We start from the raw sequence: 144,179 nt of genomic DNA, 5'->3' as shown, positions 1-144,179 counted from the left end.
TTCTCTAGGTTGGACATCGTCGCCCACTAATTCTACTAACTTACTCACTTATTCTTTATACATAGAAGAGTAAGGAGTGAGTGTTGCTTCTTGCCACTTTGCACTGCCCCACACCGTGTTCTCTCTCTCTCTCTCTCCGCACATGCACCACATACGTATACTTCTACTGGTATCAGATCTACAACTTGGCAATCGACACGTGTGCATAGGCTTCCTAGCTAGGCACGGAAGCACAAAGCTAGGCTGCATTGGAGTGGTATGACATGAATCTATGATAGCTTAGCAACGTGTGTCGTTGTGAGTATTTTTGTTCATGTACATGGAAGCTTCTATGTCGTCATTGTGTGCATGCAAATTGTAGTGCAAGAGAAGCGTAGATTGTAGCTTGGGCATGTGTATTCAACTTGTATAGAGATTTTATACCAAGACATTGCTGAATTTTGCAGAGAAGAAGCAGGAACAAGAAGTGTTGCAGCTCATTTTTGTTCTTTTCGGTTCCCAAAACAATGTTTTTGGCATCTCTCCATGATATGGAGTCAGATAGATATGATTTAGGAGTCTAGGTTGGGATTTTGACACATTTCAAATGTGATGGTGATGTCCATATTTTGAAATTATGATCATAATTATATCAAGTGCAACAACATCAAGTTTGTGTTGAGTTTTTGAGCCGAAAAATCATATTTCTAGCAAATCTCTCATACCTAGACTCAAGCCTTTTGTGATTGAGGAATTTCTTCTAGGGTTTTGGCACATTTCAGAGGCATTGGTTATATCAGACTTATGAAATTCTGAGTGCTGAGTATTTTATAGCAACCTGCAACAATCTTGACATATAGAAGCTTGGAAGTTTAGATTCCTACATTACAGAGAGTTATGTGGTCTGCATTGAGGTGATCTCTAAACACCCTCAAGGATCCCATGTCGCACAATTGGGGCTGGGGCAACCACAAACAAGAGAAATAACAACAAACCCACAGCCAACAACAAGTAAATAGGCACCTCCTAGTTAGAGAGCAAACTAGGACACAAAAGAGGAGAATCCCTTAGCGACACAAGTGAGAAGGAAGGGTACACTATCACTAATTTCAATGCTACAAATACACACACACCAAACACCAAGAGAGAGAAGAGAGAGAGAGAGAGAGAGAGAGAGAGAGAGAGAGAGAGAGAGAGAGAGAGAGAGAGAGTTTTGTGCAAGAATTTAGCTTCAATTTTAATGATTGGTGCAAGTGTATAAACAGCTTGGACAAGAGTCAAGAGCCACAATTAAGCTTAATGATTGTTGCGATCTACACATTATCTTAGGGTTATGGGAATCTTATCACCATACAACCCTCTTATAATGTTTTTCCAAGTAACAAAACAAACACAAGAGCTCTTGAGTAACATACAAGCAAATACTACAGAAGATATTGAAATGTGAACGCGTCACCTTAAACCAAACGAGGTGAGGTTGGCAAGGATGAATTGGAGAGACTCAAGAGAGTTTTGAACCATGATTGCACCCAAATTATTGATTCAATTGATGTGCAAGAGTAGGTACAACTTTGATTGGAAGTTATGAATCACTCACTCCCTTGCAATGCTCAAAGGAGGTTTTCCTATACACCACAAGTAATGGTGTATAGAGAGCTCACTCTCTATCCCTACAACTAAGATGGAGAATGGTACGCTCTAAGTAGTGCGCAATAGTGTAGAGATCATAAATCCACAAAGGGAAAAGGGCTCTATTTATAGGTGAGGAGAGCTCTTATTAGGATTATCTCCTGATCAACATTTACATAGAAAACCATGTTTATGAAATTTTTTATATGTTCCTATGAGAGTGGGGCTCTCTTGTCTCTTGAGTCACATGGATGTGGGTTCAAGAGGAGAGAATTATTGAGGTGAAATAGAGAAGATTCTAGAGAGGTGAGTGATTTTTGTGTGAGGTTGCCTACTCCAAGGTAGAGTAGAGTGGGTGAAATTTACAAGAAAGGGTTATCACTAGAAAAAGTTAGTAATAGAATTACAATGAGTAGAATGACTTGAAATGCTGAGGAAAGAGGGGTGAATGAGATGGATGAACCATTGAGATATCTTGGACTCACCCATGTGTAGATTGTCAAGAATGACTACCAATCCTCTTCTTCTTCTTCTTCTCTTCTTTACGCACCAGTTGACGATGTCGATCATCAATTATAAAAATGACAATTTTGTGACAAGATTTCTCAATTTTGAAGAGGTTAAGCATAGCCTACATGCTGAATTTTAGGTACATAGAGAAGAGGTAAGGTGAACTGATGAGTTAGAGGTAATAGAGAGAGGCATAGATAGGGTGTATATACATGTAGAGTTCATATGAGAGCTAATGGAGGTGAGAGGGAAGGTTAGTAGTGAAGAGGGTGAAAGAGAACATGGAAGTTTGCAGGTTTGAGTGAGGGATGGAAAGGAATGATTTTGTGTGTGTGTGTGTGTGTGTGTGTGTAGGATGAATTTAACTATCAGAGCATGAAAAAAGACAATCTCATCCATAGGTTAAAAAAGTCCAAAAGAATGTATATTCATCATGGATAACTTGGGCAATGTACAGTCAAGGAAGAAAAAACTCCCATTAAACCATTTGCATGCAAGATATGGTAAGTCCTCCAAATGTTACATGCCACCATCACAACCAACAATTGAAAGAGAGTTATAAGTGGTAGGCAGGTGTCATCAATGAAGGACACTTGTTATTGATGTCTGCCATAGCTTAAGGCAAGAAATTTAAAGAGGAGGTAATCCTATGATGAAGGCCCAGACCTGATTGGGCAGCTCCATATAGAGCTGGTTAGGGAAATATGGTCCAATAAAAAAGTATTGCAAAATCAAGCTCTCAATTTCCCACACTGCTACCTTCATCTAGATCTGCAGATTTTCCATTTAGAAAAAGTAGGTAGGAGTGGTCTGCTCACACAAAGTTGGGTGGTGGGAGTATGGGGCGACGTGGGAGAGGTGGTAGGGTGTCCTTCTTTGATATAGCACTGAATCGGTACCCACCATGCAAAGATGCATATCAGCATAGTGGTCTAGTGGAAGTGTGTGGAGGTGATTTGTGGTTCTTCCCACCTGGCTAACAAGTATCACCCTTATGAAGTCAAAGCCACTCACTTTAGCCTTAGATTCCATAGGAAAACAAATCCAATGTAATTAGGTATGTGTGTGTGTGTGTGTGTGTGTAGAAGTGTAAAGGGAGGTGAGAGAAGACTAGGGTGACTTGTGAGAAAAAGTGGAGAGGCTGGAGTCCACCATAAAATTCATATCTCATCGATTGTAGCTCCAAAAATTATGCAAAACATTGAGGTGATTATTCAGCTTGTGGGCTACATTTTGTTTGTTGGTTACTTATTCAAATTGCGAGTGGATATAGACGCCAAAAATCTCACCACAAAGCTTGTTTTTTATGCCTGCAAGACTCTTCTAGTGTCCCCTTCCTTTGTTGAATTTGCACAATGCATCCAAGAGTGAGCCCCTCCATGAGTCATATCATGATACAAGGCATCCAAGTTATCTTTAAACATGCATGGAGGAGGATCATTGGTGAATAAAGAAGTATATACATGGTGGGACTAGTGTATGGACTATTCATGGACTTTAGCTTAACGAGCACATGGTGTTATAATAATGAGTACATAATAAAAAAATATGGAAGAATTTTGGATATGGAAAATATATTGGAATCATATAATATGGTCCCTCTTTTGTATTATTTTGGGTGAAAGAGGAAAAACTATGCAAGTAAATGAAAATTACATAGTAAAAGTAACTAAGGGGTAGAAGCGAGTTTTTTGTTTTCACAAGGCTGATGATAAAATTGTGGGGTTGATTTGTATAAAATAAAATATTTATGAGACTAGAGGATGTAAACATTGGTAATAAAATATACTTATGGCGCAAGAGCGTGAAAGAAGGCATACATAGGTCTAATAAAACACACAAAAAGGTAAAAATATTTAAATACATTAAAAAAAACCTATATTTAGGTTCTATATACAATGAAATATTTACACACAAATGGGTCATAATATTTTTTATTTTTTTTAATTTTAGGTATTTTTTTGGCTCAACTAGTAGCTAGCTGAGAGTTTTGAGGAGATATGGAAAAAGTCCCCTAGCTCGCACATGCCTATGTACAATGAAAGAGTGAAGATAGCCAAAATGTTTGAGTGATTCTGATAGGGCGAGGTAACTCACTATGGCAATTATGGAAAGCCAAAAAAGGGCTATCATCATCTCTGGCTATGTATGTCACACTGTGATGCTATTTTTGAGAGAATTGACTTCGCATTTACATTTGCAAGTCATTCTTTTGGATGTGACTTTTGGTATGTTGCACATCTGAATGAGGCTTTGTATGTATTGTGATTTGTGTGGGTCATTTTAGAGAGTGTTTTTAGCACAATGTTTTGCAATTATGCTATGTATGCATATGTGGATATAGTGTGAGCTATTGACAACTCGCAGGTAGAAAATTCACAGATATACATGTGTTTCGTGCAAGTGAAATCATCATAGAGCCAATCATTCAGGAGTGAGCTAGTTTGTCAGGGTTTTGGCAAGTTTTGTACACCACATGTGGATTTATTTACTGAGACATTGAGTGTCTGCTCTTGCTTTAAGCAGTTTTCGTGAGACTTTTGAGTTTTTACTCAACTTTCATAGAAAACTCTATCGGAGTTTCCCCAAAATTTTGCCATGTTTTATGTGTATCTTTTTTTTACTCTATGATGGTTTAGTCATCAAGTTCCACTCCCATTGTTAACAGGTTTTGTCAGTTTGGACATGGGTTTAATGTTCTTGCATCCACTCTCACAAGCGTGAGAGTTGCATATGCTAATGTGGCTACAGATTATAGGTAGTCATAGGTTCTACAAGTTTTTTGCAGGTAGTTTTCTTGTGGGATGCGTTTTGAGCGTGTTTTGTCACTACTTGCATATATTGTTATGTGCTTTATGCTCATTTCAGTTGTTTGTCTCAGATTGTATGCTTGTAGATAAAGCAAATTGTGGAGTTGTTTTATGCATGCTCAGATTTGAGGGCTATGGTGGGTGGAGCCGATGAGAATTCATGGCAGCTGGAGCGAGGCGAGAGAGAGAGAGAGAGAGAGAGAGAGAGAGAGAGAGAGAGAGAGAGAGAGAGAGAGAGAGAGAGAGAGAGAGAGAGAGAGAGAGAGAGAGAGAGAGAGAGAGAGAGAGAGAGAGACTGTGTTCTTTTCAAAGACTTCCAAATTTCTCATAGACCATATAAACCATAGAAACTAGATTCTAAATGAGTGCAGGGCAAACTATAGAGCAATGTCAATCACACTGTGCCAGTGAGGGTCATCAGAGACAGGATGATAGAAGATGCAATGGTGTTGAAGGACAAAGATTTAAGAGATAGAGTGATGCATGTCCTCAACAAACTGATAGTTTGATGAGAAATCATGACAATATGTAAAATGATATTGTAAATATAAGAAAAAGAAAAATTTTCCCGAGAGAGAGAGAGAGAGAGAGAGAGAGAGAGAGAGAGAGAGAGAGAGAGAGAGAGAGAGAGAGAGAGAGAGAGAGAGAGAGTCGACACAGCAAGGAAAAAACACGCTTTGTTTTTTAGGTAAAAAGCTTTCACAATTTATAAAGGAATGTAACCATGCAAAGCTTCTAAAAAGAGTGCAGTTCATCTTCATGCTCTATAAGGGGTAATTCCCACAAGGAGGGCTTGAAACTTAACAATCCCCCCTCAAGCGCGAACTAGACAGACAACTCTCTTGATACCTCGAGTTTTTGGTGTACTCAACAACCGTGAGTTTTAGGTTCTGTGACAACCAAGGGTTTTGGTGTTCCATAACCTAGTGCTATGATGATGAACCCCCCCTTAAACAAATAGGTCATAGGTTGAAACATTAGCTACCAATAAATGGAGTTTTTGGTTCACCACCAAACCTTGGGTTTAAGGTGTACACAATAACCTCATGAGAACCAGACAAAATAGGACTTGAACAAAAACTGATAGTTTGGGAGGTCTTACCACTCATGTGTGGAAGTGTTTATAAACCGTACAATTTATTTTGACTAGGAAAAACATGAAAAAAAGTTGATCTAAAAAACATCATTGTCAATAGAAAATATTGGAGATTCAGTGTCTCCCTCAATCACATGAATTTGACTTTTACCCTTTTAAAAGCATCTATTTGAAGGATGATTTGTTTTACCACAGTGAACACACATATTCTTCTTGAAACAGTCCTTTGTCTGGTGATTGTTGCGTCCACAAATGGCTGAAGATCTGGTACAGATGGATGATCGAGATGAAGTTGAGGTAGAAGAAAAATTAGTGACTGCATAGGCACTGGAAGTATCACAAGAACTGATGGAGATACTGCATTGGAGACTGTATATGCACTAGGAATAATGGGAGAATTGGTACGGGATACCCTTCGTTCTTCTTCCTGCAATGAATTGATGATACCATCCAAGGAGGGCAACAGATCTTTCTCCTTCAAAATGGTAACAATCTGATGGAATTTGTCAAGCAAACTTTTTAATAAAATAGATATGAGATCTTCTTCTGGCACTGGGGCTTTGACATAAACAAGTTGAGTTTTAATACGCTTCAGTTGGTTCACTAGAGATGTAATGTCTTCATCAGCACGCACAGCAAGAGAGTACAACTCCATCTTGAGACTCATCATTGAATACTTAGCTTTAGCACCAAAAACCTTCTCTAGTTGTATCTAGGCAGCATTGGCAAATTGCATGTCATCCAGATAATCAAGTGACGGTTCCCGTGGCAGCGTTTTGAGTCGAGGCCTCCAAGAGCTTCAAGATTTGATATGAGTGTTAAGCTTTGAGGGCTATGGCGGGTGGAGTCGATGAGAATTCATGGCAGGTGAAGCGAGGTAGGAATGAGAGAGAGAGAGAGAGAGAGAGAGAGAGAGAGAGAGAGAGAGAGAGAGAGAGAGAGAGAGAGAGAGAGAGAGAGAGAGAGAGAGAGAGAGAGAGACTCAACAAAGCAAGGGAAAAACACGCTATATTTTTTAGTTCAAAATCTTTTACAATATATAAAGGATTTTAACCATGCAAAGATTCTAAAACGAGTGTAGTTCATACGCATGCTCTGCTGGGTATGCAAGCCTGGGTTTAGTGGTATCTTAGCCTGTGGGAACACTCTCATAATGCATGCAGACCAACTCGAGTTCCTTTTTAGTGTGCATGGCAAGTTTGGCTTCATATATTGTAAGGTTTTTTACACAAAAATATAATCTATCATAGCGTGCTTGGTTGTATTGTTGTGCTGAGTCTCTCTCTATCTCGCTCGTTCTGCTGCACCTGTATCTCGCAATGGCACCTTACCGGTGGCATCCCCCATAGCTGCAACCCCATCATGCTCCATAAGGGGTAATTTCCACGAGGAGGGCTTGAAACTTAATAGTGCATATGCAAGAATTGGTTTTGCTATGATTGATCATACTTTTCATGATTGTGCAGTGGTTGAGTGATCTCCCATCTTGTTGCAGTTTGGTATAGTTTATGGTCAAGATTGTGCTTGAGCTTTTTGCTCAATTTGCAGGAGAGACTCTTCCAGATTTCTCCCATGAATTTTTTCCATAGTTGGGTTTCTTGGAATCCAATTAGTAGAAATGTGTGAGAGTTCAGAGTCATTGATCACTCATGAGAGACGGCGGTCTTGTAGTTGCCGATACATGCAATGTTGGCATTGTGGTCACACAGAGCACATTAGGCGCCATTTTTTTAGACGTATGAGACAACAACGGAGATGTATGCAAGAAGTAGATGAGGTTTTGACACATGCTAGAGTGGTGGATTTATATGCCAGTGATGATGATGTCACATTTCTAGGCTTTAGCGTTCCTCCTCCTTACATGTCTTCTAGAGGTTACACCTTCTTGTTGGTTGCTAGATGAGCATGAAATTTTCCATGTTACACCACATTGTGAGTGGTTCAACAATTTCTCTAGTGGGAGTTTTGGTTGTGTGAAATCAATGCTTCAATTAATCCATTTATTCTACCTATGATAAAGTACGAATTAACAATGGATGTGTACATCTTCATTTTAATGTAATCAGATTTATAGTGTCAATAATCTTGTGCGGCCCGTAAGAGAAAAGTTTCTTTAAAAAAAAGAGATTTCAAAAAGTCTAAACAAAATGTCAAGTTCTTTTCCCACGTTCTATGCAAGAAGTGGGGAAGATGCGCAAGAGTTTCTTGACAACTTGGAGATGGCACATCTCATATCCGGGAGAGATGAAGAGGAAGTAAAGCTACGAGCCTTCCCGTTGGTTCTAAAAGCAGAAGCTAAAGCATGGTATGAGACCTTGCAACCCCAAATCAAGTCCAATTGGGAGAGACTGCGAGAAAGCTTCCTCTCCAAGTTCGGGCAAGGTGATACTTCTGAAGGACTATGGAAATGTCTTATTGGACATAAGCAGGTATCACTTGAAGACTATCCCTCTTATGAAGCAACCTTTGTCAATCTATGGGGTAGGTGGGAGGCTACATTAGAAAATCATGGTGGTGCACCTAACTTTCTAAAAAAAGAGAGATTCATGGTTGGCTTGTATCCACTTTTAAAGGCTAAAGTAGAGCTAAAATTCCCATCCACCTTCGAAGAAGCACGTGAGGTATCCATCATCAAGTTTAGAAAACTACACTTCCAAGCACATAGAGCAAGGGGTTTGAATGAAGTGAGTGAGAGGGAGTCTTCACAAACCATGGAAGCACCAATTAGGGCCCCTCTTGCACAATCTTCACAAATAGGAGATAACTCTCAACAAGAGGTTTTACAAAGGCTAACTCAACAACTTGAGAACCTCACTCTGAATCTAGTACAAGGCCTACCTCAACAACGACAACCAAGAGAAGGGAATCGCAATCAACGAAGACAAGCTCAAGAGTTGCGATGTTGGAATTGCAATGAAATGGGCCATGGCATGTACAATTGTCCACATCCAAGGCGACTTCCGGGAGACATATATCCCCCCAGACCGCCTCCTCTCACTGTGCAGCAAGAACAAGCTCAAGGCCCACAAATCCTTCGTCGACCACCACCACCAGCAAATATACCTCCCGTCCCACATGAAAAGGAAGAAAGAGGAGTCAACATCATCAAGCTAGAAGAGGTAATAGATGAGCATACTCTAAACTTTGATGTTATGCCGGCAGAAAAACTCACAAGAGCACAGCCAGAAGGGACAAGAAGAAGAAGTCAAAGATGGAAGAAGCTGAAAGTAGCAGGAAGAAAAGATCAAGGTGAAGGGAAATTGGTATCAACGACTTCCCATTGGGAAAGGAGCTAGAGCCCTACAACATCCTGGAGGATTTACAAACCCAAAAGCCAAACATTTCATGGCCTCAACTTCTACACCTATCAGCCAAAGTAAGAAGGCAATGGCCAAAGTTGGTAAGTACAAGAATTCCAAAAAAGAAAGCAAATCTTTCCATTAAGGTTGTGGCCTCAAAGCTACAAAAAGATGTGGAACCCATTGTGGATGCTTACATAAGGGGTAAAAAGGTGTCTAATGTATATGTTGATGGTGGAGCTCAAATGTGTGTGATCACGGAAAAATCAATGAACAGGTTAGGGCTTGAAATTACAAAGTCCTCTAATTGTCAAGCTAGGCTAGCCAACAACTCAAGTGTGAAGTGTTTGGGGATCATTGAAAATGTAAAAGTCTCTGTATGTAACATAAAGCTTCTTTGGCATCACTTGACTCGAGCAATCCCGCCTAGCTTGGTGTTTCTTCCAAATCTTTATGGTCTATCTTCTTGCTAAATCCACCGCTTCTTCATAGGACATAGGCCCTTCTATCTCCACTTTGTCTCACACTTTCTCGTGCATGAAATCCATGAATCAACTCAATCTTAATAAAACCAACATTCTCAACAGTAGTTACCTTGATCAACCATTTCGTAAGGGCTTCAAACTCCCACTCAAAAGCCTAGAAATGTCCTTCCAAGATTTACTTTTATCTGACCAACTTTTGCTTCACCTCATCCAACTACGCATTCCCTATACATCTGTTTCAAAAATCTACTTCAAAGGCTTCACAATCCGTCTTTTCCTCTTCATGTCACGACCATCGTTCCACCTTATCACTTTACCATGAACCAAGGGCAAGAAAACCTACATCGCACTTTCTTCCCTCCATAAACTGCTCTCCAGCGCAGAAACAACCCATAATCTTGAAGCCAAGTTTTCGTATCTTCAACCGTAGTGAAAATGGGGAAACCCAACCATGACATCTCTAGAAAATGAGCAATTAGTGTGCTCCTCTGTGGGAGGCACCCAAAGATAGAGAGGGGGAATGGGGGAACACACCCAACATACAATGCAAGGCCTCTCTATAGCTTAGGGCATTCATAGCACCCCTATCCTCTAGAAAAACACCTTCAAAACTCAAAATTTTACCAGTAGACTACCGCATGCACACACACACCAAGCATAAACACGCTCGTTGATATTGGCTACCCATGCAATTCAAAGGTCGTTTCCAACCTCACACCACTGTCACAAACAAAACCTCTCTTTCACTTCTATTTTGTGCACAAAGAAGGCTTGAGAGCACACCTTCTCACACACCGATACCACACACAAAAGTAAAAGAAGTAGAGAAGGGGGGCAGGGGAGATCTAGCACCAAAATGGGGCAATGAAAGCTTCACTTGATAAGAAAAAACCATTACATAGGCACAAGGGCTAAAACCATGACTGGCTCAACAAGACACACACTCAAAAAAGATTTGCACGAACACACATCTGCGAATGCTACACACAAAATCACTTTCCTTGGCCCTCTTGCAAATCTACAGGCAAAAGCCTCTTGGTATTGGGCAAAAAACATCCCTAAAATGATAAAAAACTTGTTTTTTTAAGAGGGCCTCGATCGTTTTTAGCAAGTCAAATTCTATTGGCCCACCTTGATGCTCCATTGGCCAAGTTTGATGAGCTTCCTTGGTCGACTTTTGGTGTCTCTCTTGCTGCCACACTTTCCCGAGGGGGGCACTAGCACTAGCCCTAGTGCTCACCTCTTTCTCCATTAAAAAAGGATCTCAAGATGCCACATGAACAAGACCCTATTGGGTTTCCACATCATCAACCTCTTGTTGGTGCTATCTGACTATCACAATGCCACCCACACGCGCTTGTAACCTATGACAATAGCCAAAACTCGCCAGCATCACCCAGGCCACTCACTCACGTCGCACCCAATGGCCATGCCATGTCCAAGATCTAAGAGCTCTCTCTCTCTCTCTCTCTCTCTCTCTCTCTCTCAACTCACACCAAGTAAAGGGTACATTCGAGCATGTATACCCACACTGCCTAGCCTGTGCCAATGCATCTGAGCTCATTGGTATGCCACATGGCACCCTCCAGGTGCCCTGCCCTCCAAACTTGAAAAAAACTTCTACAATTTCCATTCAAGGCTTTTGGGAAAAAACCTCTCCTGCACCTGCTTCAAACTACTCCCACCTTTCGCTCATTGAACCAAGCTATAAAGCCCCACTGGTGACCTAGTTCTTGGCCTTGATCCCCTTAGTCCGTAATTCATTTTGACTTCCCTGTGACCGTTAATCAAGATTGCAAAAATAGGTTGAATTCATTTGAGATCTTCCTCCGAGCTACTACACCCAGCTTTTGACGGGCATATTTTGATCATTGTGACTGTTTGACAAACCGTTGAATCCTACAACTCCACATAATGTGCCCTACCTTTTGGAGCGTGGTCAAGCCCAAAAAAGCACCAGATGGCATGCCTATTGATGCAATCAATCTGCCACATAACTAGCCCCCTTGAAATTTTCAACTGGCCATAACTTGCTCATTCTAACTCCAATTTACAATCCAAAAAGACCAACATGCTCCACAACTTGATATCTTCACATCTATCTACCCACATCAACATTTTCCACTTGTCCCTACCTACCCTTTTGGTTAGGGATCTGCCAGGCACTCCATCTTTGACTAGCCATAACTTTACACCGTAGCTTCATTTGAGGAGTCGTCTGGACCGACTTTGAGAGCATCTTGAACACTACATTATAATGCAAAGCCCAGCACTCTGAGAACCTTTAATTATGAACCCAGTTGGACAATTTTGGAGGCCCTTTTGCCTATGAAACCACATTAGACATACATCACCTCTATCCTTTGCCTACCCAGGTCCTCTGTACCTACTTTAACACTTTGCCACGCACCTATGATCATTCATTGCACTGCACTACACACTTCCCAGCATTAACTAGCTTTGGCTGCACCAACGTGTATCCTTCTATTGAGTTTCAATACGCTCAAGAGACATAGCATTTAGCTATGCAGGACATGCCAGTAGACTCTATACAGTGGCATGCCCTAATGCGACATTGTAGGTGTTTTCAGGGTCTGTGCAGACAAAGGTAGAGCAGCTCTTCTCCCTAGAGACATTGGTAGAGATGATGATTTTGGAGTTCTTGGATATGCTTATGCTAGATGCTTACATGGTTATTCCAGGACAGTAGAGCATGGTAAGATGGATGAAGGGACAATCACAGTGTTGAGCACCCCTAATTTGTCACATCCATTTGTCCCTAGTCTTGATGGTGCAAGGATTGCACATAGCATACAGGACGCTAGGACAACCAGGTTTTCATATATTTTGTCAGCATTCGGGCGTCTCATGTATGATCTACTAGTGTTGAGGCCCAACTTAGCACTTGCAGAGGGAGCATTTGCAGTAGAGATTGTCATTCATACGATGACTGACACATTGTGGAGCTTTGTAGACCATACAAAGTTTTTTGTGATATTTACATGCAAGCTCTAGTGTGGATATGCACACTCGCCTATCACTAGAGCCGATACAATTGCATGTAGATCAAGAGAGCGATCCAATGGGTGTAGCTTGAGAGAGTCGCTCACCTAGTTTCTTGTACATACTAGTATTTTAGCTCATAGAACCCACTTTTGGCACATTCGCCCTTACATGGGAGGTTGTTGGGGTGAAGGCATTGTGCCTTTGTCCAAGTTCGAACGTTCAATGTCTAGCCCGCCCACTAACTCCACTAACTTACTCACTTATTATTTATACATAGAAGAATAAGGGGTGAGTGTTGCTTCTTGTCACTCTGCTCCACCCCACATTGTGCCCTCTCTCTCTCTCTCTCTCTCTCTCTCTCTCTCTCTCTCTCTCTCTCTCTCTCTCTCTCTCTCTCTCTCTGTGCACATGCACCACATATGTGCACTTCAACACTCGTCCTTTGTAATATCATGACTCCTTAGCTTCACTTGAATATTGCAAAATCAACAAGGAAATAGCAAAGTAATTGCACTCTCATAGAAACACGGATAATTAAAAATTATATACAATGAGTAAGCATCAACAAAATATTGAACAAGCTTGTTTGAGCATTATACATAAAAACACAATATAATTAAACTCACTCGCACGTATAGAGGTCAACAAATCAAGGACTTTGGTTTTGCTAGTTTTAATGTCGTGGTATGGCAGTAAAGGTGGATTGTAAATCCCATAGTCAACACTCCTAATCTTCCTAGTCAAGGTAGAGCTATTTAATCAAGCGAGCGTATTTTTTGATGTTTCAAGGCTAACTAGAGGCTATATTGGAAGACCCTCAAGTTGATATATGATAAAGGAAATACCACTTGAAATCATTGCCTAAAGTGTTTTTCAATATAGATTTTGTTGCCACAAAAGCCTTCCTTGACTTTTGTGCTCACTTTTTTTACTTTTTACTCTTTTTTGTTTGTGGCTTTGGTGCTTGTTGATTTGCAATCATGTATTTGGGGTCACCTTGACATTGTTACCCTTTCCATGCTCATCACAATCCCAAAACTTCCTTTACATTACTCTAACTAAAGGTCAAGAGGGATTAAGCCCACCAGAAAGCATTGACACATAGCATGAAAGACTGCATAATATCGAATTAAAAGCCTAAAGTAAGTGCATAGAATTAGAAAGACATCTTTCTATCGTATTAAAAGAAGATCGCTCTAACACTCTTGATTAGCTCAGTTAGAATTCCTCATTGATAAACCTAAACAAGGGACTATAAGGTAAAATTATATTGAGCCTAAAGAAAAATACTAAGCAAGAATTTTTCTTAGTAAAATTATATTGAGTCTCAACAATATATTGAGCAAGTCTGTTAGATACTTTGTTGCTAGTTACTCTTGAAATAGGCAAGAATGTATGCTAGAAAAGAAACAGAGCAACAAGAATGGACAAGAAGGACTTGTTTTGTACCGGTAGCAAATCCTTGATGCAAGTTTGGTATGGATATGACAAGGACATCATGATGCTCAGGAGTTGAGCTCTTGCAAAGTTTTCCTGTGAACATTAGCAAACAATACAACATGGGCCTCTATTGATTCATCTTCATCTTCTTATGCATATATGTTAATCAAGAATGATACCATGCATGGGTAGACATTTTGTGCAAAGGGATAAGCATGTGTCAATGGAGCAGTATTCTCTATTGCATAGGGATCACTCGTGGTCACTAAATGTAGCAGCCATTCTAATTCCTCATAATTCTCCTGACACGTTAATTAGGCTGGTAATAACATCCCACTCAGTGAATAAAAGAGGAAAACACATTTGGCATACTTGAGAAAAATGTAGAAGTAGATGACTATGGTGAACTAGCCATATCTATGAACATAAATAGATTTGATTAGGTCCCTATTAATTCTTGGATTGGTCAATGTACATCATGTGACATTGTGAGTCTTGTGGATTTGTGATATCTAGTTTTGTGTTAAATGGATCTCACCCTTTTACTTTTATTTTTCCCCGCTATTGTAAGTATAAGGATATATATATACATTCCCTAAGATTTGGAAGTTAAGAGGTCAAGGAGGAGAGTTACATGGGAAGCAAGAGAATGATTGATGTGAGTAAGTACTCCTCCCTTCCTTGGGTAGATCATACCTTTTGGAAAGATGTGTCATTTTTTGAAACCAATTGTTCCATGTTGTAATAGATGAGGACTTTGGAAAATATTTTCCCACCACCCTAGGTGTTTCATTGAGTTGAAAGGGTGGTAAGTTACTCTCCAATGAACTAACTCAAAATGTTTCTTCGGGTGAAAAAAATACAATGGAAGACATAAATTCATTGGTGATTTTGTGGAGATTGACATTGGTAGGTGGGGGTTGTGTAGAAGCTTTTACATTATGGATGAACTACATGAGGAGCTAGAAGCTTCACGTGACTCCCCCCTTCCTAAGATAGGTAGAACATATCGTTCTTGCTTCGAAACCCAAACTAGCTCTAGAACATGTGTGGATTGCTCCATGATTTTTTTCTTCCCCATGAGCCTCAATTTGATTTGGAGTCAAAGGATTTGGCTTACATGGTTTTATAGGTGACAAAAAAGAACACAACTTATGTTTAGGTACCCAAATTTTATCATTGCCATCATAATAGCCTTTGAGTTCCAATAGTAGTTTAGAAACCCAATGTAATGTATCCTTGCATTTCTTGGGGTGAGTGGAGGATTTATTGTGAGGCTTCTACTTTAAATATGATTCAAGAGTAGAAGAGGCCATTGAAGAAGCCTTGGGGACCCATTGATATGTACCTTTTGTCAAGTCATGTTGAGTCCTAGGTACAAACTTGTCTATTTTAGCCATGGAAGTTGAACCTTTAGAGGGTTGTGTCACAGGTAAGGATGTTCTAACCTCTCCAATTTGTGATGTTTCTTTATCATGTGTTCCCTTAAGAGGTGATAGCTTAGGGTTTGTTCCTTGAGTAGTAGGGTTGAGAGTTGGTTTTTATGTTGTGATACTCCCGGTCCTCCAATCAATAGTACACTTAGTTGCAGACATCCACTTACACTTACACCTTAGGTTTATGTTACCCTCCATAGCACCATCAAGCATGACCACAAAGCTTTGAACCAAAGTCCCATTGTCATAAATGGTAGGAGTATGAAGGATTCCAAAGACAAAAAATTTCTTCTTATTTATACCCTTGGCTTGGATGGTACTCTTGGATAAAGGTGTCTTTCCTAAGTAACACCACATTCCATAGGAAAGTGAGTTATGTTGAGCTCTTCTGTCCAATTATGCATTATATAGTAATTTTCCACAAGAGGTATTTAACTCAATTTGGTATCATAGAGGTAAGTCAGAGTCTAAAGAATCGTTGTCTATTTCAAGTTGGAATGCATGTGTAACTCCAAGATTAGCATCTCATTGGTGCTTAATACACTATTTTCATTCTTGAGCCTCAATTTAGGCTTGCATCTTTTCCAACTCTGTTTGTGCCTTGGACACCTTCTTTTGATGGATGACAAGTAATTCATCTTGGCTTAGAGGGTCATAATATCTTTTAAATTTACTCCCATTGAGGAATCCGATGGTTTAAACTCTACCTAGAGTCTCCACACAAATGGTATCTTATGTGGTAATTTCACATACTCTATATGGTCCTTTTCTAGCAAATTTTAACTTTTTCTTCTCATTGCACACTCCATACATAAGGACTTTATCTCCAACCTTGATATCCTTGTTCTTTAAATGGAAATCAAACCATTTCTTGCTCCTATCCTTCTCCACAAGTGCATTCTGCATAGACAATTGCCTCTCTTCTTCTAGTCTCTCAAGGATATATAGATGTTCAACTAGGGGGTTACAATACCAACCTTCTTGAGAAGCTACTCAAAAGATAGGAATGATAACTCCTATGGCATAACTACTTCTTGGCCATATACATCTTGAACGATGTGAAACTAATAAACACTTTTTAAGTAGTACACACTATAAGCCCATAGAGTAGGGGTAAGCTTCAAATTGCAATCTATATGATGAGCCTCTATCATCTTAGTCAAAATAGAAATCAAAGACTTGTTGGTACTTTTGGCTTGGTTGTTTGCTTATAGATAATAAGGTGTAGACTTGTGGTGGGCTATCATGACACTTGATGTGAGTTCCCTTATCACTTCATTTATAATATGGATACCATTTCTAGTCACAATTTCAAAGGGACATCCAAATCGTGTAATAATATTCTCAAAGAGAAACCTAGTTGTTGTCCTTGCATCAGCCTTATATTGAGGGCGAGCTTTTTGAAATGGGGCCTCTAAACCCAAACCAATGGGCCTACCCTCACAAAATGTTCGTAAAGAGGTACGCACACTACTTGGGGCACCACCTTCTTTTGAGAGTGGAGAAGGAAACAAATCAAAATAACACTTGCACTCACCCACTCAAGCAACACACTTTGAAAACCCCCTTACTCTATATACACTTTGGACACTTGAACACCATCAACGATTATGCAACCCAATGCCGTGCATCAAAATGAAATATGCAATTTGTGGAATAGCATTCACCTTCTCCCTATAAGAATACCCATAATACATCCAAACTCTTCCTCTCTCAAGCACTCATCAAAAAATCATGCGCACAAGACTTGCCTCTCAAACACACAAGAGAATCACTTACATCAAACTAACACACTTTGCATAGAGAGCTCATCTCCATCTATGCAATGCCGTGACACAAATAAAATCACCATGAGAGGTAGCCACATGCATATGTAATGAAGCAAAAGAGAGTTGGAGTGAGAAATTTCTTTAGACCAATTGAATAAGTGTGGAGAAACAAACCAATGGTAAATTGAGAATAGAACACTTACTTGATTTCTCGCACACCTTTTAAGGGGAGGACAGACGCTTGCTAACCATCACGAATTGCGACACTTGAAAGTTTTGAAGATGATTTCATGATCATTAACATAACCATGAGAGAGATCATGATGTATTTACAAGTTATTGAGGTGCTACAAATGATTTATTGGGTTGATGGAGTAAGAGATTGTAGAATGGAAAGAGTGGAGAATAGAGTTGCACTTCCTCCAAAGAGGAGGGTTACGAGGGAGGATGTGAAAGAGGGAGAGTTGGGGTTTTCTCTACTATTGATCAAGAAACAACATGAAGTTGAAAATATAGGTGTGTGTCCTTGAGTCTCTCCAAGGGGGGCTATTTATAGCTGTGTAGGAGTGGGATTATGCTACACTTAATTAGAGTAAGTGATTAGACCTAATTAAGTGTCCTTTGACCACTCATTGAATATTGGACATAAAAGGGACTATTTATTCACCAAAAATATCATTTTAGACCGTGAAGGCTCCATAGGGGTGCATAATGTAGGTGGGCCCCACCATGAGGTCCTACGGGTGGCTCCTACGGGGTATCTCAACTTGTTTGTCTTGGCATTTAGAAAGCATCTTTAGGTTGGTCCCATCACATGCAAAGTGACCTTGAACACTCATTGCTCTTCTAGAAGATGAGTAGGGGAAAAATAAGATCTCACCCTCTTGATTTACTTGATTTACAGTTCCCTTTTGCTGCGAATCTGACAGATTTACACTATTTTGACCATAACTTTTTACCTGTAGCTCAGAATGACATGCTTCAAAAGGCAAAATTGACCTTCTCAACATGTTTGATATGAATTTGGACTATTCTTCACGCCCATGCACCAAGGAATTCGGTTTGGAAGGTCCACACTAGGCTAGGGAACCTTTTGCTTCCAAGTCTTCTTGTATGGGCCCTTTGCTTGTATGCATCCAAGGGGAATCATGCTTTTTCAAAAGGCTATGATGCTTAAACAAATAGAGGAGGGCCCAATATTATTTGCTTGTGAAAAGAATATACAATTGGAGTCTTTTTGAAAGGAGAGAAACTATATGTATATTCTTAAGAGATATTGGGCCACCTATGTAGGGGGCATAGAAGACTTGTAGAGAGGGACCATAATCTTTGGTAAAGACAAGTGGAGAGTTGATTTCCATGGGAATTTATCTATATGGGGTGGAAGATGGATATATTATTTTTCTACTACTAATTCACAAGAGGTAAGAAAGTTTGGGGGTATATAGTTGGTTATTGTATGCTTATTCTATTTACAAAGCAAAAAAGAAAAGGGTGGTAATATAAATATATGACTAAGGTGACATTTTTGGGAAGAGTATAATGTATGTGTCGCCACAAAGGTTAAACGAAGAGGGGGAATTTACTCTAGATAACTTAATAGCGTAGAAAAATATATACACATATGAGGAAGAGGACGTTGAGTAGGCTGACAAATGTTGCAAAAAGATGGTTACCATTTTATGCCACTCAATATGTAGCCTTAGATTCAGCCCATTTCATCAAATAATCAATGGCAACAATGATATATCGGGATAGAGTGTTACAAGCTACACAACTAATGGGACCTACAAATTCTAAGCTCCACTTTTCAAATGGTTGGGTGAACTTTATAAAATGTAAGGGCATTTTATCTTCCCTTTGTGTTGTTTTGTAACATCGACATTCATCACACGCTTTTACAAAAATCGATGCATCCTTAAATAAGGTGGACCACCAATAGCCTCATGGTAACATCTTCCTAGCACTCAAATCTCGTAAAATGTGACCTCCAACTATGCCCATATGTGCTTCTTAAAATGTAAAAATACTCATCCTCACGAGTATAGCGCCCAAGAATGTCATTGCTTATAGAGAGTTTCACAATCAACCAAAGGTTCACATTCCTTGATTAAATTTCAAGCTAAATCCTTTTGAAACTCTTTGGGTGGAAAACCATTAACTAAAAAGTTAACAATATTCTCACTCCGTGCATGGTAGCAACCAAAGAGGGAAGTATCGGGAAACTCATCATTGACTCTAGTGGGGACTTCTCCATTGGGTATGTGAGACAACTGATCGGCCATGACATGTATTTTTGTGGGCCTCACAAGAATCATGCATGGAGAATGAGTAATCATCTTGTATTTCTTCCTGTGGATCATGGCTTATTTACTAGATATAGTAACATTTGGTGATCAACATAAAACACAAACTTGGTGGCAAGAAGATAATATCAAAATTTCTTTACTGGAGAAATCATAGCTAAACAAACCTTCTCACTCTATAGTGGTGTCGTTCATCTTGGCATCATTTAATTGGAAAATGGCAAAGCTAATGGGGTGGTCCAATTTATGTTCTCCTGGCTGAGTTAGAACTGAGTTAGAACGCCTCCAATAGAAAAATCTGATTCATAAATATGCACATGGAAAATACATTCCAATTGCACACTCGTAAAATTGGGAAACTTTCCAAGTTCTTTATAGTTAACTCATAAGCGTGGTCACATTCCTTGGTCCAATTAAATTCAATAACAATCTTGTACAAAAAACGAGCTATCTTAGCAAAGTGTAAAATAAATCGTCGATAATCTCTGGCATGGCCCATAAATCTCTAAACCCCTTATAGTTTGTAGGTGGTGGCAATTCTAGAGTGGCTTTAATTTTATTGTCATCTATAGAAATCCCATTCTTCCACACTATATGCCCTAAAATGGCCCCATATTGGAAAGGGGTCATTGACATGCAATATAGTATGCACTTCTCAAACACCCGTTGTAAAGCAATTAAACTCTAAGGTCACCTAGGAAATCTTCACAAATTTCCCTTAAATGCTCCTTGAAAGAAGTGTCTATTAGTTTTTGGAAGGTAACAGGGACATTCGTTAAGCCAAAGGCCATAAAACAAAATGTGAGCACTCCAAATTTTCTTATCATAAAAACATTTTTAGCTTGGTCCTCTACACACACACACACACACACACACACACACACACACACACACACACACACACACAAACGTTATAAACAAAGTCAGCCGTCATAATCAATAGAGTTTTTATGCTAAAAGTGTTTTGCATCTCTTTGTTTCTGAGAGAGAGGTATCCATCTCTGATCTCCATGTGGTATCAAGGGGTCAGACGTTTGACCTGCCTGGGGGTGGGATCACTCCCTTCTCTACTCTAGGCCTCCTCTCTCTCCTGTCTCTCCTTCAGGATCCTCATGCATAGAACAAGGTAATCTCCCTTCATACAATTCAGGTGATAAATTTCACCTTGAAGGTGATTAAAAAGGTGTTTCAGCCCTCCATGAAGATGTAGGTCCCCTCCCACTAGAAACAAGAGAAGATGATGGCGACCTCTTGCCGCAAAATGGAGATGAAGGGCAAGAGTACCCTAGTGAAGGAACCGTATCTGCAACGGGCCAAGATGTGCAAATTCTAATTGCATCCTCTGAGTCAAATGCAAGCCAATATGCAAACGTGCATGCCGTATCCTCTGAGAAAACTGCAAGCCAAGGTGTGAAAGGCGATAAACCCATACCCTTTGTACCGACTAAAGGTCAATTCCTCCCAACACATGATAAAGGGAAAATAGTTCGTGGAAAAGGCTCCCTCTCACCAAGTCAAGGAGTTGCAATAGAATAGATGAATAATTTTTCCTGTGGAGTGTTACCTTTGAATGTAGGCAAGAGCGATTCAGTCAATAATAATGACCTGTAGCCATCAATGAATGGGCACAAACATGAGTGTTGGGTACTCAAAACTCCTTTCTTGTACTACAAAATTGGAAATTATTCTCTAGCATGTATCCAATGAAGAATTCAAACCCATCACATCAACAATTCCTGGTTTTAGGATGTAGGTGTTGTTGAGGATGTTGCAAGGATTGCTGCAATTAGAGTTGTTTTGCCTATGACAAAACAAGCTCGTTGGGATGTAAAGGATGTGTAGGCTCATGCATTGATTGCATTGTTTGTGAAGCGCACCATTAATCCTCACATTCATTCCGTGAAATCTGCTAAATAGGCTTGGGATATTTTGGCTGGTCTTTATGCAAGCCATAATGAGGCAAAAATTGATTTGTTGCATAAAGAGCTGTCTTTGCCCTACTTTAAGGAGAAATGGCAATTATTCAAGCTATTGTCGACTCAGATTTGTGTGCAAAGTTCAATTTTACTAAAAAAGGAATTCTTTTCTATGCTATCATGTGTTATGATGAGCCATGGTGGATCCGAAGTAAAGAATAAGACCTTTATTAAATTAAACATTACCATCAGAGGAGTTTTTCACCCTGACAGAAGTGTTGACTTCCTTTGCCGATGTTGTTACTTGCAATTTGTCAGTATGACTAGCTAACCAAGGACCTGAATGCACACATTTTTGTATGTCAGTAACATGGCACGATGTATTATAAAAGTTTTGCTGAGTGTAAATCCAATCAGCATGTTAGAGATAGACTCCTTACAAATCCTTCAATGGATCAATCTCAAGTGATAATGGGGACTCGTGTGAAGGAAACTCAAAATCAAATGGTGGAAATGAATATGGAGATGATGCAAAATGGACAGCCATCTTTGACAACATTTGGCATGTTATTTCTCTACCATTTGGATGATGCTCTCTTGCTCTATAATCTTGCAACACTTAGCTCTTCTCTCGTGAGATTTACCACTCACTTGAGGGGAAGATATGGAGGACAAGCTCGTGAAAAGACTCAAAGGTCGTCAAGCACTATTGGAGTTGATGAAGGATCTGTTTAAGATGCTGGCATCTGTACAAAAGAAGAAGATGAACATCAAAGATTTTATGTTGCTATTCATACATGATGCAACATTGGATTCAGGCTGAATTATTTGAAAGTTACAACCTTGAATTCATGCTAGTTTGCATCGCATATTGTATTACCTAAAGCATGTATTATATAGTAGCACGAGTCGCCCTATGCTGGTCTGCTGCTCAGCTCTTGTGTTTGGCTCCTCTCTCTCTCTCTCTCTCTCACTTTACTAGGATATTTTGATCAGTATTGTAGTTTTAAGAAATTAGAGACTTGTAAATATATTTGATTATCTTTGATCTTCACAATTGTGTTTCTGAAAGAACCATTCTGTGTAGACATGGGCTATAGCCAAGGACGCTGAGGAGCTATATTTCAACAAGATCATGGCTGCAACACGAGGAAATTGCAGGTAAGACACGTGTGTGTGTGTGTGTGTGTGTGCATATGACTGCCTGCTTGTGGGGGAATGTGTGCTAATGTCCTTGAATTGGACTCCCAGTTGGACTATGCCCCACTCTCTCTCCAGTAGATTTTTCTATTTTTAGTCTTTGGGGCTTGGCAACTGCCAGCATTTCCTTTTTCTTGATGGCAATTGAGCCAAAAGCTTTCCCAGTCTGTTGGGCTCATAGATTGGGTTTGACTTGGGCCTTGTCTTCGGAGGGGAACATTGTCCTTGGGTGGATTTGTAGATGCTTGCTATCTCTTCCCATTTTTTGGATGCAGGGGATATTACTTGATGATGCAATGCTCATCAAAATAGCTTGGAGGTGAGCCGCAATAGTATTTTTGGACCCACATCGGTTGGAGATGGATACTATATGATCCGGGCCACCCACTCTACAACATGATTTGGTTCCCTTCCTCATAGGAAGGGTTGCATCTTCCAGATAAGAGCTTTTCCATGGTAGTTGAGTCAGAGTATCCCTTCATGTTTGAATGGTCAATTTTGCATGAAGGCTCCCTTCTTAGCCACATGGTGATACCCAATGGCAAACAACATCAACAACAACAAAATATTGTGCTACAAGAGGTTCGCTTTAGTCCCCGGAGTAGGTTGCCTACAAAACAAGTGAAGAGGCCACACACGTGATAGTCACACACTATGGCACCAGACTGCAACATAAATAAGAAAAAGATAGCCACTCTATCTATCCATTAGTTTGCATAACTGGGGTAGCTACAATATTTTGGAAATGAGAGGCTCAACCAAAATAATCGACTATTAATTAGTGGGAGTATACAATGCAGTAAGGATACAAGTGGTGGCTACCCCAAATTGCTATTGTACAATAGAGCTATAATTAAAAAAATCACAAGAGGTGACGGCCAAAGGCAGGGTCAAGAAAAATTGCAGTGTTGGAATTGGGTGGTGTGTGCAATGAGCTCAAGGTGGTTTGAAGCTTGGAACAACCATGACTACACAGAGTAGAGAGAGAGAGAGAGAGAGAGAGAGAGAGAGAGAGAGAGAGAGAGAGAGAGAGAGAGAGAGAGAGAGAGAGAGAGAGAGAGAGAGAGAGAGAGAGAGAGTCACACTCAATAAACTATAATGTACATACAATATATTTATAGCATATATGTTATCACTCATATACAAAACATTAGGTGAAATTTGGACTCACAAAGGGGCCCTTTATGGGACAACAACAACAAAATCTGGAAAGAGTCAAACCAATTAGCTACCTAGTTTCACCTCAATGGCATTGAAGTATTGTTGATCAACAGAGTGGTGGAAGGGTTGGATAGCTATTTTGTGCCTATCTACTATGAACCCGCTTTTGAGTGGAAAGCCTGGTAGTGGCCAAAGAGTAGAATGTTTTTAAACCACAAAACAATAATATTTACTACACTTTAATGGTCAAGTCCGATTGGTTCTTCCCCCTCAAAAGGAGCATGCAATGTCTAGAATCAAGATGGGTAGCAATAGACAATAACATCTGGAATGCATAGTGTCCACTGTCAATGAAGATCTTTTTGTGGAAGGTGTTGTGGGGTGTGGGTGCTTTTCTAGTAGGCAACAAGATTTTAGCCAGAGATATTGGTTCAGAGAGGTGCTCAAGGTGCAAAATGGGCAATGAGGACCCCTATCACCTTTTTAAGGAGTGTCTGGCAATTAGAGTCTTGGAAGGCAAGATGTGCAAATGGATCCAAAGGACCTAGAAGATAGGGTTCTTCAAGAACGATCTGTTCTTAGGAGGGAAGGTGATGGGAAGCCAAGTGATGCTAGTCTGCACTCAAATAATTAGATTCTAATTCTTTTGCAAGTTTAAAAGACAAGGAACCATTGGGTATCCGAGAATGATGTATCAATAGCTAGCTTCGCTGAGGTTATCCAAGAAAGCAAGGAAGTGATAATTACCACCGGAAAAAAGAAGATTACAAAAAAATGAAATAGGACGATTATCACTATCATGATAGCTAAGGATGGGTATGGTGGGTTATGCCTCACCTCCATCAGAGGCTTTGTAACTTATTGGTGTAAATTGTGTGGTCACTCAAGGCTACTAGCTTGAGGCTTCTTTGTACTTTTCTTAACTTTTAAATGGAGCCACTTCCATGTTGTGAGCTTTATTTCTCTCAATTTTTTGTAATTCAAAGATACAAAAAAAATAATGAAATAGTTAACCTTTTCATTCTACAATTTTTTGAAACAATTCTAAAAAATATCTAAAGTGCTTCAACTAAGTGGGTGTCATGCATAGTATGGTGGAGAGTTGGCATGTGTCTCTCCAAGAAGAAAGCAATACCATGCCCTATAGATCAGTCCTACTACATATAGGAGGAATTTAAGAGCAAATTAAAAAACCTTTTACTATATGCATCTGCTTTGATGTGAGTATTGATCCTCCCAATATGTATGTGAAATGTGGTTTTCTACAAAAGCTTTTGATTATGACATAATCATTCACAAAGGGGAGCACAATATTGGTTACCTTTTCTGGATGCTGGCTCACATGGTTCTTCATATGTAGAACTAAATTTTCTTCACGCCAAGCTCCACACCAACTGTGGGATGTCATGCTAGATTTGTTCTTCTATCATGAGTCAGAGGAAGCTAAGGAGCATGACAAATATAACGGAGAGATGCTTTAGTTGGTGTCCTTACATAAGGCTCTACTTGCAACATATGCTTGAAGCACCTGTGTGTTGATCTCACAATGTGGAAGCATAATACAAATCAAATTTTACACCATGGGCTACATAATTGATTCCATCATGCCAACAAAGACTCTATTTTTCATGAGCTTTTTGTGGATCTCAAGTCCAAGACCCGGATGGCTCTACCATGTTGCTCCTCATGGCCTACATGCACTTTTTGTGTCTCTCCTTTGCTTGGCCATGTGGTTCCCACAACATATATTGAGATAAGAGCTATGTTATTTGGTCATGAAGTCAACAATATGGGGCTTTCTCATTTCTCCTCGTGGCTTACATGGCATTCTATGTGTCTCTCCATTGCTTGGCCATTTGGTTCCCACCGTATATATTGAGCTAAGAACTATGTTATCTGATCATGAAGTAAACAATCTATTGCCTAGATTAAAATAAGGAATGCAAGCTAATGATGCATGGTAATACAAGTTGGGTCATGTTTGACGTGCCTATGATGCTGGTGCTTGGTAGTGATGATTTATGAGAGGATTCAATATTGTCACATTCTTTCTTGCTTGAATAATTTGGTAGTAGGCTTCATGGCAGCATGCTTAATTAGAGGAGCTCAGGCCTTCAAAGTATGAGGCGCTATAGCCGCATCTATGATCTTAAAGGTAATATTCTCATTGCCTTATTTGAAAGGCTAATTTTCTCGCTATAGGATTTAGAATATTTGGATGCTAGCTTTGGGTGACTTTGTGGACATGGACAATTGTCTTCTTTAATGGGGGAGATCATCGTACTAGCTCATCACATGGTGTGAGGCAATTGGTGACAATCTTGATATCAAAGAGATGCCCTGTCAACCGTTGCTAAGAGTGCTTGGGTTTATTTAACTTGTTATCTTGTGAAGGCCTTTCTATCTTTCTTCCATGTCTTTTATACTTGAGGCTCTTATTCTCGCCATTTTGGTTAAGATTGGCTAGGGACTCTTTGGTATGGCGTGAATGGGCTCCTTATAGTTCTCTTTACCTACTCCAAAATTGATCGATTTTCCTCTTTTTGTATCTTGTTGAGATGCTTCAATTTGGTCTAAACTTGGGTCTTCGCTCAATGGGGCACATGCTCATGGTTCTCTCTTGACCTCTTTGCATCTAATTGTTTCTAGACTTTGCATATTTCTAAGTTTCTTGAGCTACTTCTCAAGAATATCCACTTCCTATAAGACTCTCGCCACCTTCTTGGCTCTCTTTGAGATTTTTGAAGAAGTGTTGGTGACAGTGGGCACGTAGTCTAGATCTTCCAAGCTATAGTGCAATCCATCATCAAAGGTACATCAGCTTCAAAAGAGAGGGATTTTTTTCTCCCAAATTAGGTGTTGCTGATGGGACTGTTGGGCTTCTCGCCAATGAGAAACCATGGAATCATGCTCTTAAGTTTGCCCTTGCCTCACCACATTATCTCACATGATATTGCTTCCCTGATCCTCACACATCTTGCGCTTGCTGGTGGAGGTGTCTTCTCTCCTAGTATATTTCCAAACCATTCGATGACTACCCTTATCAAGCATTTGGGCAAATAAAGTAGGTTTGGCCTTCCATGCCAAGAGCCTCTAATATTCCGTTTTCACTTGCCCTTTTGGATGCCATGAAGCTAGTTTCCATATATATTTGCGGTAAACAATTTTGAAGAGGGCCAAGACCATAGCATAAAAGTTCGTAGAGAGTCTCATATGCAGATTTCTTTTCCCAGCTATAGTTTATTTAACATCCATGGCTACCTGATTGACTTCTCAATGACACATTTTTGTCGCTTTTTGATTTTTCAATTTGAATTTTCTGAGGGCAAGGAAGCTCCCTAGACTAACTCATTTTTCCTTGATTGTTTTACTTGAAAGAACCAATTAGGGTCCCCCAATCTCCAAAAAATAAAAAAACTTTCAAAACTTTTTTTTTTTTTTTTTTGCAAAACTCACAATTTGTGAGTGAATTGTATTAAGCACAACATAGAATTTGCAAAAAAAAAACTCAAGCTCAGGCTGAGCCTTGAGGTGCTAGATATTACGAATGGGTAACCAACTGGAAGTCTACTGCCTCCCACCTAAATGCATAAGTGAAGAGTGAGTTTAGGAAATGAAAAGAAACATGAAGATGGAAAGTCAAATGACTTTCTATGTCCATATAAAGAGGTAGTTGAGTGCAGATTGGTATATTTGTGTTTCTCCTCCCTCAATGTTTTCTTCTCTTTAGAGTGTCCTTTGACTGTGTAGGTAGTGTTTTCTTTTTCAAGCCATTAGGAATACCTTATATAATACCAATTATAGGGGTACCTATACGTTGTTTTCAATGGATGCAAAGTGAAGAGTGTCACTCAATTGCAAAAACATATGCTTGCATCTTGAAGGCATGTGGCACCATGCAAGGAATTTATATGGGGGAAGATAGTAATTCATTGAAGAAGAAAATGGTTATGTGTGTGTGTGTGTGTGTGTGTGTGTGTGTGTGAGAGAGAGAGAGAGAGAGAGAGAGAGAGAGAGAGAGAGAGAGAGAGAGAGAGAGAGAGAGAGAGAGAGAGAGAGAGAGAGAGAGAGAGAGAGATAGATAGATAGATAGATAGATTTTATTATCGTCCTCGGAGGTCAAATATGACCTATGGGACCAAAGTTACATGTGATGTAGTATGTGTATGGCTGATGAGTGACTCTCGATGCTCCAAAATTGTAGTGATGAGAGTCGCAATGGAGAGCCCACACTTTGGTTGGGAGAGGAAAGTGTGTAGGTCTAAGTTATGGCTGAAAATGTGAGAGAAGCAAGTTCGGATGTGATCAAAAGCTGAGCACTCTAGTAGTGTGTGGTACTCAGACTCTCGAACTTGCAGTGAGCATAATGTGCACAATCGATTTGACTCTTCTCCATTGCCCCAACGCCCTATCTCGCATCGAAGGAAATGGGAGCTAAGCCGAATTGCTACGATAGTGCGTATCGCGGACAAGGGAATAGGCTCAAGCATGTAAGTGTGAGTACGGTTTTCTCTCTCAGCGAAGAACATGGTTTTGTAGTTGGGGGCAATATAGGTGGTGTAATGTATGAAGCGTGACCCACCGGATTTCTCCCAAGCCGTAATACATTGGCGTTGTAGAAAAGCTTCATTCACTTGAGAGTCAATTGAAGCATCATGTAGCAAGTGTAATGCATCCCATCCCCCAAACCACTTCTTTATGTCTTGCATCCATCCCGTGCTCAAGATCTTGCTTTTATGCGTCTTTTGAACTTTTTTGCTTGCTTCCCATGCAATTGTAGGAAGTCGATGTGAGGGGTTTTGACGCATCTTTATCATGTACTCCACAACCCTTTCCATGCCCATAACCTCAATTGGAAGAGATCCCGACTCAAGAAGTAGGAGCATATATGGTGTTTGTGTCTTAACTTGGAGAAAGTTTGTAAGAAAACTCTTTTGGACATTCTCAAACTCTTTCCAAGTAGACTTTGAGATGCTCCCGCCCCACACTTCAACTCCATAAAGAAGAACCAGTGTCACCAATGCATCAAAAAGATACTTCTTGAGAACCCAACACTTGATGTTTCCCGCATTACACATGTTCTCAAATGCATAATATGCTCTCTTTCCCGCTTCCAAACGACGCATAGCACATTCATGCCACTTGTGATTGGATGGAACCTCAAGGCCAAGGTACTTAAAGCTCTCAACAACTTCAAGTGTCTCGTTGTTGTACACAATGCATGGCTTCTCCTTATGGTTGGTTTTCACAAGCATAACCTTTGTTTTGGATTCATTTACAATCAGCCCACTATGCAAGCAAAAGTTCTCAAGGACAACCATAAGCTTTTGTGCATCTTCTAAAGTGTGTGCTAGAAGCACTACATCATCCGCATACAACAAAAGCATGATTACCGCATTGCAAATAGTGACCTCTTCAATGCCTTCTTCTTGCATAAACTCAAGTACCATTTGTTCCAATTGATCGATGCATAGACCAAAGAGAGTTGGTGACAATGGACATCCTTGTTTAACCCCAATAGTGCTTACAAAAATTTCTGAAATTTCTCTTCCCATGCGCAATTGACAAATCACCTTCTCATAGATTCGAGAAACCGCAAGCATAAACTCACTTGGCACTTGGAGTTCTTCCATCCTTCTCCACAAATTGTTACGTGGAATCATATCAAAGGCTTTCTTAAAGTCCACAAAACAACAATACAATCACTTGCCTTTCAACCGACTTTCCTCCATGAGAACACGAAGAGCGACAAGATGATCAATGGTGCTATGGCATCGACGAAAACCCGCTTGTCCCTTTGCACGCTTGTCATTCTCTTCAGCCCAATCACTCAATTTCATCTCCATTATGCACCCAAACAACTTTGCCATAAGAGACCCAATCATTATAGTCCGGTAGTTGCTTACATTCTTTACATCCCCTCCTTTATGCAAAGGCTTAACCCAATTAGTACTCCAATCATAAGGCATACCATGTTGAAGTGCAAGGTTGAACATATCACACATCCACTCATGGGTAAAATCTCCCGTCCATTTGATTATCTCCGGCTTGATACCTTGAAGATCTCCCGCTTTGCGAGTGGCCAACTTTTCAAGCCCACCGCATACATCCTCAATAGTAAAAAAAGACGGCATACATGGGAGTGAACCATAAAATGGCATTTTTTCAGTATTTTCTTGCTCATATAATTGCCTACAATGTGTGTACATATCCACTAGACTCAAGTTACCAAAATTCTCAACCCGCTTGCCTCTCAAGTTTCTCCAAAATCTTCCACATGCATGTGCCTTTTCTTGGACTTGAAATTCTTGTTGCTTTACTTCCCATCTTCTTCTCTTCTTTTGAATCAATGCCTTGTGTACGCAAATGACTTTGATAGTTGTCTTTGTCCATAGTTGCATCAAGCTTTATCAAGGACTTTCGAGCATCTTGACATTCTTTATCAAACCACCTTTTGCGTGATCTATCTTTGTTGATACCATGGAGATGCTTTATGGCAAAGAATTCTTCCGCACAAGAACAAATAGCTTTCTTGAAAGCTTCCCATTTAGTTTCCAATGGTGCATCACATTGAAGCTTTGTCATCCATAATTTTTGCTCAACCATTTCAATGTACATTGGTGCCCGTTTGAAATCCATACATAGTGATAACTTCTCTTTCCTTTGGCTGAGATTATCATGCTTAGTTGCTTCTCCACATGAAAGGTCAATACATAAGGTGCGATGGTTAGATTCCGGGGTCCATTGACCAAACATAAAACTCTTTATGCGATACATGATGGCTTCAGAGAGTAGCATATAGTCAATCACACTATCCCCATTATGTCTCCTACATGTAAATCCATTGGTTCCACTCCACAAAGATACACCATTGGCAATGAGCATACCCGTGCTATTACACATGTGTAAAAGTAGCTTTCCATAGTGATCCGGCTCTTTCTCATCCATTGAAGTACGATCATACAAGTGAACTTCCTCCAACTCCCTTGAAATGTATGGCATATCAAATTGTTGAGTATCATGTTGCAATGTTTTTGTGCGAGCATTCATATCCCCAAATACAATAACATCACCTTCACCTTTGAAATAAGCAATGTCCTCTTCCAAATCAGAAAATGGTTGATCTCTATCCATGCAAGCATAAAAGGGAGAATCATGATGAGGAATGTAGCAACCGGCTACAAAAATGGGTGCTCTTTTTGGTGTCATAATTTTCAGCCATACATAACGTTTGTACTTGTCATCTTTCACAATTGATACAAAATCTTCCAATCCTTTCTTAACCATACATGCTAACCCTCCTTGTCCTCTTCGTTTCTTGAGATTCTTTGACCACATCAATGAATGTACATTGTAATCCTCCAAGCCGTTAATCCTTTGTGTATCATGCTCCCAAGTTTCAACAAGAAGTACAACATCGGCTTTGCTTGTTAGTTCATCAATGCCAACCCCCGCATTCCATGGGTATCCATTACAATTCCAAAAGCATATTTTCAATTGTAACTCGGTCTCATAGGTCACGCATCCCTATTTGCTTGAGAGACTTGCCTCCTCCTTGGGCACATTTTCTTCATGAGAGATCTCCTTGTTTTTATTATTCTTTTCCTCATATGCCTTGCGACACATATTTTGTTGCTTAATAGTGCGATCTTCACATACAAAACATTTTGTATCCCTCAAATAGATCCAGCTATTATCAAGGATAATCTTTCGCTTGGTCTCATCCGGCGAGAGAGAGAGAGAGAGAGAGAGAGAGAGAGAGAGAGAGAGAGAGAGATTCCTTATTATTCTCCTTGTCACTTAGAGATAAACCTTTTGTTCTAGCCACCATAGACACGTTGGAGCACTTCTTTGATTCAATGTCGATCAGCTTAACTTGTTTGAGTATGAAGGGTAAATCATGTGAGAGTAGATGTTTAGCTTGCAGTGCTGCTATTTTGCACTGTTCAAGTGCTTCTAGGTAAGGCTACATAGCAAATCCAGTGACTCCAAGCTGAAAGGTGCACATTGATTGAAGACCTCATAATCCCATAGCCTATTTTGTAGACAAATAGCATCCAGTTCCACTTGTCGTGGTGGAATAAGTGGAATGATCTCAACGAATTTCTTTGGTACTTCTTTCTCATTTTTCTGAAGGCTAGGGTCAGTGAGAAAATCGAGAGCTTCTTCTCCTCAGTTTCTAGGAGCTCGAGATCAAGAAGGGAATTAATAACAAAATAGGATTGCCTTATTTCAAGAGGAAGGATGGGGATATTATTGATAAAAAAGTAGTTCATTGACGATGGTGGGGAGAGAGCTAAAATAAAAGTCAAGATCAATTAATCTTGACTATCGATAAAGATAAGACAAGTAAGGAATTTATTAAGGGTTAAAATGACATTTGCATTATCCTTTCCAGCAGAGGCTAGCACGCTAAGCCAGTCATTAAATGAGGCAACATTAAGGGCAAAGAAAAATTGGTTTTTTCCGGCTACCCTTTCATGATCTAGCAACCTTTTGTGGAAGTCAATGCCTTTAAAACAAGAGAGAATATATTGAGTTCCTACAGGGGGAGTTGGGATGCCACTGTAAGTTCCATAACCCAAATGGGTGAGTGATGCCATTGAAGCACCTGTTAAGTAAACAATTAGTGTATATGGTGTCAAAAGATGCAAGATCATAGATAAAAACCCAAAATATGGTGACTACCCGACCAAAGGTAGGGAAACAGAGAGAGAAGAGAGCCATATTTTGGGTTTTGAATTTCAAAATTACAAGTACAACTGTCAATTAAAATCCTTTAATTCATCTATTTGGAATTACAAACCACCAAGGGGGAAGAACGAATGAGACAATACTAGCTTTGTGAAGGGGAAAAAACCTATACCTACTATCAACCAATCATTACCGATTGTTAGTAAGAACTGACCCTTTGTGAATGGGTGACAGGCATTCAAGCGGATTTTTCCACGTGTTATCGTTGTCACACATCATTAGAACTCTCTCATACACTCCCTCATTTTTAAAACGTGTTTTGTATATTAAAAATTATCCTTTCATAAGCATAGATTTGTGGGTATTATGTTCATGCATAATGGTCTCGGTAAAGGGTGCACATTCTTTACATATGATGATTGGTTAATATAATTGGCCTGATTCGGGCTACAAACTTTTGGGAACTTCAGTGAATTATGTTAGGGCAGTGGCAACATGTAAAACTAGCATATGAGTGTGTGTGTGTGTGTGTGTGTGTGTGTGTGTGTGTGTGTGTGTGTGTACCAGTACCAGTGCTAGTATAGTCCAATATTACCAGTAAGTATTAGTAATAGTACAACCAATACTATCAGAACATGTATAGCAGTATAGAAGTATCAATATTTGTAGTGTATAGTGGCATGAGCAGTGCCACTATAGTCCAGTCGTACTAGTCAATATCGATGTTACTCCAGGCCAGCAGTTCTAGTGAATTATACTATGTAAATAGAGATACACAATAACCAGCCATGTGTGTGTATGTACCAATACCAGTATGTATAGTACTACTACCAGTCCGAGTATCATAGTATAGTAGTATCAGTATCAACATCAGTATTGTGTACCAACATCATTAACAGTATAGTTCAGTAGTACCAATAAGTACTCATACCAGTATAACCAGTATTACTAGTACAATTCTAGCATTATAGCAATATCAATATTTGTAGTGTAGAGGGCTAGTACGAGTAAACATATAGTCCAGTGATACCAGTCAGTACCAAAAGTATCCCAGGCCAATAGTTCTAGCAATTTATATCAGGGAGATGGAAACACACAATAGCCAACCATGTGTGTGTGTGTACCAGTACCAGTATAATCAGTCAACACCAATGTTAGTATAGTAGTATAGTAGTATCAATATCAGTAGTGTCTAGTGCCACTAGTAGTACCAGTATAGTCCAGTAGTACGAGCCAATATCAAAGGTATCCTAGGTCAACAGTTCTAGTGAATTATATCAGGGAAGTGGCAACATGTAAAACCAGCGTATAAATGTGTGTATGAGAGTACTAGTACCAGTATAGTCCAATAGTACCAGTAAGTATCAATAATAGTACAACCAATACTATCAAAACAAGTATAACAGTATAGCATTATCAGTATCTATAATGTATAGTGCCATTATAGTCCAGTTGTATCAATCAATATCAACGTTACCCCAGGCCAACGGGTCTAGTGAATTATACTAGGTAAATAGAGACACGCAATCACCAACCATGTGTGTCTATGTACAAGTACCAGTACACACTGTACCAGTATCAGTCAATATCAAGTATAATAGTATATCAATATCAGTATCAATATTGTATAGTGCCATTACCATTTCCAGTGTAGTCCAGTAGTATCAAAGGTATCTTAGGCTAGCCTTTCCAGGAAATTATACGTACCAAGGAACTTGTGACATGCAAAACCCATCCATGTGTGTATATCATTACAAGTACCAGTGTAGTCCAGTAGTATTAGTACGTACCAAAACCAGTACCTCAAGCCATCAATCCCATCAAATTTATGCCAGGGAACTAGCAACATGCTATACTCAGCCATATGTGTGTGTGTGTGTGTGATTTCTACTCAAGTGGGATCCATAATTCATTTTGAGTCATGTATTAACTGTTTTTATCCTTTTGTATATTGTGAAGGATCTAGGTAAATGGAAACACGCAATAATCAGCCATGTGTGTGTGTATCAGTACCAGTATATACAATAGAAGTGCCAATTAGTATTAGTATGAGTATAGCAGTACCAACACCAGTAGTGTATAGTACCATTACCCGTACCAGTGTAGTCCAGTAGTACTTATTCAGTACCAAATGTATTTTAGGCCAACTGTTCTAGAAAATTATAACAGGGAAACGGAAACAGGCATTAACCAGGCATGTGTGTGTTTGTACTCAAACTAGTACCCATACAACCTAGTGGTATCAGTAAGTACCAATATCAGTGTTAACCCTCACGGCACACGGACACCCTATGATCTATAAACGTTGTATTATTTAGAGTCAGGTACCGGGCTTGTCGGACCAATAGGAATAGGGTAAGGGTGATCGCCGATGAGAGGTGCACTCTAACTGGGACATTCAAGGGATGGGGTGAGCTCATATAAAAGCCAACTAAACCTAATTTTTACTCATTCTCTCATTTGTCCGAAAAATAAAAACGCGAGTGAGTGGGAGATTAGATTTTCGGAAATAAAAAATGTGAGTTATTAAAACGGACGGGTTGGTTTGTATAAAATATAGATCGGGATCATTTCCCCAAGCCCAAGCCCAGGCCCAGGCCTCAGTCCTCAGTCTTATGATATATACTAGACTCACTCTTATATATATACCCTACTCCCTCAAGAGGAAATGAGAGCATGTGGGGCAAGTCCTCCACTCTCCTCCTTTCTCTTCCCACTTGCACCCTTAGACTTTCTAGTTTGGGCCTAGTTCCCTATTGGAAATTGACAGTTTTAGGGATTCCGAGAGCATAGAGTGACCAAACGGAGGGCTGTAAAGCACGGCACGACCCTCTGACCGAGACGCTTGTTTTGAGCTATCATATGCTCTATTCTATAGCCGGGTCAGAAAAAAGGACCAAAAAGTCAAATTAAGGAAAGACTTGGGTTGCAAAACACCCAAAAATACTAGGTGAGCAGCCTTCACGGGCACTCACTGACACCTTAGGGTATCAAAAGCACATGCACTTACGCTCTGGGCGGGTGCTAGAACACGAGCATATTGAGGGTGCCTCTGTTCATACGAAAACCCATTACCCATCCATGATAGGCTCTAGACCCTCAGCGGGGACACAAGGTAGCACCACCCAAGACCCTAAAATAGCCGCTAGTGATTCCTCCTCCGACTCAGAAATCATGGAAGCATACCCTACCCAAAACACTGAGAGAGAAGGCCATGCACCTCCCGAAGCTCCACAGCCTAGTACTAGTATGTTTAGCCGTTTCATGGAAACATTAGGTAGAGCTACTCGCTCGGAACGTGATGCAAATGAAGCACACGAAGGGGGTGGGGAAGTGGAATCTCCTTTCACATCGCACGTGGACCCCACACCCCCAAAGAGTGTCCATATGGATATCCTACCTGGGATGACTGAGTCGGACAATGTGGATTGGGTCCACCTAGCAGCAACCATAGACACTTGGGGAAATAGGGGGACGACCTGGGTAACACCTGAGGGGGATGAAATGCCTATACCCTTAAATATGCTACAAGCAATGCATATCGCTTCCGACAAGACTCATCCTAATGTAACGAAGAAAACATACAAGTGGGTCCCTAAAGCTTCTTTAGTGACCATAGCTAGTGCTAAAAAACAGAAGCCTTGTAAGAAACGTACCACTCGCTCCAAGAAAAGTAAGCAAATGTTGCGATGGATCCCTAAACGACTATTGGAAGCCCAAGGCTACTATCAAGGAAATGATCAAATCTGGGTGCCAAAACGTAGATTGTGCTCTTACCTATCACCTGACCCAAGTGAGCCCAACCCCGTAGCTCCAAAACGAATCAATGATCGTGGAAAGGGAAAGATCACAGAATGCTACACACCCGCTCCCGAGCTAGTTTGGGTACCAAAGAAAGAACGATTTGTTCCACCTAGCTCAGGAAGGGGGGAGTCCCATGAAGCTTCTAGCTCCTCATGTAATACATCCATAGAGGTAAAAGCTTCTACACAGCCTCCATCTATAGTAGTGGACCTCCATGAAGCTACAAAAGAATCCACACCTCCCAGTGTTCAAGAATCACCTGATGAACCACTTCAAGTTCGATCCTGAGAGAGTACCTTACCACCCTTGCAACTTGACGAGGCACCTAGGGTAATAGGAAACTACTGGCAAAAATCCTCACCTATTACCAACTGGAAAAATTAGTTTCAAAGGGTGACAAGCTCATTTCAAACGGTATGATCTACCCAAGGAAGGGGGGAGTGTTTGCTGACAGTCATCATTTATTTGTTTCCCTCTCAACCTTTCTCCCTGACCTCTATATCTCCCAATCTTAGGGAATGTACATATAAAGCTTTATACTCACAAAAAAAAAAGAAAAAAAGAGCAAGAGCAATTAGCAAACGAGTATGCACATTAAAAGTCAAAACATTGACTCAGACCTACACATGTCACATCTGGCACAGTGAAACAGAAACCTATGCAATAAAACACCTTTGATCCTCATCACTTGAGTGATGGAGGGTAGGTAAGATTAGTATGATAGGAGTGTTTCTGTTTTAGAGTTGAGAGGTTAGCGAAGTTCTTTTTTCCCACTAATGTGCCTCCTGGAAGTATTCCTTTTGTTTCCTAGTGTGTACAGAAGCGTGTTGCTGTGGTTAGGATTTGGACCTTCATGGAATCTTTATCTCGACTCACTCTTCAAATCAAGCGCGACCATCGACACAAACAGGTGTTTTATATCCATTAGCATTGCCCTTATCTTTTTTCATCCATGTTTGTCTGCTTTGATTGTGATTGGTAGCATAATATTCAGCGCATTTGCTTAGTAGCAATGAACATTTAATTCAATGTAATGTTTTGTCATAATCACTTGTCTAGGTTTAAAAATCAAGCAGTCCGACTAAGCTAGTTTGACCAAGCTAGGTATTAGAAATATTCTCTTAATACCATGGGGAATGCCTTCCTAATAATCAATGGTTACTTAGGTTCTTAATCCGATTTGGCAGCATTGTATGAAATGTACTAGGGCTTTCTAGTGGGCTTAACCCTATTGACCTTTAGCTTAAGTATTATAAAGGGAGTTTACTAATGTGATGAGCCTAGGGAGTGTATCAGTGTTATATGACCCCCCAAAGTTACAAAATTAAAATGCTGAAAATGAACAAACAAAAAATCAAAGTGCCACAATGTAAAATTTTAAGCTGGAAGAGAAATCCCTGCTTAAATTGGTACTTCACTCACATGTATCGCCTATGGTACTAGAGCCCTAGAGGTTCCCAGTGTGGGTGCTTTTCCTTGAAAAGCAAAAAACCCAAGGCATACAAAATAAGCACACACATCATATTTGAATCAATGTGAAAAGACTTTGGGGGGTCAAAGAAAAGTAATCAGTCAGGCGATGATTTCATGAGAAATTCCTTTTATGGTAGCTTAACTACAAGGTCTTCTAGATATAGCCTCTAGACAGCCCTCGAACATGAATACTTGGCTCTCGTGATTAAACAACTTAATTGACCACAGATAATTAAGAAGCTTACCCATGGTATTAATATTCGATCTCTAGTGCCTTTCGACCGTCAAATTAGCGACCCCAGACTTGTTTAATTTTTTACCTTTACATCTGTTTATGCATTGGATTACATTGCAATTTAATGTTCATTGCTACCAAATTGTTTGAAATTCTTTTACCAATCAATTTGTCTACCTAAAACTGCATATGCTTTTTAAGAGAATGCCATTACTGTGCCAATGTTGTTTGATTTTGCAGTGACTGAAGAAGGCTAAGGACATTCATCTCAAATGCTCTTCCACCTTGACGAACGAGCTTCAACTGGATAGCTTCCGAGGACGGAATCTACGTCAGGAAGGGGGGCATGTTAACCCTCACGGCACACGGGCACCCTATGATCTATAAACGTTGTATTATTTAGAGTCAGGTACCGGGCTTGTCGGACCAATAGGAACAAGGTAAGGGTGATTTCCGATGAGAGGTGCACTCTAACTGGGACATTCAAGGGATTGGTTGGCTAAGCATGGGCGCCCAAGTGTGAATGGGGTGAGCTCATATAAAAGCCAACTAAACCTAATTTTTACTCATTCTCTCATTTGTGCAATAGAAGAGTGCTCTTGCTTCATCTCCATCTCCATCTTCTTCTTCCTCACCTCCTTGTGTGTGTGTGTGTGTGTGTGTGAGAGAGAGAGAGAGAGAGAGAGAGAGAGAGGGAGGGAGAGTGTGTGTGCGATCGAGCATTATGAAGGCACGACGGCGGCGAAGCGGTTGAGCGCGGCACGACTGCAGCTTCTTCTTCATCGCGGCGAGGAATCCACCACGAAGGCGAGCGTAAAGTGGTGAGTGACACACCCTTTGCTCTCTTGAGCTTACTAGTTTAGGCTTGTTGTGTGCTTGGAGCCATTTGTGGCTCGCACACGGTGTATTGGCAAGTCCCTTGCTTCGACAGTGCGGCAAGGAGCGCACAATCAGTATCCCATCCCAACAATCCCAACAATTGTCAAGAATCTATATGTCTGACACATTTTGTGATTTTACTTGGCTGTTGGAAGAGGTTTCCATGAGTGTTGATGCTTCTAGAGTTTGTGATGTGTACTGCATACTCCGATTGTTATTTGTCTGATGTATCTGCTAGTGTTAAAAACCAATCTTATATGCTCGCTTAAAATAGTCTGGGAACGGTCATACACACAAAATAGACTAATAGGGAGGGGGAAACCAACCAGTCGTTTAATTACATGAGTACATATAGAACCCACAGAATAAAGCCCTAAAAATCATGTGGTAAATAAGATCAGGGATTATCAAGAATCCGTACCCAAAATTGATGTAGGTAATTTGTCAGTTAGGAAGGCGTTAATTAGATACTCAGAGATATAATGGAGTACGCTTTGCAACTAAAATCAAATTTGTGTAGTGTATGCGATTAGCTTTGTGTTTGTGTGTATGGGTGTGTGTGTGTGTGTGTGTGTGTGTGAGTTTGAGAAAAAAGGTTTGTGTGTATGAAACCAGGTAGCGATATCAGGTGCGTACAAAAACCTTTACAGAGAGCTCTCGTGTTTTTGTGTACGAGAAGATAGAAAAAAATGCGATTGTTTTATACTCTCTATATCACATGCACAACAATTTGGTGCTTTAATTTTGGTTTTCCAAAGTTCATATACTGCCAAAGTGATACTTAACTGTGCACAGGTCATTTGGTGCAATTACCTCTTGTTTGTTCGATTTATGTGGGACCATATTCGATACATTTCTTTATGTATTATGTGGCATTCAAGTCCATAACTAAGTCTACATTTATTTTTGTTCATCCCTTTGATAGGGTAGAGAGAGAGAGAGAGAGAGAGAGAGAGAGAGAGAGAGAGAGAGAGAGAGAGAGAGAGAGAGAGAGAGAGAGAGAGAGAGACCCGTATACATATATTTCGTGAGAAATTTATGAAGTCATCAAGACTATTATATTGAGGTATGAGAGAGAGAGAGAGAGAGAGAGAGAGAGAGAGAGAGAGAGAGAGAGAGAGAGAGAGAGAGAGAGAGAGAGAGAGAGAGAGAGAGAGAGAGAGAGAGAGAGAGACCCGTATACATATATTTCATGAGAAATTTATGAAGTCATCAAGACTATTATATTGAGGTATGAGAGAGAGAGAGAGAGAGAGAGAGAGAGAGAGAGAGAGAGAGAGAGAGAGAGAGAGAGAGAGACCCGTATACATATATTTCGTGAGAAATTTATGAAGTCATCAAGACTATTATATTGAGGTATATGGAGAGAGAGAGAGAGAGAGAGAGAGAGAGAGAGAGAGAGAGAGAGAGAGAGAGAGAGAGAGAGAGAGAGAGAGAGAGAGAGAGAGAGAGAGAGAGAGAGAGAGAGAGAGAGAGAGAGAGAGAGAGAGAGAGAGAGAGAGAGAGAGATTCCTATTTGATGAAAGGGCTCATAACAAAATTTTGAAACTATGCTTGTTGTGTAATAAAAATTTAATCCTGGGACAAGGCCATGAAGCTCAAGACTGTTTTGAGTAGATGCAAAGAGAGGGCTTCAAGCTCTAGATGCAATCACCTACACGTGCAGCTTGAAGGCATTTGGCATCATGTAAGATGTTGGTATAATAAAAAGTGTTCATGATGATATTGTTAGTCAGGTGTTGTTGAAAAAAAATTGTCATGCTTGGAGCTTCCTTGGTTGACATGTATGCCAAATGTGGTGTATTTCATAAAGCACAAAAGGTGCTGGACGAGCTTCATGTCCAGAATATCATCTCTTTGAATTCTCTGATCGCGGATCAAACATAACCAAGGCCAAGAAGCCGCAAAGAGAGGAAATCTCTCCAAATGCAATCACCTATGATTATATCGTGAAGGCATGTGGCATTATGCAAGATGATCATATGCCCAAAAGAATTCACGATGATATTGTTAGAGAGGGACAGTTGGAAAAAAACAATGTACTTGGCATTGCCTTGGCATGTAATGCCAAATGTGGTGCACTTGAGAAAGCACAAAAAATTATTGAGAAGCTTATTGTGGAGAGTGTAATCTCTTGGAACGAATGCACTGATTATAGGATATGCACAACAGGAGAAGGGCCAAAAAGTTCTCAGCCAATGCAAAGTGCAGGCATCTATCCATATGCAATCACCTACACATGCATCTTGAAGGCATGTGACTCTACCCAAAATGCTGATATGGGCTTAAATGTTTTCTCAGATATTGTTATCCAAGCGCTGTTGCAAAACTTTTCATGCCTGGCAATGCCTTGGTTTACACACTTTTGCTCTCTCCAAGCAAGAAGCAATAAAAGTTGCCCAAGAAAAAATGGAGAGCAAGAGAATGAGTCTTTCTTTTGTGAGTTTACTTAAAGACTGTAAATAGTAGAAGTTTTTGTTCCAAGGCAGTAGGATTCATGTTGATATTTGCGACAGTGGGCTACTTGAAAAGAACGCATACTTGAAAAAAAGTTGGTTAGTATTTATGTCAAGTGCGGTGCATAATAAGTCTTTGATGAGATTAATATGGGGATGTCATCTTGTGGAATACACTAATTGCTATGGAATATTTTTAGCAGATGTGTAGCAAGGGCCTATCTCCAAACGCAATCACCTACGCGTGCATCTTAGTCCGGGTTCAGACAAGTACAAAGGCAGCTGAGACACTGTGTTTATGGCTCCTCTTTCTGCGTTCAAAAGGTGCAAAAGGTAGCTACATCATGAATTTAGAGCAATCCTCAATCAGCAAGAAAGAACAACAGTCCGTGTTTGGCATTGCCAAGCTCTCTACCACGGGTTGTTTCGAAGGGGGTGTCCAACAACAGGTCGGTGCGAAAGATGTTTTTCTTCTCTCTATCCAATCCTTTTGCACTAGAATGGTTGCATGGACCTTCCTCTCTTGTTTGATTCTAGGTTGTCTAAACCCATCCTTAAAGGCATGTGGCTCTATGCAAGATGCTAAAATAGACACAAAAGTTCACGATGATATTTTTAGAAAGAGGATATTGAAAAGAGATATCGTGCTCAGCACTACCTTGGTCGTTGTGTATGCCAAATGTGGTGCACTTGAGAAAGCACAAATAGTGCTTGAGGAGATTTTTTGTCTAGAACAGTGTCTCTTGGAATGCATTGATTGTGGGATGAGCACAATAGGAGCAGGGCCAAAAAGCTCTAAACTATTTTCAACGGATTCAAAGTGAGGGGCTTTATCCATATGCAATCACCTATCTATGCATATTGAAGGCATGTGGATCTGTGGAAGATTTCGATATGGGCTTCAAAAATTCACTCTGCTATTGTTAATTTTGGGGTTGTGGAGGTGATCCATCCAAAGTGTGCTGAGATGCATATGACCAATACCAAAGGTACACTGATATTCTATATTTCTGTTTCCCCTATGATCTTAAAAGTATATGGGGGGGGGGGGGGGGGGGGGAGAGAGAGAGAGAGAGAGAGAGAGAGAGTAACATTTAATGGCCTAATAACTTGTGTGTAGCAGAAATTAGCATGAACATAGTGTGAATTTCATTAGAATAGATTCCTAATGAGAATTACAAGAGTGCTTGGGTGGAGAGAGCAACAAAAAGCATAACACCTAGTTAGATAGCATAAACAATACTTTCAAAAGAGAGAGAAATTAAGCTATTGACAACAATTGAGGACCGGATTTGCATGGAGCCGGTCCCCCCTCCAAAAGGCTTTGTATTATGGTTTCTCCCATCAAGAGAGACATTGTACACTACAATTCATTGTGTTCCTTCAAGACTAGCTAGTGCAATGAAGATGAAAGATCTATGCACTAAGCAAAACAGTTAGCAAACACAACATTAATTAACCCCATTCTCCGACCCAAGACCTCACACACCTTCGAAGATGGTGATAGCTAGCAGGGTATGAGAGTAGATTGAGAGGAAGAAGGAGTATCTTACGAGAAAGATGTACATCTCCTCACATAATAACTCATATTAGCATAGCTTAGCTTAGTAATTAGCTTGGTAGAGGAGTTGAGCATGCATTGAAGCTTGGCTCTTGGTTGGATTTGCATCCACATGCCATGAGTGTGTCGATGTAGGCTTCTATCTCACAAGCTTGGAGTAGGTGATGAGCTCTCCATTAAAGCTTGGGGAGAGATAGTCTTCTCTTTCTTCACACATGAGATTGTGTGAGTGTGTGTGTGATAATGCCTTGCAAAAATCAGCCCCCCCTCTCTCTCTCTCTCTTGGGCGAGCCCTCTTGCTATTTGCTCTTGCTTAACCCTCCTTGGCCCTCCCCAAGTCAATACAATGACTATTAAGCAACATAAGTGATAGCCTTCTGACATGTGTCCCCCTTTCCCCTTTTGTGAGAGCTTTAGGTTAATTAATAATTCAATTAAACTCTCATTGGACCCCTTTGCCTCTTGTGGCCAATAGGAATAAGGCAAGCCATTGGGCTGCTGAATGCTCATTGGACCCCTTGGGAGACTGTCCAATAGTCTTCTAGAGGACTTAATTCTCATTGGTTATTTTATTAAGTGTTTTTAAATTAATTAAACTAGATTTACTCTAGACTAATTCTCATTGGTCCACCTCCAAGGCCATCCAATAGGAATTGGGTACACCTTGTGGGCATCTGGCCTAGGGAGCTGACATGTGTCCCCCATTCCCTTTGTGTAAAGGGAGGCTGTGTGTGTGTGTGACTTTCTCTCTCATCCCCTACTTCCAAGGCTCGCCCCCTCCTATGTAGGGATTTGAAAAGACTTTTTGGTCACACACAAAGCATCCAATTTCCCCTAGGGTTGACCTTTGGACACAACCTTTGAATTTTGGAACCTTAGCATTTTGGAATTCTTAATGGGCTGAACCTTAGGGTCTTTTTAGCCCATTGTTGCACATGGCTCTTTTGCATATGGCCCCCCCTTTGGATCCCTATTTTCCCTCCTTTGGATCCCTACTGTGGCCGGTGTGCTAGCTTAACCAATATTCTAGCTTTTTCTCCCCTGGCACTTCCCCATATTAAATGATCAGTTTAACATGAGAAAATCATTTAGGAGAATTAGATATTGATTATTATGATATAACCTCTCTCTTGAAATCATAGTCGTCCTCCACTCTGGTGTAGAGAAGATAAAGCATATTCATGAGTCCTTTTCTTAGCGGGTAGAGGATCCCTATGTTACCCTACGACATCATTCCACAATGGATGACTAGTCGATTTGGTGCTTGAGAGCCTGAGGCTGCCGCAAACATGTCTGCACATGAGTCCTATCAGTCTTCCATAGTAGAGTGACAAGCTCTACTTGTTGTTTGGGAGACGTCGTCTCCACAAACTTGATCTAAGCATGCATACTACTTAATTTTTGTGCACAATAAAGAAAAAGAGAGTCTTATAAGACAAAAAAAAACTTTGTTCATTTTTAACATTTTGTACATTTGCTTACTCTTGGGAAGCATTGTAAGCATTGACAAGGTTTAGGTTATCATTTAATTGTATGCCTTGCATGCATATAGCATCTTCAAAAGGATAATTCTTAAACTTAATAAGATATCGTCGGATAGTCTTACCGCCTCTTAGTACCTTGTCTTCATGTCGGAGAATGGACTCGGGCTGCAGCACCTCCTCTTGGTCCTCGATCTGCGGTGGGTCTTCAATAGTTGGTTCTTGAGGTGGCTCTCCTTTGTAAGGCTTTAATAGGCTCACATGGAAAGCATTGTGTATGAGCCAATGATTGGGCAACTTGAGTTGATAGGCCATCTCATTGATTGGCCTAAGAATCTGGAAGGGACCATAGTACCTTTTTGCTAGTTTAGCATAGTACTTTTGGTGGCCCGTAGGATTCTTGCCCGTCGTGTGCCTTAATCGAGCCTTGGGAAACTTTAATAAGACCCAATCATTTTCTTCAAAGGCTTGGGCTGTTCTGTGCTTGTCAGCAGCACCCTTTTGCCTTTGCTATGAGATAGAGATAACATCCTTAATCTTTTGAAAAGATTCTTGTAGGTCTCGGCTATACTCATCTGCAGCGAAGATCTTCCCATGTACCTTAAGTAGCATGGGACTTTTTGATCTCCCCTCAATTACCTCGAAAGGTGCTTTTCCTGTGGAAGTATGTATAGTGTTATTGTAAGCATACTCCACTAAGGGTAAGTACTTCTCCCATTGGGATCTTTGATCTACTTCCGTTACATAGGCCTTTAGTAGATCGAGAATTGTTAGGTTAGCTATTTCACTTTGGCCATCCGTTTGTGGATGATAGGCCGAAGAGAAGTTTAGCCTTGTTCCTAAATTCCCAAAGAGACCCTTCCAGAAATTACTGGTCATTCTAGAATCTCTATCCGACACTATAGACATTGGCAAGCCATGGTACTTGAAAATTTGTGAAATGAAGAGGGTTGCCATTTGATGGGCTTTGATAGTCTTTTTGACAGGTATAAAATGAGCTTGTTTACTGAACCTGTCTACTATTGTCCATATTCCCGTATTCCCATGGATAGACTTAGGCAATCCAAAGATAAAATCCATGGATATGCTCTCCCATGGTGAATTACAGATTGTCAAGGGTTGAATCAATCCAAGTTGCTTCCCTCTATCAAATTTTGTCTTTTGGCATACCACACATTTAGAAACATACTCTTGTATGTTCACTTTCATGGTAGGCCAATAAAAATATGTTTCAATTCCCTTTAAGGTAGAGTGAATCCCTCTATGCCCCGCATACGGTGGAGCATGAGATTCATACATTACTTTCTCACGTAGTGAGTTAGTAACGCATAGTCTATTTCCATAGAGAAGATAACCATCTTGTAAAGTAAATGGTTCTTCTTTCTTCCCTAATGCAAGGGCTGAAATCACATCTCTAAAATCGGGATCAATAGCGTCTCATCTATCATTGAAGATAGATCATTGTGAGTGGCTATGGAAACCGCATTCACTCTCGGTCGTCTTGAGAGTGCATTAGCTACTTGATTATGCTTTCTAGCAATGTGAGCAATATGAAAATGAAATTGAGAAAGGAAATTTGCCCACCTCATTTGCTTGTCGGAGAGCTTGGTCTGCGTCATGAAGTACTTAAGACTTTGGTGATCCGTTCGCAGAATGAAAGGAGTCCCCAATAAATAGTGCTTCCATGAGTCTAAGGCATGTAGAACTGCAAGGAGTTCCTTTTCGTATATGCCTAGAGCTTGCTCAACAGGGTCGAGCCTTTGACTCTCATAGCCTATGGCGTGCCCTTCTTCGAGCAAAACAGCTCCAAGGCAATCACCACAAGCATCACATTGGACCTCAAATGGTTTTGAGAGATCCGGTAGTGTAAGCACAGGTTGAGAGATAAGCTTTTCGAAAGCATTGTTCTCCTTAGTAGACCATGTATACCTAACGCTTTTCTTTGTTAGGTCATGTAATGGTCCCGCAATTTGTGAGAACTTTTCTATGAAGCGTCTATAGTATGCACACATACCTATAAAGCTTCTTAGTTCATGAAGATTCCTTGGTTTAGGCCATCCTTTTATTACTTCTAACTTTGATGGATCCATTTGGATGCCATCTTGAGAGATAATGTGACCTAAATACTGAATCTCTTGCTTGAAAAATTCACTTTTCTTTCGATTAACATAAAGTTTATTCTCTCTTAAAACTTGAAATATTACCTGGAGGTGTTGCTTGTGTTCGTCTAATGAATTAGAGTAGATGATAATATCATCAAAGAACACTCCAGTGAAGGTTTGATGAGGCGTGAACAGGTTCTCCATCAAGCGGTTGAATGTGGCAGGTGCATTGGTCAAGCCAAAAGGCATGACAAAGTATTCGTAAAGACCAAATGTGGTGCGAAATGCGGTCTTTACAATGTCTTGATCAACTATCCTTATTTGATGATAGCCACTTTTTAGGTCAATCCTACTGAAGTAGGTCGATCATTGTAGGTTATCAAATAGGTCTTCTACCCGTGGAACGGGAAACCTATTCTTGATAGTGATCCTATTTAGTGCTCTATAGTCGACACACATACGATATGTGCCGTCTTTCTTTTGCACTAATAGCACATGTGAGAAAAATGGAGATGAGCTAGGCCTAACCATGCCCTTCTCAACTAACTCATGCACTTGCTGCATAATCTCCTCTTGTTGAGCTTGAGAAACTCTATAAGGAGGTTTATTAGGCGGTGAACTTCCTGGAAGAAGTTCAATTGCATGGTGATCATTACCTCGTTTAGGAGGTAGCTCACAAGGGATGTCGTCAATAAAAACATCTTGACACCCCTTGAGAAAATTGGATAACTCTAATTCCTTTTGGTTGCTTTTATTTTCTTTTGCTAAAGCATTAGGTTCATTTTGAGAATCTTTAACAAAAATCATGTGCACGGAAATAGAGCTCTTTATTGACTTGTTGAAAGCTGGTGTATGTACAATGGGGATAGTGTTACCCATTTCCTTAGCATCTATATACATGTCTTTTTCCCTAAACTTAAAGGAGATTCTCCTTTCAGGAAATTTAACATTGGCAGCCAGGTGGTCAAACCATGGTTCCCCTAGGATTACATCCTCATGCTTGAGAGGAGAGATAAAGAAGTCCTCTTTGTCCACATAGCTTTGAACATGAAGCCTCAATTTCTCAATTAAGGGAGTGACTGAAGCTTCTTGCTCCTTGAAGGCACTGTCTGCAGGGACATCTCCCATCTCATAGGCTTGTATGCCTAGCTTGGTGGCCAACTCTATAGATATAAAATTGTGAGTAGAACCAGGGCCAAAGAGAATAAAAGCACATGTTCTCCTACCTTTCCCCAAGCATGGCATAGAGGAGATCCTTTGTGGTGAGTTTGGTGAGTCTCCTCCTCTTGGATTTCAACCAAGGAAGCTCTTGGAGGATCTTAGCGGTTGTTCTTTTGGGGACAAGCGTGGTACGCATGCCCTTGTTCGCCGCACTTGAAGCACCGGTTATCCTTGCGATAACGCTCAAGCTCTTCAGGAGAGAGTTTGTTCTTACCTTTGTAAACTCCCTTCTCTTTAGCTTTGTTGGAGTTGCCCTTAGGAGACTTTTGGACATTGTCCTTCCCCTTAGGCTCATTGAAACCCTTGTTTTTCGTGGGCTTATTATTTCTTTTAGCCCCCGTTTGGAAATTGATTCGAGAGGCCACCATAGTATGGTGTATTACCGCCGATATGGTACGTGGCCTTTGGGAGTTGACATACTCTGCCATTTCTTTGGTTAAGCCCACACAAAATTGTTTCTTTTGCTCTCCAAAATCCAACTTTTTGAAGGCAGTGGCTTTGAGTTGTAGGTCCCAAAACTTGTCTACATATTTGTGGATGGATTCATAGGGAGAGAGCTTTAAGATTCGCCATTTGGTGAGTACTTTGTCTTTGGCATCGGTGGCCAAAAACTGCTTCATAATGGAAGCTCTTAAAGTTTTCCATGTTCGTGGAGCTTCACCGTTGGCTCCTAGGCTAGACCACCATTGCCTGGCGGACTTTTGAAAGTGCATAGCTACATGGCATAGCTTAGAGGACTCCGTGAAGCCCTCATCTCCAAACGCCGCATCGAACTGTTGGATAAAGTCCAAGACTTTGTTCGTAGCACCAAAGGTACCATCATAGGTAAGGAAAGAGATGCTCTTCCCTCCCTCTTTGAATTTCTTCAACTTGGACGAACTCTTCCATGCGGCATAGGATTTCCTATGGCCTCTTCTTTTTGATGGTTCAAAGGTTGCACCATCACTTTCTTCAGAAGGTGAAGAATTTGAAGAAGGTGGAGAAGAGGGTGACCTCTTTCTTGCCTTTTTTTTGTCTTGATCTTTGTTGTCTTCACCATCACTTTCATAGGAGGAAGAGGATGAAGAAGATGGAGAAGAGGGTGTCCTCTTTCTCGCCTTTTTCTTCTCTTGGTTTTTATCACCCCTCTTTGAATTATGGCGTGGAGAAGAGTGTGATGGTCTTCTCCGCTTTGGTGGTTATGGAGAGCGTTTAGCCCGCCGTCTTTGTGGAGCCATCTCCGCCGAGGTGGCGGGAGACTCACTTATTTCTCGTTCCTTCGGTGGAGGCTCTTGAGTTCTTCTTTGGGAAGGAGATGCATCATCAAGAAGTAAATTCTTGAGCCCTTCGTACGGATTCTCTTCTTCTTCCTGAATTGGAGAGAGACCTCTTTTGGTAGTCTCACATGGAGGCTTCCTAGGTGTTCTCTCGTCATGGTGATGAGCTTGGAGAATCCCGTGAACACGGAGCTGCCGTTGCACTTTACTTTGGAGAGATGTATTGCCCATGGCTTGTTGAAGCCTAGAAACAAGATAGTTAACAAGCATTGAAGCATCATTAGTAGCTTGCTCATGAGAAAAATCAAAGTTATCAACATTAATTTCACTCTCTTTACTATTGTCAACCATTCTAACAACTTGTAGGTGTAAACTTTTTAGGTGTACTTTGGCACTTCAAGCCCTAGTTGCTACTCCTCTTTACCCCTTTAGAAAAAGCACTCAAGCTACTGTACCCGTGGCTTGAATACCATTAATTGCAAGGAATAGAAGAGGTTCAAAACCAAAACAGCACCAGCTCTTGTCAAGCTTCTAATAGCTCGATAGTGGTTAAGCCATAGGCAAGCCCCGTAGGACTCCACTATTAACACCATAGCTCTCGACGGTGATGCCCCATTAACTGCACGAAGGCACGCGCACTGCAAGGCTGAAAAATCCCTATTCTACTTACTCACATGCAATTAATAATACCAACCATTTATAGCTAGCTTGAGGACCTCCCTTCTTGAGCAAGAAAAGGGAAACCTTGTGCTCTGATACCAATGTAACATTTAATGGCCTAATAACTTGTGTGTAGCGGAAATTAGCATGAACATAGTGGGAATTTCATTAGAATAGATTCCTAATGAGAATTACAAGAGTGCTTGGGTGGAGAGAGCAACAAAAAGCATAACACCTAGTTAGATAGCATATACAATACTTTCAAAAGAGAGAGAAATTAAGCTATTGACAACAATTGAGGACCGGATTTGCATGGAGCCGGTCCCCCCTCCAAAAGGCTTTGTATTATGGTTTCTCCCATCAAGAGAGACATTGTACAATACAATTCTTTATGTTCCTTCAAGACTAGCTAGTGAAATGAAGATGAAAGCTTCATGCACTAAACAAAACACTTAGCAAACACAACATTAAATATCCCCGTTCTCAGACCCAAGACCTCACACACCTTCGAAGATGGTGAGAGCTAGCAGGGTATGAGAGTAGATTGAGAGGAAGAAGGAGTATCTTACGAGAAAGATGTACATCTCCTCACATAATCACTCATATTAGCATAGCTTAGCTTAGTAATTATCTTGGTAGAGGAGATGAACATGCATTGAATCTTCGCTCTTGGTTGGATTTGCATCCACATGCCAAGAGTGTCTCGATGTAGGCTTCTATCTCACAAGCTTGGAGTAGGTGATGAGCTCTCCATTAAAGCTTGGGAAGAGATAGTCTTCTCTTTCTTCACACATGAGATTGTGTGAGTGTGTGTGTGATAATGCCTTGCAAAAATCAGCCCCCCCTCTCTCTCTCTCTCTCTCTCTCTCTCTCTCTCTCTCTCTCTCTCTTGGGCGAGCCCTCTTGCTATTTGCTCTTGCTTAACCCTCCTTGGCCCTCCCCAAGTCAATACAATGACTATTAAGCACCATAAGTGATAGCCTTCTGACATGTGTCCCCCTTTCCCCTTTTTTGAGAGCTTTAGGTTAATTAATAATTCAATTAAACTCTCATTGGACCCCTTTCCTCTTGGCCAATAGGAATCAGGCAAGCCATTGGGTTGTTGAATGCTCATTGGACCCCTTTGCCTCATGGCCAATAGGAATCAGGCAAGCCATTGGGCTGTTGAATGCTCATTGGACCCCTTGGGAGACTGTCCAATAGTCTTCTAGAGGACTTAATTCTCATTGTTTCTTTTATTAAGTGTTTTTAAATTAATTAAACTAGATTTACTCTAGCCTAATTCTCATTGGTCCACCTCCAAGGCCATCCAATAGGAATTGGGTACACCTTGTGGGCATCTGGCCTAGGGAGCTGACATGTGTCCCTCATTCCCTTTGTGTAAAGGGATCTTGTGTGTGTGTGACTTTCTCTCTCATCCCCTACTCCCAAGGCTCGCCCCCTCCTATGTAGGGATTTGAAAAGACTTTTTGGTCACACACAAAGCCTCCAATTTCCCCTAGGGTTGACCTTTGGACACAACCTTTGAATTTTGGAACCTTAGCATTTTGGAAGTCTTAATGCGCTGAACCTTAGGGTCTTTTTAGTCCATTGTTTCACATGGCTCTTTTGCAGATGGCCCCCCCTTTGTATTTTCCCTCCTTTGGATCCCTACTGTGGCCGGTCTGCTAGCTTAACCAATATTCTAGCTTTTTCTCCCCTGGCACTTCCCCATATTAAATGATCAGTTTAACATGAGAGAATCATTTAGGAGAATTAGATATTGATTATTATGAGGAGAGAGAGAGAGAGAGAGAGAGAGAGAGAGAGAGAGAGAGAGAGAGAGAGAGAGAGAGAGAGAGAGAGAGAGAGAGAGAGAGAGAGAGGGATAGTGCTACAAATAGAGAATGTGGCGACCCTCCAAAATACGTAAAAAAACATACTACAGCGCATAAAACAATAAAATGGCATACCTAAATCGTTGTGCACACACAGATGATCGAGATATACGTGCACATCGAGAGAAGAGAGCACAAGAGAGAATATGAGAAATCGTGCAGGTGCACCTCCTAGAGCGGAGTGCTACACTGGCACACCGAGAGAGAGGAGGAAAGAGAGATGAGAAGAAATACACAAGCACTGGGTGCAATCTCCTCCCGTGCAAGAGTGATGAAAGAGCAAGGGGCCTGGAACATGCTCATCACCACCCAGCCATGCCCTATATAGGCCCTTGGCCTTCTAAATATAGGGACCCCCTTGACTACATGTCCGTCCTGGCCCTTGGCTGTACCTGATCCTACCATTGTCCTGACATTACTCCCCCATTGGAGAAGCGTTTTCGTCTGTGAGAACACAAGTGATGGTATCTTCATAAGAACACTAATGTTTTCTACCGTGACATGCCTTATGGATCCAACGGTTCATTTGAGCGGAACCCGGTTCAGTAGGATGTTCAATGAAACCAAGAGTAACATCTTGATTTCTACATTGTTGTCCCTTTGCAATCATCTGATGGTACCGGTTCCTATCCAAACATAGTGTGTAGACTCCATTTAGAACGCTCATGAAGATGATAAACGAGTTTATCACAACTAAGATGTACCAAAAAGAGTACCTCTTTTCACTTTCCATGAAAGCAGCTTGCTAACATAACTCATCAGCCAAGTTTAAGTCCTTGACTTGTTTTCCAATTTCAATAGTAAACAACCCCACCGTAACTAGTGTTCAAGGTTGAGAACTTGATTTATACATGAAGAGACTACACCTAGTCGCAAACAAACTCCAAAGTTGGCGGAGGTTTGACAGTTAGAATGTCCTCTTCAAGCTCTATCTACTGATATATACCACGCCATGAGATTCCTCATATTTTAGAAGATTTTTTTTTAATTTACCTATGATGTGACAACTCTGTCGGAATCTAAGTGAATCAAAAAAATAATATTCTAAAATATGAGGAATCTCATGGCGTGCTATATATCAATAGATAGAGCTTGAAGAGGACATTCTAACTGTCAAACCTCCGCCAACTTTGGAGTTTGTTTGCAAAAATTTATCCATGCGCCCGTTTTGGTAGAGAGAGGTAAAGGCAAACTCCTTAAAGGGCCCCTTTGCGAGTCCAAATTTTGCCTAATGCATGCTTTAACTTATGGTAAGCAAACTCCAAGTAGAGCAATGAATGCTTACTGATTGGATCGCTTGGTGCTAACGTACACACTTTTCATATCCTTCAGCACAAGATTACACTTGGTAATCGGCCTATCTCCTTGGATAACTGCCAGTACTGAGGTGTATCTTCCCTCACAGTTTACAGACAGTCTTCCCAGATGACTGGTAAATGGGAATTACTATATCGTGTACCATTGTTGAGGAAGCAACAATGTCCGGAATGACCATCGTGGTTAACTTGAAAAATCCACAAACACCCAAACCGAGACATGACCTCTATTGGTGATTAGTAGACCCAAAAGTAATCTCATAGAGATACTGCAGATAGAGTGCAAAATTCTTCATAAGCAACAACTTGAGGAATATGCATGCCATTCCAATCAGCCTTTGCTAAACACTAGGGCCCATAACACTTAGTGTGAATGTATTTAGCAAAAGACAGATTCGAACATGTATATCCATAGTGATTCTTGCCAATAATTATGGCAAATGTGATGCGTCTAGAACACCTTAAAAAGGAATGTAAATAGTTCTGAACAGAAACTAAATAATTTCAATTGCAATCTTTTGCAAGCCTTGCTGAAACGTCTGAACCATAATAGGAGGTGAAACATTGATCACTTTTAGGTACAAACAATGAAACTTTTTCATTAAAAACTTAGAGTCGTGCTATATGTATAAACAATGATTAATAATTTTGTTTAGCGTTACTTGTACCTGAACAATTCATTCGAAGTATCCGACAATTTTTGGCCATGAAATTGCTCCTGATATGTCGTGCTAAAAATGGTCTAGAAAAAAGATGTGACCAGCACTTAGGGACTTGGTCGTGACACATATTTGCAGTAGTGGGTGCCAGTGTCAGTCCCAGAGACTCACACTCTCCACATGTGGAATATGTCTCAACGAGGGATGTCTGAAATAGAAAGAACATCCTGCAAGTACAAGATGTACTTTTGTGTGGAGATAACTCTAAACACTCTACGACAAGAGTGAGAGGGACTCTCATTCATTGCTCCACACTGGCTAAACCGAACTCCTTGAGTTCCTAGACCATGTTGTATCCCATATGACAACATGTGCCAAATCGAATTTTACAAGTGGATTCATAATAGCATAATGTACTTTGGACACTACGGCCCAAAATACTTCTTTCGACATGCCCTTGGCATGGCCTTGAGGATTGAACGGAAAGTTCAGTTACCCGTATTCAAATGCACAGGAGTACGTCTCCCACCTGTGAAAAAACAAGCAACATTGCACGGGAAACCCTGGGTGTTGCCTTCGCAATCCAAACCCATTGGGTAGAATCTATGTAGTCAACCCCTTGGTAAGACCCTTTGCAGAAACTACTCAACTAGTAGGTAATGGTAACCAACATAGTGAACCGTATATAAAAATGATGGGAATCAACGTGAAAGTTGAATTTTTCCACTATCCCTTAGTAGATTGCGGACTGCTTTCCTTGAAAGTAAAACTGGGATAGATCAAACTGTGATCATCAAAGCTTATGGGGTGATTTAGTAAACACCCGCTGGGTCTTATCCCGAAACTATAGTACCATAGACACTCGTAGTGTTATAGAGAGAGCAAGAGATCCCCACAAGTGAGATGCCTAGCTCGTATGAACAGCCATGCTGTTTGCTGTCTCTAGACTCCTCTAGACTCCAGCTGATGTGAGTTTAAGATTATCAAAAACTCAACTTGAGCGTCGCACTGAAAACATGTAGTACAAAAGTGACACCCTAAACATCTGTAATGACAATACCCTTGCTTGTCCATTAACGTCGAGGTGTTCACGGTGTATTCCACTGGGCAGATATGTTTGATCTCTTGAAATGCTATTGGATGCACCATGAGGCATCTCCCATATACCAAACAACCTTGCCGTGCTTGATGAAGATTGTGATTGACCATCACTAACTATGAAGCCTTGCGATGCATGTAGTCCTTGTTCATCTTGCATGATTGCACAAGACTCAAGTGCTGCATATTAGTGAATGTGTTTTGATGTTGCTAAGGTTGCAAAATTCAACAATATTGTGCCTTGACAGTCGCGGTGAAGCATGGAAGGAGAGGATGGGGGCCGACCATGGGCACCCCTCCTTAATCTTGGTAGTCAATGGCTCTGCCATCGTGGGCGGTCAGGGTGACAACACCACACAATATATATATATATATATGAAAAAAATTTATCCCCTGTACAGTGATGGCGAGCAGGCCGTCGAGGGCGCAAGAGAGAGAGACAGAAAGATGACATTCTGAAGCCTCCCGAGCTGGCCACTGTGACGTGAACTTCACCCCCTGGCCTCGCACTCTGATTGAGCCACTCCTCGCTGCATTTCACCATGCCAAAAAAATCACCCCTCTCGCCGCAAGGGGGTCTACACACGCAGCGCATCGTCGTCTTATTCGGTCGACTGGCAAGGGGCACTGCACACGCCAAGCTTCTCCTTCTCATGAAGCATGCCAAGAACTCCATGACCCTCTTCTTCATCCTCTTCTTTGCTATGCAAACCATGAAAGCGTGCCCTTATCTGTTCCTCCTTCTTCAAGGGGGGGGGGGGGGGGGGGGGGAGAGAGAGAGAGAGAGAGAGAGAGAGAGAGAGAGAGAGAGAGAGAGAGAGAGAGATGCACAAGGCCATGCAAAGACATCTTCCCCCCTCCTCCATAGCTCTCCTCCCCTGAGCTCTGATACCAGTGAAAGGGCAAGGGAACTGGAACATGCTCATCACCGCCCAGCCATGCCCTATATAGGCCCTTGGCCTTCTAAATATAGGGACCCCCTTGACAACATGTCCGTCCTGGCCCTTGGTCGTATCTGGTCCTACCATTGTCCTGACAAGTGACCATTTCCCTCTTGCCTGTATTTACTTTATAGATTTCTTGAATAGTCAAAGTGAGTACAAATTGGCCGGCCGGTCATAAACGACCAAAACTCATATACGAGCACTTGAATAATAAAACATACATAAAATATATATCTCATGTCATAGTCCATAGCTTGGATAGCTACTTCCACATGTCAACTGCATTGAATAGTAAATTAAAAATTCCATTATGTACCTCTCCCTTGGAAAGCAATTGTCCTCATTTGCAAAGATAAGAATCTGCACACTATATTGGTAAAAAATAGTGTTGAAAAAACTTATTAAATTAAACAACATTGCTTATGCCTATTGTCATCCATATACTATTTATTCTAGTGTCCCATACCACTAGGATAAGCACTATATGTCATACCTTGATGATTCAGGATATCATTGGTCACACTCATCCTAATCAATTTTGATCAATCTGAAGTTCGATTCCATAAATACTGCCGCGACAGTAAATAATCATATACCAAATCCAAATTCAAATCCAACTAGCTGCCAACATATACCCATTTCAAATTCAAATCCAAATATCTACCAACATATACCCATTACAAATGCAAATCCAATTATCTGCCAACATATACCCATGACAAATCCAAATCCAAATATCCTTCATTTTGTGTATCCGGGTAACAAAATCATACAAGCTACAGTGGTGGCTAGCCATTGCAACATGATTTTGTGATGGGTGTTGCCTAAATCGACGAATCTAGACCAATAAGACGTGGTACCTAGATCAGAAAATCTGCACTAATACTGCCCAAACCAGTGAACCTGCATTTGGGATTGTTTAAAAATCATGAATCCATAGTTTATTGTTGTGCTGCCTAAAGTGGCGAATTTGCACAGAGAACTGGTGCTACCTAAATTGGAAAATCTACATCAGGATGAGCATTGACACACTGCCTAAATTGGCGAATTTGTGTGCATGTGATTGATGGACTAGACAAGACATTAAAAAAAAACAAACGTATACCTGATACCAAATTGAAGTAGCTTGGAATGTTGAAGTGTGTAAAAAAGGTTCACGAGGATCCCAAATAAACTGAGCTCATGCGAGTAATTGTATGAGAAGTGTTCTCAGTGTAGATTTCAATGGATGTAAGTACAATGCCATAACATGGGAGAAGAATGAATTTACAATTTGTAGCACAATCAAAATAAGTGAAAGGGATATGTCGCCTAAAAGTATCTGATGATACTCTTGCTTATTGTAAAGTTGCTTGGGTATGAGAATATCTGCAAAAGGGATCACTAATTAACTATAAAAAACATTAATTTGTTGAACCTATATGAAACTGGAGGCTTGTCACATAAGAAGATGTGAAGGGTGGAAACATTTGGAGATTCTAAGGTAAGAAAAGAGGTGGAATAAGCACTTTGGTAGTGAATTAAATGATATTGCATTCATATCTCGAGATATTTAGATCGAGCGAGAGAGAGAGAGAGAGAGAGAGAGAGAGAGAGAGAGAGAGAGAGAGAGAGAGAGAGAGAGAGAGAGAGAGAGAGAGAGAGAGAGAGAGAGAGAGAGAGACAGAGAGAGAGAGTTACTTATCACGCATTAAAACAATTCATACCTTGAGGTTTTTTGAAATGTAGCAATGTAGTTTATCGTTGTCTTCAAAAATATTACTCAAAGAAAAAGCATTAAAAACAAACCAACCACATATTAACATTTTAAAATCTGATAATGATAAAATTGATACAAAGTTGGGATAGAAGATAGGAAGATTTGACCCTATCAAAATAGGACAATGATATTGGTATAGTCATTTTGATAGCTCAACTTTTTATCTCCTTAGTGGTAGGCCTTAGTGAGATGCGGACCTCATTGAGCATGTCATAAATGTAAGAACAAAATATTGTTATGAGAGTCACAATATTAGGTGTTATCAATATAAATTTAGACCTATGTTTGCTAGATTTGAGTGCTACATACTTGGACTAAAATGGTAGGAGCCTTGGCGATCAATTGCACTCTCCTCAATGCTTAAAGAAAAGACGGTTTGAAGAGTGCAGAGGAGTAGGGAGCTTGGCCAGTCTCTTTGAAGTAGAGGAGGTGTGATCCTTATCAAACATATATCTTTGTTGAGTAGTTATGAGATTGAAGGAGGTGATTTAACCCGTTATGACAATACTTGATTCTCAAGAGTTGAAGCTCGTAGAGACGTTCAATCACTCCTAGCAACTTGAGCCTTTCTAGTGATCCACAACCGTTGTTGCTAGCTACAAATCTTAGTGTTGGTTATGAGCGTGAGGAGATACAATGATTGTGAGTCCATTACTCAAGCATGCAAGAAAGAGATAGAGAAAGAGAGTGTGGGATAGTTTCAATATATATACAAGGTATACTTTCACAAGCGAGGGTGCAGCCCATAAACTTGGGACAAATAATGCCCCTTTCTTTATCAAAACCAAAATGACATCATAGGAAACTGAATTGGAATCGTCTTGAGGATGGTGAAAACGGGTGTTGAGCTCAAGTCGTTTAAGAACAAGAGACATGAGATTTGAAATTACAACCGGTCACCCTCAATTTGGGAAACCTAGATTCACTCTCTCTGTTGTCGTTTATGGCTGAGAGGAAAGAGGGCCCTTTTCACTTATAGCCTCTTACACCAGCATTTTTTCCTTGGCAATGCTATTGACTAGCATGCCAGAGCGAGCATTCAAGTCAAGGAAACCCTCCTCTTGGATGAGAATGGCCTCCAAATACTTAAGTTGTATCAATCTTGATGGTTTTTCTTTGGCCATTATGCATCAAACAAGCCGCCTTTGCCCATGGAGAGCCAAAAATGACGAGTTTGAGGTAGACCAGATCTAACAAATATTTGCCTACTGCTTCTGCTATTTTCTCCAGGGTAGCTCGGGTCAAAATAGAACTATTAACTAGCTTGCCAAAGAAAAGGAAGAACACTGGGGGTGAGAGCCGTGTCCAAATGCGCCCAAGCCCTCCAATGTCATCATCACATAGACATAGGCATCTGTATACGTGAAAAGCTTGAAGAAACTTAGCACAGTGGTTGTTGGGCCTTGCTCTCTTCTCACTCTTATTAGCATCCGGCTCTATATATTTCAATCTTGCTCATCATCACCCTTGCTTTCTACCTCCAAATATTTTGTAGCCATAACCAATGCAGAAGGAGTACTGTATACAAGCACAAAAATTGAGAGAGAGAGAGAGAGAGAGAGAGAGAGAGAGAGATAGATAGTTCTATTATCGTCCTGGGAGGTCAAATATGACCTATGGGACCAAATGAACATGTCACGTGGTGTGAGTGGAGTTCATAAGTGACTCTCGATGCTCAAAAATGGCTGAAATGAGCGTCGCAATAGAGAGTCCACATCGTGGTTGGGAGAGGAAGGTATGTAGAGAGAGCTCATGGCTGAATATATGGGGAAAAGAGGACCTAATGTGGTCAAAAGCTGAGCACTCAAGTAGTGTGTGGTACTCACTCTCTCGCACTTGACGAGGGCATAAGGTGCAAAGTCGATGACACTCCTCGCCAGTGCCCCAACGTCCTGTCTCGCAGCGTAGAGAATGGGAGCTAAGACGAATGGAGGCAATGGTGCGGATCGCACTCAACGGGGTGGGCTCAAGGATGTAGGAATGGGTTCGGTTACCTCGTTCCGAGAAGAAGAGAGATTTGTAGTTTGGGGCAACGTGTGTGGTGTAATGGCTGAAGCGAGAACCTCCGGATTTCTCCCAAGCCATGATACATTGGCGTTGTAAGAAGGCCTCATTAACTTGGGAGTCGATCGACACATCCTTGACCAAGTGACATGCATCCCATCTTCCAAACCATTTCTTGATATCAAGCATCCACCCCGAACTTAGTATTTTGCTCTTGTATGTCTTTTGAACCTTTTGACTTGCTTCATATGCGATTCTAGGAAGTCGATGCAAAGGGCTACGTTGTGTCTTACGCATGTACTCCACAACCCTTTCCATGCCCAAGACCTCAATGGGAAGCGATCCGGACTCAAGAAGTAAGAGCATGTAGGGTGTTTGTGTCTTGACTTGGAGAAAGTTGGTGAGAAAACGCTTTTGGACATTCTCAAACTCTTTCCAAGTAGACTTCCCGATGCTTCCACCCCACACCTCCACTCCATAAAGAAGCACCGGTGTCACCAATGTGTCAAAGAGGTACTTTTTGAGAGCCCAACACTTGATCTCTCCTGCATTGCACATGTTCTCAAATGCATAATAAGCCCTCTTTCCGGCTTCCAAGTGACGCATTGCACAATCCTTCCATTTATGATTGGATGGAACCTCAAGGCCAAGGTACTTGAAGTGATCTACCACTTCAAGTTTCTCATTGTTGTATACAATGCATGGATTTTCGTCATTGAGGGTCTTTACAAGCATAACCTTGGTTTTGGATCCATTCACGATCAGCCCGCTATGTAGGCAAAAGCGTTCCAAGACACTCATAAGCTTTTGTGCATCTTCTAAGGTATGTGCCAAGAGCACTACATCATCGGCATAAAGCAAAAGCATGATCACCGCATTTCCAATCTTAACCTCTTCTATGCCTTCTTGCTGCATAAAATCAAGAACCATGTATTCCAATTCATCAATGAGTAGCCCAAAGAGGGTTGGGGAAAGTGGGCATCCTTGTTTGACACCAATAGTGCTTGCAAAAAATTCTGAAATTCCATCTCCCATACGTAATCGACATATCACTTTTTGGTAGATGCGAAAGACTGCATGCATAAATTCTCTCGGCACTTGAAGGCTTTGCATACGTTGCCAAAGATTTCCTCGCGGTACCATGTCAAAAGCTTTCTTGAAATCCACAAAGCAACAGTACAACTTTTTTCCTTTCAATCGAGACGCTTCCATAAGAACTCGAAGAGTGACAAGGTGATCAATAGTGCTATGATGCTTTCAAAAACCTGCTTGGCCAAGCGCACGTTTGCCATTCTTTTCAGCCCATTCACTTATCTTCATCTCCATGATACATCCAAATAACTTTGCCATCAAAGAACCAACCATTATAGTGCGATAGTTGTTCACATTTTTTACATCTCCTCCTTTGTGCAAAGGTTTGATCCAATTTGCACTCCAATCATGAGGCATGCCATACTGAAGTGCAAGGTTAAACATATCGCATATCCAATATCGTGTTTTCTTGCTTGTCCATTTAATCATTTCAGCCTTGACACCTTGAAGGTCACCTGCCTTGCGAGTAGCAAGTTTCTCAAGCGCGCGGCATACATCTTCAATGGTAAAGAAGGGAGACATAAATGGAAGGGAGCTACAACCCTCCATCTTATCAACATTGGGTTGCTCATAGAGGTTCTTACAATGCATATACATATCCTCAAGAGTCAAGTCACCAAAGCTCTCAACGCGCTTGCCTTTTAGATTTTGCCAAAACTTGCCACATGCATGTGCTTTCTCTTGTGCTAAAAGAAGTTGTTTTTCGACTTCCCACCTTCTCCTCTTCTTTTGAACTAGTGCTTTGTATGTGTGTGAACATTCCAAGTAAACTTCCTTGTCTTTGATTGCATCCAATCTTAGCAAGTGTTTTCGGGCTTGACTACATTCCATGTCAAACCATTTCTTCTTGGTGCTACCCTTCTTAGACCTTTTGCAAGACATGTGTTTCACCGAAAAGCATTCCTTCGCACAAGAGAAAATTACTTCTTTGAAAACTTTCCACTTGCATTCTAATGTTGGGCTCCCTTGATGCTCTATCATGCTTAACATTTGGTCCACCATATCAGCATATATAAGTGCTCGTTTGAAGTCTAGACGTAGGTACAAATGATTCACATCATGATTGGAGGCTACATGCTCGGGCCGTTTACCACACTTGAGGTCAATACATAACATCTTATGATCCGATTCCGGATTCCATTCACCAAGTGTAAAGCTTTGTATGCATTCTAGAGTGGCTTCTGAGAACAACATATAGTCAATCACGCTAGCACCATTGTGCTTCTACATGTAAAGTCATTGGTGCCTTGCCATAGAGATACACCATTTGCAATGAGCATTCCGGTACTATTGCACATATGTAGAAGTGACTTTCCATAGTGATCCACTTCTTTTGCATCATTAGAACTTCGATTATACATGTATGAGTCATCCACTCTTCTTGATACATGCGGCATGTCGACTTGTTGTGTGTCGTGTTGTAACATATTTGTGCGAGCATTCATGTCTCCAAAAACAATGACTTCACCTTGATCCTTGTAATGAGCAATGTCTTCCTCTAGTTCAACAAAGGGCTGATCTCTATCCATATTCAAGCGAGCATAAAAGTTGGAGTCATAGTGAGGAATGTAGCAGCCGGCCACAAACATGACTTGACCATTTGGTGGGCTGATTTTCAGCCATAAGTAGCGTTTATACTTATCTTCTTTGACAATGGAAACATCTTTCAAACCCTTTTTGGTCATACATGCTACGCCTCCTTGGCCTCTTCGTTGCTTTGCATTTTTGGCCCACATCAAAGAATGTACATCGTATTTGTCAAATCCAAGAATTCGTTGCGCATCATGCTCCCATGTTTCGACAAGAAGTATCACATCGGAGTCATTGGTAAGCTCATCAATGCCAATTCCCGCATTCCATGGATACCCGTTACAATTCCAAAAGCTTATTCGCAAGCGTGAGTTGGTCTCATAGATCATGTGTCCCTATTTGTTGGGTGGACTTGCATCCTCCTCAAGTGACTTTTCTTCTTGAGATGATACCTTAACCTTCTTGCTTCTTTCTTCGTATGCTTTGCGACGTACATTTTGTTTCATAAGAGTGCGATCCTCATATACATTACAACCCGTTCCTTTGAGGTAGATCCAACCATTGTCAAGGATGATCTTTCTCTTTACCTCATCAGCCATGGTACATACAATAGGTCTTTCTCCCGAGCGAGGGACTCCTTGTTTTCCAACTCGATGTGCACCATAAGCCATGATTCCTGACATGCCAAAGTGTGTAGCAAAAAACTCTTCAATAGCAACCGCAAGAGATTGGGGTGTTTCCATGCTTTCCTCCTTGATTCCACGAATGACGATGTTCTTTGAGCGTTTTTGTCGTTCTTGCAATTCTTGAGTGTCCACATTCTCTACATTCTTTGCTTGGACAACGGCTTGCGTGATAGGAGATGTAGAAACCACATTATCCTTACATATATCAGCCCATGATTTGGATGCATTTCTCATCTCACATACATCATGTCGTATTGTATCTATCGTTTCCTCTTTCAATACATGATCACTCTCAACTTTGCTCAAGCGCTCTTTCACTACATTCATGTCCACAAGAGAGCGTTTACAGTCTTGAACTTCATTCTCAAGATGCATCAAGCGTGTTGTTTGCATTTCAAGAACCTTCTTGAGGTGCTCATTCTCCACAACGAGAACTCTTAAAGTACCATTCTCCATTGCAAGTGCGCGCAACTCTTCACCTTGCTTGTTGACGGTTTCTTGTAACGAGATCAAGTAAGCCATGATCATTGCTTCCGTTGTTGTAGACGATGTGGTTGGATTAGCATCCAAATTCCTTGGAGATTTTGCATCATTCTCCATGGCGAGTGTGGCTTTTCCACCCTTGCGAGTTTTGTCTGACATTGCCTTCAAGTCGGCAACAAAAACGCAAAGTTTTGACAGTTTTTTCAGTTCTGAGATGCTGTTATAGCAAAGCCTTTCATTACACACACACACACACACACACACACACACACACACACACACACACAGAGAGAGAGAGAGAGAGAGAGAGAGAGAGAGAGAGAGAGAGAGAGAGAGAGAGAGAGAGAGGGATTTAAAATCGATGTAGAGAGAGATTCAAAGAGAGTTTGTCCTATTGGTTGTCATGCACCTAGCAAGGGGTAGAAAAACACTCAGACGATTGGCACAAAAAGAGAAAGATGTAAGCCTGTGAGTTTACATATGTGTGTGGTTGGTATATGACCATGCGTCAAAGTGTGCGTGTGGAGTTGTTTGGAGGACGGACAGTAGCAAGCGTGATGCGTAGGCCACTCATAGCTCAGAATAGCGGTGCTGCATAAGAAAAAGTCATTAGTTTTGTGTGGCATGCACAAGGGTGAAAGGTCGCCCACTCTCGATGACTATTTGTAGGTGGTGGTTGGTTAAGTAGATAGAGAGAGAGAGTGTTCTAAGTGGTTCTTAGAGAAAGTGTTTTGCGCGGTTCTGAGAGAGATAAGGGGAGAGATGAGCTGGTCATTGGGTGGTCAAGAGAGTGGATGGCCGGGAGAGAGAGCATCTCCCACTTTTAGGGGAAGAAGACCTGAGTATATCTGGTCATTGGGTGGTCGAGAGAGTGGACGGCCGCGAGAGAGAGAATCTCCCACTTTTAGGGGAAGAAGACCTGAGTATATTACTCAAAAATAAGGGAGACAACTGTAAATGTGGTAGATCCTCAGGGTGCTAACAGAAGATATCAGGGACCTGCACCTCAAAGAAGGTTTCAGAACCAAAATAATCGGGTATACCAAAAAAGAGTTCAAAATAATATGCATAAATTGCAATGTAATTACTATGGAGCAGTACGACATAGACATGGTCCTGATTGTGAATTTTGGTGTATACACAAAAATGATAGAAGCATTCCTATCATTAGGTACAACAATAACAATAACAACAATATTAACAGGCCTCAGGAACAGAATCAACAACCTCCACCTCACCAACAACAGAGACCTCCAGGTGAGGCTAATTTGGTAGTGCTGGTGGAATGGATTGAGGAAGAATGGATTTAAGACAGGGTACAGTTCCATCAGGGGAAACAAAACTTTGTTCAGATAGTACAAGATTGTCAATATACTCATGGAATGAGGAAGCATTACAACTGTGATTGTGCACCATGTATCCAAATTGGGATATTCTTGAAAGCAGTGGGTGCACTGATGTCATGGTTGTTTCAAGATCAAAATCAAAGCCAGGAAAGGAAATTGTGCATGAGAAAGAAAATCAGGGCACTGTAAATTGGAAGGAGCAGAAAGAAGTGAGAACAGAAGCACTCAAGGAAATATGAGAGTCCCAAGGTGGGAATATGTTATCTGAAGAATGGGAGTTTGCTGCAATATCCTTGGTTGATCAGGGGAGAATTACATTAGATAAAAGTAAGACTGCATTGAAAGAGCACGATAGTGGTGATGAATTTTATGAAGCTTTGTTGTCAGCTCCAATAGCATTTACTATAAAATAGATGTTGAGGTTGGTATCTGCATTTTCCCAACATTAAAGCATGTGAAGTCCTACCAATGGATGTGGATTACAAGGTACCAGTAGTGGGGGTATCTATTGGAAAGGTGTTTTTTCTAGGAGTTTTCTTGGATGGCAATTCAAGAGTTAATATTCTTCTAGAATCGACATGCAAATGTCTGAATCTCTTGGAGTGGGATACAACACTTTTTTAGGTAAAGATGGAGGGCTCAACCTTTGGGAATTTTGAGGAATTTGCAAATCTCAGTTGGGGGACTGCAATTTGTGGCCAACTTTGTGGTTCTCTGGTTGGAAGAGTGTACTTGCTCTTATCCAATGATGTTGGTGAGGCTTGGTTAAGAGCAGAAGAGTAAATCAACTATGGAGAGTAGACTCTATAGTGATCAAAAGAGGAAATAAGGAAGTGAGAATGCAAATGGATGCAAAAAAGGTGATACCACTTGGTTTCAAGGCACTTCAGGCATAAGGACTGAATATAGTAGAATAAATCAGAGAGGATCCAAAAGAAGAACTTCTTAGAACTAATTCATCAATTGTACCTATTTTTGAAGTGGATGTGCAGAAGATAGCAACCAGATATGTGCTACAGCCAGAAGATGATGGAATACAGTTAATGACTCAGAAATCAGTATTCTAGGGCTATCCATTTTTTCATTGCACACTAAGTAACAGACTCTCTATTGTGTGCCTTGAGATTCCTTCTCCAACCCTAATTCCAAAAACATTGAATTGGTTTCATAAGGGGGTTACAATCCTTGACTAGGTACAACTAGTCCTCAATTGTGTGATTATATTAAAGAGAGCTTTGTGTTATTTAATGCATTGGTTTATACAGAGAGTGCATTCTATATTATGAAAGATTATTAGTGTATGGAATTACCAATCATAGATTTTATTACTTTCGTGTGTTTTTCGCAAACAACTCACATGGTTCAGTTTAGAAGTTGATTATTCTTTGTAGCATTTGAAATTAGATGTTTCTTATTGTTTGCAAATCAAAGAGGATGTATGAATAATCATCATAATTATAATTGCATTGAAAAATTCATAACATTGTTGTTTTTATTATGTCGTGTAGAGAGTGCATTGCAATGTGTATGTTTGATCACAACATAGGTGATCGATATGTGGATTGATTAGCATGCATTGCAAATCTCATATCATGCAGATTTGATAACTTTCCTAGTGAATAAAAAATTAAATATATATTGAAAAGAAGAAAAATGTTTTAAAAATTGAACATCTAGTTCTTTTGTCTTCAGTTTTAATTTAAAAGCAACGGAGCAAAATGTTGGCACAAGTAGTACAAACAAGCCAAAGAATAAAAAATCTCTTCGCAAAGAGTGGGATTATGTTCACAACATATGCGGTCAATATATAGAGTGGCACTGTAAATTTTATCTCACAACAAAATTAGGCGGTGCACCTTATATCAGGGACCATTTTTTGGGTAGTGTTAAAAAGAGTTGTAAGAAATGTGAACATCCTCAGGAACCTGCGATTGCAAAGTGTTTGAGAGAAGAGCTCGCCAAAAAAGGTGGCAAGAGACAAAAGATATATAGCTCTATTATGAATCAAGTCAAGAGTAGTCAGAGTGAAATATTAACTCTGCTAATCTTGTTGTGACACCAACTAACCTTGGAGAATTGTAGACATGTAGTAGTGTTAGTGTGTATACGCGCTTCACCAGGGGCACTTTTCTCCCACTGGGTTTTTCCCCCTGGACATCCGGTGTGAAAGGACACCTTATCTCTTAGGGTTTTATATAAGCTTTGTAGCTCTGAGTTTGTACATACACTATTATTCTAATACAAAGTGAGAGACTACAGAGATCTCGTACACAAGCTCTATTTCTTCTCCTTCTCCATCTTCTTCCTACTCTGAGTTGTTGTCTTCCTTCTGTTTCCTGTTTCATCATCTTCAACAATTGGTATTAGAGCAAGGTGTAAAGTCATCAAACTGCCATAACCAACATGCCCAAATCTAGCATGCCACAACTCAGCATCCTGCAGGGCATGAGTCTTTGTTTTTTCAATACATACCTGAATCTGCTTTTCATAACGATCTAGCACAAATAGTCCATTTTCCAGCGTACCTGTAGTGATAAGAGAATAACCATTCTCTCGATCTCGTACACAAGCTCTGTGTCTTCTCCTTCTCCATCTTCTTCCTACTTTGAGTTGCTGTCTTCCTTCTATTTCATGTTTTATCATCTTCAACAATTGGTATCAGAGCAAGGTGATTTCCAGAGCCTCTACTTGCGTTTTCGCGTCCGCGCGCGCAATCGCAGTTTTCAGGCAGTTTTCGGAAAATTTGCTCGTGGGAGCATCCTCGACGTTCCGGGAGTATTCTGAGTAGGTGACCTGGGGTTTTACCCCCCTTTCGAAGCCGTTCGAGCCCTCAGAATTTTGTTCTGAGCAGCGTAGCAGAAGTTACTTTTCGGAGGCGTTTAGATCAAGAGGGTGTGCTTTTTGACAGATTTTCTTCAGATAAACAGTTCTTTTGGGAAGCAGCTTGTCTTAGCTTTGTGCTGAGATTTTGTGTAGAGTTTTGCTTGCATTGGAGAGGAGATTTGTGAATCTCTTGGAGGTTCTTTTGCTCTCTTGTGTGCATCTACAGTATGGCTCAATCTACGGAGAAAGAGATTTTTGGTGCGTTTACATCCGAAGACAAATTGGATGGTACCAACTATTCTCTTTGGTCTTTTATGGCCAAAAATTTTTTGGTTGGTAAAGGATTGTGGGATTATGTATCTGGAGATGAAGTTCGTCCAGGTAGCATTGCACCTGCCACGCCTGGTCGTGGTGCAGCTGTTGGTGCAGGACCCTCACAAGTCACTCCAGAGCAAAAGAGATGGGATACTAAAGATGCACAGGCTATGGTTGTGATTGCCTTAACCATAAAAAGGACAATCACACCACATATCAGATCTTGCAGAACTTCTGAGGATGCTTGGAACACTCTGCAAGCTATGTTTGGAGGAAGAAACGCTGCCAGAATAGAGTTTTTGAAGAAACAACTTGACAAAATACAGATGGACGAAGGTGACGATATTGTCGAGCATCTTACAAAAATCAGGGATCTTAAAGAGCAATTGCTTAGCATTGATGAAGTGATTCCAGAGAAGGACTTGGTTTCCAAAACACTCAATTCACTACCACCATCTTATTTGACTTTTCAGACTTCTTTGACTCTGTCTTTGCGAGCTAATCCTGACCCTCTTCATTTTGAAGAGTTAGTGGCTTTGCTATTGCAGGAGGATCAATCACGTAAGAACAAGTCTTTACAGGCGGATGGTATGGATCATGCTCTTGTTGTACATAACAAAAACAAGGGTAAAGAGAGTGCTCATCACTCCAAGTCTAGTGCAGGACAATCTTCAGAGAAGTCTAAAGGTGATTCCGACAAGTCCAAGAAGAAAGGTAAATGTCACTATTGCAAGAAACCTGGTCACTACATTAGTGAGTGTAAAAAGCGAATTGCTAAAGAAAAGAAGAAAGAGTCAAGTTTGGTTGTTTCAGCTTCTGGTGATTCTTCTACAGCTAAAGAAGAGTTGGCAAACTTTGTGCAGGATTCTTATGCTTTTGTAGTATGTTCATATTTTTCTGCTAACAGTGTTGACAAGACACAAATGATTTGGTACTTTGATAGTGGTGCATCCAGGCATATTACTTCAAGGAAGGATTTGTTTTGCTCATTGGATGCAGCTCCAGCAGGAAAGAAGGTGACATGTGCAAATAATGCTTCTTATCCAATCAAAGGCGTTGGTAAGATTTTGATTACCATTTCAGATGGTTCAGATTTATGCTTGCCAGATGTCTTATATGTTCCAGGGATCAAGAAGAATTTGTTGTCTGTATCCTCTCTTGCAAAAAATGGTCTTCGGGTCATTTTTGAGGATGACAGATGTGTTGTACGAGATCGAGAGAATGGTTATTCTCTTATCACTACAGGTACGCTGGAAAATGGACTATTTGTGCTAGATCGTTATGAAAAGCAGATTCAGGTATGTATTGCAGAAACAAAGACTTAGGCCATGCAGGATGCTGTTGAGTTGTGGCATGCTAGATTTGGGCATGTTGGTTATGGCAGTTTGATGACTTTACAACGTCATAATATGGTGCATGATTTGTCTTTATTGGAGATGCCACCAAGACATGTATGTGAAGGTTGCGTTCTTGGAAAGATGCACAGATTTGCATTTTCGCAGGATGGTTCAGTTAGAGCGACACGAAAGTTGCAGCTTGTACACAGTGATGTATGTGGTCCTATGAGGACGCCATCTATAGGAAACAGCCTTTATTTTGTGACCTTCATTGATGACTTTTCCAGGTTTTGTTGGGTGTATCCACTCAAAGCAAAGTCAGATGTGTTTGCAGTTTTTCAACATTATGTCGCCATGGTTGAAAATGAAACAGGTTGCAAAGTACAGACTCTTCGTATCGATCGAGGAGGTGAATACATGTCAGGTGCATTTAAGGATTTTTTGGGAAAGAAAGGCATTAAACACCAATGCACTATGCCATACACACCACAACAGAATGGTGTTGTAGAAAGGAAGAACAGGTCTTTAATGGAGACGGCTAGATGTATGCTCAAGGCTAAGAGTTTGCCTCATAAGCTATGGATGGAGGCAGTTGCTTGTGCAGCACATGTTTTGAATAGGTGTCCTACTCGTGCCTTGAAGACCATTACTGCATATGAAGCTTGGTATGACAGAAAACCTTCAGTCAGTTATCTTCGTGTTTTTGGTTGTCTTGCTTATGCTCACATCCCTCAGCAGTTACGTGGGAAGCTTGATGATAAGGCAATCAAATGTATATTTGTGGGGTACAGTAGTGGAAGTGAAGGTTATAGACTTTACAATCCTGCTACAAACAAGATTTTTGAAAGTCGTGATGTAATTTTTGCAGAAACTACTGCTCAACCTATGGTTGCTTTTGATGCACCTCATATGCAGACACATGATGTATTTGAAGGTTTGCTTCCTTCTTTTGTGGAGAATCAAGAATCACAACAGGTTGATAATCTTGATCAGTCTTTTGATCAGCATGTGACACCTCATGATGTAGAGGAAATTGTGCGTGAAGAGCAAGAAGTTCTCAGGGAAGAAAGAACCTTGCCTAAATGGGTTGAGAAAACTTTGCAGGATAGCAAGTTGGATGCACCGTTGCCACGAAAAACACGTGCTGGTACTACTTTTGGCAGAGAGCAAGTAGATTTGGCTTGCTTTAGCACTCTTTCTGATGCAGATGAGCCTGATTCATTTGATCAAGCTTTAGAGTGTGTTCAGTGGAAAGATGCTATGCAGCAAGAAATTGATTCTATTCATAAGAATCATACATGGGATCTAGTGGACTTGCCTACAGGTAAAAAGCCTATTGGTACAAAGTGGGTTTTTAAGGTAAAAAGGAAACAAGATGGTACTGTTGACAGGTACAAAGCAAGGCTTGTGGCAAAAGGCTATGCGCAACAGAAAGGCATAGATTATGATGAAACCTTTGCTCCTACTTCTTGTGCGTCCACAGTTAGATCACTAGTTGCAATTGCTGCTCATCATGGTTGGAAAGTGCATCAGTTGGATATCAAAACTGCTTTTTTGAGTGGTGATTTGCAGGAAGAAGTTTATGTAAGTCAACCAAGTGGTTTTGTTGTAAAAGGTCAAGAGCAAAAGGTATGTAGATTGCGTAAAGCTTTGTCTGGTCTCAAACAGGCTCCAAGAGCATAGTATGAGAAGATACATACTTATTTGATTGGCTAGGGATTTCAGAATAGTCCAACAGAAAGTACTTTGTATGTCAAAAAGAGAGATGGAGTTCTCATTATGCTAACACTTTATGTGGATGATATGCTTCTTACAGGCAATACTGCAGATGAAATTGAAGCGTTTAAAGATGCTTTGAGAAAAACCTTTGAGATGTCTGATCTTGGTTTGCTACATTATTACTTGGGTATTCAGTTTGTGCAATCAGAGGATGGCATATACATGTTGCAGACAAAATATTTGCATAAAATTTTGGACAAGTTTGGTATGCAAAATTGTAAGCCAATCTCTACACCCGTAGAAACTGGATCAAAGTTGAGCATGCATGATTCTGGAGAAACTTTTGATGTACATACTTATGCAGCAGCGGTTGGTTGCTTGATATATTTGGCGAGCAACACTCGTCCAGACATTCAATTTGGGGTTTCACAAGCAAGCAGATTTATGCATAGCCCAGGTATGCATCATTGGCAGGCTGTGAAGCGCATACTTCGTTACCTTTCAGGTACCCCTAATCTTGCCATGTTCTTTCCAAGGGGAGATATGTATGGAAATCACAGTTCTATGCAGCTTCTTGGTTACAGCGATTCAGATTGGGCTGGTGATTTTGACACGCGACATTCCACAAGTGGCAATTATTTTTTCTTGGGAAATGCATGTATATCTTGGCTAAGCAAGAAGCAACCCACAGTGGCTACATCAACTTGTGAAGCTGAGTATAGGGCAACTTTCACGGCAATAGTTGATTGTGTATGGATACGCAGGTTATTGGCAGATCTTTGTGAGTGTCAACAGGCACCCACTACCATTTTCACTGACAGTCAGAGTGCTATGGCAGTTGCAAGGAATCCAGTATTTCATGCAAGAACAAAGCACATAGAGGTTCACTACCACTATGTCAGGGAAAGGCTACATGCAGGGGAGATCACACTAACTTACTGTCCTACACAGGATAACATTGCAGATCTATTTACGAAGGCGTTATCACGAGAAAAGTTTGAAGCTTTCCGAAAATCTTTGGGCTTACTCTCATACACATGATGATCTGCTACCTTGTACGGATTCACACTATCACTACAGGGGGGATTTGTAGACATGTAGTAGTGTTAGTGTGTATACGCGCTTCACCAGGGGAACTTTTCTCCCACTGGGTTTTTCCCCCTGGACATCCGGTGTGAAAGGACACCTTATCTCTCAGGGTTTTATATAAGCTTTGTAGCTCTGAGTTTGTACATACACTATTATTCTAATACAAAGAGAGAGACTATAGAGATCTCGTACACAAGCTCTGTGTCTTCTCCTTCTCCATCTTCTTCCTACTCTGAGTTGCTGTCTTCCTTCTGTTTCCTGTTTTATCATCTTCAACAAGAATAGCCTGTGCAGGTAGAGGAAATGTCAAACAAAATCCATTTAAGCATCACAATGAAGGTGGACTTGGTCAAATGCATAAAAAATCATTGCATCAAAGCTTTTGGATGCAGTCTCTAGAAGAATCACAAACTACACTCGCCAAAGCAATATTCTTCACTCGAAGTGTTGTGGTTATGGTAGATAGCAATCATTGGAAGATCGCTTAGAAGAAAATTGGTAAATTTGACCCAGGATTTTTAGCTCCCTCTTATCACACAATACAAAATGTTCTCTTGGACAAATGTTACATCGACATCAAAGAGCGTGTTAGCAAAATAATACTTGAAAATATTTTGCTTTTAGGATGCACGATTATGAGTGATGGTTGGCCAAATGTTCAAAGAAGACCAGTAATCAATGTAATGTTGGTTTGTCCAAGGGAAGAAACATTCATAAAGGCGATTGATAGTTCTAGTGCAATTAAAAGTGGTAAATACATTTTTGAGGTCTTGATTAATGTATTAAAAGAAATTGGTGTTGAACATGTCGTTCAAGTAGTCATGGACAACGTAAATAATTGTAAAAATGCTAGTAAATTAATAAAGAAGTGCTCTCCACACATTTTTTTCAATGGTTGTAATACGCACAGCTTAAACTTGGTGCTGAAGGATTGGTACAATAGTGAAGAAACCACATGGTTCGCCGAAATAATTGACACAATGCGTCACGTTGTGAAATTTATCTTGAAATGACGAAGAGTGCTCGATTTTTACAGAATGCGCATGCCAGTGATGTTGAAATTTTCTATTGAAACTCAATTTTGCATGCATTTTTATACATTGGAATCACTTCTCCGCAATAAGTGCGCTGCGATTGACACTTTCAGTTGCATGACCTTTGATGAATGGCATCTTGAGGAGACAGAAAAAGTGATAGAGAAAATTACATGTGTACGTGACAGCATAAACAAGGCTGCTTTGTGGAGGAGTCTAATGGATGCATACCATGTAATGATGCCCGTTATGTTCGCAATTTGCAACCTTGATCAAAGGGCACCAAATATGGGCAAAGTGTGGATGACATGGTGGTCAGTCCAATAGAGTCCTGAAAATTTCAAGGAGCTGAAAGAGTCTATAGTAGAGAAGGAGTGGTGACTACCATTCTATGGAAAACAACAAAGAATTTTGGCCAAGTATTTTTATGCAAGATGGAAGAGCGCTCATATTCCACTCCATAGTGTGGCTTACATGCTCAATCCGAAGTATTGGAATTTAGATCTGATGTCCAATATAGAGGTGGCTAGCGATTTCGATCACGTGGTCTCAACACATTCTACTCCAACATTCATGACCGAATTGATTGTATCAAAGCATTGAGTGCATTTAGATTGAAAGAGGGTCCTTTTGAAATGATCTTGTACAGTTAATGGAAAAATATCAACCTGCATGGAAGTGGTGGGATGATGAATGGTGGAGAGCATTTACTTGACCTTATATCCCCTTGTAATGATTGTATTGGCACAATGTGCAACAAACTCAAGTTCAGAGAGAAACTGTAGTATGTACAAGTATGTTCATAGCACTATTCGCAATAGACTATTAGCAGACAGAGTGGAAAAATTAGTGTATATGTTTTGCAACAAAAAGATATTGCATCACATTGAAAGTGTTGGCTACAAGGAGGAAATGCCAACCTGGTTGTATGATTGTCAAAAGGAAAGTGAAGAAGAGTTCATTGTTGGTGTATCTCAATGTATTGTAGACAAAATAGAAGAGAACCTGGTAATAGATGTGGAAACAGGCTTACAAGGAGACCCACAACACTCAGACTTAGAATGAGATAACAACTTCAGAGATAAATATAGCTTGAGAGTAGAATGAATATTGTGTCAAAAACCATTATGAAAGAGATTGTATTCAATATGTTTTGATCATATACAATGCTTCATATTTGCGATTATAGATGGTTTGTTGATCTTAATTGTTATGCTCAAAACCAACATCTTGGTCACCAAACAGATTTCTAATTGTGCTAGGGGTATCTTGGCGGGCTTTCTTGAGTTTATACTCATTTACCATGCCAAATATAATATATATTCCTTGTGGAATATCTACTAAACAGATGACACATTGACTACTATTTTGCATCAAATGAATAAGACAAACAAAGTGATATTGTGGTTTGGATTTGCCCATTTTGTAAGTCGTTGAGCAGTGTGCGTCACTTACTTACCACGCGCTAGAGACTTCATGTGCTGGAATGCATTAAAAACCACTTTTTGCTGATCAGTAACAATGTTTGATTGATGTACATCCCAACCAAAATGAGCTGCCAATGAACATAGAAAATGAACAGTAGTCATATGACAAGTGGGAGCAAAAGTATCTTCATAATGTATGCCTTTTTTCTATGCATAACCCTTGTTAACCCTCACGGCATACGGACACCGATCACCTACGACGGACGTGTATTATGTATTTGGTAGAGTCAGGTACCGGGCTTGTCGGACCAATAGGGAAAGGTAGAGTGATCGCCGATGAGAGGCGCACTTTAACTTGGACATTCAAGGGATTAGTTGGTTAAGCATGGGCGCCCAAGTGTGAATGGGGTGAGCTCCTATAAAAGCCAACTAAACCTAATTTTTACTCATTCTCTCATTTGTGCAATTGAAGAGTGCTCTTGCTCCATCTCCATCTTCTTCTTCTTCACCTCCTTGTGTGTGTGTGTGTGAGAGAGAGAGAGAGAGGGAGAGTGTGTGTGCGATCGAGCATTACGAAGGCACGACGGCGGCGAAGCGGTTGAGCGCGGCACGACTGCAGCTTCTTCTTCATCGCGGCGAGGAATCCACCACGAAGGCGAGCGTAGAGCGGTGAGTGACACACCCTTTGTTTTCTTGAGCTTGCTAGTTTAGGCTTGTTGTGTGCTTGGAGCCGTTTGTGGCTCGCATACGGTGTATTGGCAAGTCCCTTGCTTCGACAGTGCGGCAAGGAGCGCACAACCCTTTGCAACAATTCAAGCCTTATGGAGATCGATCTCACCATATATCCGGCTTGCATTTCAACTTGTAAACCCACTTCGTACCAATGGAAAATCACATAAAGTCCAAGTGTCATTTTCTATAAATGTATCATATTTTGATTGCATGGTAGCCATCCAATTTTTTGAATTTTGTGCTTCATCAAAAGACAGAGACTCCTCGACATCATGTAAGCTAGACACAGCCAAAGCATAACAATTTGATGCATAAGATGCATGGTGATAGCCTAAATGAGTATGACTAGACAAAGGTGCATCCAATTTACTGTCATGCAATGTATGCACCAGCCATTTTGGCATACCTCTACCCTGCTCATTTTCAACCCTTTCCTCATCAAGTATATCATGTACATCTACATCACTAATAGGCTGATCTGTAACATTTTCAGAAACCCCCATAAGCTCAAAATTTGCCTCATTGGAATCTACATTCGTATTTCCACCACTAAAAAAAGGCAACAAAGTGTCATAAATGTCCTGTGAGCTTACATTACTGTCTCTAGTACATGGCAGCAAGGGCTGGACAGAATCTTCCACAAACACTACATCCCATGAAACTAGAATACACTTTGTTTACGGATGATACAACCTGTAACCTTTGATTTCAACACTATAACCAGAAAAAATATATTTGATAGCCTTATCATCCAATTTTTTGCATTGTGTTTGTGGCACCAAAACATATGCCAAATAGCCAAAAGCATGCATGTGCTCAATAGAAGGCTTTCTATCATGCCATGCTTCATATGGAGTAATCGACTACAAAGCTTTTGTAGGACACCTGTTTAGTACATAAGTGGCGCACATGATGGCCTCAAGCCAAAAAGAATGCGGCAAAGCTTGACTTTTGACCATACATCGTGCCATTTCCATAATGACCCGTTCTTCCTCTTACCAACACCATTTTGCTGAGGTGTATAAGGCACTGTACATTGGTGTTTTATCCCATGACTAGCCAAAAATGCATTGAATTCATGAGACATATACTCCCCCCCTTGATCGGAACTGAGGGTGCCCATAGTACATTTTGAGACATTTTCAGCCTTAGCCAGAAATTGTTTGAAGCACATAAAAACTTCAGACTTTGGAAATACCCATGCATGCCTAGATTAGTCATCAATGAAAGTCATGAAGTAAAGGTAATTGCCCAAGGACGGAGTTTGGATGGGCCCACAAACGTCACTATGCACAAGCTGCAACTTGCATGTGGCCCTAACTAAACCATCCTTTTGAAACTTCAAACGCTGCATCTTACCCAGAATACATCCTTCACAAACATGTTTGACAGGTGCTTCAAGAGGTGGAAAACAAGAAACCATATGAGATTTCTGCAAACACAGCAAATTGACAAAATTCAGATGACCAAAACGTGCATGCCAAAGTTTTGCATCTAAAAAAGCCCTTGAATCTGCAACTGCATTTGTAAAAGCTTTTCCACACTTGTCATACAAAGTGATCTTATACAACCCACGGCACAAAAGCTTAGATGCAACAATTTAATCACCAAAATTGAGATCATGAAATGTACATCTGTCATCCACAAATTTGACTACAAGTCCAAGTCTAGCAAGTGCAGATACAGACAAAAGATTTTTCTTGATCCCAGGTACATAAAGTGCATCAACAAGTGTGAAAGAACTGCCATTTGCAATAGTAAGCACAATCTTTCCAACTCCCTAAACCAGATAAGAGGCATTGTTCGCACAAGTGACTGAATTCCCATGAGGGACAGACTCGAGAGAGGTGAACAATTCACGATGTGAGGTAATGTGGTTTGTAGCACCACTGTCAAAATACCATACATGTGAATCTGCAGCAATTGACATGCAGGCATCATGGAGAGTAGGATTGTAAGTGCACTCTGCACTAAAAGCCCATTCTGGATCAACATCAGCATCACAATCTCCTTTCACAGAAGACTCAACAATGGATGCATTTGTAGTGGAACCAGCATTTGCAGTGGAACCACCCTCTTTCTTCTTAGCCTCTTTGGCCTTCAACCTAGGACACTGCTTGATCAACTGATCATTAGCTTTACAATAATGGAAATGCATCTTCTTTTTTCCCTTATCACCAGAACTGCCAGAGAAAGTGCTACTAGCAGAAGCATTGGGAACAAATTTTTTTGCCACTCGCAGCAGAACCATAAGAAGTGATTGCATTGTTGTTACCACCCTTTCTTTGAGAAGCAATAAAAGCTTGCTCAGCTATACGTTGTCTAGTCTTGTTTTTTCTGGAAAGTGACTCTTGCAATAGCAATGTGAATAATGCATTCAACTTGACAACTTCTGGATTTCCTTGGGCCATAAGTCTCCAAGTACTAGCAAAAGTCTGGTAAGAATCTAGTAAAGCATCAAGAACATTCTGCACAAGGGAATTGTCTAAAATGACTTCACCTGCTGCTCATTGATATCTTTGACACCAGCAAGAAAAGTGTCCATATCATCTTCCTCATGCATAATCTTCGACTCCATCTCTTTACGCAGTAAAGCAATTTTAGCCTCATTGTGACTTGCATAAAGACCAGCCAGAATATTCCAAGCCTGTTTTGTAGATTTTGTTGAACGGACGTGAGGAACAATGGTGCACTTCATAGACAACGTAATCAATGCATGAGCTTGGGCGTCTTTTACATCCCAACGAGCTTGTTCTATCATAGGCAAAATGTAACATTTAATGGTCTAGTAACTTGTGTGTAGCAGAAAATAGCATGAACATAATGAGCATTTCATTAGAATAGCTTCCTAATGAGAATAACAAGAGGGCTTGGGTGCAGAGAGAAACAAAAAGCATAACACCTAGTTAGATAGCATGAACAATACTTCAAAAGAGAGAGAAATTAATCAATTGACAATAGTTGATGACCGGATTTGCATGGAACCGGTCCCCCCTCCAAAAGGCTTTGTATTATGGTTTCTCCCATCAAGCGAGAAACTTTACAATACAATGTCTTGTGTTCCTTCAATACTAGCTAGTGCAATGAAGATGGAAACTTCATGCAATAAGCAAAACACTTATCAAACACAATATCAATTCCTTCACGGTCTCAGACCCAAGACCTCACACACCTTCGAAGATGGTGAGAGCTAGCGGGGTATGAGAGTAGATTGAGAGGAAGAAGGAGTATTCATACGAGAAAGATGTACATCTTCTCACATAATCACTCATACTAGCATAGATTAGCTTAGTAATTAGCATGGTAGAGGAGAGGAGCATGCATTGAAGCTTGGATCTTGGTTGGATTTGCATCACAAATCCAAGAGTTGTTGGTGTAGGCATCCCTTCTCACAAGCTTGGAGTAGGTGGTAAGCTTTCCATCAAAGCTTGAGAAGGAGAGAGAGTCTTCTTTGCTTCACACATGAGATTGTGTGAGTGAATAATGAATGCCTTGCAAAAATCAGCCCCCTCTCTCTCTTGGTTGACCTCCCTTGCTAATTACTCATGCTGCAGCCCTATTGGACCTCCCCATGCCTAGACAATGGGAATTAAGCAGCATAAGTGATAGCCTTTGTTAACCCTCACGGCACACGGACACTGTAACATCTATAAACGTTGTATTATTTAGAGTCAGGTATCGGGCTTGTCAGACCAATAGGGAAAGGTAGAGTGATCGCCGATGAGAGGCGTACTCTAACACGAACATGCTAGGGTTAGTTGGCTAAGCATGGGCGCCCAAGTGTGAATGGGGTGAGCTCTTATAAAAGCCAACTAAACCTAATTTTTACTCATTCTCTCATTTGTGCAATAGAAGAGTGCTCTTGCTCCATCTCCATCTTCTTCTTCTTCACCTCCTTGTGTGTGTGTGTGTGTGAGAGAGAGAGAGAGGGAGAGTGTGTGTGCGATCGAGCATTACGAAGGCACGACGGCGGCGAAGCGGTTGAGCGCGGCATGACTGCAGCTTCTTCTTCATCGCGGCGAGGAATCCACCACGAAGGCGAGCGTAGAGCGGTGAGTGACACACCCTTTGTTTCCTTGAGCTTGCTAGTTTAGGCTTGTGTGCTTGGAGCTGTTTGTGGCTCGCACACGGTGTATTGGCAAGTCCCTTGCTTCGAAAGTGCGGGAAGGAGCGCACATTTTTGGCGCCGTTGCCGGGGATATGCCCTACACTAAGCTTGGTTAGCACTTTACGCTTCCTTGTGGTGCAATTTCTATCATAGGAAAGGTAGGGAAGGAGTGTGTGGAGATTTCTGTTTTTTGCGTTTTCTGCAATTTCTGTCAAGTTTCAATTTCTGCTATTGTCTGTGGTTTTTCAATTTTCTGCATTTCTTGCGTTTTTTCAATTTCTGCAATTTCTGCAATTTCAATTTCGGCGTTTTCAATTTCTGCAATTTTCTGCATTTCTGCGTTTTTTCAATTTTCTGAATTTCCGCATTTTCAATTTCTGCAATTTTCTGCATTTCTGCGTTTTTTCAATTTTCTGCGCTTTCAATTTCTGGAAAAAAAAAAAAAAAAGGAAATTAAAAACGCGAGTGAGCGGGCGGTGAAATTTTTCGAAAAATAAAAAACGTGACTCTTAAAACGGACGGGTTGGTTGGTATAAAAGATAGATTGGGATCGGGATCATACGTGACTCTTAAAACGGACGGGTTGGTTGGTATAAAAGATAGATCGGGATCGATTCCCCAAGCCCAAGCCCAAGCCCAAGCCCAAGCCCAGGCCCAGGCCTCAGTCCTCAGTCTTATGATATATACTAGACTCACTCTTATATATATACCCTACTCCCTCAAGAGAGAATGAGAGCATGTGGGACAAGTCCTCCACTCTCCTCCTTTCTCTTCCCACTTGCACCCTTAAACTTTCTAGTTTGGGCTTAGTTCCCTACTGGAAATTGACAGTTTTAGGGATTCCGAGGGCATAGAGTGACCAAACGGAGGGCTGTAAAGCACGGCACGACCCTCTGACCAATACGCTCGTTTCGAGCTATCACACGGCCCATTCCACGACACACTCTAAAAAATCTAGCAAAAAAACAAACAAAAAACACGCTAAAAACTAGTCACAAGGCCTCCTAGAGCAGCTTTTTGACACCTTAGGGTATCAAAAGCACATGCACTTACGCTCTCGGCGGGTGCTAGAACACGAGCATATTGAGGGTGCCTCTGTTCATACGGACACCCATTACCCATCCACGATAAGCTCTAGACCCTGAGCGGGGACACAAGGTAGCACCACCCAAGACCCTAAAATAGCCGCTAGTGATTCCTCCTCCGACTCAGAAATCATGGAAGCATACCCTACCCAAAACACTGAGAGAGAAGGCCATGCACCTCCCGAAGCTCCACAGCCTAGTACTAGTATGTTTAGCCGTTTCATGGAAACATTAGGTAGAGCTACTCGCTCGGAACCTGATGCAAATGAAGCACACGAAGGGGGTGGGGAAGTGGAATCTCCTTTCACATCGCACGTGGACCCCACACCCCCAAAGAGTGTCCATGTGGATATCCTGCCAACTTCTTACCAAGAAGGCCCTGTTGAGCTACCTCCTTCAGAAGTTCCCTCTAGAGTACCGTTGGTGACAAGTAAAACCACGGGGAGCAAAATTGCTTCTACCTCACAAGAAACCATTAACACGTCGACTCTAGAAGGATTGTTCATTAATGATCATTGGACATACGACCTCCACACTGAGGTGTTGACGGATCTACACTCTGGCCACGCCTACCATGTAGGATGGATAGAGATTGTACAATCCACCTCTAGTGCCACGAGCATCGAAGATCAACAGAAAATGATCTGTAATGTTATCCATGGCATTATTCAATCAGAAAGGCAAAACCGAGGGGTAAATATACTCTCAACTGGCCCCATGAGATTTCTGGATACGAGCAAGGCTCAACAACCTACTCTATCACAAATGGAGACTCCTCTAATGAGCCCCATGGACCCATCTTACGTCATTTCACCTGGAGTCTCTATGCAATCTGAGCCTCCGAGCGAAAACTTTAGCTTCCCTAACTTGGCTCAACCCTCTATTAAGGAAAACACAGTGCTCACTCCAGGGATAAGCCTGACAGAGAATGTACCGATGACATCTACGGTTAGCGCAGTGCCACTACCTGATGTCGTAGTACCTAATATGGGGCCTCGACCATATGTGCCTCTAGCCCCTTATGCACACATGGCCCCCACACCTCCAATAGTACCACTTGCTTATGCTCCTCAAGTGCCGCTCCCTAGCCCTTATCCGAGTGGACCTATGCCCGGTTATGTTCCATATCCTGCATCATCCACACATATGCCAAGACCGGCACCCATCCCTCTCCCACATATGATTCCAAGAGTACCTCCACCGGCCCTGCCTCCTCACATAGGTGACTTGGCAGAGTTTGCTCAAACCATAGGTCGATCTATCGCGGAAAATATGCGTCATGCATCTGATAGAGAGCCTAGAAGTAAGGCAGTACAAATTGCCAAACTCACGCAAAAATTCAATGGGGACGAAGATGCTAGGAAACACATTGAAGTGTTTGAACAAGTATGTGATTCCTTAGGGGAACGCAACGAACTACATAAGTGCAATGCCTTAAGCTTGACATTAAGTGGGAAGGCTGGAGATTGGTATAGAACCCTAAGGGTGGACGAGAAAACAATCTACCCTACCCTTCGAAGGTTGTTTCTAAAGGAGTACATACGAGAAGGTGTGCTTTGGGGTGTAGCATCTCAGCTACAGAAGGCCAAACGTAAGGAAGGAGAGTCAGTAAGGGACTTCATTAGTCGTCTAAAGCACTTAAACTCTCACTGCCCTGTAAATGAGCGCTTCAACAATAACCAACTGCTTGATCGATTCATTCGAGGGTTGAGGAATGAAGGAATCTATAATGGACTAGTGATTAGAGGTATCACAACCTGGGAAGATGTCACTGCCAATGCAATCCAATTAGAGGACAACTTGATGATAGCAGGCATGAGGGTGTCTACTGACACGAGATCCACTAGCTCACAAGCCATTGAGTATGAACCCATGACTGCAAAGCCCATTGCCAATGAGCCAAAGGTATTTGAGACATTCTTGACAGACCTCACCAAGGCAATCCAAGAGTCTCTTAAGGATAATCGACCCCCTCAAAATAGTCACATGTATCCAAGAAGGGAGCAACAATGGTGTTCCATTTGCTTAGGTCCACATAGCACTAGTGAGTGCCCTACGTTTAGAGTAAAATTTAATGGAACTTGCAACGCATGTGGTAGGTATGGTCACCAAGCTAAGGATTGTTTAATGATCAAACGTATGATGGCAAATAGACCACCTGTAGCCTGGACGGATGCGCCTAGAGCTCCTGTATTGATGCCTACTCCACCTGTTGAGCAACTACCGCAACACATGGTCCCTAGATCTCAAAATGTTGTACAAGCTACACCGCTACCACCTCCTGTGCTAGGACCGCAGCCCCCGCATCCAAGAGTCGCCCCTATGAACCAAGTGGGTTGCGAGCCATCAAATGCTTATGCAGATGGCTGTGAGGAGGAAATAGACACTAGTATTGCCTACGGACTTGATACATTGGAAGAATGTCCTATATACTACATGGAAGATTGTTGGGGGCAAGTCAAGCCGGTTTATCAAGCTGCTGCTCTCGCATCCAGAGGTCAAAATATCAACACCCAGGCTAGGAGGCCACCTCTTCAATGCTACGAGTGTGGTGGACCACATCGAGCAGCGGAGTGCCCTATTAGGCTGCAAAAGAATGATGCACAGATGCAAATGAATCAAGGGAGCACGTCTGCAATGCCAATACTCACATGTAATCTTTGTGGCATAGATCACTTGATTGCCCAATGCCCCTATAACCCAAATGCGCCTAAAATCACACCCCTGAATTTGGTCGAAATTGCTAGTGTGACATCGCCAATACCACCCGTCGCACCCGCTTATGCGATTACACGGTCCATGCTTCAAGGGCCAGGCCATATCCTCAAAGAGAGAGATACCGCGTCAGTTATCCAAGCAAAGAAAAAGAAGACACGAAGGAAGAAGTCGCAGAATACGGAAAATTCAAAGCCAAGTTCCAAAACAAACATAGGAACAGGAGATGACCCCGTGTATATGAATGACCTCGAGGATGATTCAGATTCAATCGAGACAATGGAGACTAGAACCAATACCACAAAGGGAAAGACCGACAAAGAAAACCGTAACATGGAACCAAATGAAAACCGAATAAGAGAAAACCATAAAGAGCCTCTGAAAACACCACAAGTGTTTCCAAATCCAATCCAAGACCCCCAAGATAAACCGCAGGGGCAAAAAGGGAAAAATCGTAAAAAGAAGATTGGGACGTACCCAAACCCAGTAGACGAGATTGAGCAGGTGAAACATCTAAGAGGTTTAGTGGAGGAGACTCAAAGGAAACTAGAACCAAAACCCATGCAGGTCAAAATTCATGACACAGTGTTTCCCACACAAGTTCATCCACCCCACATGAACCATAGACAGTTAGCCATATCTAGTATCATCCAAGAAGGGAGTGAGGACGGGACATCAGAAAGTGAGCATACACCCTTCTTGTTGGAAAGGATGTTTAACGAAGGAATACCTGATCCCATTGAGGAATATGAGATTCCATCCTCACCAGTTCCTAGTCAAGGACCTACACCCTGCAAAACGCCAATGAATGTTGCCAAACTAGTGGACTTCATGTCTTCTGAGGTCCGAACCAAGATCATAGCAAAGCTGTATGGAGATCCTGAGTTATTCCTTGCACTTCGAGCATTCCTTAACGGAGAGCTACGAACGGGATTACCGCAGTTTGCGCAACCAAATAGGCCTGACTCGATTATGATTGATGAGGAAAATCATGTGCAATCACTTGACTTAGATGGACACGAGTCTGTGATTGAGGTACCCATTAACGAATTAGGGCAGTATTTTGAAGGCGACGAGTCTAATGCGACCCTACCCATCACTACCAAGGGATTAACTATAAAGGGAATTCTTGATGGTGGTGCGGGAGTTAGCATCGTTACAAAAGATTGTTGGGAATCCATGGGAAAACCCCGCCTCAGTGTTACTAACATTGTGGTAAAGATGGCAAATGGTACCATAGCCAAACCTATGGGGATGCTCAAGGATCTTAAGATCAAAGTTCTAGGACACAAGGTACGACATACGTTCATTGTAATGGATTTCTCTAAACACCTTGTGTCATATGAAATGATTTTAGGACGACCATTCATGAGGGAAGCACAAATGGTTCACGATTGGTCTAAAAATCATGTCTATTTGCAATTCCAAGACTCTGTCCTTAGAGTGGATTTGGTGACTGGTAAGGTACACCCCTTAGGGAGTAAAACCATTATTGATCATCGCTCTGACACCACAGTTCACTCGGCCCCACTACAATATTGTTACACTTGTAAGAAGGATACAGACATTGGCCAAGATTCTCCTTATATGGATATCCTACCTGGGATGACTGAGTCGGACAATGTGGATTGGGTCCACCTAGCATCAACCATAGACACTTGGGGAAATAGGGGGACGACCTGGGTAACACCTGAGGGGGATGAAATTCCTATACCCTTAAATATGCTACAAGCAATGCATATCGCTTCGGACAAGACTCATCCTAATGTCACGAAGAAAACATAAAAGTGGGTCCCTAAAGCTTCTTTAGTGACCATAGCTAGTGCTAAAAAACAGAAGCCTTGTGAGAAACGTACCACTCGCTCCAAGAAAAGTAAGAAAATGTTGCGATGGATCCCTAAACGACTATTGGAAGCCCAAGGCTACTATCAAGGAAATGATCAAATCTGGGTGCCAAAACGTAGATTGTGCTCTTACCTATCACCTGACCCAAGTGAGCCCAATCCCGTAGCTCCAAAACGAATCAATGATCGTGGAAAGAAAAAAATCACAGAATGCTACACACCCGCTCCCGAGCTAGTTTGGGTACCAAAGAAAGAACGATTTGTTCCACCTAGCTCAGGAAGGGGGGAGTCCCATGAAGCTTCTAGCTCCTCATCTAATACATCCATAGAGGTAAAAGCTTCTACACAGCCTCCATCTATAGTAGTGGACCTCCATGAAGCTACCAAAGAATCCACACCTCCCAGTGTTCAAGAATCACCTGATGAACCACTTCCAGTTCGATCCTGGGAGAGTACTTTACCACCCTTGTAGCTTGACGAGGCACCTAGGGTAATAGAAAACTACTGGCAAAAATCCTCACCTATTACCAACTGGAACAATTGGTTTCAAAGGGTGACAAGCTCATTTCAAACGGTATGATCTACCCAAGGAAGGGGGGAGTGTTTGCTGACATCCATTATTCACTTGCTTCCCTCTCAACCTTTTTCCCTGACCTCTCAATTCTGATCTTAGGGAATGTACATATAAAGCTTTATACTCACAAAAAACAAAAAAATAAAGAGCAAGAGCAATTAGCAACGAGTATGCACATTAAAGTCAAAACATTGACTCAGACCTACACATGTCACATCTGGTACAGTGAAACAGAAACCTATGCCATAAAACACCTTTGATCCTCATCACTTGAGTGATGGAGGGTAGGTAAGATTAGTACGATAGGAGTGTTTCTGTTTTAGAGTTGAGAGATTAGCAAAGTTCTCTTTTCCCACTGATGTGCCTCCTAGAGGTATTGTTTGTGTTTCATAGTGTGTACAGGAGCGTGTTGCTATTGATAGGATTTGGACCTTCATGGAACCTTCAGATCAAGCGCGACCATCAACACAAACAGGTGTTTCTTGTCCATTAGCATTGCCCTTATCCTTTTGCATCCATGTTTGTCTGCTTTGATTGTGATTGGTAGCATAATATTCATCGCATTTGCTTAGTATCAAACAATTAATTCAATGTAATGTTTTGTCATAATCACTTGTCTAGGTGTAAAAATCAAGTAGTCCGACTAAGCTAGTTTGACCAAGCTAGGTATTAGAAATCTTCTCTTAATACCATGGGGAATGCCTTCCTAATAAGCAATGGTTACTTAGGTTCTTAATCCGATTTAGGCAGCATTGTATGAAATGTACTAGGGCTTTCTAGTGGGCTTAACCCTAGTGACCTTTAGCTTAAGTATTATAAAGGGAGTTTACTAATGTGATGAGCCTGGGAAGGGTAACAGTGTTATATGACCCCCCAAAGTTACAAAATTTAAATGCTGAAAATGAACAAACAAAAAATCAAAGTGCCACAATGTAAAATTTTAAGCTGGAAGAGAAATCTCAGCTTGATTTGGTACTTCACTCACATGTATTGCCTATGGTACTTGAGCCCTAGAGGTTCCCAGTGTGGGCGCTTTTCCTTGAAAAGCAAAAAACCCAAGGCATACAAAATAAGCACACACATCAAATTGAATCAATGTGAAAAGACTTTGGGGGGTCAAAGAAAAAGTAATCAGTCAGGCGATGATTTCATGAGAAATTCCTTTTATGGTAGCTTAACTACAAGGTTTTCTAGATATAGCCTCTAGTCAGCCCTCGAACATGAATACTTGGCTCTCGCCATTAAACAACTTAATTGACCACAGAAAATTAAGAAGCTTACCCATGGTATTAATATTCGATCTCTAGTGCCTTTCGACCGTCAAATTAGCGACCCCAGACTTGTTTAATTTTCTACCTTTACATCTGTTTATGCATTTGATTACATTGCAATTTAATGTTCATTGCTAACAAATTGTTTGAAATTCTTTTACCAATCAATTTGTCTACCTAAAACTGCATATGCTTTTTAAGAGAATGCAATTACTATGCCAATGCTGTTTGATTTTGCAGTGACTGAAGAAGGCTAAGGACATTCATCTCAAATGCTCTTCCACCTCGACGAACCAGCTTCAACTCAATAGCTTCCGAGGACGGAATCTACATCAGGAAGGGGGGCATGTTAACCCTCACGGCACACGGACATTGTAACATCTATAAACGTTGTATTATTTAGAGTCAGGTACCGGGCTTGTCGGACCAATAGGGAAAGGTAGAGTGATCGCCGATGAGAGGCGCACTCTAACACGAACATGCTAGGGTTAGTTGGCTAAGCATGGGCGCCCAAGTGTGAATGGGGTGAGCTCCTATAAAAGCCAACTAAACCTAATTTTTACTCATTCTCTCATTTGTGCAATAGAAGAGTGCTCTTGCTCCATCTCCATCTTCTTCTTCTTCACCTCCTTGTGTGTGTGTGTGTGTGTGAGAGAGAGAGAGAGAGGGAGAGTGTGTGTGCAATCGAGCATTACGAAGGCACGACGGCGGCGAAGCGGTTGAGCGCGGCACGACTGCAGCTTCTTCTTCATCGCGGCGAGGAATCCACCACGAAGGCGAGCGTAGAGCGGTGAGTGACACACCCTTTGTTTCCTTGAGCTTGCTAGTTTAGGCTTGTTGTGTGCTTGGAGCCGTTTGTGGCTCGCACACGGTGTATTGGCAAGTCCCTTGCTTCAACAGTGCGGCAAGGAGCGCACAGCCTTCTAACATGTGTCCCCCTTTCCCCCGGTGTGAGAGCTTTAGGTAATTAATAAATGCAACTAAACTCTCATTGGACCCCTTTGCCTCCTGGTCAATAGGAATTAGGCAAGCCATTGGGATGTTGAATGCTCATTGGTCCCCTTGGGAGACTGTCCAATAGTCTTCTAGAGAGCTTAATCCTTATTGGTTCTTTTATTAAGTGTTTCTAAATTAATAACACTAGATTTACTCCAGCCTAATTCTCAATATTGGTCCACCTTCATGGCCATCCAATAAGATTTGAGTACACCTTGTGGTCATGTGGCCTAGGGAGCTGACATGTGTCCCTCCTTCCCCTTGTGTACAAATGAAGCTTGTGAGTGTGTGTGGGTGGTTCTCTCTCATCCCCTACTTCTTGAGCTCGCCCCCTCCTATGTAGGGCTTGACAAAGACTTTTTGGGACACACACAAAGCATCCAATTCCCCTAATGTTTGACCTTTGGACTCAACCTTTGAATTTTGGAACCTTGGCATTTTGGAAGTCTCAATAGGCTGCACCTTAGGGTCTTTTGAGCCCATTCTTGCACATAGCTCTTTTGGAGATGTACCCCACTTTGGATTCCTATTTTTCCTCCTTTGGATCCCTACTGTGGCCGGTCTGTTAGCTTAACCAATATTCTATCTTTTTCTCCCCTGACACTTTTTCATATCAAATAATCAGTTGAACATGAGAAAATCATTTAGAAGAATTGGATATTGATTATAATGACACAAAACAACTATAATAGCAGAAATCCTTGCAGCAAGACCTGCAACATCCTCAACATCGCCTACATCCTCAGAACCAGGACATACATCAATGCCCTGCACAATATTCCAGACGCCCTTTTACACAAGAACGTGCTGCATCATATAAGCCCACATAGGGTAATTGTCCCCATCCAACCTGTCCTCAGCAGAGGAAACATCTTGAACACATCTATGTTGTTGTCATCCATGGTAAATGCTACACCTAATGTGAAAACTGCTCGAAAAGAGGAGAAATGGAGCGGGAACAACACGTGCTATATAGCACACACCGTAGAAGACTGTAAGGCACCTGTTATGCAAAAAATGGTAGTGACAAAAATTCAATCCAAAATGAAAAAAATGCATGTGCAGACGTGCTTGTAGTGAAAACGGAGGCCGAAATGATCCCGAATCAAAAATCTGAGTAGACCTGACTCTACGAGCTCTACCAAAATATTTATCGATGTGCGAACACTCGCCAAAGCTCACTGTAATTGGAGAAAATGAGCAAGCGTGTGCTGGAGAAGCTGGCAATTAAGCCCGGGAGGACACAACCTGCGCTGATACCAATTGTTGGAATTAGGGTTGCAGAGAAGCGCACACAGCTTGGAGAAGATGAAGGAAGCTCAGGGCACACAATAGAGAGTGTGTTACTTAGTGTGCAATGGAAAGATAGATAGCCCTAGAGTGATGGGTGTATATACAATACACGGGGGGACATAAACCTCCTAAAGAGGGAAAAAAATGCCTCGGCGGTCCTAGTGTGTTCACACACATCACTACCACATGTATATGGTAACAATTTCTTGAGTCTCTAGGTCCTCGATCTTAGAGGCACTGTTTTCACCTTTGGTTTTTCTAGTAGAGTTCTACCCATGTGTTCATCTACAAAGATGTCTTGATGAGGGATTTTCAGCCCCATCATCTCCAAGTTTTTTCCCACTTCACACCATAAATGCGGTTCAATCTGCAAAAGCTCTGAGAGAGATATCAAACATTGTATAGGAATTGGCATTAGTTTGTGACGTCTCTTGGTGTTCTTTATAGGGGAGCATGTAACAAACTTGGAGGTCAAGGTTGTGCCCTCTCAGAAAAGCTCACTCCAAAAAGATCATTTTAAAATGATTTCTCGGAGCGAGCTTCTGGAGAAATATTTCTCTCTCTCTCTCTCTCTCTCTCTCTCTCTCTCTTTCCCCTCCCCCATGTATCTCCTCTCTCTTAATCCCCTTCTGTCTCTCACTACATCTCCCTATCTCTATTTCTCTTCATCTCCTACTCCAATCTCTCTCTCTCTCTCTCTCTCTCTCTCTCTCTCTCTTTACCCCCCCCTCTCTCTCTAACTCTATTCCCTCCCCCATTTTATAGACTTCTCTCTCTCTCTCTCTCTCTCTATCTCTATCTATCTATCTATCTATTTGTCTGTCTGTTTGTCTCTTCCCTCTCTCTTTCTCTCCCTTCTCTCTCTCTCTCTCTCTCTCTCTCTCTCACTCTCTGAAGCACATGTGGAGGTGGGTGCTTATATCTCGCTATCTCTACATCTACCCCCTCCTCCTTCTTATCTCACTTATTATAGACCTTCATCTCCTCTCTCTCTCTCTCTCTCTCTCTCTCTCTCTCTCTCTCTCTCTCTCTCTCTCTCTCTCTCTATCACCTCAAGAAGAAAATCCACTTAAGGAGCATGCAAGTCCACCCAACAAATAGGGACACATGATCTATGAGACCAACTCACGCTTGCAAATAAGCTTTTGGAATTGTAACGGGTATCCATGGAATGCGGGAATTGGCATTGATGAGCTTACCAATGACTCCGATGTGATACTTCTTGTCGAAACATGGGAGCATGATGCGCAACGAATTCTTGGATTTGACAAATACGATGTGCATTCTTTGATGTGGGCCAAAAATGCAAAGCAACGAAGAGGCCAAGGAGGCGTAGCATGTATGACCAAAAAGGTTTTGAAAGATGTTTCCATTGTCAAAGAAGATAGGTATAAACGCTACTTATGGCTGAAAATCATCCCACCAAATGGTCAAGTCATGTTTGTGGCCGGTTGCTACATTCCTCACTATGACTCCAACTTTTATGCTTGCTTGAATATGGATAGAGATCAGCCCTTTGTTGAACTAGAGGAAGACATTGCTCATTAAAAGGATCAAGGTGAAGTCATTGTTTTTGGAGACGTGAATGCTCGCACAAATATGTTACAACACGACACACAACAAGTAGACATGCCGCATGTCTCAAGAAGAATGGATGACTCATACATGTATAATCGAAGTTCTAATGATGCAAAAGAAGTGGATCACTATGGAAAGTCACTTCTACATATGTGCAATAGTACCGGAATGCTCATTGCAAATGGTGTATCTCTATGGAAAGGCACCAATGACTTTACATGTAGAAAGCACAACGGTGCTAGCGTGATTGACTATATGTTGTTCTCGGAAGCCACTCTAGAATGCATACAAAGCTTTACACTTGGTGAATGGAATCCGGAATCGGATCATAGGATGTTATGTATTGACCTCAAGTGTGGTAAACGGCCCGAGCATGTAGCCTCCAATTATGATGTGAATCATTTGTACCTACGTCTAGACTTCAAACGAGCACTTATATATGCTGATATGGTGGACCAAATGTTAAGCATGATAGAGCATCAAGAGAGCCCAACATTAGAATGCAAGTGGAAAGTTTTCAAAGAAGTAATTTTCTCTTGTGCGAAGGAATGCTTTTCGGTGAAACACATGTCTTGCAAAAGGTCTAAGAAGGGTAGCACCAAGAAGAAATGGTTTGACATGGAATGTAGTCAAGCTCGAAAACACTTGCTAAGATTGGATGCAATCAAACACAAGGAAGTTTACTTGGAATGTTCACACATACAAAACACTTGTTCAAAAGAAGAGGAGAAGGTGGGAAGTCGAAAAACAACTTCAGCACAAGAGAAAGCACATGCATGTGGCAAGTTTTGCCAAAATCTAAAAGGCAAGGGCGTTGAGAGCTTTGGTGACTTGACTCTTGAGGATATGTATATGCATTGTAAGAACCTCTATGAGCAACCCAATGTTGATAAGATGGAGTGTTGTAGCTCCCTTCCGTTTATGTCTCCCTTCTTTACCATTGAAGATGTATGCCGCGCGCTTGAGAAACTTGCTACTCGCAAGGCAGGTGACCTTCAAGGTGTTAAGGCTGAAATGATTAAATGGACAAGCAAGAAAACACGATATTGGATATGCGATATGTTTAACCTTGCACTTCAATATGGCATGCCTCATGATTGGAGTGCAAATTGGATCAAACCTTTGCAGAAAGGAGGAGATGTAAACAATGTGAACAAATATCGCACTATAATGGTTGGTTCTTTAATGGCAAAGTTATTTGGATGTATCATGGAGATGAAGATAAGTGAATGGGATGAAAAGAATGGCAAACGTGCACTTGGACAAGCAGGTTTTCGAAAGCATCATAGCACTATTGATCACCTTGTCACTCTTCGAGTTCTTATGGAAGCGTCTCGATTAAAAGGAAAAAAGTTGTATTGTTGCTTTGTGGATTTCAAGAAAGCTTTTGACATGGTACCGCGAGGAAATCTTTGGAGACGTATGCAAAGCCTTCAAGTGCCGAGAGAATTTATGCATGCAGTCTTTCGCATCTACCAAAAAGTGATATGTCGATTACGTATGGGAGATGGAATTTTATAATTTTTTGCAAGCACTATTGGTGTCAAACAAGGATGCCCACTTTCCCCAACCCTCTTTGGGCTACTCATTGATGAATTGGAATGCATGGTTCTTGACTTTATGCAGCAAGAAGGCATAGAAGAGGTTAAGATCGGAAATGCGGTGATCATGCTTTTGCTTTATGCCGATGATGTAGTGCTCTTGGCATTTACCTTAGAAGATGCACAAAAGCTTATGAGTGTCTTGGAACGCTTTTGCCTGCACAGCGGGCTGATCGTGAATGGATCCAAAACCAAGGTTATGCTTGTAAAGACCCTCAATGATGAAAATCCATGCATTGTATATAACAATGAGAAACTTGAAGTGGTAGATCACTTCAAGTACCTTGGCCTTGAGGTTCCATCCAATCATAAATGGAAGGATTGTGAAATGCGTCGCTTGGAAGCCGAAAAGAGGGCCTATTATGCATTTGAGAACATGTGCAATGCAGGAGAGATCAAGTGTTGGGCTCTCAAAAAGTACCTCTTTGACACATTGGTGACACCGGTGCTTCTTTATGGAGTGGAGGTGTGGGGTGGAAGCATCGGGAAGTCTACTTGGAAAGAGTTTGAGAATGTCCAAAAGCGTTTTCTCACCAACTTTCTCCAAGTCAAGACACAAACACCCTACATGCTCTTACTTCTTGAGTCCGGATTGCTTCCCATTGAGGTCTTGGACATGCAAAGGGTTTTGGAGTACATGCGTAAGACACAACGTAGCCCTTTGCATCGACTTCCTAGAATCGCATATGAAGCAAGTCAAATGGTTCAAAAGACATGCAAGAGCAAAATACTAAGTTCGGGGTGGATGCTTGATATCAAGAAATGGTTTGGAAGATGGGATGCATGTCACTTGGTCAAGGATGCGTCGATCGACTCCCAAGTTAATGAGGCCTTCTTACAACGCCAATGTATCACGGCTTGGGAGAAATCCGGAGGTTCTCGCTTCAGCCATTACACCACACACGTTGCCCCAAACTACAAATTTCTCTTCTTCTCGGAATGAGGTAACCGAACCCATTCCTAAATCCTTGAGCCCATCCCGTTGAGTGCGATCCGCACCATTGCCTCCATTCATCTTAGCTCCCATTCTCTACGCTGCAAGACAGGACGTTGGGGCACTGGCGAGGAGTGTCATCAACTTTGCACCTTATGCCCTCGTCAAGTGCGAGAGAGTGAGTACCACACACTACTTGAGTGCTCAGCTTTTGACCACATTAGGTCCTCTTTTCCCCATATATTCAGCCATGATCTCTCCCTGCATACCTTCCTCTCCCAACCACGATGTGGACTCTCTATTGCGACGCTCATTTCAGCCATTTTTGAGCATCGAGAGTCACTTATGAACTCCACTCACACCATGTGACATGTTCATTTGGTCCCACAGGTCATATTTGACCTCCCAGGACGATAATAGAACTATCTATCTATCTCTCTCCCCCTCCACCCCACCTTTGTGTGTGTGTGTGTGTGTGTGTGTGTCTTCCCGATTCTCTCTTTCTATCTATCTACTTGGAAAGAGTTAGAGAATGTCCATAAGCATCTTACAGCCTTTCTTGAAGATGTGACACAAACACCATATATGCTCCTACTTTTTGAGTCATGATCTCTTCCAATGGAGGAAATAGGGATGGAAAGGGTTGTGGAGTCCATGATAAAGATGCGTAAAAATCCCTCAAATTGACTTCCTACAATTATATGGGAAGCAAGAGAAAAAGTTCAATAGATGCATAGAAGCAAGACCTTGAGCTCCAGATGGATGCAAGACATAAACAAGTGGCTTGGGAGATGGGATGCATTACACATGCTACATGATGCCTCAATTGACTATCAAGTTAATGAATCTTTTCTAGAATGCCAACATATTATGCTTTGGGAGGAATTCAATGGGTCATGATTCATACATTACACCAGCCACATAGCCTCAACTACAAAACCATGTGTTTTTTCTAAAAGAGGAAATTGTACTCACCCTTACAAACTTGAGCCTATCCCCTTGTCAATAATACAATCTCTCTCTCCCCGCCCTCCTCCCTCTCTCTCTCTCTCTCTCTCTCTCTCTCTCTCTCGTCTCTCTATCTCTCTCTCTTCCTTTCCTGTATTACAAAGATTATAGGTGCTATGTGCGTAGCATATGAAGTTTGAAATGGGTGGAACCAAAAAAAAAAAGAAAGCAGATTCAGTAAACCTGTATGGTATTAAGGCTAGGCTATGGTGTTATATTATGTGAAGTCTATAGAATACACACACATTATTTTTTTGGTAGCCATTTACGTCGAACGGGTTTGATGAAGCTCTAGTGTCTAGGTAGTTTCTACTTATATAGATTGACGTCCAAGTGGGTATGAGAATGCATGGCAGGGTATATGTATGTGCCATGATGCAAGGAATTCAGTGAAGGGTGCAAATTTTTGATTGACTATAGACTATTGAGCTTTTTGTGCAATCCAAGAAGACTCTTGAAGTAAAAGAGTGCGAGTATATTGATAGTGTTTATGTAGTACGTCCATGATAGGGTGCTTGATGAAGCATGTTTACAAAGGGGTAATGCTTGTGTTTTTATAGCTTATGTATGAAAATTTTGATCAAGTTGGTACATGTCGATAGATGTGCAAGTTCATAGGAGGTGGATGTCGTGTTATTTTGCAAGCACAAAATAAAAAACTAGCATTTGGATGCATTTTAGTGTTTTGGTTATCTTATGATAATGCCAAAATGTTAGAGCAAGTATGCAGGCACAAGTGCAGAGACTTGATGTTTAATTTTTAAAAAGGGGCTTGTATGGGAAAAGCCTCTTAAACCATGCAAGGCAAGTTGGCTAGCTTGAAACCATGTGGAAATTGATAAAGAGGAAAGTGGGTGAGGGACTCACTCTACTACATAAGAGAGGCAATAAATGCTCGACTATAAAAATTTTGTAAAAGAAACACGTGTATGATAAGGAAAAGGCCATATTGAACATGTTTGTGTCTTGTATACATAGACAAGTTCTACACCACTTGGGAGATTTTTACGTTTGTGTGCTATGTTGTTTTCAAGAGCCTGTAAGACAAAAGAGGAAGGAAGAGGGGGTGGGGTGGGGTGGGGTGGGGGGGTAATTCTTCTTCGACGTGCTCTAGCTCAACGAAGGAAAAGAAGAGAAGAAGCGGGAAGGTTTTCTCAAGGGTTCTCAACCTCTTTAATGAAGGAGAAGAGGGGAAGAAGAAGGAGAAGGATTTTCACATTGGTTCTCCTTCTCTCAACAAATGGGAAGAGAAGAGAATAAGAAGAAGAGGCTTTGAAGTTTCTCATTTTGGGTTATTCAATATATGCTTACATTGACAACAACATGTGCAATTAAATTGTATACGTTGGATTATCATAATCATTAATTGCAAGCAAGCTTATACTCTTTTGTGTTTCTTAGTTATCTACTATGATTATCATGAACGTATAGATCAATTTTCTACTATTTCTCTTTCATCCGTTTAAAGTTATTATTATCTATATTGAACTACATTAGATTCAGTAGGATTAGGATGGGGTTTAGGAGGGCCTCTTTATTTGCACGAGATTGTAGAGGTGATTGACATTTTGCATGCCATGTGTGCAAGAATGGTGGGTATGTAAGGGAGGTGTAGGAGTGGTCAAACAATGACATTTCTTCCCAAAAGGGGAGGATAATTTTTTATATTTCTGGCCTTCTATAACTCCTACATGAAATCCCGGATTTGAGCGGAGATTATAGATCTACAAGTTGTACATTGAGCTCTTTTTGTAGCTTTGCTACATGCATGATATGGTTTTACCCACTAGATTTTAAATTTCATTTTGGAAAAATAAATTGATTTAACGGTTGTCCTTTGATTGCTTTCTTAATACTAAAGGTTTCAACCCCCTCAAATCTCCAAATAAAGAGGCCCTCCTAGACCCCATTCTCTTCCTAATGTTTATAAATCTATATTATTTCCTATCTATTTTTCTCCTTTCTCAACTCTCTCACAACAAGAGGCCCAATGCTTTCCTAGTCAACCTCAGAGGACCATGCACTCCAACATTTTTGGATTTTGTGGACCCCATGAAAAACTTACCATGGGTGAGTGCAAGAGGAGGTGTAGTAGGTATACAAAAAATTTCAAAAATAAAATTGACGTACTTCTCCAAAGAGGTGCAAAATACACTGGATTTTGCAAAGTTGATGCATTATGGCTTTCTATAGTTGTGTATGTCAAAAGAGTTTTATGAAGCTTAAGTGTTTGGGTGGTTTCTTCTTGTACCACTTGACCAAGGTGGATATGAGAATGCATAGCAGGTTATTTGTATGCTCCATGATACAAGGGATCCATAGGGCAAAGGATTCTTGATCTTGATTGAATATTGAATGTTGAGATTTGCAACCAATCTTGTTGGACTCATGAAGCCAAAGATTGGGTGTTTATTAGCAGCATGTATGTAGTTGGGTTATGATAGGACGCTTATTGAGATTCGAATCTAGTTGGCACTTGAAGGAGGATTTGCAGGTTCATAGTGTTGGGTTTTCGAGCCCTATGTGGTATACACTCATAGGAACATGTCCAACGGCATACAGGCACAATCAGTTCTTAGGTGGAGTTTACATGGAAAGTTCTCACCCTTATATATGTAAGGCTATTTACAAATTTTTAAAAAAAGTGCATTATTTTTGTTGTATACAACTTTATTGAAGTCTCTTCTCTCTCTCACTCTCTCATTCTCTATTGCTCCCTTCCTTCACCATGACTCCAAGGCATCATCCTACCATAATCTTGCACACCCAACAGTGATATCAGAGCTTCGAGGAGCTGGATTCTTGGGAGTGATCACAATCGTAAACAAGGAGCTTATTGAAGGGCAGTTATTTGAGACAAATATGTATGCTTTTTGAATAGGGCCGTGGAACTAGTGCACTCAACATGTAGAAAATTTAAATAAAGAGCTCATCAATTTCTTGCAGCACTATGATAAATCCACATATATGTTTAGCATCATTCGATATGAAAGGTTGTGGAGATTGAACCCTACGTATCTATGCTTCTACATACATGTTCACCCTATCCTCTCCAACCCATAGTTCGGGTGGGGGGGGAGGGGGGGGGGGGGGGGGGGGGGGGGGGGTGGCTGCAAATGGTATTAGAAGGCCAATGACACTATTTTTGGCATGCCCCATGCTTACACGCCGATGTTCTTTGTAGTCCATTGTCATCCATGTTTTGTTTTTGACACCGATATGCTATGGGTCATGGCAATTGAATAGACATTTAGGTTTATGAAACAAAATCCATTTCCATGCCCAACTATTGATCCCTTAGTAATACTTAAGCCTTGATTCCCACACACTTCAACTTGAACAACAATTTGATATCAATTTGCAAATATTTTGCATCAATTGTATTCTCAAGATTTGAATTTAGTATTATTTTCAACTTCAACAAAGGTCATAACAAAACTATATCGAACATAGCATTGAAAGTCGACAAACTCAACGGATCTGACTTTTACATTTGGCAAATAAAGGTGAAGGCTTATCTGATATAAATTTATTTAGGTCAAGTCTTTTTATGTTATTCATAGTCAAGTAAATTGTACGGGTTATAGACTACCAAATACAAAGCGGTAAGACCTCCCAAAAACATCTGTTTGGTTCAAGTCCTTGTTCAAATCCACTTCTCATGAGGTTATTGGGTAAACCTAAACCCGAGGTTTGGAAGTAAACCAAAAACTTAAATGTTGGTAGTACTTTTACCTATATCCTATATTTTTGAGGGGGGGGTTCATTGTGATAGCAGCAAGTTATGGGTGTACCAAGACCCTTGGTTGTGAGCACACCTTAAACTCACAATTTATGAGTATGCCACAAAGTCACAGTTAAGAGTAAACCTAAAACATTATGTCATGAGAGTGGTGAGTCTAATTTGGGCTTGAGAGGGGGATAAATTGTTTTTTTTCAAGCCCTATGTGGTCTAAACTGGTGGGAATATGTCCTATGGCATGTAGGCACAATCAGCTTTTAGGTGGAGTTTGCATGGCAAGTTCTCACTTGGAGGATGACGCCTTGGAATCATGTCGAAGGAAGGGAGAAACACAGAAGGGGTGGAAGATTGGCATTTTGATGCATTTAAGTATTTTGATTATCTTATGATTATGCCAAAATGTCATAGTAGATATGCAAGCCCAAGTGCATGGATTTAATGCTTACAAAGGAAGGGTTTATATGGAAAAATCTTCCTAAACCATGCAAAGTAAGTTAGGTAATTTAAAGCCATGTGACCATTGATAGAGAGGAAAATGAATGAGTGACTAACTCTACTACTTGCGGGAGGCCAAAAAGTGCTAGTCCTTAAAATTTATGTGAAAATCGTTCGCATCGCAAATAGGTAGATTTTACACCAATTGGGGTATTTTTAAGTTCTTGTGCTTTGTTATCTGGAGCGTTACAGGAAGAAAGAAAAGGGAGAAGAAGAAGGGATAAGGAAAAGAGGAGGAGGATTTATGCTTCTATGAAATTCTCTATCTGAACAAAGGGAAAGAGGAAAAGAAGGGGGAAAGCTTTTGTGAGGGTTCTCTCTCTCTTAGCAAAAGAGAAGAAGGAAAAAAGAAGGAGAAGGCTAATCACATGGGTTCTTGCTCTCTCAGTGCAAGAAAAGAGGGAAAGAAGAAGAAGAGGCTTTGAGATTTTTGGCCCGGTTTTGTGTTATTCAATTAACTCTTACATCAATAGTAATGTGTATAATGGAATTGCATACTCTGGGTTATCAAAATTGTTAAGTGGAAGCATTCATGGATTGTAGGCTCATACTCCTTCATGTTTCTCAATTATCTACTATGATTATCATTATCGCATATATGTCAGTTCTCCAAGATTCCTTTTAAATCAGTCGAAAGTTCTTATTATCTAGCGAATGGCGTTAAATTACACAAATCCACATTGCTTCCACTTTGTTACTAATCCTCTCTCAACTCTCTTAAAATCAGAAGCTAGAAGCTTTTCTAATCAACCCCAAAATACCAAGCACTCTGACAATGCACACACATATAAACATATGTGTCTGTGTGTGGCCGAGTGGAGGGGGGGGAGGGGGGAGGGGGGAGGATGCAATGGTCATAGGGGAATTATGACTTGATGGTGGAGGAGAGATTGAAGAACATTCTATTTGCTCGGGGGGTCCACTATATTGAGATCTTGTATGTCACATGCATTCAAGAGGTATTTATAAAATTCCCTATTCTACATTTTTTGAGGTATATAAAGACCCTTTATGTACCACTTTTCTCAATAAAAATACCCTTCGTGTACCAAAAAAAAAAAATCAATTTAAAACACACTTTAGTATGAATACTTTTTGTAAGCTCATAAGAGAAATTAACCCTTTATGTTGAAGTCGTGCACTAATCTAAATAGTTTTTCAATGAAACCCCCCAGGCTATTTGTCTGTAGCATTTGATGACAATGGGTAAATGCTTGCCTATTTATGTATCACTTCTTTGAGTTTCAAGCTATCAAGATAATTGATCACAGAGCTGCAACCATATTTATGCTAGACCTTGAAGAAGTAAAGAAGCTCTCTCTCTCTCTCTCTCTCTCTCTCATGTGCACACATCTAGATATACACACAAAGTTATGTACATAGAGAGGTGAATACGCTTTATGTTCAATTGATTCTCAAGTTTGTTGATTTAAGTTAAACATATAATATGAAAGTAATTACTCATTGCTTTGTACCCATTGATATTTGTAAGTTCACCATAGTCCTCACAGGATATTTATCATGTAATGGTTTATTATGTTGCTAATTTTTATTTTTACTAATAGTGAGTTGATGTTGTGTAGATTGGAACTATGGAAACTTAGAGAAAGGTGCCAAATAATATCTTTTGGATTTTTATATATATGCATAGTGTTGCTATTTTTTCCAATAATCCAATATGATTTCATTGTAAATATCTAATGAGAACCCACCCTATAAAGGGTCATGTAGTAATTGATAGCCACCACTCATTGACTAAAGTGTCAAGAGGGGCCTTAAATACCTGGCACCTAAAATAGGTTGATAATAAACTTAAATACTCAACTCCAAGAGAGGTCCAATGGAGTTTGGGGTCTACAATGTTAGCCCATACTTATGCAAGATTCTCCTCACTCAACTCTTATGCTAAGCTGTGCGTGTAAAAATTTTGTTTACATCGCCTTCTCTTACAAGCTATCAATATCAAGTCTATTCCATGTGTGTGGGTGTGTATGGTGTCCTTGTCTATTTGTGTGTACTTGGGTTTAGGAGAGATAGTGAGAGGTTGATTAATATGTGTGTGTGAGAAAAATTGAATAGTTTAGGCATATGTTGTCCCGATCTCTCAATAGACACATTTACAGACTTTCTTGTGCTCAACACTGCCAATGTGCAAGCAAATGCTATTATATATATAACAAGCAATGGCTATGTTTATGCCAAAATGAAATTATAAAAGAGAATAGTGACAAAAAAACTATTATATTATTCCAAAGCTTCATCCAATTCAGCAAAGAAAGAAATAGCATCTTAAGATAAGGGACAATGAGAGAGACTGATGACATAAATATCATGTTATATATTTACTCATTTATTTTCTAAGGCATTTTTAGTTTTCCATTGTAACACTTTCAAAGGAAAAGATAGAACGTTCATGAACTGCCAACAACACCTCAAAGAATTTCCAGCTTATTGAAAACATCTCATAGAGATAACATTTAGTACACATGGTGCAATCTAGTGCTTTAGGGTGTGCACAATAGCTTGTCAATATATTGGGGACCTATGCTATTGGTCACCCTCACATGCTACCATCCAATTTTTATTTTCCCACGAATAATCCTTTTAGCTACCATCCAATTTTTATACAAAAGACTACAACTTTGTTAATGAGGGATGAAAAAATTGAAAACATCTACTTTGTTAATGAGGGATGCCAAAATTGAAAACATCTACTTTGTTAATGAGGGATGCCAAAATTTACAACTTTGTTAATGAGGGATGCCAAAGACTACAACTTTGTTAATGAGGGATGCCAAAATTTACAAGTGGCCACATCTACTTCATACAATTTAGAAACACCCATCAGGCATAATTAGTTTCCTCTTAAGGTCCTAAAGTGAGTTCTCTTACATTTGCTACAAACTAATATTAATTTGGAACTAAAGTGGCTCATCCTACAAGTAAATTTCTAATTACTATAACTACCCTCCATTTTTATATAATGGACATCCTACAAGTAAATTTCTAATTACTATAACTACCCTTCAAGTACCAACTAGATTGGAATCTCAATAAGCATCCTATCATAACCCAACTACATACATGTTGCTAATAAACACCCAATCTTTGGCTTCATGAGTCCAACAAGATTGGTTGGAGATCTCAACATTCAATATTCAATCAAGAACAAGAATCCTTTGCCCTATGGATCCCTTGTATCATGGAGCATACAAATAACCTACTATGCATTCTCATATCCACCTTGGTCAAGTGGTATAAGAAGAAACTACCCAAACACTCAAGCTTCATAAACCTTTTGAGATACACAACTATAGAAAACCATAATGCATCAACTTTGAAAAATCTAGTGTATTTTGCACCTCTTTGGAGAAGTACATCAATTTTAATTTTCAAAATTTTTTGTATACCTACTGCACCTCCTCTTGCACTCACCCATGGTAAGTTTTGCATGGGGTCCACAAAATCCAAAAATGTTGGAGTGCATGGTCCTCTAGGGCTGACTAGGAAAGCATTGGGCCTCTTGTTGTGAGAGAGTTGAGAAAGGAGAAAAATAGATAGGAAATAATATAGATTTATAAACATTAGGAAGAGAATGGGGTCTAGGAGGGCCTCTTTATTTGGAGATTTGAGGGGGTTGAAACCTTTAGTATTAAGAAAGCAATCAAAGGACAACTTTGAAATCAATTTTCTTGGGGTCATAAGACACTCTAAAGAGAAGAAAAGGCTCAAGAGAAAATAAAGGAGAAAGAGAAACAAATGTATCAATTGTGGTCATGTATAGGAGATATTGCAACTGCACCATGCAATGTAGGAACCTTGGTACATGTAGAAAACCAATTGAAGGTCGTTCATACAAGGTTAGATACATTGATGAAGATTCGGCTAATCCACCTAAGCCCTAAGTATGCCCGGCCGGTAGAAGGTACGGGAAACTTTGTGGGCCTTGAGAGCCGTAGTAAAAAAATGATGGACTTCCTAGAGCAACCAGGAATCCATGTGGTGGGCATCTATGGAATTGGAGGCATAGGAAAGACTACCCTATTGCGACATGTGAAGAGGGAAATAGAAAGAAAAAAGAAGCACATTGTGGCCTATGTGGAGGTGGGTCAAAATCCATCTTTCATCCTAGATCTTCAACAAGAAATCTTATTGCGAATCTCTTAGCAATCCTTCAAGTTCCATGACGAAGAACATGGATGTGACTCTCTCCTCACATGCGCGAACAAATCAAAGATAGAAACCACTTGGGGATTTGCCTGATCCTTGACAATGTTTGGAAAGATGAGCATCTTAGAAAGCTACTGAGGCGGTCCGGGGCGGGCAACAAGAAGAGCAACCTTTAGAAACCCTTCAAGGCTCCCGTGCTGCTCAATGGGGCTGGGGCACAACACAACACAAACCAAAATAACAAACCCACAGCCAAATCCCAACTACACAAGGGGCACCACCTAGTTTAAGAGCGAACTAGGACGCAAAAGAGGAGAATCGTTAGAGCAACCCACAAACAAGCAAGGAATTTACACTAACCCTAACACCAATGGAACACTCTCACACACTAAAACACGAGAGAGAGAGAGAGAGAGAGAGAGAGAGAGAGAGAGAGAGAGAGAGAGAGAGAGAGAGAGAGAGAGAGAGAGAGAGAGAGATAGTGCTCGGGCTGCTTTGAAACGTATCGGCAATGATCAAGCAAACACAACTATATATTTAAGAAAGAGAGAGAAAGGGGGAGGAGGTGCTTGTTGCATTAATACCTTCTTACAAATCTGTCATGACAAATCAAAGTGAGATTAGTATTTGTTCAACATAGCTTGCGTAAATTTCACCACAACACATCACAAGAAAAACCACCCCAATCACTGTCTTAAAGCCAGGGGAGTCCTCTCCACCCTGTCGCCCTCTTACAGTATGTGGGATTTATGGCTAGATTGATGACAACACTAGAGACAAGCTATCAAGAACTTAACAAAAAACACCAAGACACTTACGCATCATTGTTGTCCATTACTTCACGTTGGAAGGGAGACAAAGTATCCAAGCTTAGTCCAAATCCACCCTCCTTGATTCAGCGAATGTTGGGCTTACACTAGTAGGAGAAATGATAGATTTCCTACTCTCAATTGAATGATCACTCTCTCTCTTACAATGGCATAGAGTTCCCTTGCTAATCCCCTATTACAACACATGCACATGTATAAGACAATGAGCTTCCACTCAAGAGCTCCTTCTAGAGAGGTTTAAATTGGCTCCTCAAGCTATAGCATAGTGCTCTTGCTTAAGGCTCCCTTTTGTGCTAGCTACACCCTCCTTTTATAGCAATTTTGAAGGCTAGGGTTACTCCTCTAACCATGGTTGGGTTAGATTTTCAGCAATTTATCTAATTTCTTTTGCTTGGAATTATCAAGAAGTTGGTGGGGAAAGAGAGAGGAGAGAAATGGAGGTGATAGGACTTTTCATAGTGGGTTAGTGTTAGTAGAGTTAGTATTAATTTACAAATGGAATTGGATATTTACAATGGGAGTATCCATGTAGGATAAAAATAAGGAAGAAAAACTCTTAAGAGGTAAGAAAAGGTGGATTTCTTACAAGGTTGATGCTCCAAGTGTCTTGAGTAGGGCCAATTTTGACGCTTGTTGACGGTCCACTAGCTTTGACGGTACATTTTTTCTCCACTCTTGACCTTCCTTGAGAGACAAGGTAATTGAAGCTGAGTAATCAACCACCATGATGCTGTCTTTTAAGAAAAGAGGCTAAATTTTGTGGTTTTTTTGATAGATATGGGTAATTTGGAGGAGGAAAAATGAGACTAGGTGGTCAATTTTGGAATGGAATTGTGTGTGGGAGGTATGAGTTCACCATAGTTTCTCTTATTCTTCAAGGTTGAGGAGAAGGTGAGTAGGGTGTAGAGAGGAGTGGTGAGAGAGGTGGGGATGATGAGTGGAGAAGTGTGTGTGAAAGAGGAAAATGATAAAGTGGAAGAGAGAGTGTGGCTGCATAACATGGGAAAACTGGGGTCCACTAATAAAATCATAGCTCACAGCTCGTAGCTCAAAAAAATACGAAAAAATTTGAGGCAAAAGTTCAGCCCAGGAGCTACAACTTTTGTTTGTATCACCTTTTCAAATTCGGAGAGTAAGTGAATTTTAAAAATTCAGCAAAAACGATCGTTTTTTTCCACTGCACAAGGTCCTTGTGGGGTCCTTCTTTGGATGATTCTTTTGAATACCTCCAAGAGTGAGCCCTCCATAGTGCATGTATGCATGCCACCTACCCTTGACCTTATTTGGTAGGTTTATAATTGAAGATATTGTTGAGATCATGATATAAGTGAATAGTACAACTAAGAAAATCAAATATTGAGGGGTCTAAAAAATATGTACATGTCAAATATAAATAATATAAGTGGAAAAAATATAAAGGGGTCAAAAGAAATCTCTCTCATTATGAGGCTATCATAAAAAGATAAATATTTTTGGTGTTCTAATTTTTTAGAAAAAAAACAAAATAGATGTAGGAAGGGAAAAATCACAATAGTGAAGAAATATACACATAAAAAAAACTAGTTTTTTTGGATTTTTGTTGGGGTGGAGTTACACCAAATATAAGAGAAGCTTACATGAAATTATTTCTATATGGAATAAAGAGTATGAAAAATGGTAAGAAAAATTGTGGTAATGGTGAGGCAATGTACAGAGCATAAATAACACACACCTAGGTAGAAATATTTAAATAAATACCAAAATAATTATGAAAAATCTTTTATTTAGGCCCTATATACAAAGAAATATCTACATACGCATGGGCCATAATATACTTATATTTTTTATATTTTTTATTTTTTTGGCTCAACTAGCCCAATGACTAGCTAATTGAGGGTTTTTTATTTCAGTAAGGAGATATGGGAAAAGTCCCCTAGCTCACACGCACCTATATACAGTGAAAGGGTGAGGGTAACCATAGTGTTTGAGTGATTTGATAGGGTGAGATAACTCACTATGGCAATTACAAAGAGCTGAAAAACGGCTATCATTAGCCCTCCCCCAGGATGATGGTATATTCATGTACCATCATAGAGCATCTTTTCCAAAGAGAGTGCTTCAGAGTCCTTGACGAGATTTTCATTGTTTGGCCCCTCAGAATTTTGGCTGGAGTTACACTCATGCTTCATGTAACAATACTTACATGAGACAGCGGCCTTTGGACAGATCTTTGGTAGATCCTTTGGTAGAAGGCGACTCAAATAGGGCTTCAAGCGATACCCGTTTACCTTTCTGGAGTGCTCTTTACCATTCAAGTCCATAAGCTGATAGTAACTAGAATTGAAAGCCTTCTTGACTATGTATGGCCCTTGCCATCTAGTTTCAAACTTGACATCAAAACGATTGTCAAGTCGATTGTCATACCTTAGCACAAGCTCTCCTTCCTTGATGCCTTTGTCCTTCAGTTTCTTGTCGTGCGTTTCTTTCGCTTGTGTGGCTTTCCTCTTGTAGCACTCATATGCTGCTTCTCTTTTCCACTCAAGCTCCACTAACGTAAGAAGTCGATCCATCCATACCTCTTGATCATCTTGTGCTCCTTCGCCATGAAGTCACATTGTTGGAATGTTGAGCTCGATAGGTTGCAAAGCCTCTTGACCATAGACCAAGTGAAATGGTGTGAACTCCGTGGCTTGCCTATATGTGGTTCGATATGCCCACAAGGCACCATCCAAGAAGTCATCCCATAATTTTGTCTTGTTTTGCACCATCTTTCTAATGATTCCTGCAATGACACCATTAGCGTTCTCCACCAAATTATTTGACTGTGGGTAGTATGGTGTGCTATGACGATGTAGAATGTGAAGCTCTTCACAAACTTCTGTGAGCAAGCCCTTCCTAAACCCTGGACCATTATCAGAAACAATCTCCAAAGGTGTGCCAAATCTGCAACAAATGTAATTGTACACAAACTTGCTAACTGTCCTCTCATTCACTCTTGCCACACTTTGAGCTTCCACCCACCTAGTCATATAGTCTACAGCCACTAGAATGTAGAGTTTACCATTTTTTGTCCTAGGCAGAGGACCCATAGCATCAATGCCCCACTTTTCAAAGGGTCCATTTGCAAGCACTATTTGCCTCGGGCCATGCACCAACCTTCTATTTCCATTTATCTGACAATTATGACAGCGTTTACACCAATGTTGAACATCCACATGCAAGCTTGGCCAAGCATACCCCGCAAGCAAAATCTTCTTCACAGTTGATTCTTGGGCAAAATGACCACCACATGCCTCTTCATGCAAACCTTTTAGAATGGCTGAAATTTCCTCGATAGTTGGTACTCTTCTGCACACTTGATCCTTCCCTCTTTGATAGAGGGAGCCTTCTAGGAAGAGATATGCGCTTGCCTTCTTCATGAGTCTCCTCTTCTGAGCCTTCGTGAAGTCTTGTGGAAACTCGCCCTCCAAAATGTAGCTAATAATGGGAGTCAATGACTCCAATCCCTCGTATCTCGGTTGCTTGACAGTTGCTGCCACCATGATGACCTGCACTTCTTTCTCAACACATGTAACTACTTGCTGTGCAAGTAAATCAGCATCTTCATTCTGTTTCCTAGGAATATGATATAGTTGCAATTCTTCAAATTGATTAAACAATCTACGAATGGCATGAACTTTTGTCCGTAAGCTTTCATTCTTGCATGCCCAAATACCTAAAATCTGTTTAACAATGAGAAGTTCATCTCCCTTTACCATGAGGCGTTGTATCCCTTGGCCAATTCACATCTTCAAACCATGAATTAGTGTGTCGTATTCTGCTTCATTGTTGCTAGCTGAACTTGGTAGATTGAACTTCTCTTTCATGACCACCTCTCCACTTGGGTTGAGCAACACTAGCCCTCCCCCTGCTTTTCCTGTGGCTCGTCGAAAAGCTCCATCAAAGAACAAGGTAAAAGCATTGGGAATACTTTTTGGTGGTGGAAATGGTAGGGTCTTTACTTGAGGCACCTTAATTTCCTTCTCATGTACCCTATAAGTGAGAATCCCTGCCAATTGTGCACGCACACTATCTTCTACCTTGAAAGAGTATTGAAACTCTTGCAACTCCATAATCCACTTTGAGATCCTAGTACTAAGATTCATTTGAGATGACACCCAAGGGAACAAATTCTCTGCGGTGAGGATTACAAAAGGTTTTGGGAGCAAGTAGGATCTAAACTTTCTCACCGCAAACATGAGAGAAAGCATCATGAGTTCTGCTTCTGTGTAGTCTCTCTCCAAAGCATTCATGACCCAACTAGCAAAGTAGATGTGTCGCATCCTTGTACTGTGGGGATCTTGTTGTAGCAACACGGCACCAATTGTTTCCCTTCCAACACTAGAGCTAACAAAGAATGTGTACTCCCAACAAGGAGGCATGAGTGTTGGTAGCTCTGACAAAATGACTTTAATGTTACAAAAATACTCTTCAAGCTCATCAGACCATGCAAATTCTACTTGTTGTGTCAACTTTTGCAAAGGATGAAGCAACTCCGAGGCTAAGTGAATGAAGCGTGACATGTACTTCACCTTCTGAATGAAAGAGATGACCTCCTTAAGACTCTTCGGTGATGGGAGCTCAATAAGAGCCTTTGCCTTTGAAGGATCCACCTCAATGCCTTTATAGGAAACCTTGTGACCGAGCAAGATCACTTCATCCTCACCTATGTGGCACTTGTCGGGGTTGAGTTGACCTCCCATGTCGTAGAGCTTCTTTAAACCTTCTTCTACCCTTTGTAGATGCAATGATTTTGAGCTATAAATGCAAAAATCATAAATAAAAACCCTAATGGACTTTCCAAAGAATGCTTGAAACACCATGTTCATGAAGCGTTGGAAAGTTGCAGGAGCATTTGTCAGGCCAAATGGCATGACTCTAAAAGCATAACAACCCCAAGGAGTGATAAAGGTTGTTTTCAATTGATCCTCCAATGCGATACCTATTTGAAAGTAACCCGAGTAGCCATCACACACAGTGTACTTCTCATGACCAGCTACTTCATTTAATATCTCATCCTGAAATGGGAGGGGAAAGTGATCTCTTTTTGTTGCCTCATTAAGTGGACGATAATCCACACACACCCTCCACTTGCCGTTTTTCTTAGGAGTGACAACAACGGGAGAGACCCACTCTGAATTTTCCACTGGATAAATGAAACTTGCTGCTAGAAGCTTTCTTACCTCTTTGAGTAGAGCCTGCTCCTTAATGACTCCTAGCCTTTGTAGCTTTTGAGCCTTAGGTGTGGCCTCTGGCTTCAACTCAATCTTGTGTTGAACAACATCTACTCCACGCACATCGGTGTAGTCTTTAGCAAAAAGCCTCGGAAATTTCCTTAGCACACATTTGAACTCCTCTCTTTCATCCTTTGTAAGTGTTGTAGACAACATACCTTCTAACATTCCTTCATCTTCCACCTTTTGGTTCTCTTGGGAACCTACCTCCTCCAAGCCTTGACAAGAGGTCTCTTGGTTGCTTGGCTTAAACCTTACCCCCATGACTTCGATGGAAGACTCCTCTTCAGTAATGCTGCCGCTACTTTCTTCTTCTGAAGTGCTATCGGTTCAACCTTCTTCCGTCTCACTTTGAGATGATTCTTCATGGAGCTCCTCTTGGCGTTGCTCCTTCATGTCAAAGACAACCTTCTTATGATTGTCATTCCTGCAAATTAATTTCCCACTCTCCCAATCCTGCAAAGCTCGCATTTTCATTAGCCATGGTCTTCCTAGGATAAATGGATAACCACTTCCCTTGGTCGACATAACATAAAAATCCACCGCTTTCTTAATGCCAAAGGCCTCTACAAAGACATTTTTACAAATGCCTACACACCTAGCCTTGCTATTGTTTGCCATCTTGACTTTGATTTCAGGTGTCTCCTGGATGTGCATGCCTAGTCTTTGCATGAGTCCCTCTGTCATGATGCAAATTTGTGCACCCCCATCCACTAGACCTTTCCTAACCAATCTTCCTTTGATGTAACAGTCTAGAACCGGTGTAATGTCCTCATTCATTTCAGCTTGTGCAATTTTTACAACAGGAAAACTCTCTTTTACCTTTCTCCTAGTGCTAAATGCCTTTGTTAAATCCCTCCTAACTTGTGGGCATAATGCAAGAAACTGAGGCCATGAGATATCAGGACCCTTACCTTGCATGTCTTCCAACAGGTTGTATGGAGCCATACCATGTCCAAGAGGGATGTCTTGGAGATTGATACGACATCGAGTCCTCTTAGCTTCCTTGGTCTCCTTTGCCTTCTTGCCTTGTCCATGGTCACTCTGTGATGTGACTCCTTCTTTCTCTTTACCTTTTCCTCGGCCACGCTTAATGCCATTGGCTTCCATGTCAACCTCATTTGAATTTGTCACCTCTACCACATGCACATTTGGATCTGGCAAAGGTGGAACTCCTTCTACCCCTTGTGGAGGTGGTCTTGGTCCATTTGGCCTTTGTAGAAGCCTTGGTTGTTGACCAGCTCCTTCTCCTGCATTCATCACTGGGTAATTCAAGTTAGGTCTCCCTGGCTCTCCACGGGGCCAAGGACAATTATACATCCCATGTCCAGACTCTCCGCAATTCCAACATTGCAAGACTCTCCTAGTTCGTGGCTCTCTCTCTTCTGACTTCTTTGCTTGTCCCTTTGGACCTACAGCTTGTGCAAGGTGAATTGACAGGCTGCTTAAAGATTCATTTAACTTCTCAATCACTTCAGCCGTTACCTCAGGAAGCTCCCTAGATGTTGATGCTTGTGACTTACCTTTGGGTCTAAGAAATTCTATTGGAACCTCTCCCCTTAAGCACTTGAGTTTCCTATATTTCTCAGCAGCCCTAGTTTCAGCTGCATCAAAGGTAGCAGGTGCACCCGCCTCAACTTTTACCTTAAGGTCAGGAAAGAGTCCGGCTATGAACCTCTCCTTCTTTAGAAATTCTGCACCATCACCAGGGTTAGCAACATTTCGTATATATAGATCCCAAAGACGTAGAAACTCTTGCTTGTACAAGTAGTAGTCATCTAAGTCTTTTTGCTTATGAGAAACAATGTCTTGCCATAGTTTTTGAGTGTTTTGGGGATCAAAGAAGTATCTCTTAAAACGATTCAAAACTTCTGTGTAATTCCCCTTAAATTCCTCAGGCAAAGAGTCAAACCAAGTACTAGCATCTTTCCTAAGGACCACCTCAAACATTTCTACACGTTCTTGATCGGTTACTATCCTCTTGATACGGCAAGACATCTTGAAATTTGCTAAAAATAATTCTGCATCCTCTCCAGGCTCTCCAAAGAAAAGAGGATATCCAGACATTTGGCGTTGGCTCTCCATTATTATGAAAGATTACAACACGAGTTACGATAAGGGATACAATAGAGATTTAGAACCACTCGCCTGCAAATGAAGAAGTAAGAAAATACCACTCTAGGTTTTCTTCTTCAGCTCTCCAAGCTTCAATAAGGTCTCGATTTGTTTGATCAAAACAAAAAGGTAGACTATTGATGAGCTCTAAGAAGGGTTGAAATTATTCAAAGCTAAGGCGATAAACAGAAATCTCTAGAACTTCATTTTATGGATCCAAAAGAGCAACCACGTCCCAAGTGATAAATTGCACTTGCTTTACAATTCCCAACGCACAAGCGGTTTGTATAAAAACTAGATCTTCATGCTCGTCGAAGGCCGTGAGAAAGTAGCAATTGACTAGGAGCTCCTTTCCTTCGAGTTCCACACAGTCGGAGTGAGGCAACCTTCTCACAATTTCATAAAGAACATCCTCATCAAGTCCAATCAAGTTTGCAAGATTTAAAGACTCCACTTGTGCTACAAAATTCCTGGACAAAAACTCCTTAGGATTATGGTTAAATCATTCAAAAGCATAAAGAGATTTACAATGTCTCTATGATCAGAGTGTCATAGAAGGTAGAGAAGGATGAGAATTTATACAAATTTGCAATCTTCTCTATGCTCTCTTTATTAAGACAAGCTCTGAATAGCTCCCTATCTCCTTTGTTGAAAGCGAAAGGAAGACTATTAATAAGACGCAAATGAGGGAAAAATTTACCAAATGTGAGTCTATGAAGCATGAACTCTGGCCGCAAGTTTCCTGAAGAGTCTTCCTCAATGGTGAAATGCACTCGCCAAACGCCAAATTTCACTCTATTTACCAATCTTAGGGCACACACTAGTTGGATGAATGCGCGGTCTTCCTTAGCGCGGTCTTGTTATGAGGGAGACGCCTTACTACTTGCTCCTGCAACTCAATTGGTAATAGAGCTAGATCTCTAAGGATTGAACTTTCACTGCACACACATTCCCAGTTAGAACAAATGATCGTTTTTTTGTTTCTTGTAACAACTTGGACAAAGAAAAAACAAACATACACACTATTTTGCCGGGCTGCACTTCATTTTAAAATAAAATGAACACATGTACATCAAAAGAAGTGTGGTAGTTGATGAGAGGTAGAATGACAGGGTTTGGTGATGCAAGAATTTCTCCTACTCTTTGGGCACCAAACATGAACACCATTCGTTGTTGAAAATGAATCTTTCTACTAATTGCAACGTTTATTCTAATGTGTGGAGTAAAATGAAGGGAAAAACCTCTATCCTGGGCCATTATCCATGGCCTATGCATGTCCTAATGCTTAAAATAACACAAAAATATAGACGTCCAAGTTAATATCGTACCTACTGAGAGGCAAAATAAAAGGATTTACCGAAGTGTTTATCTCGGCTAACCTAAGAGGACCTAAAATTCTACGAATTACTCGCTGAAATTGCAACTTAGTACTAACAATTATGTGTACCTTTTGCCTTGCAATGGGAATGAAGGGATCATACAAATTCTTGTGATTCATGCAAGCTACTTGATTATGCTAAAGGTTGAGCCTTCACAAAACATACACAAGCCTGTCCTCCGTGGGGGCACCAATTTGAGGCGGTCCGGGGCGGGCAACAAGAAGAGCAACCTCTAGACACCCTTCAAGGCTCCCGTGCTGCTCAATGGGGCTGGGGCACAACACAACACAAACCAAAATAACAAAACCACAGCCAAATCCCAACTACACAAGGGGCACCACCTAGTTTAAGAGCGAACTAGGACGCAAAAGAGGAGAATCGTTAGAGCAACCCACAAACAAGCAAAGAATTTACACTAACCCTAACACCAATGGAACACTCTCACACACTAAAACAAGAGAGAGAGAGAGAGAGAGAGATAGTGCTCGGGCTGCTTTGAAACGCATCGGCAATGATCAAGCAAACACAACTATATATTTAAGAAAGAGAGAGAAAGGGGGAGGGGTTGCTTGTTGCATTAATACCTTCTTACAAATCTGTCATGACAAATCAAAGTGAGATTAGTATTTGTTCAACATAGCTTGTGTAAATTTCACCACAACACATCACAAGAAAAGCCACCCCAATCACTGTCTTAAGGCCAGGGGAGTCCTCTCCACCCTGTCGCCCTCTTACAGTATGTGGGATTTATGGCTAGATTGATGACAACACCAGAGACAAGCTATCAAGAACTTAACAAAAAACACCAAGACACTTACGCATCATTGTTGTCCATTACTTCACGTTGGAAGGGAGACAAAGTATCCAAGCTTAGTCCAAATCCACCCTCCTTGATTCAGCGAATGTTGGGCTTACACTAGTAGGAGAAATGATAGATTTCCTACTCTCAATTGAATGATCACTCTCTCTCTTACAATGGCATAGAGTTCCCTTGCTAATCCCCTATTACAACACATGCACATGCATAAGACAATGAGCTTCCACTCAAGAGCTCCTTCTAGAGAGGTTTAGCTTGGCTCCTCAAGCTATAGCATAGTGCTTTTGCTTAAGGCTCCCTTTTGTGCTAGCTACACCCTCCTTTTATAGAAATTTTGAAGGCTAGGGTTACTCCTCTAACCATGGTTGGGTTAGATTTTCAGCAATTTATCTTATTTCTTTTGCTTGGAATTATCAAGAAGTTGGTGGGGAAAGAGAGAGGAGAGAAATGGAGGTGATAGGACTTTTCATAGTGGGTTAGTGTTAGTAGAGTTAGTATTAATTTACAAATGGAATTGGATATTTACAATGGGAGTATCCATGTAGGATACAAATAAGGAAGAAAAACTCTTAAGAGGTAAGAAAAGGTGGATTTCTTACAAGGTTGATGCTCCAAGTGTCTTGAGTAGGGCCAATTTTGACGCTTGTTGACGGTCCACTAGCTTTGACGGTACATTTTTTCTCCACTCTTGACCTTCCTTGAGAGACAAGGTAATTGAAGCTGAGTAATCAACCACCATGATGCTGTCTTTTAAGAGAAGAGACTGAATTTTGTGGTTTTTTTGATAGATATGGGTAATTTGGAGGAGGAAAAATGAGACTAGGTGGTCAATTTTGGAATGGAATTGTGTGTGGGAGGTATGAGTTCACCATAGTTTCTCTTATTCTTCAAGGTTGAGGAGAAGGTGAGTAGGGTGCAGAGAGGAGTGGTGAGAGAGGTGGGGATGATGAGTGGAGAAGTGTGTGTGAAAGAGGAAAATGATAAAGTGGAAGAGAGAGTGTGGCTGCATAACATGGGAAAACTGGGGTCCACTAATAAAATCATAGCTCACAACTCGTAGCTCAAAAAAATATGAAAAAATTTGAGGCAAAAGTTCAGCCCACGAGCTACAAATTTTGTTTGTATCACATTTTCAAATTCGGAGAGCAAGTGAACTTTAAAAATTCAGCAAAAACGATCGTTTTTTTCCACTGCACAAGGTCCTTGTGGGGTCCTTCTTTGGATGATTCTTTTGAATACCTCCAAGAGTGAGCCCTCCATAGTGCATGTATGCATGCCACCTACCCTTGACCTTATTTGGTAGGTTTATAATTGAAGATATTGTTGAGATCATGATATAAGTGAATAGTACAACTAAGAAAATCAAATATTGAGGGGTCTAAAAAATATCTACATGTCAAATATAAATAATATAAATGGAAAAAATATAAAGGGGTCAAAAGAAATCTCTCTCATTATGAGGCTATCATAAAAAGATAAATATTTTTGGTGTTCTAATTTTTTAGAAAAAAAACAAAATAGATGTAGGAAGGGAAAAATCACAATAGTGAAAAAATATACACATAAATAAAACTAGTTTTTTTGGATTTTTGTTGGGGTGGAGTTACACCAAATATAAGAGAAGCTTACATGAAATTATTTCTATATGGAATAAAGAGTATGAAAAATGGTAAGAAAAATTGTGGTAATGGTGAGGCAATGTACAGAGCATAAATAACACACACTTAGGTAGAAATATTTAAATAAATACCAAAATAATTATGAAAAATCTTTTATTTAGGCCCTATATACAAAGATATATCTACATACGCATGGGCCATAATATACTTATATTTTTTATATTTTTTATTTTTTTGGCTCAACTAGCCCAATGACTAGCTAATTGAGGGTTTTTTATTTCAGTAAGGAGATATGGGAAAAGTCCCCTAACTCACACGCACCTATATACAGTGAAAGGGTGAGGGTAACCACAGTGTTTGAGTGATTTGATAGGGTGAGATAACTCACTATGGCAATTACAAAGAGCCGAAAAACGGCTATCACTACTGCCGGTGTCAAGAGTTTTTTGGAGCAAGGGATTGCGCATATGTTCATACCCATGCATGGTGCATCGAATAAAGGATTGCCAATTTGCCAGAGCCAGGTGGTTACGTGGGGCCCACATGTGTACAGGTAGGACAAGGTGTACATAGTGCATCGATTTTCATCGTTACTAGTAGCAGTGTGTTTTTTCTACAATAATGAGGAGTTGGTAGTGCGTTAAAATTCTCGAGCAAGCTATCTGCGGGCCAACGACATGAGATAAGCAGGTGTGTCAGATGGCATCTAGTGGCGTCAGGAGTTCGAACGGGGCAATACTTGCACGCAGAGAAGTACGGACACGGCGTGGGTGTTTCCTTGTGATAATTATGCAGAAAGGTCATCATGAGGACCAATTTTTGGGGCCACTTCATGTGGTTGCGAGAAGCATTATTGAAAAATGTTGAGTGCTAGGTGTGCGGATGATGCAAAAAGGTGACAACTGTGCACTGCGAGGTGAGTTTTTGGCCTGTTCCTGGTCCGTTTGAGGTCATTTAAAAGGCCAAGGGTGCACAACTAATAAAGCTAAGTGTGGGAACTGAAAAAACAGAGAGAAGACCAGAAAAAAACGTGGAGAAGAGAGGAGGAACAGCCGCAGGTGTGTTTTTGCTCATTTTGGAGCTTATTTTGGCCGTAAATTGCTCATCCGAGGTCGGATTTGAGCACTTTGACATTGTAGACTGGGGTTTTGGGCCGTTCCACACGCGATGGCGCTGTCCATTTTTCCAAATTACTCACTCTTTTTCTACTGTTTTTCTGTGTAAGTTTCTCTTATGAGCGAAGTTTCTGCTCTAGTTTGTGATTGTATCTAGCTTATTTTACCCATATTGTGTCAGCTTTTTGCCCCTTTGGTGTTGGCCCAAGATAATTTGTATCTAATTATCAGAAGTTCCCCTCTTTTGAGCTGAGTTTTTTGGGTGTGTGTGTGTGTCTCTGTGTGGAGTGGGCAAGTGGATAGTCTCTCTCCTCTCACTCCATAGTTATGTTGTGTAAGCCGAGTGGTGCCCCATAGTGTGTGTGTGTGTATCTTCCCAAGAGTGTGTGTCCGGTCATTATAGAGGCATTCTGTGTGTTTCCATCCCGCTCACATTCTTTTGGCGCCCCCACAGAGGATCTTCTTCGAGGACCTTCTGCTTCGAGCTTCAAGCTTCGAGATTCGGGATTACAGGTTACAGGTTATAGGTTATAGGTTACAGGGACAGATACACGTACAAGTGATTCACACAGGTACAGGTAGCTGGAGTACAGTGATATACTAGCAGTGATGTCACTTGTAGTTGTTGTGGGTATGCATCACTTGGCGCCTATTTGAGCACATTGTCTGCTGGATTGTACGTTACTTGTGGAAACTGCCATTGTACGCATTTGTGGAGCCATACTTGGTTGTATTTGGCAGTCCCAGCCATTTCTGAGACTTGGTCTGGAAGATAGTCATTTCTGAGACTTGACTATACGCGATTTGCATTAGCCTTCGTGTGAGGGTCGATAGCGTGAGGTTTTTATTGAGCTAGGGGATTCTCAAATGTAGAGATCCTTTCAGAGATACAGGTAGCTGGAGCACCCTTTTTGTGACCTCGCCATAGGCTATGTACTAGTGAGTCCTACTTGATGCTCGGGTTCTATTGTTGACAGTTTATGCATACATATACAGTCTATATTTTGGGTTCCTACTGCTCTATTTCTGGGGAAACTCTGCCAAAATTTTTCCAAATTATGATGGTTGGTTTTTTGGTCTTTTGAGCCATTTATGCTATTATGCTGCTGAAATTTTGGCAAAATCAGAGGTTAAGTCAGGTTTGCCTTCTTGGGAGCTTCATGGTTGGCTTTAATGGATGATCAAAATGGCCCTCAATTCACTCCATTTCATTTAACTCAAAGAATCCAGATAAATGTTCATGTGTCAAGGAATATTTTTTTCCAGCAGCGCATAGTCTTTATGTTCGGGCCAAGAAGATTACGAGAGATCTTGGAATTTCCTTTGCCTGTTGTAATTCCGATGATCAACTATGAAAACTCATTTGATGTGCATGTGTTTGTACTCTTTATCTAAAGTTGAGCTCCATTGAAGTTTCTGGGAATTGGGTAGTCAAAAGTTTTGGGTTCTTGCACGTGTGTTCAAAGGGGTTTTCAAAGCATTGTAATTTGGGTAGCCATGGATTTCTCTTATCCGGAGTTTCATGGAAGAAGTGATGAAGATGTGGAAGAATTTTTGGAAAATATGGAGCTTGCCTGCATTAGCAACCAGATTCATGAACCTGCGCAGATGTTACGCCTTCTCCCAATTTGTTTGAAGAGTGATGCACGAGTTTGGTCTAAAGCATTTGAAGAGGAGTTGCGTGTGGCTAATCCACCTGTAAGGTTGAGTTGGGACAATCTACGACATGGGTTAGAAGTGGAGTTTGTGAAGATAGAAGATCCTGACAAAGTGTGGCAAGAAGTACAAGGTTTGGTGCAAAAGGAAGGTGATCAGCTAGTAGATGCGTACATACGTAAGTTCTCATTGGCATGGGAGCGGATGTGCAAGACCTTAGCACCACAGGTACCCCCGCGTGACATGATGAAGAAGGACAGGTTCTTAGCTGGTCTTTGGGAGAATATACGTTGGAGAGTGGAGCTAAAGAAGCCTAGGACATATGAAGATGCACTAGAGGTAGCAAAGAACAAAGAGTGGAAGTTGAGGAAAATGAGCCAGTTAGGGGTGGAGTCTTTGCCCATGAGGTCTGAATTTCAGCCCATGGACTCTTTACAAGGTCGCATGTCGGGGGTTCATCATGAACCAGTGGTTCCTATTACTACTCAGGTTATGCCAGCAGTGATCACTACATCGGTGCAAGATGATGGGCTAAGGCAAGACATGAGGCAAGTGGTAGATTTGATGAAGAATCTTAGCCTAAACATGCTAGGTCAAGTGGGAAATAATCGAGGTCGAGGGAGGTTTGAAAATCAGCCAGGAGGTGAAGAAAGGCCTAGGAATGGTGATGGACAAAGCAATGGTAGGTTTTGGAGGCAGACGCACACATGTTATAATTGTGGAGAGTTGGGTCACATCAGCCCGCAATGTGATAAGACACCAAGGATGGGGGGAGACATGTATCCATTTCCAAGACAGGTGCTAACTAGGTCAAATGATTATGGCATCGAAATTAAGGGAGACGAAGGAACCAGTGGACTGACCTAGGAGGAAAAGGGAAAGACAAAAGTGCTAAGTGTAGTCACCTTAGAGAAGGCATGAAAGCTAGAGGATACATTAGTGATGCCTATTGGGAAGAGGACCACAGAGGATAAGGAAGGAAGAAGTGCCCCAGGTCCTAGTAAGAAGAAAGGAAAGAGCCATGAAGGCGAGGATGTCAAGGCCAAGAGGAAAAGGAGAGCTCGTCAAAAGTTTCATGTTTCAGATTTTCCACTAGGGGATGGTCAATTAAGCTATGACTTGAAGGAGGATCTGACGAGCAGGAAGGTAGATGTTACTTTTGGGCAGCTTATAGAGATGGTGCCTAAGCTAAAGCGACAGTAGAAGAGGATGGTTAACCCAATGGAGAAAGAGTCAGAGAGAGGTTCAGTAAAGGTGTTGGCAATAGATGAGCTACCAGACATTTGTCCAATAGTAGATGTGTGGCATAAAAGGAAAAATTTGGGACAAGGTTATGTGGATGGCGGAGCCCAAATATGCGTCATAACACACTCATGCGTTGAGAAGATGGGTCTCACAGAAGCTGGGGTGTCAGGTTTCCGGATTAGATTGGCAAACCATCAAAAAGTAAAATTCTTGGGTGTTGTAAAGAGTTTAGAAGTGGAGGCATATGATGCAAAGGCAGTGGTTGATTTTCATGTGATGCCAGCAGGGTTGGGAGCATATCCTATTATACTAGGCAGACCATGGTTACGTGTAGTGGGAGCTGTTCAAGATTGGCAACATGGTACGATTAGCCTATATGGAAAGACAGGTACCAAGAAGCTTTATAATATGGACACAAGGAAACGATTAGAGGAGCTTTATGAAGATGAGGATGAGTCTAGTGATGAAGACTCTTCCACGGTGACAGATGAGGACAGTGATAGCACTACCAGCAGTGATGAGGATGTTGATGTTGCATTTCTTTTGATGGACAAAGAAATCCAGGAGTTTGGTTTAGTTGCATTTGCGAATGAGGTTGAAGATGAAAGTGAAGGGCCTTATGAAGTGATTGAAGGGCTGATACAAACCCAGGTTGAGTTGTCAAAGAAGCAGGAATTGATGACACAAATGATCAGTGGAGACCTCTCAGCTATGGAGAAGGATATATATTTGCACATGCTGGCTAGTTTTCCTGATTTGTTCATTACTTCATATGAAGAGATCAGAGGGTTCAAGGGTGAAGAGATGCATATAGAGCTGAAAGAAGGTGCTAAGCCAGTGCGGCAAAGGCTAAGAAGGATGGATCAAGAGCAAATGGAAGCCTTGCGAGAAGAGGTGGACAAGTTATTGAAGGCAGGGTTCATAGTCCCTGTGGAGACCACAGAATGGGTGAGTCCAGTTGTAGTCAGTCCAAAGAAGGATGGGAAGTGGAGAATTTGTGTAGATTTTAAACCCTTAAACGCAGCCACTAAGAAGAACCCATATCCTCTTCCATTCATTGATCAGATCTTGGATTCAGTGGAAGGTTATGAGAGGTACAGTGTGTGTGATGGTTTTTCAGGCTATTTTCAATTGAAGATTTCTCTTAAAGACCGCACAAAGACCACTTTTATTACACCATGGGGCTGCTATTGCTACATAGTATTTCCATTTGGGTTGTCAAATGGACCTTCCTTCTATCAAGAGAGAGAAAATTGGGTGTTGGAACCATTCATTGGTAGTTGTCTTAAAGCTTTTATGGATGACTTCTGTGTTTATAGCAGTAGGGCTGAACACCATGAGAAGCTGCAGATGGTATTGGCTTGATATGATGAATGTGGAGGACAACTAAATCCAAAGAAATCTCATCTAGCACAGCCAAGGGTGAAGTTATTGGGCCATATGGTGTCAGAAAATGGCATTGAGGCTGATCCAGATAAGGTTAAGTCTATTATTCTTCTTCCATCACCTACGAGTACGAAGCAATTGGCAACCTTTATACACAAAGTGAAGTACATGGCAAGGTTTATTCCATTGTCTTCTCAGATTCTTTATCCATTACAACAAGTGGCAAAGCATGATCCATTGCAATGGGATGACAAGTGTGAAGAAGTGTTTCAAGAGGTGAAAGAGGTGTTAGGAGGTTTGTCAGCCATGCAGGCTCCTGATTGGGAGAAAGTTTTTTATGTAAATCCCTCAATAGGGGATGATTCCATTGGAGCCATGCTATTGAAAAAGGGGAAGGGCAACCATTATATGAGGCGAATGTATTGTGCAAGCGGAGTGAAGTTGGTAACGGAGAGAAAGTTCTCGGAAGTAGAGCTAGTGATGGCCAGTGTAATATTTGCTTGTCGACGATTTCGTCATTACTTGCTACCACGACCTTTTGTTTTCTTGACGGGTTATGCCTTTTTGCCACAGTTAATTAATGGTACTAACATGTCAAATGTGGTGAAGAAATGGGTAATTGAGCTGCAAGAGTTTGAGTTCTCTTTTCTAGTGGAAGATAGTACAAGGGCTACCCTAGCTGATTTGTTGACCTACAAGGAGAATCCCCTTATTGTTAAGGAAGAGGTGGTGAGAAAGGTAGTTGAAGAACTGCCACAGATCAGCAATGCACATGTGTTGTTCTTTGATGGTTCATACAGAAAGAGCCATGATGCAGCTTCAGGGGGTATAGCACTTTATGATCTAGAGGGGAAGCTAGTATCCAAGAGAGGGTTCAAATTGGATGCTCATAGTAACAATGAGGCTGAATATACTACTCTGGAAGCCGGATTACACATTTGTTTGAAGCATGGGGTTCGAAGGTTGAGCACAAAAGGTGATGCCTTGTTAGTGGTGAAGCAAGTGCTGGGTGTGTGGAAGAGCAAGAACACCTCATTGAAGGAAATGTGCTTCAGAATTAAAGGCCTGTTAAAAAATTTCAAAGCATGGATCATCAGACACATTGAACGTGCTCTAAATAGAGAGGCATATGAAGCAGCTCAAGGCATGATTGGGGAGCTATTTGTGTTGAGGACCACTTTACCTCTTTATCATGGCCGGGAAAGTTTGGCTCAAGAAGAGGAGTTTTTGCTAACAAGAATCATTCCAAAGGAGATTCAGAAGTCTAAGAAGTATGGCTTTGTGCGTAGAGCATACAGGTACAAATTGATTGGTGATGTCTTATACATGAAAGGGGCTGATCTCGTGTTGAGATGTGTACCTTGGCGGGAGGAGCTTTACAGAGTGTTGGAAGAGAATCATGAAGGCGCATGTGGTGGCCATTTTGCTCTAAAGATCACCTTGCATACGATTTTGCAAGAGGGGTATGTATGGCCTACTTTGCACAAGGATGTTCACCATTGGTGTAGGTCTTGCAATAGGTGTCAAGCATTTGGGAAGAGAGTGTTGAAGCCAGAGCTACGAAAAACCATTATGGCATTTGATGTGTTTGAAAAGTGGGGGATTGATGCAATAGGCCTGTTACCTATCACAAGCAGGGGCAAAAGCTATATCTTGATGGCACTGGACTATCTCTCTAGATGGGCAGAGGCTATAGCAATAAAATAGATCACTGTAAAGGATGTGGCAAAATTTGTGTATGATGAAATATGTTGCAAGTTTGGGGTGCCATTAGAGCTACTTTCAGATAAGGGGCCAGGATTTAGAGCTAAACTGCTAGACTTCTTATGCACAAAGATGAAGATTAGGCACCAGCATACCACTCCTTATTACTCGCAATGTAATGGCTTAAATGAAAGATTCAATGGTGAGTTGGTACAGATTCTTTCGAAATTGACAGAGCACCAAGGAAAGAATTGGGATTTGGAATCTCCTAGTGCATTATGGGCTTACCGTACTTCGGTGAAGACAGGTACAGGGTTTACTCCATTTCATTTGGTATATGGAAAGGAAGCACTATTGCCTGTGGAAGTAGAGTTGCCTGCAGTAAAGATGCTAGAGAAGCTACTTGGGCCGTCTAGTAATGCATTCAAAGAGAGGCTCTTACAGTTACAGGAGGTTCAACTGGATAGGATGAGCGCATTGGAGCATTATGGGCAGATGCAGGATAAGTCTTTGGCAAAGATAAATGAAAAGGTCAAAAGTAAGGGTATCAAGAAGCATGACTTAGTTTTGCGTTACAACAGTAAGCTGGAAAACACCTTCCAAAAGAAGTTTCAGATTAAGTGGGAAGGCCCTTTCAAGGTAGTGGAGTGTTTTCCAAATGGTACATATCAGTTGGCTAACCTGGATGGGATTCTACATAAGTCAAGGGTAAATGGATTGCATCTTAAATTATATCATGCCGGGTTAATGATGGTGGAGCAAGATGAGCTGTCTATGGAGCAAGCAACGTTGGTGAGGGATGAGGAGACCTGTGATGCGGTGAGTCTCATATCTCTCTTTGTTGCTGCTGATCATGAATGATCTACAGGCTAGGGGATGGGAAAATTATGTCAGGAGTTTTTTGGAGCAAGGGATTGCGCATATGTTCATACCCATGCATGGTGCATCGAATAAAGGATTGCCAATTTGCCAGAGCCAGGTGGTTACATGGGGCCCACATGTGTACAGGTAGGACAAGGTGTACATAGTGCATTGATTTTCATCGTTACTAGTAGCAGTGTTTTTTTTCTACAATAATGAGGAGTTGGTAGCATGTTAAACTTCTCGAGGAAGCTATCTGCGGGCCGACGACATGAGGTAAGCAGGTGCGTCAGATGGCATCTAGTGGCGTCAGGAGGTCGAACGGGGTCAATACTTGCACGCAGAGAAGTACGGACACGGCGTGGGTGTTTCCTTGTGATAATTATGCAGAAAGGTCATCATGAGGACCAATTTTTGGGGCCACTTCATGTGGTTGCGAGACGCATTATTGAAAAATGTTGAGTGCCAGGTGTGCGGATGATGCAAAAAGGTGACAACTATGCACTGTGAGGTCAGTTTTTGGCCTGTTCGGGGTCCGTTTGAGGTCATTTAAAAGGCCAAGGGTGCCCAACTAATAAAGCTAAGTGTGGGAACTGAAAAAATAGAGAGAAGACCAGAAAAAAATGTGGAGAAGAGAGGAGGAACAGCCGCAGGTGTGTTTTTGCTCATTTTGAAGCTTATTTTGGCCGTAAATTGCTCATCCGAGGTCGGATTTGAGCACTTTGACATTGTAGACTGGGGTTTTGGGCCGTTCCGGATGCAATGGAGCTGTCCATTTTGCCAAATTCCTCACTCTTTTTATGCTTTTTTCTGTGTAAGTTTCTCCTATGAGCGAAGTTTCTACTCTAGTTTGTGATTGTATCTGGCTTATTTTACCCATATTGTGTGAGCTGTTTGCCCCTTTGGTGTTGGCCCAAGCTCATTTGTATCTAATTATCAGAAGTTCCCCTCTTTTGAGCTGAGTTTTTTGGGTGTGTGTGTGTGTGTCTCTGTGTGGAGTGGGCAAGTGGATAGTCTCTCTCCTCTCACTCCATAGGTGTGTTCCCTGTCTCGGCCAGGTGTGTTGTGTAAGCCGAGTGGTGCCCCATAGTGTGTGTGTGTGTGTATCTTCCCGCTCACACTGGAAAACCTCGTAGATTCTCTTCCACCTTCTAGCATTTTGATCATGTCTTCTCGCCCAAAGGAACAAGCAGAGACCTTTTGCAGGCTTGTTGGTGCAGAAGCCAACAATTGCATGCTCTATGCACCACCACCTTTGGATAGATTCGACGCAGATCATTTGTTCAAGAAGAGGGCAAGAGCACACAACAAAGACTTTACAGAGGCAGAGTATGATCTTGTGCATCAAATTGTGCCTCTATGTGGAGGGTTACCCCTTGCACTTGCAATCATAGGCTCTTACTTCAATAACAGGAACAATCGTACCCGGGATAAATAAGAGAATGTAAAGAGACGGATTAAGACTGCTGAGGACTCACCGTCCACGGGCAAGGAGAAGATCTTTACACGCCTTGAGCTGAGCTTGGATTTACAGACCCCAGACATCCAACAAAGATTTGTGGATGTAGCCTTGTTTTGGAAAGGCAAGCCATGGGCTGATGCTGAAGCTGCACTCACAAAAGAGAATATGACACATCTTGAAGACCAATCCTTAGTGGCTGAAGATGAGATTCATAAGACGGTGAAGGTGCATGACCTTATGGTGTCCCTTGCCATCAAATGGGCCAAATTAGAGAAGCCATCAATGTATGTGGTGAATGATAATGTATTACCACCTAGTGAGGTAAGCTCTCTCTCTCTCTCTCTCTCTCTCTCTCTCTCTCTCTCTCTCTCTCTCTCTCTCTCTCTCTCTCTCTCTCTCTATATATATATATATATATATATATATATATATATATATATATATATATATATATATATATATGGTGGATTTGACACATCTTATGCTCACATCTCACCTCTCGTTGGTAGATAGATCATTGTGCAGTGTGGTCTCTTGTTAATTGTTTCCTATGCTGTTAAAAGGATGACTCTCTTTAGAAGTTTTCTTCTTTCTTCTTCCCATAGCTTTCTTGGAACTAAAACACGTCTCTCTTGCAGGAAGGGTTGTCAAGCACAAACATGAATGTGGATTTAATGGATCTTGCAAAAAAGAAAAATGTAAACCTATTTATGTTGGCAAAATGTCACTTTGAACTTCTTTTTCCCATATCTTTCATGAAACTAATTACTTGAAACTTCTCATATGCAGATCAATCAATTGCGAGGGTTGTCATGCACAAACAAAATGGTGGATGCAAGTGATCTTGCAAAAATGAGCAATCTAAGATTTCTAATCCTAGATAATTGTCGCATACAAATGAGTTTTATGCAACACGCATTTAATTTACACAAGGTCTTTCCGCACACTGCACAAAGAGGGTTTCAACTCCTCTTACTATTTCTTATGAAAGCTTCCTCAATCATAATGACTCTTTCCCAATTCTCATATGCACTAATCTTCATACCCCTAGGTTTCACTTTTCTCTTCCTCTATCTCTCTCCTTCTTGAGATTCTCCTCCCACTTATTTAAGCAAAGATCTTACCTTTGTTACCTTGAAGGATTGTGTATACACAATAAGCCTTGCCAGATCCATAGGTACCTTGAGCAAGCTTCACTCTCTTAACATGTCTCAAAACCATGGCTTCTCTCATTTTCCATCATCCACCTTCTCCAAATTAACGTCTCTCCATCTTCTCGACCTCTCCAACTGCGCAAAAGTAACCAAATTGCCAGATGTAAGCAACATGAGATGCATAGAAGTTCTCAATGTGTCTTCATGTTGCAAGAGCTGCCCAAGACTCTTGGTAAGCTAGAGAGGCTGAAGGAGCTTGATGTAAGCAGTTGAAATAAGTTGGTTAGCCTACCTGAATCCATTGAAGAATTGAAAACATTGGAGATCCTCAAGGCAAGAAATTGTGATTCACTAGATAATATGCCAAAGTCTATGGAAAAATTATCTTCCCTTAGACATCTAGACTTGTCATGCAGTGATAAGTTGACCTCACTACCACCCGCATTGTGCAACCTATCATCTTTGCAAATCTTAGATATGTCTCGGTGCTCTAGCTTAAAGCAGTTACCAACACAACTTGGAAATTTGAAATCTCTACAAAAACTTATATTATCTCATTGTGAAAGTCTAGAGAGTCTACCCCATACCATTGGTAGCTTGATTTCCCTCAAAGAACTTGATCTCTCATCATCTGTTGAGTTGAAAGAGTTACCAAATAGCTTCCTTTACTTGAAGTCCTTAAGAACCCTCAACATAAGTTCTTGCCACAGGCTACAAACGATTTCAAACTTTTTCTCTATTTTTCCTCAATCGTTAAAGGTTGTGATAGGGTTCCCCATAAATTCTATGACACATCCACCCAACATTGAAACCTTCATCTAGTAGCTATCCATCTACATACTCATGTTGGCACAATAGTAGTTGCCAGTACCACCTAAACCATCTACATCCTGTTGCTCTCTATTTTATTTGGCAATGATGCTCACTTAGGACCGTTGTGACACTTTTTCCCTCTTTCATGTATATATACCTAGTCGTTTTTCTACTGGGGTCTTGTATTTGGAACACTTATTATAATACATATTTTGGTTTGTGTGTTGAGAGCTTCCTATTATTCTTCTTGTGTGAGTGTGTTCATATTTACAAACCTAACCCTAAACCCAACAATTGGTATGAGACCAAGATTATTTCCTTTGAGCTAATTTGTCAAACGTATAGATGATAAAACATCAAAAGTGTTATTACTTTTCTAAATTCCTTGGTAGATCTTGAGAATGATTCAAAGATGTGCAGGTTCATAGTGTTGGGTTTTCAAGCCCTATGTGGTCTACACTCATGGGAACATGTCCTGTGGCATGCAGGCACAATGAGTTCTTAGGTGGAGTTTACATGGCAAGTTCTCACCCTTATATATGTAAGGCTATTTACATATTTTTTAAAAAAATGCATTATTGTTGTTATATACAACTTTGTTGAAGTCTTCTCTCTCTCTCTCTCTCTCTCTCTCTCTCTCTCTCTCTCTCTCTCTCTCTCTCTCTCTCTCTCTCTCTCTCTCTCTCTCTCTCTCTCTCTCTCTCTCGTTCTCTGTTGCTCCCTTCCTTCACCATGACTCCAAGGCATCATCCTAGCATAGCCTTGCAGACCCAACAATGATATTAGAGCTTCGAGGAGCTGGATTCTTGGGAGCATGTAATGATGATAATCATAAACAAGGAGCTTATTGAAGGGCGTTTCTTTGAGACAAATATGTATGATTTTTGAATGGGGCCGTAGAACTAGTGCACTCAACATGTAGAAAATTTAAATACAGAGCTCATCAATTTCTTGCAGCACTGTGATAAATCCACATATATGAAAGGTTGTGGAGATTGAATCCTACGTATCTATGCTCCTACGTACGTGCTCAGCCTATCCTCTCCAACCCATAGTTCGGGGGGGGGGGGGGGGGTTGCTGCAAATGGTATTAGAAGGCCCGTGACACTATTTTTGGCATGCCCCATACTTGCACGCCGATTTTCTTTGTAGTCCATCGTCAGTCATGTCAGCCCTGTTTTGTTTTTGACACCGACATGCTATGGGTCATGGCAATTGAATAGACATTTAGGTGTATGAAACAAAATCCATTTCCATGCCCGACTATTAATCGCTTAGTAATACTTAAGCCTTGATTCCCACACACTTCAACTTCAACAACAATTTGATATCCATTTCTAAATATTTTGCGTCAATTGTATTCTCAAGATTTGAATTCAGTATTATTTTCAACTTCAAAAAAAGTCATAGAAAAATTATATTGAACATGGCATTGAAAGTTGACAAATTCAACGGATCTGACTTTTACATTTGGCAAATAAAGGTGAAGGGTTATCTGATGCATAAAAATATTTGGAATGCTATAAAGCCGCTATCAACAAACAAAGTAGGTACATAAATTGCTATCACTAGAGCCTTATTTTCCGAGGAACAACGGAAGGACAAGCAAGCATTGGATATTATTCTAACTTCTCTGGAAGATAATTCTGTTCATTACTTGGTTTATATTCCATTTGCCAGTGCTACCTTGATAGAGCTAGAGACCCTTTTTAGTGCTAAATCCAAATATTCCTTGGTGATTCTCAAAATGGAATTATATTCTCTTGTTATGCATTTTGATGAAAACATAGCTACATTAGCCACCAATAGATTAAAGAGCTAAAAAATGCAACTAGTGTATGTTGAAGCCACAATGCTAGATCAAGATCTCATAGCTATTTTTTTAAATATCTTGCGAGATGAATTTCATCAAATTGTCACTGTTTTAAAAGAAAAAGATCCATTTCCCTCTTTGGATTGTATCATTAATTTCTTGCAGATGAAGAAAAAAGAGTCTCCCGCTCCAGTTTTTCCATTATTTCTAGTGCATATGCAATTAGTAATTGTGCTTCTACCTCAACTTCAACAAGACCATCCACCGATATCAGATCTTGTGCCATTTGTGGGTGCAACGGTCATTAGACAAAGGACTGTTTTAGAAAAAATCTTTATAGGCACAACGGTAAGATGAATCATGTCTCTTATAGTAGGTGCTTCAACAAGAGTAAAAATCAAATTGATATGGTTGATGGTGATACAGAATCTCACGTACTTTCAATTAACAGTAATGTTCTTTAGGTCAAGTCTTTTTATGTTATTCACAGTCAAATAAATTGTACGGGTTATAAAGACTACCAAATACAAAGCGGTAAGACCTCCCAAAAACATTTGTTTGGTTCAAGTCCTTGTTGGAATCCACTTCTCATGAAGTTATTGGGTAAACCTAAACCCGAGGTTTGGAAGTAAACCAAAAACTCATATGTTGGTAGTACTTTTACCTATATCCTATACTATTGAGGGGGGTTCTTGTGACAGCACCAGGTTATCGGTGTACCAAGACCCTTGGTTGTGAGCACACCTTAAACTCATGATTTATGAGTATGCCACAAATTCACGGTTAAGGGTAAACCTCAAACATTATGTCATGAGAGTGGTGAGTCTAATTTGGGCTTGAGAGGGGGATAAAGTGTTGGTTTTTCAAGCCCTATGTGGTCTAAACTCGTGGGAATATGTCCTATGGCATGTAGGCACAATTAGCTTTTAGGTGGAGTTTGCATGGCAAGTTCTCACCTGGAGGATGACACCTTGGAATCATGTCGAAGGAAGGGAGAAACAAAGAAGGGGTGTAAGATTGGCATTTTAATGCATTTAAGTATTCTGGTTATCTTATGATTATGCCAAAATTTCATAGTAGATATGCAAGCCCAAGTGCATGGATTTAATGCTTACGAAGAAAGGTTTATATGGAAAAAGCCTCCTGAACCATGCAAGGTAAGTTAGGTAGTTTAAAGCCATGTGGCCATTGATAGAGAGGAGAATGAGTGACTAATTCTACTGCGTGAGGGAGGCCAAAAAGTTCTAGTCCTTAAAATTTATGTGAAAATCGTTCGCATCTCATGCAAATAGGTAGATCTTACACCAATTGGGATATTTTTAAGTTCTTGTGCTTTGTATTTGGAGCACTACAAAAAGAAAAGAAAGGGGAGAAGAAGGGATAAGGAAAAGAAGAGGAGGATATATGCTTCTATAAAATTCTCTATCTCAACAAAGGGAAAGAGGAAAAGAAGGGGGAAGGCTTTTTTAAAGGTTCTCACTCTCTTAACAAAAGAGAAGAAGGCAAAAATAAGGAGAAGGCTAATCACACGGGTTCTTGCTCTAGATCTCTCAGTGCAAGAAAAGAGGGAAAGAAGAAGAAGAGGCTTCGAGATTTTTGGACTAGTTTTGGGTTATTCAATCAAGTCTTACATCAATAGTAATGTGTATATTGGAAATGCATACTCAAGGTTATCAAAATTGTTAAGTGGAAGCGTTCATGGATTGTAGGCTCATACTCTTTCATGTTTCTCAAAATTTCTTGTAAATCAGTCAAAAGTTCTTATTATCTAGCGAATGGCGTTAAATTACACAAATCCACATTGCTTCCTATTTGTTACTAATCCTCTCTCAACTCTCTTAAAATCAGAAGCTAAATGCTTTTCTAATCAACTCTGGATAACCAAGCACTCTGACAATGCACAGACATATAAACATATGTGTGTGTGTGTGTGTGTGTGTGTGTGTGTGTGCGTGGCCAAGTGGGCGGGGGGGGATGCAATGGGCATAGGTTAATCATGACTTGATGGTGGAGGAGAGATTGAAGAACATGCTATTTGCTGTGTGTGGGGGGGGGGGGGGGGGGGGGGGGGGGGACTATATTGAGATCTTGTATATCACATGAGTTCAAGAGGTATTTATTAAATTCCCTATTCTACATTTGTTGAGGTATAGAGAGACACTTTATGTACCACTTTTTTCAATAAAAAGACCCTTGGTGTACCAAAACAAAATTCAATTTAAAACACTCTTTAGTAGGTATACTTTTTGTAAGCTCATAAGAGAAATTAACCCTTTATGTTGAAGTCGTGTGCTAATCTAAATATTTTTCAGTGAAACCCCCCAGGCTATTTGTCTATAGCATTTGATGACAATGGGTACATGCTTGCCAATTTATGTATCACTTCTTTGAGTTTCAAGCTATCAAGATAACTGATCAAAGAGATGCAACCTATATTTATGCTAGACCTTGAAGAAGTAAGGAAGCTCTCTCTCTCTCTCTCTCTCTCTCTCTCTCTCTCTCACATATGCACACACATATACACACAAAGTTATGTACATAGAGAGGCGAATACGCTTTATGTTCAATTGATTAAAGTTGGTTGATTTAAGTTAAACATAAAATATGAAAGTAATTTCTCATTGCTTTGTACCCATTGATATTTGTAAGTTTACCACTGTCAAATGACATTTATCATGTAATGGTTTATTATGTTGCTAATTTTTATTTTTACAAATAGTGAGTTCATGTTGTGTAGATTGGAACTATGGGAACTTAGAGAAAGGTGCCAAATAATATCTTTTGGAATTTTATATATACATAGTGTTGTTATTTTTTTCAATAATCCAATATGATTTCATTGTAAATATCTAATGCGAACCCACCCTATAAAGGATCATATAGTAATTGATAGCCACCACTCATTGACTAAAGTGTAAACAGGGGCCTTAAGTACCTGGCACCTAAAATAGGTTGATAATAAACTTAAATACTCAACTCCAAGAGAGGTCCAATGGAGTTTGGGGTCTACAATGTTAGGCCATACTTGTGCAAGATTCTCCTCACTCAATTCTTATGCTAAGCTGTGTGTGTAAAAATTCTATTTAAATCGCCTTCTCTTACAAGCTATCAATATCAAGTCTATTCCATGTGCGTGGGTGTGTATGGTGTCCTTGTCTATTTGTGTGTACTTGGGTTTAGGAGAGATAGTGAGAGGTTGATTAATATGTGTGTGTGAGAGAAAAATTGAATAGCTTAGGAATATGTTGTCCTGATTGCTCAATAGAGACATGAAGAGGTTTTTTTGTACTCAACACCGACAATGTGCAAGAAAATGCTATTATATATACAACAAGCAATGGCTATGTTTATACCAAAATGAAATTATAAAAGAGAATAGTGACAAAAAACTATTATATTGTAATATTATATTATATAAAAGCTAGAGATAATTTAACTAGCTTCATCCAATTCAGTAAAATATATAAGCAAAGAAAGAAATAGCATCTCAATATAAGGGACAATGAGAGTGACTGATGATATAAATATCATGTTATATATTTACTATTTTATTTTCTAAGGCATTTTTAGTTTTCCATTGTAACACTTTCAAAGGAAAAGATAGAACGATCATGAACTACAGCTTATTGAAAACATCTCATAGATTGCTTTAGGGTGCAATCTAGTGCTTTAGGGTGTGCACAATAGCTTGTCGATGCTACCATCCAATTTTTATTTTCCCACGAATAATCCTTTTAGCTACATCCAATTTTTATACAAAAGACTACAACTTTGTTATAAGGGATGCCAAAATTGAAAACTTGTGGTATTGATGGTGCAAAAATTCCAACAAGAAAACTTAATTTGTTAGATCCCATAGAAACACCCATCAGGCATTATTATTTTCCTCCTAAGGTTCTAAAGCGAGTTTTCTTACATTTGCTACAAACCAATATTAATTTGGAACTAAAGCGGCTCATCTAATTACTCATCTAATTTGTAAATTTCTAATTAGTTCAACTACCCTCCATTTTTATATAATGGACATTCACAAAATCATTGAATATCTTTTAATCATTCGACCTCAAGATCTACCAAGGCATTTAGAAAAGTAATAACACTTTTGATGTTTTATCAACTATACATTTGACACTTAGCTCAAAGGAAATAATCTGGGTCTCATACCAATTGTTGGGTTTAGGGTTAGGTTTGTAAATATATACACACTCACACAAGAAGAAGAATAGGAAGCTCTCAACACACAAACCAAAATATGTATTATAATAAGTGTGCCAAATACAAGACCCCAATAGAAAAACGACTATGTATATATACATGAAAAAGGGAAAAAGTGCCCCAACGGTCCTAAGTGAGTTCACATGCATCATTACCAAATAAAATAGAGAGCAACAGGATGTAGATGGTTTAGGTGGAACTGAAAACTAATATTGTGCCAGCATGAGTATGTAGATGGATAACTACTGGATGAAGGTTTCAATGTTGGGTGGATGTGTCATAGAATTTTTGGGGTACCCTATCACAACCTTTAATGATTGAGGAAAAACAGTGAAAAAGTTTGAAATCGTTTGTAGCGTGCGGCAAGAACTTATGTTGAGGGTTCCTAAGGACTTCAAGTAAACGAAGCTATTAGGTAACTCTTTCAACTCAACACATGATGAGAGATCAAGTTCTTCGAGGGAAACCAAGCTGCCAATGGTTTGGGGTAGACTCTCTAGACTTTCCCAATGAGATAATATGAGTCTTTGCAGAGATTTCAAATTTTCGAGTTGTGCTGGTAACTGCTTTAAGCTAGAGCACCGAGACATATCTAAGCTTTGCAAAGATGATAGGCGCAAGAGGGTAGTCTTTCATATGCCTCCAATTCCATAGATGCCCACCACACGGATTCCTGGTTGCTCTTGGAAGTCCATCATTTTTTTACTACTCCTCTAAGGGCCCACAAAGTTCCCCGTACCTTGTACCGGTTGGGAATACTTAGGGCTTAGGTGGATTAGCCGAATCTTCATCAATGTATCTAACCTTGTATGAATGACCTTCAATTGGTTTTCTACATGTTTCAAGGTTCCTACATTGCATGGTGCAGTTGCAACATCGCCTATACATGACCACAATCGAAAGATGCATTGCTTTCTGTTACAAGCACATCTTTGTTTCATTAGGGCTTCCCAATCTTGGAAAAATAAAAATCCTTTCCAAACATCTTAAATGCATAAGTGAACGGTGAGTTTAGGAAATGGAAAGACACATGAAGTTGGAAAGTAAAACGACTTTTTGAGTCCATATAAAGCATTTTGAGTCCATGTAATGTAAAATGTAGAGAAAGGGTACCTCTTGTCCTCATCCTTCTTCAAGATGCAGGCCTGCTGTAAGAGGACGAAGATGTCTCTCTCGAAGGTCTCCATTTCCTCTTCTTTAAGCATGTGAAGGTTCTCGGAGAGAAACTCAGCATGCTGTCTTATCTTGTCCCGCTTCTGCTTGATGTCCTGCGAGATGGCGATGGCACTTATTATGAGGGCGACCACTCCGATCAAAGGTACATTGCCCGAAACCTTGGCCACGTCTTGCAGCACACGATTCACGGTGGCGGGATCGATGGAATCAAGCGCCTGGGTAAATTACAATACAAGAAGTTTTCAACATTAAATTGATGGGGATAGCAGCTGCATGAGCTTCTGCGGGCGATCAGGCCGTGCTGTGCTGCTGCACCTAGCTAGTGGGGCCGGCCGGCAGGGGATTGAACAACCCTCCCGGCCTCTCCCGCCGCCTCCCGCATGAGCAACTTGCAGTGAAGAGTGGAATTAGAAGGAATGAAATTAAAAGTGGAAGCTGCTACCTTGCCGAAGGAAAGGATGCACTTTAGGAGTGTAGGAGCACCCCAGATGTTGGAGATGACCATTGCATAATCGCCTTCAGCAGAACTGACCATGTCGGAAACACTTCGTTTAGCAGGCGCTGCTGCCATTAGTAATTAGTCTCTTATCTTATTATTATTAAGGGCACAGGGAGAGGCAGAGAGAGATAGAGAGAGAGGAGAGGGGGGCGCCTGTTATAATACTGTGAAGAATGGCAGCTTGTCGAGGCGCGCTGATGCTTCCTCTCCTCTCAATTAACGCATCTGATGATATCCGGCTCCTGCAGGACAGGGCCCTCATTAGTACCAAAAGAGTCGATTGCACTTGATACTTCAGCACAGGGAGAGGGAGAGAGAGATAGAGAGAGAGGAGCATCTGATGATATCCGGCTCCTGCAGGACAGGGCCCTCATTAGTACCAGAAGAGTCGATTGCACTTGATACTTCAGCACCAATCATGAGGAGTCCCTGAAGCCCATACAACAATATATTTACCTTGGGAATTCTGCAAGCATCGTAGCAGCACGAATGAGTGAAGCAAACTGTAGAATGAAAACCTTGCAACGAGAACCGTCTTTCTAAATACAATTAATTTGTCTCTATATTGTAACTACAATATTATTTTGTCCCTCCAACACTGGAGACAATAAAAGTGGCGGGAGAAGGGCACGTTTCCTATGGCATTATTGCCATTGTGGAGAGAGGTGCCTATTTGCCATACATGCACGTATGGTTTTTCTCTTTTTTTTATGGGCACAAGCATACATGGGCACAAAATATGTACATCTTCTAAAACTACAGTCTTTAAATTCTTTGCCCGGATACTTCGGCTAACTCCAAATTCCATTTGTGTGCTTGTGCTGAGGCCATTGATGTTTTGGGAGCATCTTTGGGAGGGATTTTTTTGAAGCCGCAAGAAAAAGCTATAAGACAACACAAAAGGGTTTTTACCTTGATTGTCTAGTATTGTTTATGAGAATGCTGCAAGAAGACCTATGCCACTTGGCACCACCTCATTGGAGCGAGTTAATTATTGAAAAATAGAGGGGGCAAAAGAAGGCAAAAGGTTGTGAGGTAATTCTGAGAAATTGACACGACGTCCGCTACTTGTGGAGAGAGAGAGAGAGAGAGAGAGAGAGAGAGAATCAACAATGGTTGAATGAACTGGTACGCAGTGTTTTGCTACAGCAGCAAGCCCATGAAAGGTTAGGAACTAAACAACAAGCAAGAAAGGGAGAGAAGAAGAAACTAGAAAAAAAGGCAAAGAGTGAAAGCGCAGAGAAGCAGCAAGAGAACAAAGCCCATTGAAAGCAGAAGGGGGTGAGCATAGAACAAGCGAAAGAGAAGGAGGAGGCTACAACCAAATCGTAAGAGAAGAAAAGGGCACCCGTGATGGAGCTAAACATGAAGGTATAACTCACAAGAGTGAAGGCATAACTCACAAGGAGAAACACAGTTGCATGAACACGTCCAATGCCTCCCACTCGAATGCACTATAAGAGGTTGTGTGCTCTTGTGACGCTGTTAGCGACGGAAATACACTGGGTTTTTATAACCCCCGGCGTCGCTAAAACCGTCGCTAATAGCGTCGCTACAAGAGCGTCGATATTTGCGTTGCTATAATCGTCGCTATGACCATCGCTATAAGCGTCGCTATATAGAGACGCTCATAGCGACTGTCATAGCGACGGTTATAGCGACGTTTACACAGAAGTCTATAGCGACGCTACAGAGCCATAAATAGCAACGTTTATAGCGACACCCGAGTGATTTTTTTTTGGGTGACAGGGCATTGAATGCCCTACCACCCATCAACCATATTGTACTTGATTCACTTTTTAAAAAAAGTGCAAGGGTAGATAATAGACCCAAAATAGTCACCCACAAGACGCATTGTTTGCAAAATTGACAATTGTACACATCATAGGCAAAATGAATTGATTGGCAAATGTAATAATGACAATTGTACAACATCATAGGCATAAAGAATTGATTGGCAAAATGAACTGCGGTGACAAATGTAATAATATACATGGTTCAAAAAGACGTATAAAATCCGTCTCATGATACATAAGCTATGAGAAACCCTAAACTAATGCTATCTAGCTACGGCTAAACTGACGTCGTCTAGTCAGATGTCTCATCGCGTCCAAGCGGCGTATCTGTCGGATTCTGCAAAAAAAGACAATAAGACAGCTTTCAGTAAGTATAAACATATAACGACATTTATAAAACAATACAAAAAATAGAAAAGAGTAAACCCTAATACTAACCATGCCGCCGCGAGAACTGAGAATGTCCATCAGGGCGTTTAAGCCCTTCCTGCCTGCGTACTCTCTCTCGTACGGTGTGGGATCACGTCCTGTCATCGACCACTGTCAAAACATACAAAGAATTCATTATGTTAGAATTAAAAAACTCATAAACCCTAAACTATCGAACATAAAGAGCAATGCGAAAACACTTACAAAATTGGCCTCAAATGATGCCCATCCACCGCTCCCCAAGTGGTGCGAGCTCCCTGCCTCTACTCGCGCTCTGGCTGCATCCTTTTGTTGCTTCCACTTGTCGGGATTCTCGCGCGCTGCTTTCTTCGCATTCTTCCAATCTTCTTAGGCCAGCCAATCTGGCCTGTTCCACCCATGCTTGATTGCTTTTTGCAGTTCGGAACGCTTATGTTTGCAGTATTCGCGCATTCGAATCTTCATCAGGTCTTCATTGAAGCGCTGATCCCGTGTTGGAACGAGAAACTCATCATGAAGTATGTTGATGACTCTGTTTTTTAAATCACATGGTACTTCACTCCATTTGTTTAGTATGTAGTGTCTAAACAGCTGAGAGCAAAGACCACGCATGCGCGAGATCACCTTCTTGCCGTCATCATCCATGATGATGCCGCCGCTGAAGTCGACGGAGTAAGGCAAGCCCTCTGGCCTGTGACGCGTGAACCTGGGTGTCCCGGCAGGGGTCTCTAGCGGCGTGTCGATGGGGGTACGGACGTCAGGTGTCTCCACCGGCGTCTGGGCCTCGAAGCGAGGAATGTCGAGTGGGGTGGCTCCTGGCGGAGTAGGTAGAGGTGTGTAGCTGCTAGGAACAGTCAGCCGTGCAAAACCTAGCGTAGATGGCGATGCTGTGGCTGGTGTGGGGGCGGGCAAAGAATGGGAGGGTAAAGAGCCTCGTCGAACACGAGGCGGTATGGAGGCATCGGTGGCGGAATCTCCACAACAACCGCCACCGCCACCACTAGAGCGCCGGTGTCTAGACGAGTGTGAAGCTCGTCTCGTCACCGCCGAAGCTTCGGAGCGCGCCGAATGCTCCGAAAGAGAGGGAGATGCGGATGGAGTAGGAACACGCGATGATGCGCCAGAGCGATGACGCTCCACGTACCACTGTCTCTTCTGCGGTGACAAAGAAGAAAGAAACTCCTCATCATCCATACCTGCATTAAACACACGAATATTTAAACTTAATATTGAATGAATAGAGTAGACAATGACGCAAAGACCATTAAATACAATGACGTAATGACGCATATAAATACAATGACACAATGAATTGAGTGATAGAAGAGGCAAGTCGAAAACTCAAAATTTTCAATCAAAAGATGTGAGCGCGAGTAGAAAAGAGCGTTATACACCATGGAAGGTACTTAGAGAGCCAGAGCTTTTACAACACGGAGCAAAATTGTGCTAATACAATATTTGTGGCTTTAAGAGATCTCTCTCTCATCCTCGCATAACTCAGCATAACTTCCTATATCTATATAGAGCTCTCCGTTTAAACACATATCCTCTGTTTCATTTTGTAGCTCCTCTGCATGCACCCCATATAGAGTAGTAGCATCTTGATGCTCGTCTGGCACCACCGCAGCGGCTTCTGATTGAGCATCTTCTCTGATCTCCTCCATTGATGCCGTTGTGATTGGCACATGGTAGCCTTCATACGTCCTTGCACTACGAGGGGCTACCTCTATGACGTACCACCAGTTTGATGTAGACTTTGTAGGATGAAATATTACCTGCCAGAGCCACATAACTTACATGAGAGCTTTTAAGCACATAACTTGTAAAAGGGAGATGTTAACTATTTACATACTTACTTGTTCACAATGCTCGGCTAGTACGAAAGTGTCTCTTAGATAAGTCCATTTCTTAGTAGAATCCACCTCAAGAAAAACAGACTCTCCTCTACGCACAGTAGCGTTGCGACCCTCCATGATTATCTTGAACCATTGCACGTCGAACAAGTCGACAAAAAATCCTCTGTAATCGATCCTCAAAATCTCTTGCAGCGTACCGAAGTAAGTGAGTTCCGCCACCACAGGATCTGCATCAGAGGAACGTCGTCGACTAGACTGTTCAAATTTTGCCATGATTCCACAATCTTGAGTAAAACGCTTTTTGTCGATTCGTTCCACCCTAAAATGTCGACCTTTACACCATGCTGTTGTGTATGACTTATACTACAACGAACAAAGATTATGAGTGGCCGTTCAAACGTTTAGAAATAAAGTCACTAGCTAGTCGTACATTGCAAACTTACCTTGGTCGAGCAACCCCGAGAGTACTCCCACTCTTCCTCAATCACTTCGTCACCGCATTGTTGTGCGCTTTTCAATTGGTTGTGCAACCATCTTAAGCTCATGAAGGTTGGTAGGCTCTCCAGAACCGTCGGATAGTGCATCGGTGGTCGTCTTTCCCGTCTCCACTCGATTTGTGCCCTTTGTCGCTCTTGCTTTGCATCCTCATATTGTGAAATCCACTTTTGCATCACTGGATTGTGAAGCATGCAAAATCGGTTGATTTTAGCCTCTAGATCTTCCGTCGTCTTCTTCTCAACACCGAGATTGCACATGACAATCCCAGATATGCGCTCATCATCTATGGTTCGCCATAGCGTGTCCCGGGCTTTATCAAATCCGTCTAGCCACTCTCCAATGTACACTAGGGACTCTGATACCAACCAACCTTCTGCCATGCTACCCTCCGGATGTGCCTTTTGACGCACATATCCCTTAAGCGTTTTCATGAAACGTTCTAAGAAGAACATCCATCTGGAATGAACTGTGCCAGCTATTTCCACCTCATCAACTATGTGAACAAGAAGATGCACCTGAATGGTTAGCATGGTAGTAGGAAAATGTTTCTCAAACATGCACACAAGCTCCGCAGCATTTAGTTTGGCGAATGGTATGGAGTCTATGTTGATCTCCTTTTGTGAGATCCATTGCACCAGCTTTGCAAGTTTGTAGATTCTGTTACGGATGTCGAGAGACAAACATCCCTCAATGGCAACCGGTAAAATAAACTGTAAAGTATGTGCAGCAATGATATTAAAGTCCACATTTTATGCAATGATATTAAAGTCCACTATGAACGTACCTGACACATTTTATGCCAATCGTGTGACTTCAAACCGGTAAGCTTTCCTTCTTTAGTAAAACATGTTCGGAGCGAGTGCATTACGTCAGTGGGGGTCCGCAAAGATCGAATGGTCTCTTTTACTTTGCGTTCTTGGGCTCCTGTGAAAATCCATGGTGCTTTAGGGAGTTTTATCGATCCATCAGACACTGTTTGCGGCCAATATTGCTCCATACGATCCACATTTCTAAGGTCAACTCTGGCTCCCAAAGTATCTTTCTTGCCGGTCAGATGGTCCCATAGTAGATTACCCACATTCTTGAATATGTGCATTGGATCGAGCAAGTGATTGATCATGAGTCGGGGCCAGTATGGTAACTCGTACCATAGAGATAGTCTCTTCATCCCTGGAGGCAATCCGTCATCGCACATCTCCTTCTGCTCTAACCATGCTTGTGCAGACATCCTTGGTGGATCTCTTCCCAAAAAGCCGTCGCGTAACACATGATTCTCTGAAAGATACGCCTGATGACCTTCGTAGATTTGCTTCTTCAGTGAGGGCGCCCTACGTGCATTCAGTCTAGGTCCACATGTGACACATGCTCTGTATCCGCTTGTTTGAAGCCCCGCATGTATACACATGATAATAGATGAACTATGGGAAAAAACAAGATTTACAGTGTCTGAGTGAGGAGTGTCAATAGATCACCTGAGCATTCTGTTAGCCCGGGATAGTCATGCATGGTCCACATTAGAATGCCTCTGATCAAAGCATTCCGTCATCCTGTGTGTCGGCTCATATCCACCACCTCTATGCCAATCCACAATTGTTGTAGCTCTTCCAATAGTGGACGAAGATACACATCCATATTCCCCACTTTATATCGCCCTGGCACAATCAAGCTTAGCCATAGGTGTCCCTTCTTCGTAGTCAACCACGGGGGAATGTTGTAGTTGAAGATGACAACGGGCCATACACTGTAAGATGTTCATCTTTGACCAAATGGATTTACGCCATCCATAGCCAGGCCTAAGCGCAAATTTCGAGCTTCCCTGGCAAAATCAGACCATGTTCCATCTATATGTTTCCAGGCTGCGCAATCTGCAAGAATTCGTAGCACACCATCCGAAGATTTATTCTCCAAATGCCACGATGCTAGGGCGGCCATGGACTTACATTCGAAGAAATGCTTGATGCAAGGAAGCAGAGGAAAATATCGCAAAACCTTTTGTGGAATTTTTGTCCCGTGGAGATCTACTCGATATCTTTTGGAATCACATTTCGGACACTTCTCCATGTCTATGTATTCCCCTCTGAAAAGAATGCAGTCATTAGGACAAGCGTGGATAGAATTGTAATCCATCCCCAAGTTTTGCAAAATCTTTCTTGCTTCATCTCGAGAATCTGGCATCACATTGTCAGCTGGTAGTATGTGCTCTTTAAGCAATCTACACAACATAAAAATACGATACAGTCGTGTAAAAATCTATCAGATCATTATACATTTAGAGTTTTATTAAAGTAAACTAATTGTAATAGATCACCTGAAAAGCGCTGTGACGCTAGTGTCACTCCATCCAAACTTTGCCTGCATGTTGAGAAGAACCAGGAGTGCTTTCAATCTAGACATACGTGCTCCATTATACAATGGCGTATCGGCTTCACTTTTCATATCATCATAGATAAGCCTTTCTGAATCCATGATCGTCTCGATCATTTCATCAATCTCGGGCTCAAACATTGCCTCGTTGGGAATGTGCTCTGCATGATCATCCCCCGAGCTGTCAGAGGCTACATCTTGTGGCCTCACATATGCTCCTTGACCAAAGCGCCTGCGAACACGTCTATTGGGTTGCAAGATTGTTGCTTGTTGGCCAGCGTCAGAGTCCGACGAGTTATAATTGGCAACAACTCGATCGATAATAGATGGATCGAACTCGTCAAATTCGCGAACGTGCTGCAAAGAAACACGTCTTGTCCGTCGCACAGCATGCTTGTATTGATTACAAGGACATAAGACCCTCGTTGAGAGATAGGTGTTTCGGTTGGACGGTCCCACATCCTTGTCACTACTCATAATGAGGATAAAAATCTTATAACCTAGACAACAAATTTAATATTCTATTGGCATTCTTTGTCTTATCTCTCTCTCTCTCTCTCTCTCTCTCTCTCTCTCTCTCTCTCTCTCTCTCTCTCTCTCTCTCTTTACCTCACATTCTCTAGTCATGTCCAATCCCCGCACACCTCGGTCTAGAGGTGCACGGAGATCAGAACCACCGGGTTATAATCTCGTCTTTATCGGTCAATACCTATATTTGTGGGTATAAGAAATCTACAGACCCACGTCTACATGATACATCATGTAGTGGACAAAACCCCTTTGCCTCTTCTCTAGCTGTAGCACTTCACAGCATCTTAACATCTTTTCACAGTAGATCTTTTCACTGTTCGTCTAACTCTAAACCCTAAACCGTAAGTAATTCTTGCGTGGACTCGATCTAACGTAAATAAGCGTAAATCTAAATAAACGTAAATCTAACTAAAAAAAAACCTAAATCTAATTTAACGTAAGTCTACATCTAACCTAATCTTTAACGTCTTTTGGGATAGTTTCCTACGACGTTAAAACTCTCTTCTTCTTGTGTGTGTGTGTGTGTGTGGGTAAACCTAAATAAACCTAAATAAATCTAAGTCTAATCTAATATAACATAAATCTAAATCTAACGTAAATTATGTTATATTAAAAACAAAGAACTAAACTAACAGGGATTATAAGAACCTTAAAACTGATTTAACACATAATTTTTCACATAACTGGGCAAGAGTTGACATTCTCATCACTAAAGATGTGAGAGTTAACTTCCGGCGGTGACACTGCCTCATCTCCATCCAGATCTGACGACAGCAATTGGCCCTTTAAACCCATGCCAAGTATGATAGATTGGTTATGCCATTTCCCTCTTGAATAATAGGTCTTGAGTTCAACTCCTCGTCCGCTAGATCTTTAGGTCTTTTAATTTTAATTAGTTTCCTACGACGTTAAATTAGTTTCTCTCTCTTTCTCTCTCAATGTGTGTGCGTTTTTTTGTTTATGCATGTTTTCTCTCTCTTTTCCTCTCTCAATGTGTGCGTTTTTTGTTTATGCATGTTCTCTCTCTCTTTTCCTCTCTCAATGTGTGCGTTTTTTGTTTATGCATGCTCTCTCTCTCTTTTCCTCTCTCAATGTGTGTGTGCATTCTTTGTTTATGTATGTGTGTGTGCGTTTTTGTTTATGTTTGTACTCTCTCTCTCTCTCTCTCTCTCTCTCTCAAAAACACTATGTGTGTGTGTGTGTGTGTGTGTGTGTGAGAGAGAGAGAGAGAGAGAGAGGGAGAGAGAAAGAGGGGAAGGGAACATGAGAGTGAGGAGAGGGAAGGAGCATACCTGGCTCTCCTTCCTCTCCTCGTGTGTGTGTGTGTGTGTGTGTGTGTGTGTGTGTGTGTGTGGAGAAGAAAGAGAGAGAGAGAGAGAGAGAGAGAGAGGGAGAGCGTTACCTGCTCCTTGCTTCAGGGCGTTGAAAAACTCAGATATGAGATCTGAGTTTTTGGGCGCTCTCTATTATTTTTTTAGCCCAGTCGGCATCGCTATGAGCGTCGCAAATTTACAAGTATATTTGCGACGCTCATAGCGACGCCGGGATTTTTTTTTTTGAGCGTCGCTAATATGAATAGCCTCTTGTAGTGATGGAAACATGCTTTATGGCGAGCTAGCTGTCCAATATGCCCTCACACATGTGAATTGACTGCCGTTGGATCTAGCTTCATCGTCAATGAATGACCAATTACATGTTAGGCTGAGGATAATTCTTCTAGGATCTGGAGTAAGGTCATCAATTATCTCTTGGAGCTTGTGTAATGTGTAAAGATCAACACACTCTGCCTAAATATGTTGCAGTTTATATGCTTCATGATCTTGAGGCATATATCAATTGAAAACATAGTCAATTATGTGGCTTTTTAAAAAAAAATTGTTGATCAAATGGATAAATATAATCATCTTCTTGATGGAGACTGAGTTTGCAAGATTGGGCATTGCAAGATTGCTCATGGTTTATACTATAAACAAAGTCGATATAAGGTGAAACCAACAACCACAAAGACGTCAAAATGTGAATATACACTCTTGATAAGAGTCCTTATCCACAAACACACAAACAAGCACCCTAAGAATCTAATGGCAATGCGTTAATGCAGGTAGACCAAGGTAGAGATCAAGGCCTATAATGAAAGAAGAAGACTTGCAAGGTAGGATAGAATAATAGGGTCAACACTAGTAGATAGTAATTGCAACAACCGATCTTACCATTGTCTGATGGGGTACTATTGCAAAGTCAATTGAAATTTCAATGTAGAGTGTGATATGGATAGCATGGCCTTTGCTCATATGATTAGCATAAAGAGAAGTGATGAATAATAAGGATCACCTCTCTTTGTCAAGTAGCATCACCACAACTCTTTGCCTTAGGAGCTGTTATAAGGTATGGTAGAATAATAGTCAATGTCACACACATAGAGGATGCCAAAGAAATGACACACTTAGTATGTATGTCAAAAGTGGTGTACATGTTCGAGCGCAACAAGTCCTTGAAAAGATTCATGTCCAGAATGTTGTCTCTTGGAGTGCATCGAGTGCAAGATATGCCCAACAGGGGCAAGGGGAAGCTTTTGGCTGTTTTCAGTAGATGTGAAGAGAGGGCATCTCTCCAAATGCATTTACATACACTTACATCTTGAAGGAATCTACTAGTTGTGCTTGGCACTACCCTTGGTTGACCAAATGTGATGTACTTCATAAAGCACAAAAAGTGCTTCACAAGATTCCTATCCGGAAAGTCATATGGTCGCAAGATATACCTACCAAAATGCAGGGCCTAGAGTCTCTAGGCTATTTTCAGCCTAGTACAATGAGAGGACGGCTCCCCAAATGCAATCACCTATGCTTGCATCTTGAAGGCATTTGGCAGTTGTACTTGGAACTACCTCGGTTGACATGTATGCCAAATGCATAAAGCACAAAAAGTTCTTGAAGAACTTCATATCCAAAATTTCATCTCTTGAAATGCAATGATCGTGAGATATGCCCAACAAATCCAATACGCCCTAACTCTACATTAACCCAAACCAAATTAAACAAATCAACAGATCAAAACAATTGATACA

The 144,179-nt window shown here is 41.0% G+C and overlaps 1 protein-coding gene and 1 pseudogene across 2 annotated transcripts; one reads left to right on the top strand and one right to left on the bottom strand.

Moving 5' to 3' along the window:
* Positions 1-56,974: 56,974 nt before the first annotated feature.
* On the bottom strand, positions 56,975-133,824 carry LOC147427557 (uncharacterized). Of its 2 annotated transcripts, none has more exons than XM_086496347.1 (3): positions 133,603-133,824; positions 133,098-133,375; positions 56,975-57,126 (listed from the first exon to the last, which is right to left on the bottom strand). In XM_086496347.1, exons 1-3 carry the CDS (start codon positions 133,729-133,731, stop codon positions 57,096-57,098), a joined length of 438 nt encoding a protein of 145 aa, XP_086352473.1. In that variant the 5' UTR covers positions 133,732-133,824; the 3' UTR covers positions 56,975-57,095. The 2 variants fall into 2 exon arrangements, with proteins under 2 accessions (XP_086352473.1, XP_086352472.1); XM_086496346.1 differs by lacking the exon at positions 56,975-57,126 and adding an exon at positions 132,003-132,899 and having other exon boundaries at positions 133,603-133,823.
* LOC147427558 (disease resistance protein At4g27190-like) lies at positions 101,974-125,965 on the top strand (annotated as a pseudogene).
* Positions 133,825-144,179: the final 10,355 nt, after the last annotated feature.

This window comes from Adiantum capillus-veneris, chromosome 23, assembly GCF_014529385.1.
Source record: "Adiantum capillus-veneris isolate H3 chromosome 23, ASM1452938v2, whole genome shotgun sequence".
Classification (NCBI taxonomy): Eukaryota; Viridiplantae; Streptophyta; class Polypodiopsida; order Polypodiales; family Pteridaceae; genus Adiantum; species Adiantum capillus-veneris.
This window is presented reverse-complemented; position numbering and strand designations above follow the sequence as displayed.

Bases quoted from the DNA above. Each gene is read 5' to 3' on its own strand.
- LOC147427557 (XM_086496346.1), bottom strand. From the start codon at position 133,731: ATGGCAGCAGCGCCTGCTAAACGAAGTGTTTCCGACATGGTCAGTTCT. The intron at 133,376-133,602 runs GTAGCAGCTTCC...TAATTTACCCAG, and splicing joins GCATCCTTTCCTTCGGCAAG to GCGCTTGATTCCATCGATCC. The intron at 132,900-133,097 runs GTACCCTTTCTC...TGCTTGTAACAG, and splicing joins AAGAAGGATGAGGACAAGAG to AAAGCAATGCATCTTTCGAT.